This window comes from Pangasianodon hypophthalmus, chromosome 16 (assembly GCF_027358585.1).
Source record: "Pangasianodon hypophthalmus isolate fPanHyp1 chromosome 16, fPanHyp1.pri, whole genome shotgun sequence".
Classification (NCBI taxonomy): domain Eukaryota; kingdom Metazoa; phylum Chordata; class Actinopteri; order Siluriformes; family Pangasiidae; genus Pangasianodon; species Pangasianodon hypophthalmus.
Genome location: NC_069725.1, coordinates 11,610,552 through 11,737,840, shown reverse-complemented (window position 1 = coordinate 11,737,840; position 127,289 = coordinate 11,610,552). Strand labels below are relative to the sequence as shown.

The 127,289-nt window shown below is 38.6% G+C and overlaps 4 protein-coding genes across 6 annotated transcripts; 2 read left to right on the top strand and 2 right to left on the bottom strand.

Annotated features, from left to right (window-relative positions):
• Positions 1 to 28,663: 28,663 nt before the first annotated feature.
• hsd17b10 (hydroxysteroid (17-beta) dehydrogenase 10) lies at positions 28,664 to 35,064 on the bottom strand. Its single transcript, XM_026920141.3, has 6 exons — positions 34,937 to 35,064; positions 33,350 to 33,514; positions 32,809 to 32,973; positions 31,370 to 31,498; positions 31,165 to 31,273; positions 28,664 to 29,227 (listed from the first exon to the last, which is right to left on the bottom strand). The coding sequence occupies exons 1-6, from the start codon at positions 34,958 to 34,960 to the stop codon at positions 29,037 to 29,039; spliced, it is 783 nt and encodes a 260-aa protein (XP_026775942.1). The 5' UTR covers positions 34,961 to 35,064; the 3' UTR covers positions 28,664 to 29,036.
• Positions 35,065 to 49,166: 14,102 nt separating this feature from the next.
• fam120c (family with sequence similarity 120C) lies at positions 49,167 to 69,839 on the bottom strand. 2 transcript variants are annotated; one of them, XM_034312197.2, is made up of 16 exons: positions 68,430 to 69,839; positions 64,563 to 64,809; positions 64,364 to 64,446; positions 64,119 to 64,247; positions 63,796 to 63,898; positions 63,519 to 63,592; positions 63,139 to 63,419; positions 62,295 to 62,541; positions 59,018 to 59,189; positions 57,842 to 58,091; positions 57,217 to 57,331; positions 56,870 to 57,079; positions 56,509 to 56,725; positions 55,325 to 55,460; positions 55,129 to 55,192; positions 49,167 to 54,642 (listed from the first exon to the last, which is right to left on the bottom strand). In XM_034312197.2, exons 1-16 carry the CDS (start codon positions 68,943 to 68,945, stop codon positions 54,361 to 54,363), a joined length of 3,126 nt encoding a protein of 1,041 aa, XP_034168088.1. In that variant the 5' UTR covers positions 68,946 to 69,839; the 3' UTR covers positions 49,167 to 54,360. The 2 variants fall into 2 exon arrangements, with proteins under 2 accessions (XP_034168088.1, XP_034168089.1); XM_034312198.2 differs by having other exon boundaries at positions 68,388 to 68,522.
• A 1,367-nt stretch (positions 69,840 to 71,206) lies between these two features.
• On the top strand, positions 71,207 to 81,851 carry LOC113530846 (isocitrate dehydrogenase [NAD] subunit gamma, mitochondrial). Its single transcript, XM_026921204.3, has 13 exons — positions 71,207 to 71,474; positions 71,850 to 71,897; positions 73,997 to 74,094; positions 74,163 to 74,278; positions 74,382 to 74,442; positions 74,870 to 75,002; positions 75,214 to 75,347; positions 75,933 to 76,035; positions 76,308 to 76,454; positions 76,553 to 76,647; positions 77,120 to 77,180; positions 79,211 to 79,339; positions 80,260 to 81,851. The coding sequence occupies exons 1-12, from the start codon at positions 71,397 to 71,399 to the stop codon at positions 79,313 to 79,315; spliced, it is 1,179 nt and encodes a 392-aa protein (XP_026777005.1). The 5' UTR covers positions 71,207 to 71,396; the 3' UTR covers positions 79,316 to 79,339; positions 80,260 to 81,851.
• Positions 81,852 to 100,620: 18,769 nt separating this feature from the next.
• On the top strand, positions 100,621 to 120,283 carry avpr2ab (arginine vasopressin receptor 2a, duplicate b). Of its 2 annotated transcripts, none has more exons than XM_026920457.3 (6): positions 100,621 to 101,071; positions 108,164 to 108,514; positions 109,154 to 109,399; positions 111,803 to 111,931; positions 112,642 to 113,281; positions 117,334 to 120,283. In XM_026920457.3, the coding sequence occupies exons 2-6, from the start codon at positions 108,173 to 108,175 to the stop codon at positions 117,534 to 117,536; spliced, it is 1,560 nt and encodes a 519-aa protein (XP_026776258.3). In that variant the 5' UTR covers positions 100,621 to 101,071; positions 108,164 to 108,172; the 3' UTR covers positions 117,537 to 120,283. The 2 variants fall into 2 exon arrangements, with proteins under 2 accessions (XP_026776258.3, XP_026776257.3); XM_026920456.3 differs by having other exon boundaries at positions 100,622 to 101,071; positions 111,785 to 111,931.
• The last annotated feature ends 7,006 nt before the right edge of the window (positions 120,284 to 127,289 follow it).

Below are 127,289 nucleotides of genomic sequence, written 5' to 3'. Positions count from 1 at the left end.
TGTTAGAGTTAAATATTACCTCCTCTGATTTTGGGTTATTCTGATCAAGGCTTCCTGGAATTCCTTTAGTTAAATGTCAAGAACTCACTTTACATTTCGATAAACATCTGCAACCCATCTCGAAAAACAAGCAAAACCAGCGCAACTTAAACTGCAATTATAATGAAATTATCCTCGCACAATTTCCTTTTTTGCTAAATGTATGATCAGAGGAAGAGAGCAAGAACTGTAGCTGGTTCTTTATTGATTTTTTTCTCTTGTAAGAAAAAAAAAGCTTTCAAAATAGACCCCATTCAGACAGGTTTTTAAAATTGGTTTAAACCTGTTTAAATATTGTAAAGTTGCCTGATTTAGTAAAGATGGCAAATGGAATTATATGTAAGTGACCCTACACCACCCCAAGGAGTTTCAAGTCACTGTAAATGTGTGAATTTTTCACCCTTTGTGAGGACACACTTTTATGACATTCTTTGGGTGTGCCTCTGGGGGAACCATTGAAGGTGGTGTAACAGAGAAGGGTCACATAATTATAATAATAAATAGGAATTATTAGGATATTAGGAAATTTGGCTGGTCCTCATAAAACCAAATGTGTTACAAAAATGCAGCTTTTATTTGAAACGCTAAATCAGCCAAAAGATTTCATTTTCATTAGTAATGTTAATGTTAAGGTTTGGGGTAGGCGAAGGGAGAGCATTATTTAGAAGTCGATGGAATGTCCTTACAAATATCAATATGTGTGTGTGTGTGTGCTTGTGTGTATAAGTGAGAGAAAGGCAAATAATCAATACTTCTATATATTTAAACTGTATGTGATGGAATTGTGTATGGAGAACATTAAGGACAGAGCTCCTTTTAACAAGCAGAATTGTCAGCTTTCATTAAAATGTTGGATATCTACACCAGCTAGATATTAATTATTTCTGAAACTTCTCGAAATTCATGATATCAGTGATTTACTACGAATATGTATGACAGACAGAATCAACTTTGAATCTTTCAACGTGGTCCTCCACTTGCAAGTCTGTAAGAATTTTGCCAACTTTGAAAAGTTTTAAATGGTTATGGTTATATGGTAAGAGGTGAAATGAATGGGCTTTGCTGCTTTTCCTATGACTATATTCATACAACATTCATATGAGATTGAGTTGGACCTCCTGGCATGTAGGGCATCAGTGACAGGCTTTGGCCAAGGGCCTCAAGATGTTCTTCCTAAGGTCAAACTACAATGGAAACAGACATTCGGCAATAAAGCCAGCAGACCATATAAGATAAATCTTCTTTGCAGAGTTCAGTCAATGAGAAGATCATCACCCCTCAGGCCTGGCAGAAGAAGAGAGGGATGAATAATACCTCCATCTCTTTTCCAAACTCCTGATCCTCTCTCCAATGACATTGCAAAAACTGTATCTAATATCGTTTAGCTCCAACACACACATACACATGTCGCTTAAATGGCTTCTGTAGAACAGTCACTAAAAATAAATACAGGAATCCTTGTTCTATTCCCAAACCCTTTATATGCCAGATTCATGCCGTAACCTGGAATATAGTGTGACTGGAAGTCACTATCTGACAAAGCAATAGCTCTCACTGCTGAAACTGTCCTGTTCCTGGCAATTACATTTCCCTGCCACATCCACTATCACAGTCAGCCAGACAGCTTTCTCTTGTAAGTGCCTTCTTTTTCCCGTCCTAAAGAGATTATTAATAACACGAAGAATCAGACAGAACTCTCACTCTTTCCCCTTTAGCTAGCCCTTGATCCTTTGCTGCAACCCAACACTTTTAATGTGTATGTATTTGGATAGTGGATCTAAACTGCTCCGGGGGTGTGTTCACAGTGTGTGTGTGTGTGTGTTCACTACTGTGTGTGTGTGTACTTGGATGGGTTAAATGCAGAGCACAGATTCCGAGTATGGGTCACCATACTTGGCCACATGTCAATTCACTATTCACTATTCACTAAACATTAAGGTGTATGTGCTTTGAAATTTTGAGGTGTGCTTCATTAACTCTGTTTCATTACACAAGTTTCATTACACTGACCTCTCGTTTATTTCTACAGCCATTAAAAAAGTGCAGAGTTTAAGGGGGGAATTTAAATGGGTATATTCTGAGTCTCTGAGGTAAGGACATTCATCGCGAGCTGTCCACTATGATGGGGACTCTGATTACATTTAATCGCTGTAAGGCTCGCTCACACAGAGCATGTGTAGGATGTGGACGTGATTAATGTAGCACTCACTTTTATCTTATCTCCAAGTGTCACAGTTGGCAATGTTTCAGATCTGGCTATTAGTCTAATAGTCATGCTTCAGCAGTGAGGCAGGAGAACAGTGTGGGATATGAGGGAGTGTCTGGAGTGAGTTAAGCACAAGTGTGTGGGCAGCAAGGGGCTGGAGGTGAGCTGAAATCATGATGTACTTTTTCATGAGCTCCAGGCATCTTGCACTCACTCTGATATTGCAGTGGGGAAACAGAAATGCTGTGGGCCAGGGGCAAAAACACACACTCACATTAATGCACACGCACGCACACACAAACACGCACACACGCACACACACACACACACACACAAACACGCACACACACACACACACACACACACACACACACACGTATGTCTTACTATCCTTGAGAGAACCTTTCATCTTCTTTCGCTGACTTTTTGGTGTTTTTTTTTTTAATAAAAGCTGCAGTTTTTGGGAAAAAAAGCTTTTCAAGAGTCTAAATGTCCCCACAAGGCTAAAAGTAACAGATATTCCTATCCTAGTGGGGACATTTGGTCCCCAAAAAGATATAAAAACATACACACACATGCACACACACACACACACACACACACACGCACACGCCATTTTCCCGCAGAACACATCTCTCTGATTCCTGCTGTCATTAGTAATCTCTTTAGGATAGGCAGAGTGAGGCACTCAGAGAAAACTGTCTGAGGACAGATGGATGAAAGGAGATTTCAGCGAGAGTGGAGGAGATAGAGAGAAAGACAAGGAGAGAGAAGCTAATAGAGATGAGAAGGACTGATTAAAGAAGGAAAAACTATATGAAGATGGATGGAGCGGTTTTGAGACTTTCAGGAGTGAGTGTCAGTGATCATTCACATGGCTGGCATTCGTGTCCAGGCGGGAAGCCACGCTGTCCTCAGCAGGGGTTTCAGCAGCACAGACAGCAGCAGGCTGTTACTGTCACATCAGCAGCACAAATCAGTGGACAGTGTCTGCAAATGCCTGCAAGGAGCCAATTAACCCTAATTGGGGATGGCACGAAGGAGAGAGATGCAGAGGAGAAGGTGAGTGAGAGGACATGTACTCATCTAATAAACAAGCACTCTCTGCTCCTCCCAGAGGAAGGCGAACAGAAAAGCTGTTTCCTGCTCCATGCTGACAAACGAAGGCTCCCTGGAACCTTAAGCAGCACTCAAGTGAATACAAAAAAAATCACCCTATTCACAGCACAGCCACATATTCATTTCTCATGTGTAATTTGCAGTAGCTCACCTCATGAGCGCTCTACTTAAAAAAAATGAACCTTTATTTCTCTTGATGTTGATTACTCTTTTTCCTAGATGGCGCTTAATACAGCTGACCAACAATGAGTCTTCGTATTTCTGAATGTTTGCAAGTGCACAGCAGCAATTTGGAAATTAATGAGCAAAGGTGCCACAACTGGTGCTGAAAATGAAACATGGGCAGATGGAATTGGATGTGACTGTAGAACTGATTGGTGTGGAATGCTAATGAACATCTCCAGAGAGAGCATATGTTCCATTCCTGGTTGGGGCCTTCACTCCTCTAATGAACCTAAAGACAGAACTGCTAAGCCACAATTTTCTTCAACGCACTGTCTCTTTTTCATTTCACATGGAATAGAGTTCTCAGCATAATGAAGCAACGGCTTGAATGATGAGGCAAATCCAATGAAGGAGAAGGAGATTAGTCAATGTTTGACAGCATTTCATGGATGAAGAGCATGCTATTTCTTTCTTAAATATTCTGGTGCAGATGCTACAGACCATGGAGAACAATGACAATTAATAGAAATGTCAAAAGATCTCATCCCTGCTTTTTCCTCTATCATTACTATATTAAGTCTGACCAAAAGATTCTAAAAGATATCCTTGAAATTGAAAGTGAAATTATGCTGTAAAGGCATAAGTGAGGGTTTAAGAGAAACAACAGACACATTTACATCTCTGTACAAGTGATTGCAGGCATCTGCCTCAGATATAGGATCCACAGATTATTGAGACTCAGATCACCGAACCATGAAATTCACACAAAGTCTTTTCAAATATTGCAGGACCAGCAGAATTTGGACACCACAAATCATTTTAAGTCTCCCATCCATGACTGCCCATCTCCTTTTGCCAACTTACATTACATTTACATATATTCACTCGGGAGATGTGGCTATCCCAAGCAACTTACGAGTGCGGCAAAATGCAATCTAAGCATATAGCCTTGCAGTTGAGGGTTGAGGGAAAATAGCAGCAGTCCAGGGATTTCAATTCGCAATCTCCCAGGCATTAGCACAGGACTGAGTTCTCACACCCCCCACAAAATGTAAAGCAAATCCACATTCATAACTGCTCAACCATCACAGCACTTACCTAAGAGTCTTTTATCTCTGCCACTTTTGTCCTTCTGAAGAAAATTAAAACCATTGTGTGAAATACCTGTAAAGTAAAGTAGTCAAGAAAGGTATATTTTCTCTTTTGAACTGCCTGTTGCTTGATTATTGAGTGCAGTTTCTATGGTATGTTTGGATCATACATCTGTGAGATCACAGGGTCTATAATTATCTGTTCCAATTCAGCACAGTCTCACAGAACTTCACTAATGAACTCATCTCCTTATAAAGAATAGAAGCTAATTAGTGAAATCTTGTTGTGTTGTATATAAGCTAGAACAAAATAGCTGTAAGCAATGCAGTTCTAACATAATCCTGGTGAGTGCCACTGCTTTAATGTCAAGAGCCCAAAACACCTCTGAATACCTTTGTGTGAAGCTTATTAAAGGTTTATTTTTCATCAGTTTTTCACATTTTACTTCAGTGTTCATGTGTTTGCAATTTTCCCCAGAGGGGCCAAAACGTCAGATTAGAAAGGGGTCATTTCAGATTTCAGGTACTCTTCGCCCACTTCCCCGTGACCTCTGGCTAAAGATGGAGGGACCAGACAGATACTTAAACAGTGGCATCTTTTTTATGGTACATACTTTACCCTTCCTGATCAAGGAATAAGAAGCTTTGTGATTTCATAGGGTGATTTTTTTTAAATCACAGTGAATACTGTTGAACTCTGAGTAGTGCTGATATAACCATGTTACTTGTTATGTTTCAGAGTTGATCATGTTGCCTGAATGCTGTAAATGGTTCTCCTTCAGTGGGAATAACACATTCACAATTTAGAGCAAAATTCTGTGGTCACTTTTCTATGATTAAACTTCATAGTGGCTTTTAGGAAAGCATTTTCATGTAGTTATGGATTTCTTTGACTGCTGCCAGGAGCATTTATTCATGTAAAAAGCAGTCCAGGAAAGACAGCATTCCTATTTCTTGTGTCTCTGAAAATCCCCACATATACTAACATCAAAAGCCCTAAAGGTCTTCTGCGTTTGGTTTGTTTGATAGGAAATGGAGCAATTTTCTTCAATACTTCCCTGAGATTATTTAGGGCCAATCGCTAGCCAGCACTCCTCTATCTTTTCCCCTTGTCTAAATGGAGGGCTCTGTCTATCATGTCTGTTGGTGTGTGTGTGTGTGTGTGTGTGTTTGTGTGCATGCTCTTTGCAGTGAAAAACAAAGAACATGTTCTTTATCTTCAGAATGGGGAGATTGCGGAGTGATAGGCAGTTCTTGTGTTGGGTCTGCCAAAGTAACATGCCTGCAGGGACACAGTGACACAAAAGTGTTTTCATCTCTTCTGTGTAATCTAAATATCCTTTCCGGGATGAATTCATTTCTTTACAATGGATTAGTTTTAGAAAAAGAAGAGGAAAGATCAAAAGAGACTGTTTGGATATAGCTTCATTGCATACTTGAAGAGCTGGAGGAGCCATTAAAAAATATAACAACAAACAAACCCAACAACAAATCACCTTTTAGAATTACACAATTTGGTACAATAATGTTAAATTTGGGTTCAGAATGTGCACCAAGGCACTGTATTCTGGACTGGAAATGTAAACATAACTGAGGTACAATATTCTAGTTTGGAAATGTAAACATAACTGAGGTACAATATTCTAGTTTGGAAATGTAAACATAACTCGTGTACAATATTCTGGTTTGGAAATGTGAACATAACTCGTGTACAATATTCTGGTTTGGAAATGTGAACATAACTGGGGTACAATATTCTGGTTTGGGAATGTGGAAACATTGAAGCACAATTTTCAGATTTTGGAATGTGAACACACCAAAAGCACAATATTTTAGTTTGGGAATGAGACCTCATCTAATGGACAATAGTCCTGTTTGGGAATGTGACAGCACCTATGGCACAATATTCCATTTGAGGAATGCAAACACTCATATACAATATTCAATATACAATATTCAGATTTGCAAATGACACACTTACACACAATATTCCATTTTAGATATATAAACACTTTTATGCACAAAATTCTGTTTTGGAATGAGATCACACCTAACGGACAATAGTCCAGTTTGGGAATATGACAATACTTTCAGCACAGTATTCAGTTTGGGTACGTAAACGCACTTAAGCACAATATTCTGGTTTGGAAATATGAACACACTTAAGCACAATATTCTGGTTTGGAAATATGAACACACTTAAGCACAATATTCTGGCTTGGAAATATGAACACACTTAAGCACAATATTCTGGTTTGGAAATATGAACACAGTTAAGCACAGTATTCTGGCTTGGAAATATGGACACGCTTAAGCACAGTATTCTGGTTTGGAAATATGGACACATTATTAATTTTTTTTACTCCTTTGATTGTTGGACTCTAGCCTAGGGAAACACATTTTTATTTCAACATGTCCTTGCTATTACAGAGACAACTTAAAAACACATTGAAGAATCCCAGCCTAGAAAGTCTTTCTTCCTGTCATAATTTTCAAGTTGAAATTCATGTCATAGCACATATACAGGACAGCAGTGATGAGCTTAGAATTCCTGAATCTCTGGATTGACCTGAAACAGAATTATGGAAGAACAAGCATTTTAAGGCCACAAGTGTATTACTTTTTTATGCATCTCAGTATCCTCAACCCCTTAAAGTCTCATCTTAATATTCAGTTCCTCATATTCATGAAAACATCAACCCAGAACAAAAAGTTCGCATACAACTTATTTGTAGCACCTTCTGTATGATGAATATCGCTGTTCTGTTACAAGCAGACAATGCATATCAAAGCATCAAACTGTGCTTGTAACCGAACATTGCTATTCATTGTGTAGAAGGTGTTGCAAATAAGTTGTATGTGAATGTTTTTGATATGAGACCCTTTTCTCTGTTTATAAGCACTTTATCTCAGCCCTGTCTTTGATAAAGGGATCTACCCAATTATCTTCTGTAGAAAGATATTGAAAAAAATAGGTAGCTGCTGAATAACATTTATCACTCTTATTTACAGCCAAGTGTTTTAGTTTCAGGTGATCTGTTCCGTGTGTCTCTTTGTTTTCTTCTGTGTCTTCTTCTTTCATCTCTTCGCAGATGGACAAAATTGTGAATTGTAGTTTTAAATTTAAATAAAGTCTTAAACTGTATTTTTAGATACACCAGAGTTGGACAAAGTACTGAGAAATATTATTGAAGTGAACATACAGTAATGTGTTAAAATCTTAATCAATTAAAAATAGAAATATCCAGCCAAAAAGGCTATGTAGGCTATTCAAGTCAAAGTAAAAAGATTGCTACTATTAAAAGTATTAAAAAATAAAAAGTAAAAAAAAAAATAATTGATGAAATTAAGGTAATGTCATTTTTTTATGTGAAAAGTAACCATTACTTATCTAAAACTTTTAGATTTAAATAGTTTTAAAGTTAGTTTTAAAGCAACTATGCCATTTTGCATGAAAAATCATCCAATCTCTTCACAATATTTACAATTAGCTAGAATATGTCTTGTTGCCTAGCCAATTATCCTAGCTTCTGGAATCGATACTGGCATTAGCAAAGAAAACAGGCTAATTTTTTATTTATTTTTTACATGTAGCCAGTTATGGTTAGCAAATGAGCAAGACTTACCTCAACATGCTTTTTCCATATTAGATCAAGTCCGTACCTTCTAGGGAGGCAAAGGAGACATCTTATTTTATCCTCTTTACTTACTCCAGCATAGTGAATCATTTTACTGAGGTAGGGCCAGGGCTCTTAACCTCAAGTTCCAAACTGTAGTCCAGTGGCTTATCCATATTCAGATGCATACGGATAGCTACAGTGTTAACTGAATTGTGTAGCATGAGAAGATTACTACAGATGATGAATTGGTAGAGCAGCACAAATGATGGATTCTTGATTTTCTTTCTATACTGATGAACTTGATTGGATGCTGAACTGAAATGACTGGATGCAAAGCTGAGCCCATACAGTTGATGTATAGCATACAGATATTGGCTGGAATGAGAGGAAAAGAGACCTTCGAGATTTGTAATCTAAATAAATAAAATTAATAATTAATAAAATAAGTAAAGGTCTAAATAAAAAGGTCTAAAAAAAAAACCTTTGACAGTGTGACAAGGTTTATTGTTAAACAAACAAACAAAAAAAAGGCTACAGAAATCAAACTGAATTGACTGAATGGAAAAATATAATAAAACCCTGGAAACTCCAGTGATACCGTTGTTACTAAATTACAGCGGGACTGTGACTGTAACTGCCAAAGGCCAATTTTTAACTGTACACTTAAGTCAGAACTTATTTATTTATTCAACTTATTATATTTATTCAAGTAGAATACAACTTCTAACCACTAGCAGAGAACCTTATTCTCTGAGTTCCACTGTCCTCAAAATGTTTAAAGTACAGTAGGCACTTTGCTCTATAGTTAAATTGCTAAACTGTGTGCTTTATTTGAACATTTTTTTAACTTACTTGCACTTCATTTTTCTTCTTCCCATACAAGCTGCAGAAACGGATGCCGAGAGTACCTTCTTTCTCCCAGTATAAGGCAATTGTCTGGCACAGTTGCCAGGGGAACATTTCTCATCCTACAACGAGAAGCTCATGAGTCAGGTTTATTACTTTTTGGAGAAACGGGGTCCTGACTTAAGCTCGCTGAAAAGACTGATAATTACAGTGCCGTAAATTTACGATGTGCATTTCTGGCAGACCCAAAGCACCAAGAGACTGTCACATAAATAATGTGCCTTCATCATTCAGTCAGCACATTTGTCATATTTTAGAGGTACATTTGAGAGACATTTCTCTTCTTTCTCTTCTTTAACTTCTGTGTGTGTGTGTCTGTAGAATGAGTTAGAGAAGTCCTTAAAGACCATTCAGAAAATGTCTCTCACAGGATGTTCTTTACTGCCATAAAAATCCTGTTAGCTGAATTATCTCTAAGAATTGTGGAGAGCCATAGGTTTACAATACAAGTGATAAATCAAACCTTTTCTTCAGCTCAACTATTACACTGAGATGACTTGCTACTTGGTCTGTGATACACTGTCATCCTGCTTAATATAATTTACAAGCTGCTGTATTGTAGCGGACACAGATGTGGTTATATGTCAACACGTCCTCTCCTAATTTATTTTTATTTTACAAGAATCACTGTCATCATCTAAGCTAGGGGTCAGACCACATGCAGCAGGCAGGTAGATGTCTAATCTAGAAAATACCAGACAACATCTAGTATAGAGAAAGACAAGCAACAAGGAACTAGTTAAGAATATGAGAAATTATGAACCAAAGCTAAGTAATGACAAAACACAAAGTAGAATATGTATTATATAACTTATTTTACTTACTTTTCAATGAAAATACTGATTCTTGACTTTGTTTATTATTGATTACACAGATATCCAATTTCCACTCTAACTGGAGGACAAGTCAAGCAATACAAAATTCCAGTAAAATCCAGTATTTAGCCTGTCTTCTTTTCAAAGGCAATCTGTAAAGGTTTTTTTTTTTTTCCAAGATTCCCCTGCAGTTGCTGTTCTCTGTGTTAAGCAGTGCCCTGGCAGCGAGCCGCTAAATCACAGGCAATAGCTTCGGTGAGCAGTAACTACAGGGGACTAATGAAGCCCGAGAGTCCACACGCTGTACTTAATCATCACTTTTACATGAGCTTTGGACAGACTGATGGGAGCCCTCTATCTCTAATTAGCCCACTGGCTAAGTGGATAATTAAATGGCCAGCTAGTTTAGAGTGCAATTTGGTGCATGTCCAAAAGATTAGCAGTAAACATGAACCTGGCTCATCATCCAGCCTTAGTTTATTACATGATTGCTGCATTCACATTCTCTCTGGATGCAGAAGTGATGTTTTGCATCAGACCAAGGACACTTTATTCACTCAAAGTGCAGCCAGTCCACCTCCGCTATGCTCCCACTAAACTTCACCCAACACAACGGCTATGCACAGGCTGATATAAGTCTGCATTTCACCTTTCATCCTTTTTTATAGTTGTCTGATTCTGTGGTGCTTTTCTCTGACCTTGGTCCTTTATTATGTATTCTGTGTGGTCTCGGCAGTCAGTCTAATGGTCTGCGCATAGTCACGAGTACATAATCAGGCTGTCTCATAATCTCACAGCCCTGTCAAAATGCAAAATAACACCTTTTAAACATCATCTGTTCCTCCTGTTTACTGCTGTGGAACAGAAACTGCTGTTAACACCCAAATGCTAACAGTCAAAAAGTTTTGACCTGTGTTTCAACTTCAGTTAGAGAAGCAAGAAAGTGAACGGACAGCACAGAGAAATTTTGCTACTGTTATTGATTCATTTTCTATAACAGCATGGCTCTGATAGTAGTTCCGGCTGGAATATAAACAATAGGTCGATGATAATGTTCTTGGTCTAACACATTAGCTTTTTTTATAGTAACAGCTCATTCACATGGACTTTTCTGGTTATCTACATTATCTACATAATGTAAGGCTAATAATACACAAAGAAAAATGTATAATCGTTAATATGGTGACGTTTTCTGCTAGGATATGTTTATGTAACATTTATGGAAGGAGTCTCAGGGGTCAGCAGTTTGTAACAGTCAGTAAGTTTTCCACCACAGGAGAGTCTTAAGGACAGACGATTTTGTGCGTTCTGGTTTCTCTGTAACATGACAAGCTATGATTTTTGTGTTATTGACTTCAAGTAAGAGAATAAAAGCATTTGTAGCTGCAACAACATAAGTGATAACAGGAGCTAACCTGTTTCATGGGTGTTCCATAGCATTAAAAGTAGCTATAAAATGTTTAAAAAGCATGATGTTGTTCATCAAAAAAATAAAAATTGTATTCATTTGCAAATTGCTTCCTGATATAAAAGTGGTGTGAGAATAATACACTTCAAGGTGGATTCACATCTGGCCATATCACAACCTTTTTTCATTATTTTCCTACAGCAAACCCTGCTGTGTTTTATTCCTTATATAATATACTATATAATCTACTTATATTAGCAGTCACATCATCAAAAACCCCAGTGACCCAGTTCCATTGGCAGCCATACATGCCAATGCCATAACATTGTCTCCACATGTTTGACAGCTGATGTGGTATGCTTTGGATCATGAGCCCTTCCTTTCCTTTTCTATACTCTTCTCTTCCCATTATTCTAGTACAAGTTAATCTTGCATCAGAACTGCTCAGGTGTTTTTAGAGCTTTTTAGCAAAGTCTACTGTGGCCTTTCTGTTCTCGAGTGTTACCAGTGGTTTGTATGGTAAACCATCTGTACTTACATTCATGAAGGCATCTCTTGATTGTAAACTTTGACAGTGATACGCCTACCTCCTCCAGAGTGTTCTTGACTTGATAAGATGTTGTGACGGGATTTTTCTTCACCAAGGAAAGAATTCTGTGATCATCCACTTTAGTTGTCTTCCGTGGTCTTCCAGGCCTTTTGGTGTTGCTGAGCTCACCAGTGCATTCCTTCTTTTTAAGAACGTACCAGGTTGTTGATTTGGTCACTCCTAAAATTTCTTCTATTTCTCTGCTAGGTCTGTTTTGTTTTTTTTAGCCTAACGATAGCCTCCTTCACTTGCATTGACACCTTTTTGGACCGCATAGTGAGAGTTCCCATGAACAGCTACCAAATGCAAATTCAACAATTGGAATCAACTCCAGACCTTTTATCTCCTTTATTTGTCAGGAAATAAGGAGGAAACAGGCCACACCAGGCCATGAAACTGTCAATTGTCCAATTACTTTTGAGCCTGTGAAAATGAAGGGCTGTAAAAAATGGCTGTAATTCCTAAATGGTTAATATTTTTGTTAAACCTGAATTAAAGCTGAAAGTCTACACTTCACATATATCTTGACTGCTTCATTTCAAATCCATTGTGGTGGTGTACAGAGGCAAAATTACGAAAATTGTGTCACTGTCCAAATACTTATGGACCTGACTGTATGTAACAAAAGAGGACTGAATGATTAATGTGACAATGTGATGTGATACATACACTTGATTTCAATCAAATAGAGCCACTTGTAAGAAGGCATTCCATGTCTTGCTCTCTCTCTCTGATATAGGAACAAATGTGTTTACTCTCTTCATAATGAATTACCGCCTGAAGAACACTTCAAATGTTTAACAATGATCCTGTTCACACACAACGATCCTGTTTTCTATAATTAGAGAGTGGCACACAAAAGAATCTGTTCTACATCCATAATCAGGCAAAAGGCATATGTGAATATGCAGCTAGAATCTCACTGGAAAAACTGTACTGTTTCAGTTGTAGGTGTGTTTCTAATTATGTGAAAACTGTAGGTTCGGTGAAAATGTAGTCTTACTGCCATCAGATCATTAAACCCTAGAGAAAATATTTTTTTATTCTAGTTGTAATTGGATTAGCACCTAGATGTTTAAAAAATCAATAATAATAATTCCCTCTAATTTTATCTTCAATGCATTTTATTGATTGTTTTCTAATCGTAATCTGCACAATAACTTGAATGTAATGTTGTTATATGGTTTTCATTACAATACACTGAGAAGACTAATAATTTGCAAAGATAGCATCTTATTCACTCCCTCTCTCCCTGTCTCCCTTTGAATCCTTCTCTTGCAATCTGCAGTCTATTTCAAGGGCAGTGGTGTGAAACATGTTGTGTTGCTTAGTCTTTTGGATGCTCCAGCTGCCGTGACTGTATGAGTCCAGGAATAGCTTTAAAAAAGAACAGTCAACTCTTTCATCACAAAAAAAATCAGAAAGGTCACAAAACCCACAAATGTCTGACGGACATCATAAAGATCAGGCGAGGTGATGTCTGACCTATTCCAGTGCACCACCTTTGATTCCTGTGCAAAACAAGAGACTGATCTGACATTAGGGTGAAGTCTGGAAAAAAAGATCCTGGGAATACACCCTGGAAAGGATGCCAGTCCATCAAAAAGTGCTATGCGCACACACACACACACACACACACACACGAGCGTGCACACACACACACTTACACCTGCAATGTATAAATATGCATGTTTTTGGGAAGTGGGATGAAACCTGAGAACCCAAGGGAAACCCACATGGGCACAGGGAGAAAATACACAGAAACAACACACACACACACACACACACACACACACACACAGACAATCCCAGGATCAAACCGGGGATCCTCACTGCAAAAATTACGAGCAAGTGGAAATACCTTGAAAATAGTCAGATATATCTAGGATTTCCTATTAAAAGATTACAATAAACCAAATATAAGATTATTAGGCCTATTTCTAGCCTTTTTTTTTTTTTTTTTGGTAATTTCGAGCTTGAAATAGTCTTGGCAGATACTTTTGCTCATTTTTAGCATTTATTTCTAGAAAGAAGCTAAATTTAAAAATTTAAGCTTCAAATTAGCAACGTATAGCAAAAATGTCTATAAATAGATTTGGTTTATTTTAGAATTTTAGAATAGGAAATGCTAGGTAAATTTGTCTATATTCAAGATATTTCCACTTGCAAAGATTTTTTTGTTTTGTTTTGATATTTTGCCACCCCTGTAAAAAGGTTAATATCAAAATGCAGGTATTTTTAGTAGTTAGATAACACATAATAGTAGCTACAGCATTCATTCATTCATTCCTCTTCAGTAACTGCTTTATTGTTGGTGTTTCAGTCTTAATAACAGCTTCTTAATAAAATGCTTCTTAACTTAAAAAAAAAATTAGTTATGTTTTGCTTGGGCTTTTAGCAGTAAAATGTCATTTTCTAAAACACATGTAAAATGCAAAAGCTATCCAGCTTTTATAAACCAGGATCCTAAAGCTAAAAACTTAGTGCTCAGAATTTTGATATGAGTTGTATGGATTTTGTGGTACCACTTAGAACATACATAATGCAACAAAGAGTTTTAATGTTATATTATGAATTCTGAAAGCAAAGCGTATTCTACAGCAGATATTATACATAATAACTACATTTACATATGAAAACTGCCAAATTCCCTGATTCACAAACCTACTCAGTGAGACACTGTATATTACAGTCAGTGTGAAATTGTGTGTGTCATAATGAGTTGGTGATACTGAGTGGATGTGTGTGTGTGTGTGTGTGTGTCATAGGTGTTAATCCAAAACTGGGAATCATGCCGCATGTGTATAGCTGCCTGTTTAAAGCACACTAGTGTCCTGTATGGGTTTCTGTCTGCCTGGATAGTTTGCATAATTGACCCCCTGTTTGAATATATCTTAATATATTAAATCTGATTGGTCATACACTACTGCAAAAGTGTTTTATATGCAGCAGCAGGTTTTTTTATGTCCGGTCTCCAAGGTGATTATTGATGTCATCTCATATCATGAATTTTGCCTCATTTGAAATGAGAGCCAAGAGGAAGTGAACATCTGTGGAATGAAAATTTGAAATGGAGTTCTCTATGTGGAAGAAAATACAGAAAAAAAAATTCACATACCGTTGTATTTTACCATGTCCCAATTTTGTAAAAAAAAAAAAAAAAAAAAAAAAAAATCATCAAAATTTTGTACTCCACAATTAAAGGAAAAAGCCACACTGAACAACTTGCTTATTAATCTTTATAATTAACAAGTGATCTTCAGTGGCATCCAAGATTTATTTTGTAATGAAATTCTGAGTTGACTTTTTTAGTTTAAACTTCTTTCATTGACATCTTGGCCTTTTTTCACTTTGTTTCACAGTTTCCTACATTACTTATAATGCCATTCAACCCACTGATAGTGGTTCCAATGGGATTAAGTCCTTGTCCTTTCATCACTACATAGAGAGACCAATGCAGCAGTGCATTACTCTGTCCAGATTTCTCATCTCATTGGTACACTCTTCTCAATCATATCAGGATCCAAAGCTTCAACTTTCATGTTATTATCATGTCAACACCATCATGCTTGTCATCTGGTAGACCGCTAACTAGCCGAGCCGAGTCTTTGCTGTGACTCGCAACTGTCATATAGCTGCACTGCATTCTGGATCTTTGAGTCCAGCATCTGTTAAGAGCTATTCATTGTTTAAACAGTCAATCTAACAGGGCATACCCAGGCAACAAAAAACAGCTGTCAAACACGTTCCAATATTTTTGATCACTTGAAAAATGGGTAGATTCAAACAAAAGGTGCCATGTTCGAAGTTATTTAACAAATCTAGATGTAAATATCAGGAAATGAAAGCTGAAAGTCTGATCTATCATCTGATCTTATTCATCTTTTGATTTCAAACCCAAATAGCTTCAGTGTATAGCAAGAACAAAGGAATTGGCTTTTCATTCCAATACTTTCAGAGGGGACTGTATAATCTCAGTGCATGTGAAGCTGCACTAGTAAAAGCATAGCGTGTACTGTATGTGGAAAAGTGAGTATTAAATTCCAGCACAGCAGGGAGCAGTGAGTCTCAGACTGACCCTGAAATGTTTAATAGCCGTTCTTACAGTGTAAACTGCAACTCTTGTGAAAAGAAGGGTTTCTTCTTTTCTTCTTCTTTACAAGCTTATTAACTAATAAAATCTAACTGGCTGAGTCTCATCCATGTAAATCGGTCAGAGGAAAAATTATATGAGGACATTTATAGAGACATTTGGACCAATTCGATAAACAAATTACAGCATCTGCTGGGTCATTATCATTATGGTCAAAGCACTGGTTTGGAATAAGTATATACACGGCATGTATTGTACATGCTGGTCAGCAGTGGTTCTTTCCACTGCAGGATGAGGTAGATGGGGCTTAGGAGCTGTACAGATGGGCTACAGTCAGTAAGTGTATGACTAAAAATTGCATCTATAAAACAGCCAATGAATGTATGCATCATCACATGTGTATCTAGGGTTAGAGTTAGACTGCTGTAGCAGTATGTACTTAATATCTATACATAGAAACCTCAATACCCTTCATTCCCATTAAACCTTGAATTCAGATTCCAGAGCTTTTGTCAAACTGCAGAATGGCCCTTTGTGCTTTAACTGTAGCAGACCGCAGTATATTACTTTTTTATTATTCGCTCTTTCGATCTGTGAGTCATTTAAATGCCTTGATTGGTGAATAGAATGGTCTATTAGCATGTAAAATAACAGGACACGTAAAGTAGATGTATGTATATGTAGGTGTGACAGGAATGTCTGGTTCATGCGAGCCTTTGCCTGAGGCTTGACGAGTCACATTTCTCAACTCTCGTAGCGTAGAGGCAAGCTGCCATGCTTCAGTGGCCCTGATAATTATTTCTTATCTCCTCTGCCTTGCCCTTTCTCTCAGTTTCTCAAAATTTTGCTTTCATGTGGAGCTGGACTTCCTGTCCCGATCCCAGTGGACGTGGCACAGAAGTAGGAGCATCAATGTGGGCTTGGGTCTAAAATAGATTAGATAACATTCTCTAAATGAGAAATAAATGAATTAAATAGAAGTGTACTCTCTTATCACTCTGTTTGAGTTGGCTTTGTGATTGTGGTCCACACTTGATAACAAGACTCCATAGCTATCTCAGCAGCTCGTTTCCACAGCTATATCTAAGAGGAGGTTTGAAACAAACAAGATGATCAGAAGGCCAGATTTAGTGTTTCCCATACAGATTGTTTGTGAGGAACATGTCTTTGTGCTACAAAAGTTGATTAATGGTCTAATGGCACAATGCACATGAAGCAGAAAGGGCCATGCTCAGCATTAGTGATATTGTAGATCTAAAGAACTGTTTGGCTGTACAATATTGGGTCTTAATCTGACCAGCTTAGTTTTTGCTTTGAGGTGGAGGGGTCACAAAAAACTCTTACGCTAAACAAATATGTGTGACGGTCTGAGAAAACCTGACATGCCACTGTGGCTAAATTTTGGAAAAACAGTCTGAAAAATTAAGGAAATCAGGTTTTTCTGCCAAAAATATACTTTAATATCTCTATTTTCAGAAAACATAACTATATTTTACCAAAACAATCTGGAAATGTTTTTATTTAGGCTACTTTATAACTTTGCTCTGCCTGTCTACCTGCAAAGATCATGTTGAGTAAGAAGCCAGTTTTACAAACACAGCATTAAGTGTGATTTCATCACAATTTGATCAAATTGTTAGATAACTACTGTATGTGATATTGCAAAATGAATATAAGTCTAATCGGTTCAGTTTGTAATCAGATACTGGCATCATCAGCAAACAGAGAAGACCGCTTACACACTCAGTACAGATGACAATGGTCAAAGTTTTAAATGACCTAAAAAAAAAACCTCCATCAGTTTTGATTAGTGAAAATGTAGTCAGAAGAACAGAGCGGGTGAATTAATCAGCGATTATTTCCCCACTGATGTACGAGGGAACCAAAGATCAGCCGAGTGAAGAGATGACGATGAGGCTTGTGTTTAAATGCCTTGATTAACTTTTACCTCATGTGATGAGACAGAGACTGATGTGGATGATGCTGATAATCAAAGTGTGAACTCATTACCCATTGTAAATGTACAATTCTTTAAAATTTGGCAGTAATGTTCAAGAGTAGGTTATAAATATAAAGGTAGATGAGGTGTCTTTCAGTGGAATTGGAAGTAACCCGACTTTAAAGTGCTAGAACTTTACTTCTGATTCAGAAATATGCAGAAGGGACACAATTTTCAGTTCAGCAGACATTTGAACATATGAAGACTGCCACACAAAATATGACTATGTTGTACTCCAGGACCAGGTTTGGAAACCAGTGGTATAGTGCAATGCATATGATTATGAAGAGTCTTCATTTAATCATACATATGTAGGCCTACAGTAATGCATGAGACATATAGAACAGCACTTATTTCACACTAAAAAACAAAAACTGGAGATTTATGCTGACATACAGAGTACAAAATGTACATATACTCACATATTGGTATGTCTGTTACAGTTATAGTTATGTTATAGTTATTTATAGCCAGTCTGACTGCTCACTTGAACTGAATGGGTTTAATACAAACCTGAATAAGTCAAAAACAGATAGCCTATAAATAACGTCAGTTTGGATCTGAAGAGTTCTGACTGTGGAAAGACCAGGAATAAAAAGCTCCATCGCTCCAATAAATAGGCAAAATATTATTGTACAAATTTAAATAATGAGGCTAATATTTAAATAATTGGATTATGTTCATAAAATAAATCTGTACTGAAGTGGTCCATGGAAATTATTTTACAGTTAAAGGGCTTCCTGGTTGCAAAAGGTGTGAGAACCCCTGATGTAGAGAGCAACGGTGAGCCAAATCTAACAGATTATTGAGCACATTATGTGCTGAAGTGTGTGAAGTGTCCTGAACATTCCACCATTGAACAGTATCTAAAATTGGCCTCCATTTTACTCAGTTTAAGTATGTTTAAGTACTTTTGGTCAAGTACTTTTGACTTACAACTGAATACATTAACTCAGTTCTATTGTCCTGCTTTAACTTGTGTAATGTGAAGATGTGTGCCTAATAAAGTGATATAAATAAGAAAATTTGTCTCCAACGCACATATGAGTTTGTGATATGGCATATACCACAGCTTGAATCATTTTAACTGTCATTACAGTCACTATTATTATGACAAGAGATTCCCCCCTGCAGGTTATCCCAGAATAGTTAAAAAGATGTAAATGCTGATGACAGTCAGTAAGCAGTGAGTGTCCACAGTCATCCACCCCACAGACATTCATTTGTGCCAACAAGCATGACAAAAAAATTGTCCTGAGCTTTTCCATTATGGAAATGCAGAATAGCTCGACTTGATTGGCAGCTGTTAACACTGAACCCAGAGCCTCGAATGAACAAGTGAATATATGTGTGCAGGATTGGCTTGTTTGGATGAATGCTGTGAGAATTTCTGTTCTCCACCCCTGAATGTGTGGCTGGCATCTCCTTTCATTCACACACACATACACACACAAGATTTCTCTTTCTCTCTCTCTTTCTCTCTCTCTCTCTCTCTCTCAGTACAAGCACAGCTTCTATAGCCTGCACTCCACAGATAAAATTCTACACAATGCCTCTAAAGGGCCCCATAAAGACGCAGAACTCAATCTTTCAGACAAATGTATTTGTTTCCATAAAGACTGAGAGGTAGATTAGCTATGTCAGGCTGGGTTACAGTATTGTTGCTTCTGAAAGATGTTGTAAATGTGGATTTGGGTGATAATTCATGCTTTCATATGAACCCATGGGGAAGGATCTCTGAGGTCACTGACGACCGTGAAATGTGATGGTTGTGGGGAAGAATAATCCTCTGTTGTTGTTGTTTAGCATTGTCAAGTGTGTTTATGTATCACTACTGAGGATGCTACAGTTTTACCTTCTTTCATCCTGACCAAAAAAAAAGATAGAGCTATTGTCCCAACTGCTTGCATTGAAACCCAGCTGTAAACATGTTGAAAGAAAATGAAAGAGTGTGGTTTTTGGACTAGATACACACTCACAATGTCTAGTTCTTAAATTTTAAATCACTGCCTCCACAGTACACAGTAGCTAATAAATGTGCTATAATCTATAAGTAAAAAGATTGGGTGGATGCAATCTTTCTTCAGCCAATATCTGAATCTCTGAGGTACTGTATATGCTTTTTTGTGTTTACTTGCGTGCGTGTGTGTGCGTGTGTGTGTGTGTTTTTCTGAGTCTCTCAGAGATGGATTGTGGCATGTCAGAACAGCTCTCCCTGACCCAGATAGATGACACTTCCCAGCCTTCCAGCTTTCTCCTTCCCTCCACGTCTCCCATGGGTCCATTCTCTCATTCCTCTTTTCTTTTGACTTCTCTATGGAGCAGACAGCAGCCAAGCTAAGGGGAAAAAAAAAACGAAAGCACAAATGTGCCTCAGTGAGCTTGTTCTTTATATTCCATGTGCTTTTGTTAGGAAACACATTGTTCCTTAATCCCACAAACAGATGCAGCTCATTATAGTCACTGAAAGCTCTGATGATGTTTACGAAGTCTCCGATTCAGAGCAGTGGTACAAACTGCTTCTTTTGTTTGTACACTGACCAATTACATGTGAATAAAAAGCATGGCTGAAAAAATTAACTTAATTAATTTTTACTTCCCGATTATGCTTTGTGATTACTGTTTGTAGCACCACTGAGTGTTAGCATGTACTACAGTCCACATGTTTACTTATGATTCTCTCAGGTCTGCCCAAAGTTATAGTGCTTTTGTTTTTGATCAATTGCTAGAAATGTAATATTACAGGAATTTTATCTCTGATTTTTAATTAGTAGTGAATTTCTTGGTTGGGAGATAACTAATGATGTGCTGGTGTGAGAGTAAAAGAGATGATCTTGAGCTTTCTAGCCTTAAGATTATTTTATAAGTTGGATTTTTTATTTATTTTTTTTTTTTCTAGTTTGGGAGGTAACAGATGACGTGAAAACATAAGTCTTACACTGGGGATTTTATTTTTGAGCAAAAACCAAGTAATATCAACACTACTTAATATTACAAGTACTGCTTGATACTGATACATTGAAAAGTCTTCTTGTGTATATAAATTCTACATTCTAATTATTCATATTATACATTCTAAAGTGTATAAATTTCTGCAGTGAGAATTCAAGAATTATGTGACGTAAATAATTCAAGGCTTAACACTAGAGTTAGTTACTGAAAGTAAACTATAAACTGGAAGAAATGGACAAAGTGGACTAATACAATGCAACCAAATGATCTGATGCATAATAATAAGATAAAAAGAAGAGCTGCTATTACTTTCAAGAATCTCTGCTGTCACATCCATAAAATATATCAATAACAGTTATAATCCCAGGCTCACCTCATATCTCATATATACATATCACATTTGTGCTTTACTTTGTGTTCATTTATAGCCTGACCTTATATGAGCTGCCAGTAAGTACAAGTGTAAAATAATCAACAGAAAGGAAGGATCATGTCCTTACAGAGAGAGGACACAGAGATGTTTCCTCAGTGGTTAATACGTGGTTTAAACAGTCGGACTACATTGAAATTTTTAATTGCAGAGCCCAGGACAGTCACCAACACATTTTTATGTATCTACTTTAATGATAGTTAGCAGGACCTAAAGACATTTTAAAAATCAAAAATTACTTACAGAAACTTTAACTGTTCTATAATTGGATTGTGGTTTGCTCATTCAGGAAGAGGACTTAATCCACTATGCTGCATCCTTCTCACTCTGTAACCTTGCCATGGAGTGTTTCTCCTCAAATGGGGCTCCATTTCTGAAAGTGAAAATCATTTTTCAACCCAGGCTCTCATCATTTGACCATGAATGTCCATATTGCTGCATTCCCAGGTTTTAAAGGAAATGACATGAAGAACGTTAATGTCCGTTCGAGCCTCGAAGAAGCATCTCTATACCACATTTCATTTGAACCAGATATTGACATATGATAACAAAAGGTGGCTCGTTATAGAGGAACACTTCTCATCAAATGTGTGGGAAGTACTGTATATATTACATATTAGGACGCATTTCTCATAAGTGAGAAAGCCACAAGATTGAGCCAGTGAGAGATATTATCAATGTGTGATAAAATATAATGTGTTTCACCAAAAGAATCCCTGGATGATTTGATATAAGGATCTCAGCTCTAAGCCTCTAAAATGCACACATGGCAGTGAGGACTAGTTAAAATGGGCATTATGGAAATTGCCAAACATCTGTGTGTTTTAAAGCAGATTAACTGGCATCAGTCAGGCTTAAGTTCGTGTAATCACAGTCCGTATGTTCAGCAAAGAGATGAACAGGCTGTAACCAGTGTTTCACACGTTCCTTGGCGGCTCGGTGACGCCATTATACTTTCTTTCAAGACTCAAATGAATTAAATCTTACCTCTAATTAAAGATAAATTGTTATGCATGATTTTACATCTTCTGCTTTGATAGAACACTTCTATCTATTTGTCTTTCAGAGAAAATCACTGCCAATGATTTAGCAATTCCAGCATTGTACAAATCCTCCCCAGGATATAAAATGTAATGTTCATGCTTGAACAAATACAAGCTGTAGTCAAAGATGACTGAAATTGCTTCAGTCATATAATTTACATATAAACATATAATCCTGATACTGTTGATATTCAGTTCCCAGGTTGCTCCAATTTCTATTTTCAATTTCACTGAATTTCACAACATTCAGCATCATAAAGCTGCTTTGCAGAAATCTGGGTTTGGGCCCCTTGAGCAAGCCAAAGGCGAACGTGGCGAGGAAAAACTCCCAAAATTATAGAACGAAACCTTCCGAGGAACTGAGTCTCAAAAAGAAGAACCCAGCTTCCTTTGGTAGACACCACACAGTGGAATTACAATAGGAGGAATACAAGTATGAGGTACAAGTGTGAGATTAGCAGAGGGATTCCAACACAGTAACGATTCCTGAGGCAGTCTGAAAAAATGCTCTTCTCATATAAACCTATAAATGAATAAGAACATGGATGATATGGAGTGCAAAATGAATAAATTATAACATAGCAGGAGTTGAAAAGAGAGCCAGCAGTCTCAGAAATAGTCTATGTAAGGGTTGTCACCTGGTGTATATGGACCTAGCAAAGTATTTCTGTGGACTGAAGTGATGAGTGTATGAAAATATACTGGCTATGTCAAGGACTCTAGTTTTCTAAACATAATAACTTGCTGAATGCACTTCAGCTACAGAGCTAGAGACAAGTCAGAAAGGGAATAGTTTTCACAGAATTTTCATTTCACTTTATAAGTTAATGAGAAAGTAGAATGTTTAAAGACAGATGGACAGAGTGTGCATATATAGATGTGTCATAGAGTGTGGTTGCTAGTCAAAAGTGGGAACACCACAACAAAACAAAACATAACCGCTTCAAATTGTTGTATTTATTTATAGCCATAAACTGTTCATTGGCGGTTAAGCATTAAAAGGTAACTGTTGTTGCTATTAAGTCATGTTAGTTGGTTGAATGAATGAATGAGTGAATGTACCCAATACACTCCCATGTTAAAGAGCTTGGCCTTTTTGCCCCACAAGCCTCAAATCTGATTGCCTGCTCCTGCCTGCATGAGAGTAAAAATCCCTGCCTTTTTGGGACCCCAGTCCCAGTGCACACCTCTAGTCCAGAGAGCAGGCACGGTCTAAGCAGAGGCAACTTCTCATATAGCAACAGCACCATATGTACATCTTTGCAAGATAAAATTTAAAAGATCCAAATGAGTAGCATTGCTGGTTCACACCTCCATGGTCCTGGGTTTGATCCTGGTCCTTGGGTTACTGTCTGTATGGAGTTTCGCATGTTCTCCTTGTGTTCACATGGGTTTCCTCCCTCTGTCCAAAAACATGCAGGTAAGCAGACTGGCTACACTAAAATGCCCGTAGGTGTGAATGAATGTATGAACATGTGTGTGCATGATGCCGTCTGATGGACTAGTCTCCCACCCAGGATAAATTCTCCTGCCTGCAGCCCAGTGTTGCTGGGATTGGCTCTGGATCCTCCACGACACTGATAAGGACAAAGCTGAAGATGAATGAATGAATAAAAGGTACAGAAAAGCACATAGTATTTGACTAGCTGACACTCCGAAATGCCTAGATATAATAGCTTAACTAAAAAGGAAAGGCAGAACATAGCACAGTAATGAGGGAACCCTGAGACATCAGCTTCCCTCCTTTCTTTCTTTATAGGAGGACAACAACATACCCATTTACCTTCCTACCTGATGTCTATAAACCCCCAGTTTGGAATGGAGACTCTAATTATCAAAGACTTGATACATTATGTTTAAATACATTTAGCTTAGTTGTTAAAAAAAAAAAAAAAAAAAAAAAAAAGAGAGACTGTGTCCTAAACTCAAGTTGTCACAATTGTAGGCATAGGCAGTATGTGTAGAGGATCATAAATGGTGATGAGTACCATTTATGGTATTTATGTTATTTACTCATTAAAGGATGGATACTCTGGAGCAAGAACAGTTTTAGAAGTTAGTAGCAGTGATTAGTGCAAAACTATATTGACAGACAATGTGGATAACATAGTGCTACAATGGGACTCTGCATTCTGGACTAATTTGAGCTTGTTGGAGTTTGTTCAAGTCATAAACTAGCACATTATGTGAGGATTAGTACATTTTTATCAACATTGTTATTGGTATTTTAGCTGTCTATCACAGTATACTGGAGCTCAAATTTGCAGATGCTTACATCCAACTTAGGTGAACAGTGTAGGAATTGCAGCAATTTTTTTTTTTTTTATCATTTTTATATGTGGTCCCCCTCTTTAAGGGACCAAAAGGAATTGTACAAACTAACAATCATAAGTTAAATTGTCACTTTCAGTACTTGGTTGCAAATCCTTTGCAGCCTGGCAATAGACATCACCAGACGCTGGGTTCTTTCCTGGTGATGCTCTGCCAGGCTTTTACTGCAACTGTCTTCAGTTCCTGTTTGTTCTTGGTGCAAGTTTTTGCTTTCAGTTTTGCCTTCAGCAAGTGAAATGCAGCTCAAATGGATTCAGGTCAGGGGATTGACTTGGCCATTACAGAACAATCCACTTCTTTGCCTTAAAAGTGTCCTGGGTTGCTTTTGGATTATGCTTCAGGTCATTGTCCATTTGCAGTGTAAAGTACCGTCCAATGAGTTTTGAAGATTTGGCTGAATCTGAGCAGATAATATAGCCTTATACATTTGAGAATTCATCTTGCTGCTTTTGTCAGCAGTCACATCATCAATAAATACAAGAGAACCAGATCCACTGGCAGCCATACACTCCCACACCATAAGATGAAGTGGTACACTTCAGATCATGAGCAGTTCCTTACTTCTCCATACTCTTCTCTTCCTATAATTCCTATAATTGATCTTTGTCTCATCTGTCCACTGGATTTTGTTTCAGAACTGTACAGGCGTTTACTGATGTTTCTGGCAAATTCTAATCTGGTCTTCCTGTTTTTGAGGCTTACCAATGGTTTACATTTCGTGGTAAACCTTCTGTATTTCCTCTGGTCTTCTCATCTCGAATGTTGACTTTGACACAGATATGCCTACCTCCTGTATGGTGTTCTTGATCTGGCCAACTGTCAAGGAGAGGTTTTTCTTCACCTGGAAAAGAATTCTTGTCATCCACCACAGCTTTTTTGGTCTTCCTGGCCTATTCGTGCTCACAGTGCGTTCTTGCTTTCTAAGAATGTACCAAAAAGTTGATGTTTTTGCTATCTGTCTGATGGGTTCGTTATGATTTTTCAGCTTAATGATGACTTGCTTCACTGGCAGTGATAGCTCTTTGGATTTCATATTGAGAGTTAACAGCAACAGATTCCAAATGCAAATGCCACACCTGAAATCAACTTTAGACCATTTATCTGCTTACTTGTAAGTAAAATATGAGAATAACACACACAGCCGTGGAACAGCTGAGGACCAAATATAGAAAGTGTTGCATTTCCTACACTGTTCACCTGACTTGGATATGGAGTGGAAAGTCTGCACTTTGAGCTCATATTCATTAAGGTACAAAGTCATCCAGAGATTGCAAGTTTGAATCCCCATGATGCCACAGCCATGTGAGGACAAGAGAGCAAAATTGGCTGTGTTCTCAGGGAGGGAAGGGTGGCATACTCTCTCTCTCTTATCAATCATGGGTGTCTGTGAGCTCATGCATGCAGAAAGTGGCGGATAACACTTTCCTCCGAGGGTGTCATGCCACCCCATAAGCAGCAGTTCGGAAAGATGTGGTCGGCTGGCTTCACGTGCCTCGGAAGAAGCACGTGATAGCCTTCGCCCTCCCTAGTTGGTAGCTGTCATGTGAGCATGTGGGAATTTGCCATGATTAAATTAGAAAAATTAAATCTGGAAAAAATCCAAAAAAAAAAGAAAAAAGGTGCAATAGTCAATTTTTTTATGCCTTACTTGTTCAAATGACCTGGAAAATATGTAGAACATGATAAAAAATATTAAAAAAACAATATATTAAGTGATGCCATTAGCAAAAGTTTATTAAGTCACTGAGAAAACCCTTTTGGAAAACTGACTTACGTTCCAGAATGCTTGTCTGTGCTTGGTTGCGCCCCGTCAGTCAGTTTATTGGAACACTATAAGTTCACCTAAGATTCTGAGGGGCAAATGAACATCACTCAAATGTCAAACCTACCTAACCATCAAACTGAAACTCAATCTTTGTCAATGTCCAAATAATTATGGACCTAACTATGTAAAGACAAAATGGATAGTGGCACAAGTTTTTCATTTCTACACTTCACTTCTCCATGTTGAATTCATCGAATGAAAAAAAAAAAATACATTATCAGATATTTAGGTTTTGAGTGTTTATCACTCCTTTTTTTTTTTTAAATGAACTTTAACAAAAAAGTATGTTAAAAATCATGTCTGTTTACTTGGAATTGGATGCCTCAGTTGAAGCCAGGTGGATGTAAACGTTTGAACATGACGATCGGTGTATATTGTTATTATTTTATCTTCTGGGAAACATGTAAATATCTTATGTAGCTTCTGAAGGGTGGTCCTAAATGAAAGAAATAGGATCTTTAAACAAAATAACAATTTACACCAATCATCCTGTTCAAAAGTTTACATCCCCCGGCTCTTAATGTATCATGTTGCCTTCTTGAGCATCAGTGAATGTTTGTACCTTTTGTAATAGTTGTGTATGAGTCCCTCACTTGTCCTCAGTGTAAAAAGATGGATCTCAACATCATATAGCCACTGTTGGAAAGGGGTCAAATATGCAGAAGATGCCGGAAAAGCAAAGACAGAACCTGGATGATTTTTCTTAAAAATAGCGAATGGTTTAACTGCTCAGGACAAACAAAAGACTCATGAAGAACTATCACAAAATATAAAAAAGTCGTCGATCATCCAGGTAACAACACACAGTATTAAGAACCAAGCGTACGTAAACTTCTGAACTGGATCATTTGTGTAAATTCAGTTATTATTGTGTCTTGTGGACTATATGTAAACATCTGTTATGTGAAATAGCTTATTCAGGTCAGTACTAAATAAAAAACAAAATGCAATTTTTATGATTCTTCTTATTTTTTTTTAATTATTAACATTTTGCAGATTCTGCAAGGCATATGTAAACTTATGACCCCAACTGTACTTGTACAAAATGATAGTACCAAATAGATGGGTTATTTTAGTTAATTCAAGAGAAATTTCATGTCAGGTTATGAAGATACGACAACCAGCAAATCTTCTTGGTCTTGCCCTCATGTAATGCTCGGTCTTGACTCGGACTCCACTGGCTATGGACTTGGTCTTGACTTGATCTAGGCTAAGGTGATCTTTAACCCAACACTAATAAACATACGTTAACATTTTAAATACTTCAGCCTGAAATGACTTGTGAAGTGTTTCTGCTGGTTCAGTGCTGCCCCCTGGTGGTGATATTGTGGTTTGCCTCCACATTCTTGGAATTTAGAAAAGAAAGTTGATTAACCTTCTGAGGAACTCTGCTCAGATTTATAATTAAAGACTCTCTTTCATAACTGAAACAGGTTACGCTGTCTAATTAAAAAATATGGCCTTAAACAGAGATCTGTATCATTTAACATTTGTTCATTCGGGTAAAAACTTTAATCCAAAGTAAGCTGGAAAATAGTTTCTTTTTGAGCTCAACTGAAGATTATGTATATAAATATATACACTGACCGGCCACTTTATTGGGAACACAAGTACACTTGCTCATTCATGCAATTCTGCAGGTGGAAATGTCTTATTGATGAGAGAGATCAGAGGAGAATGGTTCGAGCTGACATTAATGCTACGGTAGCTCAAATATGCACTCTTTACAACTGTTCTTAGCAGAAAGGCAACAGATCAGAACACACACCACATCAATCCCTGAGGTAGATCAGCTACAACAGCAGAAGACCACATCAGGGTCCACATCGGTCAGCTAAAAATGGGGATCTGAGCCTACAGTGGACACAGACTCAGAAACTGGATAGTTAAAGATAGGAAAAAAGACCAGGCAACATTTTCCCAATCTTCAACTGTTCGGTCTAGAGACCACCATCTGTAGAGTATGAGTAATGTGAAACTTCCTTAGTGTTGCCTGTAGTGTCATACAGTAGCAGAATTAGAACACTTTCCCAGCTTTTCAGCAAGATATTTTATTATTTATTATTTGATTATTTGCAGTACACCCTGCATCTAATCTGATCAGGATCTTATTACTGCACTTCCCAGAACAGTATAAAGCCTGGTACGGGCCTGAAGAGCAAATTTACTCACACAAACAGGTTGAATTTTGGAAAATCAGAGCAGCATTATAAAAAATATCTACAGATTTCCAGTGATTTCAAAAAAACCAAGCAGAAGAACCTTAACTCAGGGAGTCCTGAGAAGTAGAACTGCAGTACACTGAAACTGGGAATGCTCATCTGGCTCAATTCCATTAACCCATTTTACACACACACACACAGACACACACACAGTCTGCAGGGTTGTCTCTTCCCCTCTCCTTCTTAAGGCTGCATCCGGATGGCTCCATCCAAGCGAATCACCTCACCATTGATCATGGGGTTTTCAACAATGGCGGTCACGAGGTGAGCGAACTCAGCGGGATCGCCCAGGCGCGATGGGAAAGGCACCTGTCGTGCGAGAAAACTCTGCACCTTCTCAGGCAGACCAGCCAGCAGTGGCGTAGAGAACAAACCTGCAGTGTGGAAAAGTGATGAGAAAATGTGTCAAGGGTGTGATATGACTAAGGCTGTGAAACATATCCAGGACCCTAATACACATTCCGTCACATTGACTTACTACTATTTAGCGTCCAAACTAACTAAAACCTGTTCAATTCAAACAGAGGACCACAGACTGAATGAATGAAGGCCTTATTAGTCAGGTCATAAACATCTCATACACACTGGCACCTATAATACGAAAAAAGGTCACATTGTTGTAGCAAATCCAAAACCGCACCTTGTTTAATGCAAGACACTGCAGGTAGAAACAACCGTCTCGATCACGTCAATCATTTCTCAGATTTTTGGATAAATTGCATCTGTAACTTTGCATGTCTCCTTTAGAAATAAAAATATTAAAATTCACTCAATCTCAGCAGCCACTTTATCCTGGTCAGGGTCACAGAACCTATCGTGGTAGCACTGTGAGTAAGGCGGGAATACACGCTGGAGGTGACCCCAAACCATCACACGGCACCATACACCATACACACACATTCCCAACTAGGGGCAATTTATCTAAGGAATTAATTTATTTAAGGAAGGTGGGCAGAAACTGGAAAACCTGAAGGAAACCCATGCAGACATAGGATCACACCATGCACTAAACTTCACACAAACAGTAACCTGAGCTGAGAATTCAAACCGTGGACCCTGGAGCTGTGAGACAGCAATGCTTGCGACTACCACATCAACTGAAACTTAGCAACTCTGTAGAACACATAAGCGTCTTCATTATGTCATATATCCCTGAAACGCTTGTTTCCTGATATAGCTGTCAATTCACATGTCATTATGAAATACATGTCACTTTCCTTTATACACCTCACAAATTATATTTAATAAAGTAGAAACACATCAAAGCACTTTTTTCTATACTCAGAACCAAAAATATCAGTATCTAGATGTCCTGCATTCATCAGATTTTACATATTCATCTCATCCCTAATCTGAAAGCAATTAAGGAGGAATTTCCCAAAATGTTGATTGTTGTATTAATATTTTACACTGATAAAATGACATAAAATGTTTTATAACAGTAGTTTTCTGCAGGTCTTTCTCTTGCGAGCATCTTCATAGTGAAACCTTTTATTTCTGACATCAGAAGACTAGATTTGTTTTATTTATACATGTTTAATTAGTTGAAGCCTCATTTGCATAAATGTTTTTCCAATACAAATAATATTCGTAAGAATATCAGCAATCAGCTCTATTATTCACACAGTATCGAGAGGGTTGTGATTCACCACAGGCTGAGTGCTGTAGATAATCACAGACGTACCGATATTCAGTATAACCGCACTCTTGCTTGTGCAACATTGATTTTTTACAATAGTTCTATAAACAGGAAATTAATATCGAGTGACATTTCGGACACAACATGGCCAGGTGATCCGTTTATTTGTGCTCTGCTAGCGGAAATAGATCCCAAAGAAGCAACACTCACGTTACAGCTCACGTATAAACTCGCGTTTGTACATTCCTGTTAATGGTGCTTCCAGTGAAATCTGGCGTCCCTTCTTCCTTTTCAATGTCAACTGACAAGATTTAAAAGTTATATTCCTTAAAAGTATTGTTTGCCTCTCTACTGTAGTAACCATTCCGAACTAGGAAGTGGAATTTTGCGTGGCGAACACAGATGAGCGGAGCGATACGCACAATGAAACGTCTCAGCGCGGTTATACTAAATATAAGCAGTCTTGGAACGCTGCTCGACCAATCAGATCAGTGGACCAGAACTAAATGTTGTACAATTAAAAAATAACCTATTCACCTGTAGTGTCTCGGCTTTGTACGTTTTTTTGGAAAACAAAAGAAATAAGAGAAAAACAGGAGCCTGCAGAAGGCAGAGTGCATTACAGAGATGCGAAACGTGTACAGCATGCTGAGCATCAACAGAAGTACCAACCTGGAGCAATAGTGACAACACGGATGCCCATAGGAGCGAGATCTCGAGCAATTGGAAGAGTCATTCCCACAATACCACCTTTAGACGCAGAGTATGCAGCCTGACCCACCTGATAAATAGAGGAAATAGAGAACGAAGCTGCAGAGCAGTACTTGGAAAGAAATCAATAGAGCAGGAGTGCTAGATGATTCAGTGTCTGACTTACCTGCCCATCAAAAGCTGCAACGCTGGCTGTGTTAATGATGCAGCCTCTGTGTCCATCCGGATCTGGCTCATTCTTGCCCATCATCCCTGCTGCCAGCCTTATTACATTAAAGCTGCCTGCAATATTTACCTTGAACAGACAAAAAGAATACAAGAAAGAACAGAATTAGAGCATTTAAAAAAATGAATTATTCAGGCCTGTACTCAAATGAGACGCTATTCATTAATGACAATTCTTATAACCAAGTATGCATTGTTTATTTATTATGAAACCAGACGAAGTAAAGTAGAGCGTACTGCAGCAATTCAAATATAAAGGAAACTTCAAAGTGACTCCAAAGGTTTCAATAAAAGGGAGTTTGTGAAATTTATTCATCTTCTGTAACTGTTTTTTCCTCGTCAGGGTTGTGGTGGATCCGGAGCCTGACCCAGGAACAAGATGGGAGAATTCAGCCCGGATAGGTCTAATCTCCCTTTTACAAACTCTAATCCTGTTATCAGGGCCGCCGGAGCAACAAGGGTGAGCTCCATTTAAACCGACACTTCTCAATCTATCAGGGTGGTGACCCAGCACTTCAGGCAATAACAGACAGGTCTGACTCAGTTGAAAAACCAATCAAAACGTCCAGTCCAGCTAGGGGGTGGGACATTTCTGCTAAAGCGGATCTCCTATGAGCGATAAAGGGTTAACCGCGCTTTGGCACTCACTGGCACTTAATAATCTTGTGTTGAATCAGTATCACTAACGTTTCAATATTTTAAGTGACATACGCACATATTCTGTATTCTCAATTGATTACAGGAACATTCCTCAAATGACAGTCTTCAAAGAAAGTAAGTAAAGCCTGCTGGAAAAATGTTTAGCGAAACAGACAGTTACTACAGGGACAAACATCCAATCGCGGAACGTGAACATCTTCGATTTTTAAACTATATTTTAGAAGTGCTATCTAGCTATAGCTTTAGTGCTGTCTAACTTTGTGTATTAATTTTTTTCTGTTATTAGCTGCCTGAGGAGTAAAATGCAAAATGAAGCATGTGGGGTCGAAACAAACTACTCTGACGTTCATTAAAAGGTGTGTTGTGCCCTGTTATCATATTATAATCAATCCCTGGCTCCATATAGTGCTAAAAGCAAAATACATGGTTAGTCTGTATGTTTTTATAGACAGCTGTACTTCTTCTCTCACACAAAAAGATGACGACAGACCAGCATCCCAAGATCTGAGTTCCCAGGAAACAGGTATGTATGCATGTGGGTTCTTTACTGTTTAATAAAATTAATTTAACGAACGTTTGCTTGATGTATATTTTACTTACAGTATTTCTTGCAGTCTATTTTAAATACCATTAAAAGCATCAAATTTTGCCCAACCACTTTTGGAGTCGTGATGGCGGTTATACAACATTAGTGTGGTGCTAGTAGAGCAATAAACTCACATTGATGACCCTACTGAAGTCTTCCAGACTGTGAGGGACGTCCTTTTTGAAGTTGTATGTCTTAACGGCGACAGCAATACCAGCGCAGTTCACCGCCAGGTCCAGGCGGCCAAACTTCTCTTTAGCCAAATCCACAGCTGAGCGCACATCTGACTCTGATGTTACCTAGATCAACAGAGGCACATTTGAAAGATCCACTGATTTCTACGCCTATAACAAGCATCTCTACAATGAAACCATTTAAGAATTGTTACAAAAATAAATTCCAGTGTAAATGCTGTAACGGCTCCACATGCCTGTAACCATCAGGAAAATGTATCTAGTGCTGTTTCAACTCATTACCATTCATTTCAATCTCAAGTTAACTAATTCTGCATCAGCCAATTGGAAAGACAAAATCTGAACATCATTGAAAAGAAAGATTCATTTGTTTGCTGGAAGCTGGAAAGCCATACACATTTTAGTTGGATGTGTGATGTTCACCTAAAATTGAAAGCCTTGGGATACCAAACAACTTATCTGAGTGTATGGTGGTACTCACATCAGCTGGAGCGAATGCACAGCGCTCTCCGAGAGCTGAAGCCACACTGTGGCCGTCTGAGCTGGGCAGGTCAAGGATTACAGCGCTCGCTCCGTGGTTGATCAACCGCTCCACTGTAGCCCTGCCCAAACCCGAGGCACCTCCTGTGACCAGCCCCACCATTCCCTTAGAACAGGGAACAAAACAACGGCATGTAAAGTCATTCAGTGGAATTTGGACAGATGGAATTAACCATTTTCAGCTAGATGAGGCACAGTTACTGTCTGCTCTGTTATATAATAAAAATGCAATCATATTAATAAGATGCAATATAATACCCATGTATTATTTAATTCAACCTTCTTATGTATTAAATATTAAACACAATTTTTTCCATATAAATGGACAGCAGTCCCAACCAGGGTGTGTCTATCCAAGTGATCCACCATGACCCTGGCCAGGATAAAGTGGTTACTGAAGAATAATAAATGCATGAATAATGAATTGCCACCTCTTGACCTCTCGCTGTGTCTGTGTGGGTTTCCTCCAAGTTCTCCGGTTTCCTCCCACCTCCCAAAAACATTGCAGTAGTTGGAATAGTGTCTCTAAGCTGCCCCAAGCTGTGAATGAGTGTGTAAATGTGGTGTGTGTGTGTGCATGGTGCCCTGATGGACTGGCATCCCATCTTGTGTGTATCCCCGCCTCGTGTCCAGGGTTCCAGGGAGAGGCTCTGAATCTACTGTGACCCTGCCCAGGATAAAGCAGTTACTGAAGATGAATGAATGGTTCAAGGTTCAAGGTTCTTTATTTGTCACATACATATTACATCCATGTGATGTAATGTAGTGAAATGTTTTTCTTTAGTGCCTCGTCCCACAGTGAACAGAACAACGAACTAGATATACACATACATAATAAAAACAGAATATAACAAAATCTAGTAGACTATATGATAAAGAAGGTTTAGCAGCCTTTAGAGGAATGTAATGTAGAATAGGAATATACATAAATAGAATATGATTTAAAAAAAAAAACATGTACAGAGCTTTAGTGTGCTAAAAATTGTTTTCTCCTCAATCTTTGTGTCTCAGTGAGGCAGACAGATTGATGGAGATAGTTAAATGATCCCATGTGGAACTTTTGAGAGGAAGTGCACACAGAAATGCAGACTTTTTCAGGAGGTCCTGTTTAATGAGTAAGTAGTAGTGTTAGAGGACAGGTTATCCATCTCCATGCTTCAGATCTCATTATGAAAGCACACAGGTAATGACAGCTGGAGTTCAGACTCAGCTTGATTATAACCTTACACGTGTGTGTGTTAGGTCAAACCTGGCTGCTGAGACCTCTCATGACTGAAAGCACACTGTAAGGCAATGCATTTCTTTCTGCTGCACTGAATAAACACAACCCAGCCAGCTTACACTCACTTCTACTGCTGGCTTTGCACAGCAACTCTCTTTTATAACAAGGCTAAAACTTCTCCAGGACATAAATACGAAGTCGAAAATATACTCATGCTTTAGATGCAAAGCAGAAATAGAAAGCACACAACATAAAGATGCTTCGATGCACGGGCTAGTCATTAATCTCATTCAATTGCTTTCTCACCTTGAGGTTTCTGATGTTCGCCATCTTTGCAGCCCGCACTGCTTTACAGCGTCAGGATGACGTCACAGAAAAAACCGGCACGAAACCGAGTTTCAGACCAATCACAGACACGGACGCAGCTCCTCCCCTTATGCTATTGGCTGATGGCTATTTGATGGACACGCGCTCACGCCAGTCAGATTACAGACCAGGGTCATTAAGGTCACAGTCGGAAAGTTCACGGGCTACTTTGGACACTATTGTGTGCTGTTGCGCGTTATGTATGGTCACATGACCGTGTACTGAATTGTTGGTGGTTATGGTTATGCTTATTATTAACCCAAAATTATTAGGAACTGCTTCTTTCTTCTTATCATTGTTATTATTACTATTTTAAAAAATCAGCCATAATTTTTTCTAAAAATTAGTTCTTACTCATTTCTCAAAGCTAATACAGGAGGAGGAGAATTATCCAAATATCTAAAAGTTGTAAATTCTACAGTTAGCCAGTGAGGGCAGTACGTCTGTGCAGAAGCCAGTGTTGCTGACTCACAGCACCACGATCCCTGGTTCGATCCTGAACTCAGATGACTGTCTGGAGTTTCACAAAGTCTCTTCATGTCCATGTGGGTTTCTTCCGAGTTCACTGATTTCCTCCCACCTCCAAAAACATGCCAGTAGATGGACTGGCTAGACTAAATTGCTACTAGGGGTGTGTATGTGTGTGTGTGTGTGTATACACGTTGCGCTGTGATGGACTAGCGTATTCCTGTCTCATGCCCAGTGTTCCCGGGATAAGCTCTGCTCCTCTACTGAAGATGAATGAAGGAGCCAGTGATATGCTGCTACACTACTTCTTAAGAATTATTTTCTGATGTATTAAAAAAAAAAAAAGACAAATGTGAAATAATTTTACAGTAAAAAGGCAAAGGCATACACTTAATTCATAGAAAGTGCTCAGTTTATTGAAATGACTTCCTGAAGAACAGAGAACATTCAGAAGCAATGCATAAATAAAATACACCATTTATTGATGATGGAATTGTATACACTAATTGCTGAGATTCAGGACTCGGGCATGGAAGGCAGTAAGATGTATAGTTATCTCCAAAAAAGGGCAAATCATACCAAGTCCCCACAACAACACAACTTACTACCTCAGCACAACCAAGCCACACCCGGACACGTCCCATGCTATACATTTCACTGGAGCGTGAGGATTTCAGTTTCTCTCCTCCCACGACGGAGGGCACGTTGCAACGTGGTAGCCGTGAGAAAGACAGTAGACTGTATAGTTATCTCCTAGATCTGGTGTGATCCCAAACTATACAAACTACTACCTCAGCTCACAGCCCCCAGCACCACAGTCCACGATCATGACATGGAGGCAGGAGAAACCGCAGATTTACAGGTGCAGTCGCTTCAGGACGAGTGCTGAATGTGCAATTTGACAGGTCAAGACTGATCAAAGTGAGCACGAGAAAAATGCATTAAACCCAATATCAGGGTAGGGGGGAAAAATGAGACAAAAATTCAATATTCTTGTTAAGCAGACTAAAGATTGCAAAGCTAATTTGCTCAAACAGACTGAATCTAGCCTTACTAGTGTATATAATGTTTGTTAAAGACTCAGCTCAGGTCATAAAATGAGAGACATCACATTTCTCACCATCTTTTCCTGTTTTATCTGCATTTAAACCAGACCCGTTTGCTAGAGGTGAGTGAAGATAGATATACTATAACATCTTTATCATTAGAACTATCACAGTATATACATTATACAGTCAGGTCCAACCACTGGGAGGCACATATGCAAACTGTTGTAATTCCTACACCGTTCACCTGATTTGGATGTAAGTACCCTCAAATTAAAGCTGACAGTCTGCAGTTAAAGCACATCTTGTTCGTTTCATTTGAAATCCATTGTGGTGGTGTATAGAGCCAAAAATGTTAGAATTGTGTCAATGTCCCAATATTTATGGACCTGACTGTATATTTAAATATCCATATACAGGCTACATGTAATCAGTGTTGGACTGACAGGAACAGTAAAGAAGTCATAGCCAGGAATTTTGGCTGTTTTACAGTAGGATACAAAATCCTCTTACCAAAGCTCAGCCAATTTGGTCACACCATCCTCAGAAAAAACATGGGTGTATCCTCTTCAGGAGCCTACACACAAAAAAATGACAAACATGACCTGACATTTAACCAAGGACACAAAAAACAGGATGAGAGCTACTTAACAACCAGGGACAAAAGCAGCTTAAACTAATTGCACTTCCATTTAATGTGGATGGTACCAACACTACTCAGATGGTTTTAAGCAATCTTGAACACGTACATTTTAAAACATAACCCAGTATAACCCACAGACATAAGGGCATGTCTAGACCAGCTGAAGACAGTTTTGTACGTTGGAAGGAAGCTTGTACAAAGTGTGAGTGGCAGAGAGGTTACAGCATTTTGAAGCCGTTTTATCCCTTTAACAGGCACACAATGAAATACCTAATGTTTATTCTTACTAATTGGATCACATTCAACAGAACTTCATTAACTTTTTTTTAGATCTCGAGTGACTGTCGATGCACAATGAACCAGCAGTACAGTTTTACTTCTGCAACTACAAATCGAACAAATTTTGATTGTAAAACTTTTCCAAGTGATTAAGATTAAGCTACAATTAAATATTTTGCGGTACATAGACAAACACTAGACAGGGCTAGACCATGACTAATCACCTTCTATAAGGCTAGCTACCTTCTATTAAAAAAAGAAAACAAACAAAAAACAAACATACAGCAAAATAAAAAATACTACACATCCTACACACATAGCCATAAACACAAACATATTTTAGTAAAAGATGTGTGTTGAGAGAGAGAGGTGCCCGCTTATGAACACAGATTTAATATAAGAGATGAGACTGTTTTCATATCTGATTTTCAAGTCATAAAACTCTGAATATTTCATTTCATTCAGGAATATTATTTAATAGCATAATTATAGAAAACACATGTGGCTGCCTCCAGGTTATAAGAGTTTACTCTTTGCTTAGTGCCTCAACAAGACAAGCTCATTGTTAAAAGAAGTGTTGCAAAAACATATCTCAGTGTCATAGGACCACCCTCGTCATCTGTCGAACATCACTGTGTAGTATTTTTAGTCAAGGTCATGCTAAAATATGTAAAATAATTTGGCAAAACAAAAAAAATGATATTTTCCTCCAACTGAGATGCTTCTTGTCCTGTGTAATACAGTGGTTAGTCTCGGTAGTAAAGCTTTGAAATAAAAACAGCAAACGAGGTCAAGTTTAAGTCTGAGCTTTAAACACAGCAGGCGTACACTCCGTAGCAGGAAATTGCTGGTGCAAATCAATTTTGTCACTCATCTGTATGCAGCAAAACTAACTTAGCTAGTTAAACATGCTGCACATAACTCAGTGCCTTTGGTGAAATTAAATTAAATTCAAATGTGGAATGTGATGGTATCAGTCGGCGTGCACACAGCCTTAGCCTGCACTTTCACACACTGATAAAGGCTTACGAGTTTGTGCCATACATGTTATTTTGCAAGAGCAAGAGAGGAAGAATGAATATTTGAAAACTATTCCAAGAATTTCTTGGGGAAAAAAATTAAATAGCAACTTCGCCTTAAATGCCCAATTCTATTAAATACCGGTACAAAGAGAAATATGTACACCAACTGTAAAATGCCAGTGAACTACTCCCTCAAGGCAAACACTTGAAAACGCCGGTGTGTGTGTGAACTATGATGCATCATATCACCCCTGCATTGTTTATCCAGGTCTAGCTGAATCTCTCAAGGCTACACAGAAATTGTTTTTTGATATATGGTGCCAGCGAGCTGCGGGGAGTGAATACACACACGTAGGCCATTCAGCTGTGTGCCTGAACAAAACCTACTGAGAAATCTATCAGTGCTACAGAGTGTCCAAAAGTTTCCATACATAAGCGAAACCATCACTTTTTAGCAAAATGTCTTCCACAATTTTTCATACTTAGCTTTTTTTTTCTTCCAGAATGCCTTTGACAAAGGACGAACGTATTGAAATCATTCTCATGGCTGGATCAGGAAGCTGTCTCAAGGTTGCGATGGCGGATTTGAACAGGAAACATGGCAAGCACACGACTGGAAGTGTTGTGAGCCAACCGAGACGTGGACGTCCACGAATATCCACTGACGAAGACACAACCGATGTGGCGCTGGCGTACATGGTCCCCTGTGTATGGAGACTTTTGGGACACCCTGTAGTAGCAACAAATTCACCAGAGGTTTCCAGTGTGACATGTTAAAATCAGTCACTGAAAGCTGTGCTAAACGCTCACAGAGTGTAGCACTGACACAATCTCCCTTTTAATAAAGTTACAGCTAATCCAAAGCATTGGAATAACACAAAAATAAAAGATTATTATGGATTTCTACCTGGCAGCAGATGGTTATTAGCTACAGCCAACATGGGAAAATAATCCACGCTGGGGTCGTGTGATGCGGCTCGAACTCAACGTAGAGTAACCGTTAGATTCACCAAGACGATTAGTTTCCAATAACAGCAGTGTTTTATTCCACTTATACCACAGCAATTTGCCAAAGATTACAATTATTTATTAATGAATGGCATCATGTACTTTTAACCTTTTATAGTAACATCTAACATTGTGGAATGTCCATGAGAAAAGATCCAAATCCTTTTTCTCTCTCATGAAGTTAATAAGACAAAAACACACACAGCTTGTCACTGAGAAAACCAGTCTTCTGTCCTGAAAACTCACCCGTGGCACAAACCTTACTGACTTTTACACAGTGCCCGAGACTCCTTCCACAAATGTTCAAGAAACAACTCCTTCCAGAAAGCTTCAAAATATCAACAATTACTAATTTTCCTTGTGAAGTGAAACACATACAGCCCAAGCCTATTCAATATAGCTATATGTTGCGCGGAATTTTCAGCTTAAATACATCAAGTCAGAAGTCGGGATGCTATGAATCCTTACCTTAAGGCTGGTGAAAGACTTTTACCACTATGTAGTTTATATTACATAGTCTGTCTGTACAGCTGATTTGTCAATCTCTCTACAGGTCACAAAATCCATAATGACATCGAGATTTGGTAAACTTTCACTGAGGAGAATTAAGGAACTAAGGAAAGCCACTTGGACTGGACATCACGTCTCGATGCATTTCTGTAGTTATTTCAGAAGGTCCACATTGTTTTGGACCCAAACGTGACAGCTGAGTCCATCGCTGTGGCTTTACTGGCCACACCGCTTAGCTGAACCCTGATGGTGATCCCAGTGTGTAAATAAAATACATCATCAGACCACTTTACGTAACTTCAGCCATGTGCTATCACTAGATGTTCTTCTCTCCATTCGCGCACTATGCTTGGTTTAGATTTGATTATGGAATCTAGTACGTATGCATTAGATAAACCTACCATACAGGTGCAACTTTACTGAATCTGGAGCTACGCACAATTTTCAGCCCTAACCCATCCGTCAGTGGAAAGGTACCGCTGCAGGTCCACTGCTGAGCAGATATTATATGGGTAATGGACTATTCCCAACACAGCAGTGACACTGACATGGAGTGTGTAACACTGTTCCATAGCATAGATGTAGCACTGCAAGGGTTCTTAGGCACTGTGTATTCTTATTAGACTGTCTAGGATTCATTTGACTGACACAGTTATCCAAATCAACTTTCTGAGACAGGATATATGCAAAACTTGAGAACCTGACCTGAGAACTTGTAGCATAAAGTCTGCACTTGTATTTTAAATTGTGAGCACATAAAAATCTTAACTTGCATGTTTTTTTGCAAATTTTTGTTCACAGAAAATATTCTTGCAACCCTACTTTAAATTTGAAGTCATAGACAAAAAGGTTCAACAGAGTGAACTAATATTAAGTTACAAAAAAAATATTTATTTGTACAGGAATTCATTTTTGGTGCAACAACCTCTTGAACGTGACTTCACAACTTCTAATCTACCCGCCTCGATTCTGCAACACTCCTCCTGATAGACTTGTTTGACTTGTGATTTGTGCACTTGTAGCTGCTGCACAGAGGAATCAGCACTGGAGGCGGTGAGGATGAGCCGTAATTCATGAGCAATCAAAAGAGCTTATTTTAACAAAAAAAGAAAACCAAAAAAAACCCACACACCTGGATGCTGAAATGCAGGAAAACGAGCTCTGGTTCTGTCAATAATATGCACACCATACAACTACTCTGAATGTACTTTCAATTCATCCATACTGTTTTTCTAATTGTGCAAGCGTGACAAGCACTATATAGTAATTCATTTTTAAAACATGATCGAAATTACTTTGTTTTATGGATGAAAACATGATGTCATTACAATGCAAGTGTTCACACATTAAAAAAAAAAAAAAAAAGACTAAGCAACTATTTCAATCATACACATTTAATTTGACAAGTTCTCACAGTGAAAATACAAGCACAAATTACAATTTACAAAATACAACCACAAATTTTTACGTTCTCCAATCAGGTTCTACAAGTTTTGTAACGTAATTACCTCCACAGGTTACAGCTGAGGTGCATGAGGACTCAACAGTGACGGTGCTACGATTTGAACTTGCAACCTTCCAATCAGTGGCCCAAAGCCTTAACCGCTTCCTGCTCGTACTCAGTGGTTCAGCTTCTAAAACCGGCAGCCACACCTCTGAGCGTGATCCTTCTACCAGCAGGACACACACACACACACACACTAACATGCTGAGAAAGATCGAGCACATAAATAATATCCGGTTAGTGGTGGTCTGAGAGTGGAGCTGACACACAGTCTATAGCAACACATCGACTACAGTTAGTGACTGTATACACACAAAATAGGGGTGTAACCTAACACCACTAACTGTATCTGTTTAGCGCTCCTAATATTTGACCTGCATTTGGATTTAAACCCAGAGTAGGCGTGGCCTAAACTGCAAGGGTTTTTGTTTGTACCTGCCCATGACATTTTCTAATGAATTTAGTTGGTTCCATTTCCCAAACTATAGGCCTAACCAAGCCAGTAGCTTTCATTTAAACCACGGCTGCAACCTTGAGCAGGCAGTTACTAAAGATAAATGAATGAATGCTTTCTCGTTAATGAATGTAGTCTCTTTTCTTGTCCCCTGAGCGTTGGCTCTGACCACCCACATGAAAGTTAAAACCTCCTGCTCATGTGAATTTTTGGTTCACACACCTCTAGTCTCAACCAGATGCCATGTGAACCTTTCTGTATTTATATCTATTTAGAAAACATCACCTGTTCATGCCAAATAATAGATGGGTGTACCTAATAAACTGGCTACGTAGTCTAAATGCTAAATATGCACTCAAACAACAAATCAAGCATTTTGTTGTTGGTGGCGGGTCTTTATTTCTCTCTCTCCCTCTCTCTGAGGAAAGCCCTACATTTAGACAAGTTTCTGTTCAGTTTTCGGAGAAGTGAATACACATCAGACATAAAACATAAAAACAGTAATTAGAAGATATGATTTTAAAACACTGCTTTGAGACACTTTTTTTTTTTTACTACTGATCTTACTCTTCCACATTTCTCCATTTTATTCCACCCAACTGCATGATGAGGTTTACAGACAACTCTTTTTTTTTTTTTTTTTGCACTGGTTCCTTCCTTCCTTCCAATATCGCTCTGCTTTCCTGTCTAGTTATTCATTTTTCCATTTGTGTCAGACAGTTGCGTATTTGCACTTTACATATTCCTTTTTGTGTGTGTTTGTATATGATAGACAGATAGATAGATAGATAGCTCAGTGTCAGATAGAGAGAGTTTTGTTGTATCATGGTCCTGATGAAATTACTTGTTCCAGTGTATAAGCCAAAATCCCACTTGACTTATCACAAGAGTCAAATAAATCTGTAATTATTTGTCTGAACATGAAGAAAATGCTAGAATATCCCAACATTAACTTTCAACCCAAATACATTTAGGTAACGTACATTTAAGCAGTAAGTTCAGTGTCTCAAAGCAATTTCAATGCTAAAATGTGAAATATGCCAGATGCACTAGTAGCTCATTTCCATAAGTTTAACAGGCCAGAAATGATTCTGCCTGTCTGCTTATTAGATATGTATCTCTATTAAGTGAATATTAAGGGAGCCTGGATGCCCAGTGTCTGGGTTAACATTACTGGCTGTTTATAACTGTGTAGCATCAGTGTAGGTAGCTAATGTTACAGATGGCTAGAAATTACAGCTCTATGGACACGCTTTTCTCAGCTAAGTTAGCCTGACCACACTGAACTAGCGAAAACAGCACTATTCGTCTCAGACACATTAATGAAAAAAATAAGACGCCTGAGGTTAAGGTTTCGTGGAATATGTGTTGATTAAGGCTAGCTGAGTACACTGCTGCTAAATCAGTTATGCTAATACAATTTTTTTTAAAAATGGCCGCTGGAGATGATGGGCACGTTTCAGAGAGATGCCCTTCACATATTCCCATTCGCGTTTTTTCTACGGCATTACAACAGAAAGGAAGAATAACCCTCCAACGCCCTCAGACATGAAACTGAATACAGAAATGGTATGATTTAGCTCACCTGAGAAAGTGACTCCTACACGTCTTCGCCATCTTAGAGCAGCGGCCAGACGATTCTGTCTTATCGCGAGATTTGGATGCTTGAGGCGGGTGAGTCGGCTGTCAGGGGGCGTTTCTGTGGAACCCGGAACACTCGGAAAACTGCAGCCAAGTTAGATCAGCGTTTTAGATAGATAATTTTAATATTTATTTCAATAATCGATGACGGGGTGATGTGTTTTCCTTTGTTAAGTAACAGCAGGATTCTGATATTTATTATTAGATTATGTGAAGCGTCCTCCATACATGTCCCTGTTAATAAGCTGTTACTATAGAAACACTAAAGCGTTAGAACGAGCGCATTAATACACACCTGTGATTCGGCTTGCAGCAGGAACTACTGTAACAGGCGCTACAATACTGATCAACAGGTAGTTCCGGTCCGCTAATCTGATTGGACAAGCGGCTTCCCAAGAGTGCAGATGATTATTAGAAAAGCACCTTATATATAATTATAATAATTCCTTATATACATAATTTTTACTTCTACTGAAGTAATGAGTAATGCAATTACTTTTCAGACAGAGTATTTAGTATTGTGTGTGTATGTATGTAATAAATAAAATATATATATATATATATATATATATATATATATATATATATATATGTATACATATATATGTATATACACACACACACACACACACACATATATACATATATATATATATATATATATATATATATATATATATATATATATATATATATATACATACACACACACACATATACATATATAAAATTCCATTTCTATCAATAGTACGTTAGGTTGAAACTGTCAGTGTTGGTTAAGTTACTTCAAAAAAGTAATTAATTACTAATTACATCATCAAAGTTATATTTACATTATTGACTAATTACTCTGAAAAGCAACTGCATCACTCATTACTAATTACTTCTTAAAATCCATATCAACCTTGACCACATGGACAATAGAAATGAAACTCTTCTTTTAATTCTTTAAATTTGAGTCAAATATGGAAGAGTTTAGCCTATTAAGCATAGCTTTATTAAACTGCTTCACACAAAAATGTAAACAAATGATATAAACTGGCTTAATAAGAGCTACTAAAATCAAAAGCAACTCCTGACTCGATAAGCCATAATAAACCTGCAGTTACAGGATTTCAACACAACTGCTTGAGAGGATGTGTAATCATTTGACAAAAGTAACCCTCTTTAGTTAACAAAGAGAATTACTCTGCATCTTGTCCACTATGAACCCTACAATCAGTTTTTTGAGCTCACCTCTTTAAGACAGTTTCTGTAGTGCTGATGTAAAATCAAGTTTCGCCTGCTTTAACCGGGCGTGCTGCAGTTTCATCTGTCGCTGTTCACAGATCACTCACTAGTGTTTGTCTATGTTGCAGTGTCAGGTGCTTCAGTAGGTTACCTGTGCTTTGGAGAGAGGACATTAGTGTTTTTCCGTACATAACTTACATTTTACTGGGATGTTCTTGTCTACATTTGTCAAATGACGTAATGAGAATATTTCCATTTAGCAAAACAGCCACTCGTTTCTGCTGACATCCTTGAACTTGACAGCCACCTGGCGCGAACGCTACAGCTAACCTACAGCTAACATATTTAAAGGGGTCGAGTTAAATTAGAAAACAAATTTTATCTCTAGATGATATTAAGATTTTAAATTCAATATTATTTTATACAGAATCATTGAAAGTCTATACAGTATGTAAGTTCACCATAACTAACTGTAATTACTTAAAAATGAAGAGTAATCCCTTATTTTACATAACTGATTATGTGCATTTTTAATCGCTGATACTTACACTAACCAGCATATTCATACTACAGTAAAACATGTACTCTTATACATGCCCAAATACAAGTGTTTGTTTATATAACAGGCTATGTTTATGATACATAAAGTATGTCCTTGACTTTGAAGTTTACTGCATAAAAAAAATAAGGCAAAACAGTTATAAAGCAGCCATAATTGGCTAGTATAGAGAACTGTCTGACATACATGTGTGCACTCCAACTGAGCTTTGTGTAACCAAAGCTATGGAGAGCAAAGGGGCATTGAAGCTTACAGGAATCCCAACATACCCAGAACTAAACAAGCTCATGGGCTTATTCCTGAAAGTGTGTTTTGCCACTAAACCTGGAATCCTACTTCAGCCATTTCTAAGCATCAGGGGCAGCGTCTAACACCTGGATACCCTCTCATGTGCATGCACGCGCATGCCGAGACTTCGGACCAACAAAGTTACAAAGTGACAGTGACATAGAATTTGCTATAAATACCTTCATGCCACATCACTTCTTTCTTTTTTCTACTCTTCTCTGTGCACATGCCAGACCGCATGTAGATCTTGGAGCTATCCTGTGTAGCTTGTGAGTATGGTCAGAGCTACAGTGGCTTCTGTCCTCCAAAGCTGTGATAGTTTCCTGTTATCTTACACTCCACAGTGTCTGAGATAGCTAAAGTGTCCCCCCTCCTCCATTACCTTTGTGCTACCACTTGCATTGAAGCATTTTCCAGCTAGCATCCACTATGGAGTTGATCAAATTGTGACAGCAAGTCGACTCATTCTTGAGCATGGTTCTTCCTAGAGGAGCCAGACAGCCGTCTGGGACAGGATGCACTAGTCCACGACAGGTCATGAAGCTTACTGAATGCATTCACACCTCTGCTGATTCTGCACACGCTACACAGAATTGACAAAGTGAACAAAGAGTTCTACTTATGGCCCCTGCAATGGCCAGAGAGACTCTGGTTCCCACTGCTGCTTTCACTAATGGCTGGGTCACCCTTCCACACTTATTGACAAAGATGAACAAGAGGTGCTGCACACCCAACCTGACTATCTGTGTTTGCGGGTTGGGCCCCATGAAGCGATGGGCAGATTGAAGACTGCGACGTAGCAGTCCAAGATATATTCCAAACACTGGAGCCCCCAGTACGTGGACCTTGTATGTTCCACCTTGGACCTTGGGAACTGTTCCAAAAATGGAGATCAACCCGTCAGTGCACTCACCGATGTCTAAAGTGCTAGCATTTTTGCAGAGCCTTCTGGACAGTGCCAGGTCCCCATCTATGCTGAAAGTGTACCTCAGAACAGTGGATGGCACTTCAGTGGAAATTCATAGGCTCATAACAGTATTCTGAAAGGATCCATCAGGATTATAATCTGAAATTGGTGTAATTTAAGACAGCCTTTTTTGCTGGAGACCACCTCAGAAAAAAGGGTGGGAGAACTGAATGCCTTTGAAATATGCTCCCCCCTGCATGCCCTGACAGCCGAATGATTCTGCACCGACCTTGTGCCTGAAACCAGGGTTCATGCCTAAGATTATTTCACTCAAATTAGATTACCTACTGTGTACAGTATGTTCCTTACAGTACTACTGAATCACACAACAGCTATTCATTCATCAGTCACAGTGCAAAGACAATAGGTGCTCCCGTCTTAGCAAAGACTGGTCCACTGGGTGAGCAAGGTTGTCACTACAGGTGGCCCCCACGGTGGTGTACCGTTCCATGAGGATTTTTCATCCTCATAGGCATGCTACTCCTGGAGTCTCGTGCTACAGCTACACTGGGTAACACATTGCACATTTTACAGATTCTATAAGATCAATATTGCTCCTCCTAGTAGTGTGAGCATGTTGATCTTTGAACACCCTCCTAGTTGGCCATAGGTGATTAGGTTTCTCATGACCTTGTGGCAGGGGGTATCAAGGTGTTAGAAGACCACCACTCCCCCACTGTGGTGTGCCATTCCACGAGGAGTGTTTCATCCTCATGGGTACTAATTAGGAAGACACCCCTTCCCAGTCGGCCTTAGGTGAACTTGTGGAAGGAAATATTCAGATGTTAGACACAACCTCTGGAAGGGTTAAAAGGGGTGAAACAGAACAGTAGTTACAGATATAACTGTGTTTCCTTGAAAACCAGATAATCACCAGGGTCCCTGTCATTTAGAACCTCTGCCAACCCAACAGGCTCTCGGCAAGTAGGTGCCAGGGGAGAAGTGCCGTTAAGGTATTTATAACAAATATGTCATAGTATATCACATCATGACGTTGTTAAAGGTCTCGGCATGTGTGTATATGTAGACAGTTTCATCTGTTACTAGCATTTTGAGTTTGACAAACTGATATCAGAGAGAGTCTAGGTCAGTTACTATGGCAGCTTGCAGTGTAAAGCAGTCTGCTCAGTGGGAGGTTTACTTGAACTAAACCAGCTTAAACTTCAGGAGACAGTTCAACATGCGCTCAACAGTTTTCAGAAATGGTGTGACCTTTAATTGTGGATTCATTAGATACTAATGCTTACATTGTTCACAGATTTACATTTATAATAGATATTTCAATTTTCTATCATTCATTACTTAATATATTCATTACTTATAGCACCAGCATTCCTTTAAACAAAAGTTCCTTCCTTTAAAAAACAGTTTCCTCCCATGTATGTATGTATAGTACAATTTCTTTCTTTGGTGAGCTCTTTCTGCCTTCTTTCATGACCACTCTCCCTTGAACCTGCCCCTGCCCCATTGCAGGATTAGAATCAGGGTTGAGTTGCTTATAGACATCCTCAAGGCCAAGGTCGAGTGCCTGTGTGAGCTCAGGATCATCCTAAAGAGAACGTGATATTATTGTGGCATGTGTACACAACACTGGTACAGTGAGATGAGCGAGACATGCTCACTGTGAACACACTTCAGCTAAGGTCAACATAATTGGAGTTGACTACCTTAACTTATGAAAATTCTAATCCAGTTTTCTGGAAGCGATATCCGTAGGTATGTTGTGTCAGGTTCACTGAACTTGGTAAAAGTTTAGGATTTGTTAAACTATCTGCAACACCCTATCTCAATTAAAATGTTTATTCAAATAAATATTTAACAATGTTTTGTTAGGAATCAGGGTCATGTGTAGTCCACAACATGAGAAATTAAGTGAAGCTCCATGCATCCATCATCTGATTAATAGTTTTAATGTTAATATAGCTTTTCACAGTGAGGACTTTTAGCCTATTAACTACTCAATTTGATTTTATGTACCACTGAGCTGATGACACTGTCTCTACAAGGAAGTGGGGCAATCATTAGCAATGTCACGTTTTATTCATTCTTTGGTTGGTTGTGATGGCAATAGTGGGTTGGGTCAGGTTTGAACAGAATGTGCTGGGCTGTGGTCAGGTGGCATTCAGATTTCTCAGATGCTCTCCCCCATGCACTTAATATTCTTCCTAAGTTCAAAGTTCTGCACTAAAAAAGATCTGGCTATCTAATGGAAGGAGAGACTTAAAATACAAATTTTTGGACTCACAGAAGGCAGATATTTGCAGACCGGTAAAATCTGGGAAAAGATAAGGTGAGATTCAAGGTGACAAGGTGAGATTAAATGCATTACTGCTGTACATTGCACTGTTGCGGTGCATGCAAACATACCAACTCTTCAAGCAGTGTACGAAATGTATATCACAAAGAACTGTTACGAAGTTGCGAAGAAGTGTTACAGCTTGTCTGTTAAAGTCTGTCAATCTGCTTACTGTTTAGCCTTCATTCAAAACCTATATTGAGTAAGGAAATACAGAACATACATACAGGTCACTTAAATAAATAGAGAAAAACATTTTTTACTAAAAGAATAAATTTTATTTCAGCACTGTAAGTCATTTTCCAACCATACAAACATGACTGCCAACTTCAACTCTTTCTCTCTCAGCCTTTTGGCTTTCTTCTCAATGCATCATGAATTCAGACCTCAACAGCAAGACAAATAAAAAAGGTTTCTTTCCCAAACAACCTGGTGCTTTCTTTTGACTAAAAATGAGAAACTGTTAATAACGATCATAACCATAACAGCAATAATAATAATAATGAAGTTTCACCCTTCACTACACAAGTTCTTTTGGAGACCTTGATGCATGCATCAACGCGTTTATCCTGGTGAACGGATCAGATGACAGAACGTGTTGCCTACAAATGAGACTGGGTCGTCACTTGAAAATGTTAACAACATTGCAGGGGCAACATGCTCTAAAAACAAGAGGATAAAACAAGGGCACTCATCCAGCAAGAATAGGGGGGAATGGCAGGGAGCCATTGTACACAACACATTGCTGTTATCGCTAACGGGCTCAAAACCTTACAACACCACTCAAAAGCACACAGGTGGTCCTGTGACGTGAAGGGCTTCAAAGCTAGGATAGAAGGGAACAGTTTTAAAGCAAAAATCAAATCTAATCTCCAGACACAAGTCTACAGGAATGCACAGGCAAGGACTCTTCACGCTAACTTGTGACTGATCCTGTTAACAGTTATGTGCATACTTTTAACCTTGCCATGACTACTGATGAAGCTACATTTCCCAAACTGTAACTGTAGAGGGTGCTAGGATTTAACCGCATCAAGACTTGCATCTGAGGCTATGCTTCATAAAAGGGAAAAACTGTTAGCAAAGAAATTGGACAACACACACCTCAGCCACATTTCACCAAAAAGATGTAAATACATTGTTTCCTTCATTTAATATTTGTCAATGGACCCATAATATATGTTATGATCTCAATTACTGAATATTAGAACTCTGATTTCCACAAATAAAAGAAAACTGTAATTTGGGTTGACAAATAGTAAGATAGTATGCACTTTGGTTTTTAGTAGCAGAGATAACTCTCTGTTTTGTGCAAGGATGCAATGGTTAATGTTGAATTTATCAGCTTTTGAATGATCTTCACTGATTAACTGACGCATCTCATAATGTTCGACAAAGTTGTGGTTTAGTCTGATGGCTACAATTTTATCCTAATGGTGAAGTGGTCTGAAACAATAGCAATAAGGTAAAGATACCTATAATCATTACAGTTTCAAATATCTACCTGTGCTAAGTGTATTTAATACTAACTGTAGCAATGGTCAAAGGAGTAATAACGTTTTTTTAAAAGTAGCAAGAAAAAAAAACACAATTTTCACAATTTCAAACCAAAGATGGTTAGGTTAATTTTTTTTTTTTTTTTTTTCTTTTGTTCAACGCTGAAAATATCCGTTTCCGACTTCTGGCTACGATTACATACAGACTGATTATAAGCGTAATTATTATTGTCGTTAATATTATCTTTACTGTTAGTATGATGGGGTAAGGAGACAACACTGCAGTAGGAGCAAGAAAGTCCACAACCGAGACATGATAAGTTAAAAGACAAAAGAGTCTAGACATGATGGAACGAGAGAAAGAAGAGGTGATGGGCATTTGTTTTTTTGTTTTTTGTTTTTGAGAAAAGATAGGGAAGAAATATGGTTGTTATTGTAAAACTACAGAAAGCAAGCATGTGAACTGTGAGAGTGTGTATTAATAACGCTATATTCAACACCAAGACAGGGATTTCTTAAATCAGCAACAAATAGTGCAGTACAGTAACTATCGCCATGTGAATAAATCTGCACATGTTCTAAATTACCACCGAATGAATAGGACTGATTAGGATAAAGGGGGAAAGGCATATGATAAGGTTTGGTTGTACCTCAAAAATCAAAACACAGATCCCTTAAAATATTTAATACTGTAAATTATCTTACATCTGCATCTATGTTGGGTATAGTTAACTCTCAACAAATGTCTGATTAAAATGGCAAATAAGAAAGAGGTTAGAACAGTGAAAAAAAGAATACATAAAAGCCAGATAAGAAGCTCTGCAGAGGGTAACTTGGGAACCACACATCTGAAATCACTAATTAAGCATTACAAGTAATCAACTATATCAAATACAAAAAGAAATCCTAAATAACGTTACATTTTCTCTTGTACTAACTGGTGTCTCTCTAAAAGAAAACATCTACATATGCACATATGTGTGTGTACTTGTTTATGTCTATTTCTGGGTGTATCTGAATTATGGGTGTGTTAATATCTTTGAGACTAAGATTATGCTAAATGTAACTCTGATAACTGGTATTCTATGACAATAATCTGTGCCTGCATAGTGAACTTACATTTTGTATCTACCTTAAATGGAAACTGAAAACTGAATAACGGTCTACAGTATGTCTGAAGCAATTGCTTGTTTATAGGTACAAACAAGTGTATTTGTGTGTACGTGTGTTTTTGGCGTGCTTAATTCATAATGGAAGATCCTTCCATTACGAGCACTGCTGAAATGTCATCATCATCAAATGCAACAACCAAAGTCTGAACTTCAGAATAATTGGCTGTGTATGTATAGTACGGTATCGTATGGGTTTAAATACACTACTTGCAATGCTATGGTCTCGATTAATACCGATTTATCATAGTTCATGTATGTCCAAGACGATCACATCATGTCTTTACCTTTATGAACTTGGACGTAGCCAATGACAAACGCTTGTGTAAAAGGTTACTGCTGACTATTTGTGTATATCTGTGTGGTATACATATATAAACTTAAACAAGTTAAACTAATGGAGGGGATTCCGCAAAACTTTTAGAATATACAAACATAAATATGTCTGTCGTTCTGCGATATTTAGAGCTTTTCATATACAATTTGTGGCACATGATAAACTATCATCTATCCATACTGTAACAAAATAAGGTGCATCTTATTAACATGCCTGCACAGACACTAATGAAATTCAGTATTAAAGTTTTCTAATTAAAATCATTTGTCAAAAGAGCCTCTCTCTAGTGTATTTGTTCTTTGATACAAATTGAAGCTCATTCCCAACATCCCCATAATTACTAGTACAAAAAAAGTTCACAAAGGAGCATTTCCTTTGCGTGAAGGTGTCAAATTGTGTTTCAAAGCTGGAGGATTTTCATGTTAGATGGATTACTTTAAACCCATTTTCCCTCAATAAAATGCTCTCTGAAAAGTGCACAAGGTCCATGGGCAGTCATAGAAACAACACATATGGGTTTAATATCACAAAAACAGAACACCATATATTAATGTAATGAAATGACTAGAGAGCGTGGTTTTTCACCCAACTGTGTCACAAATTTAGGAGTTCCACTTCTGTACCCCAGTTTCTTGGTCTACGTAGACTAATGACTGTAGTTGTACTGTTCTATAATTATACATAAATAACATAAGTGCTTTATGTTGAGTTACAAAAAATTTCAGAGGGCGTTTCCATTTCGGTTTGGTGCTGGGGCTTGCATATCAATATCTATATCTCGGGGTATAAGGTGCTTTAAAAAACTAATAAAAAACTTATAACCCTATTAGCAGCTATGTCAGTGGGTATCACAAGTGCTGTATGTCTATTTACTGAGTAGATGATGTGGGACAAACATTTTTATTTATTAAAAAAAAAAAAAAAAAAAAAAAAAAAAACAAAACAAAAACTACTGAGAGTGGAGATAGCAAAGCAATACCATCCCTGACTGGCATGTCAGCAGTCTCACGCCTTTGTTCTTTACCTCTCAGCATTGTGATGAGCAGAATCTGGATCACTGAAATTAGTAATCTAACACAAGTAATTTCAGCATTGTGACACAACCCATTTTTCTGCAACAAAATCAGGATTTTTTGGACCCTTATTATATGCCGCAAAACCACTTAATTTCAAACTGTAATGTTACAAAAACACAAAATACAACAATATCATTCCCCTTAAAGGGATGACTCAAACAAACAGTGCTATTGACTAATAATGATTAAAAACTGATGCTATTCTCACGGTCAAGCAGCTTTAAATTCACTGGTAGCCATATCACTATTTGTGAGGACAATCCCTTTGACACTAACCTACGACAGCACTGGAGTGTCTCACTTTATGCAGTGCTCAATCAGGGACAATTTATTAACTCTAAACAGGGTCCTAATTCAATCTTTGCCTTGCCTGCAATACAAGTAGCAACAGGGCTTTTGTTTAAGTACTATGAATTCATTTATAAGAATATAATTTAAAAAAGAAACGTGCAGGTTTTGACAACTACTGCGATCCAATTACCGACAACTACAACAATGTTTGCCGAGAATCACTAAATATGAGTTAAAATGGGGAAAAAAAAAAATAATAAAAAAAATTTAAAAAAAGAGGAGGGTACCTATATCTACACCTATGCATTTTAAATGCATATAACAAATGTCAAAATGTCAACGCAATTTGTGTAACATGCTACTTAAGAAATATTAAATACAAAGCTCATGCCAACAATTAAATGTTGTGTATATAAATGATGGGGGAAAGCCATGGTGCACTAAATCGGCTCATGGTCCAATTGTCAGATGCATGATGTGTGACTAACAGCCAGGGTGATCAACAGCATTGGTTAAGTGACAATATCTTATCTGGAATTAATTCAAAAATGCTTTGAGACTATTAAGGTAAGTATGCTGCACTTAAAATGCACTGGCTGTAAGTGTGGATTTAATTAGAATATGCTTTGATCAAAAAAGGGGCCTACTGTCGCCATTTTTACGCAATAGTACAAATATAACTAACAATCTAAAGTGTTCTAAAAATAAAAAAAAAAAAAAAAAAAAAAAAAGTTAGAAAGGTGAAAAGACTGAGAGCTTGTCACAATGCTACAACCCTGATGGGGCAGTGGAAAGGCTGAGGTCCAGAATCAAAAAGATTCAGTGCAATGTGCAATCTAAAGGTTGTGATTTTTAACTTTGCTCAGTTCCAAATCAGAACCTGCTGTTAAGGTGACATAGACCGCACCCCTTGTCACACTGTCCATCTCTAGTTTCCAGCATCTGTAACATCATAAATTATTCTTATGACGACAACACGAAGTGGCTACTGTGCCTAATTATGTTTTGCAAGGAAAAAGGCAGTCGAACTTGGAACATTCCCTCTCAACTCAATCATTCTCGTTAAACTATGGGATGTAATTACTCCTCTTTTTGTAGTGCACCATCTGACGAGCAGTCGTCAAGGCAACAAGGGGCCTCTACCTCCACCCCGTCTCCTGATTGGTTGTCTTTGCTGGCTAAGGCACACTGGATTGGCTGGGCCAGTGGTGGCAGGTCAACGGGTTGGCCAGCGGCGCTTCCTGAAGAGCTGCCGTTCAGCTGCTGGGATACAACGCCGGCTCTCTCAGTGGGCCGCCCCACTGTTTTGGGCTCCTCTGCCAGCTTTGGTGGGCTGGATGAGGGAGGTGAAGAGGAGAGATTCTACACAAAAAAAAAAAAAAAAAAAAAAAAGGGGTAAATTGGGGGAAATTAAATGACGAGCATCGCTCAAAATGTAGGTCCAATCTAAATGGGGTGAACGTTGTAGGTAATACAACACTTTTTATATGTGATTCTACTCTATTTCAGGGACCAAAAGTAATTGAACAAACAAATAAACAAATTAAATGGTCATTTTGAGTAGTTTGTTGCAAATCCACTTTAGTTAAAGAATCAAGAATTCACAAAAGGTTTTCCATGCTTACTGGTTTCCAGCTCTTTTGAAATCACCCCATCTCACTGTTAACTTTGGGCAGTTTGTCTGTAGCTATGACTAAAGATCATTCTACACATTAATTCTTTTGTAGTTGTAGTCAGAGAATAAAAGGCTCCTGCATTTTTTAATGTTTGTAAAAAGATGTCATATAAACAGGTTATTTAGTAAGAATACATACAAATGACAGATTATAAAGTGTATATTGCTATTACCTGTGTTCGATTTGTGTTCATTTTCTTCCCTCCCCTTCCTTTTGGTACCACTTCTTTACCCCTCCTATAACAAAGACAAAACAGAATTTTTCTATTCCTCATTTGTCTGTATTTTCATACTATACTATGTTTGACTAGTGTTCAAGTTGCCACATTGAATAAGTGAAGTAAAGTGGTCCTTCCTGAGGTGACTTACCCTTTTCCTCCTCCCACTGATACCACCTGTACGTTAAACCCTCCTCTGCCTCGCACCGGTTTGTTTCCAGCCCACTGGCCAACAACCATGCCAGCAATCTCTAGCTTCCCACCTTGAGGAGGTATAGACTGGATACCTATGTTGACAGTGAAAGTTTTATAGTGTAAAACATGAGCTTGTAAACAAAACGGCATGCTGCTAAATCTGCAATTCATGATTTGACAGTTTAAAATGTAGTTTTAAAAAGTCATGCTGGTTTAAAACAAATAGCCATCATATAAGAGACAGAAAATAATTCTATAACCCTTAATATTGCATATTCCTTCATTTAATGGTCACATCTATGCTGAGGAAAAAAAAAAACAAAAAAAAACACAGCAACGAGGTAAAAATTTAGAAAGCTCAGCACCGCCAAACCTTTTTTGATTCCACTTCAAACTGGATATGATTATAAAAATAAAAAAAATTCCTTCTGAAATCACCTGACTATACGGAAAGAAGGTGTGAATAAATTGTTCAATTAAACAAGAAATTAAACAAGAACTCTATAAGCACAAGGCAATACAGCCAATGTAATATGGGCTTTGGCCAACATTCTAAAGCCATCTTTAAAGAAACAATCCAGCATTTTCTAACCTAATCTCCAACTACTGCATCTGTAATGTATGTGCAAATACCATAGACAAGAATTTCCCTGTACTGAGGAAATAAACAGAAACTGTTTACTTGAAAGAACAGAATTCATGCTTTGGGAGATTATTTTTTCAGAGTAGAGAACTTGCAGTTAAGCGCATTTAAGAGCATTCATCATAGCTTAACATAAACAATGAAGCCTTATTGAGACCGGATACGACTTAAGAAAAGCCAACTAACCACATATGTTCATAGTCAAATATTTCACACATTTTATACATTCTTGGCAAAATTCAACAACCACACTAACACTCACTCATAAGTTTTGAGTAAACAGGTTTTCTGTTGTTCTCTCAGCTCAGGGAAACATGTAGAAATTACTGCTTTTGTATTCACATACACTTTACAAATGCTGTGAATAGACATTAGGTTCAAAGGTGCAGTAGCATCTCTTTAAGCAGCTCACTCTCCAGCTCTCTTGACCAAAAGTACTGGGTCTGATTGGACAGAGTCTTAAATCAGAACAGCGGAATGCGTGACTGTGATCAGACCTGGGAAAGCTCTTGGTCGATGCTGGTGGTGCGGAGGAGGCATAGAGCCCAAGGGTCGAGGCGGATACAGTGGGTGCATAGGGTAGAATGGTGGCACCATGGCAGGGGGCAGGAAGGCCGGGGGCGGCAAAGGTGGGGGTGGGGGTGGAGGTCGAGAGAGATTGATACCCTCCAGGATAGCCTGCCTCATCTTCTCGACTCGGGACACCAGCTCCTCCTGTCAGAGAGAAAGGTGTAGGAGAGAGCTTTATGTCTTAATTGTTCACAAGTTTAGAAAAGTATCAGTATATACCAAAAAAGATCTGTGAGATTATTAAGGGAGAGAAGCTATAAGGCAGGGTAAAAATGATAGGATCCGTACCTGGCCTTCACACATGTCCAGCAGAGCAGCTCTGTCTCTGGTAGCCTTTGCAAGTTTGCTCTGAAACAGCTTGCCATCGAAGAAGCCCCATGGGCAGCAGTGATCCCATGGGAGAGGCTGGCCACACACATCATTCACAAAAAGGGCAGTGTCCACGCCGCTCATAAAGAGTGAGGCCAGCTGCACACCACGGTTATCCACTTTCTCCACCTAAACATTGAAAAAAATCAGACACAGACATAAGATCCACTTTACTGTTATGCTTAACCCAACAAGCAAGCAAACACAACATTCAGTACATGGAAATAACATGCAGTGTAACCGAGTTTGGATTTCTGGGCACCTACCTTGAGTTCCTGCAGTTGATCAGGCTCATAGAGCTGGTTGGACACCGCTTGAGCCAAAAAGGCATCAAGCTCATGGCGTTGGAGAATACGACCACCTGGCCACTGCATCATATACCTGCATGCAAGGACACACATTTCCCATCATTTCTAATGACTATAGCAGTACATTATAAAGACCTACTTAAAACTATTCTACTGAAAAGAACTAACGCTCCTGAAAGCAAGCTCAAATAGAGCTGCACACTATGACCAAAAACAGCATGTCGGGAATACAATACCATACACTATGATTGCATTATGCCTTGCAACATTAAAAGAATGTAATGAACTCATAGTGTAACAGGTGAAGATCAACCTGCTTTATTCTGAGCAAAATTAGTAATTTTAATTAAGTTAAAGATATAATTTATGACGATACACAGGGAAAACCTGGATATGTTATGATACCCACAGAAGACCATTACAAGCAGGCTTCAGAGATATCAGTAATGCAAAGTCTACACAAGAAATCATATTGCACAGCCCAAATCTCTTAAAAGACACTTACGGTTGCTGGGTCTTCCTGTATAATAAAGTACTAGTGGCTGTAGTGCATGACGTAAAATCATGTATCCAGTTTCACTACCTGAGTACACAGCACATGAGCAGCAGGTGTGATGGCACGCAGGACGGGTTAAGCAGGGCAGGGCAGTCTGATCTCATGCAGGCCAAGAAGGCTCGCGTGCGTCGACTGCGGTCCTCGGAGGCACGGCCAAGCCACAGACGCCTCAGATTAGGACAGGTCCACTCGCGGAAACACATAGCTGGAACCAGCTCAGGGGTCAAAGCAGACTTGGCCTTACTGGCACACCATTCCTTCACTATTACCGGGGGCACTGTGGAGTCACGAAGAGAAAGCAAATGAAACAAAAGCAACTTATGTGACATAAAATTGTCACATGCAGCACAAGGAGGCAGAGAAAAATTGTTTAAATGAAAAGAGTAAGCCAGTGGCATTTCCTTTAAACTATGTCAACAGCTTGCTAAATAGCCAGCATAGTAAAAGTAAGAAAATTTAACATTGGACATTTCATAGTTTTGAACATCTCTGCCAGTCATTTAAGCAAGTACAAAAAACTGCACCATCTCACAGTGCTCTCTAAACAAGTTGTGCTCTTGACCCATGATGATGCACATAAGCATAATTGTTTATGTTGATACTGTCTTCTGTATTAATGTGCCAGTACAACAAAGCTAATACCCTTTCCTTTTGTAAAATAATACATGGTACAGAGAAATAAGAACAGTTTTTAAAGAATGTCAGATATAAAGTAATGGACCACTTTTTGGATAAAACGACGATCAAGGTTGTGTGGGATCTCACCTGCAGAGACAAACAATTGATCGTATATTCAACCTTACAAACTGCACTACAGTGAACTTCAGAAGTAATTTCATTTCAAAATCAGAGACTGGTTATCAATTATTGACTTGAATTTTTTCTTCTTACTGCTCTATATAATAAATCTGATTTTTAAAAATTTCAGTTATTTATTTTTGAAAGCAACTTCTCAAATTCCTTCACATGTGCCTAAAGCTTTTGCACTGTACTATCTATCTATCTATATATCTATCTATCTATCTATATATCTATCTATATATCTATCTATCTATCTATATATCTATATATATATATATATATATATATATATATATATATATATATAGATAGATAGATAGATAGATAGATATATATATATCGTGACAGTATTACTACACTGATTATAAGCTGCACCCACTACACTCTCAGTCCCACACTCACCCTCTAGTGGAGTGCGCTTGCGCATGGCCATCCTTTCCAGTCTCCGCTGGGTCTCAGCCAGGCTAAACAGCACGCCATAGGCATACTGCCGCGCTGAGCGGAACAGCAAAGAGGCAGGAGGCAGGTCAGGGTTACACTCATCCTCTATACACACTGGCATCTTCATCTCCCCCTGAGATACACAGTGAGCAAACAGGTAAAAGATCTTAACCAAAGGTGCTACTATAAAGTTGAAAGTCAACAATTTAAAAAAAAATTTATTGCACCTAAATCATTGCCAGTTTGTGTGTGTGTGTGTCATTGCTGCTGTTGTTAAACCATGATATGCACTGTACCCATGCTGGACTCTCTTTTCATAAAGATCTTCCAAAGGCTGGGCTTTGCCTACTAACATGTTTATCATTCTTTTTACCGAGTTATATACTACATGACAGCTGTTGCTCACTAGGAGTCTCTTTAGAATGACTCACATTTGTGGAAATCTTTAACATTAAAATGAATTAAACAACTCCCCACATCCCCTGTACTGACTAATGCAAAACAAGCCATTTCTCAACAATTCTCTCATGTGAAGTGAAATATACAATACTGCTCACTATTAGAGACCAGTGCGTGGTAAATTTTAAAAATATGCTTAGTTTAATAACTTTAGAAAAGAACATTAGTAGAATCCACCAAAGAACCCAGTAGAGTTTAAGCAAAGTTCAGATTTCAATGATGTTATGAAAAAACCTACAAACGATCTGTTAATAACCACCTCTGGTCAGAATTCCACCTTTGCTAGCCTCAAGTCGCTTTTGCACCAAAAATGTTCAACTTTCACTGGGATCCTCCTAGCACAAAACGGTAAAATAATAAATACAGGCATACTGACTCAGATGTATAATAGGATCCACACAGTGACCTTTATTTCCTCAGACCATTAGTTTTTATATGTTTTTATAAGATGTTAGTTGAAGAAGAAATATGCCAGAACCTTCAAAAATATTTCGAGGAACATACTAACATTTTAGCTTTGTCCACAAATTTCTTTCCATGATCGGAAATATAGCCTAACCATTTCCAGGTTTTTCAGGACAACTGGGACCGCTGCATAAGTATCAGACGTGTAAAACCCCAATAATGTGAACTTCGCAATACATAAAAATAACAATACCAATTATAATAGATTAAAAATATATAGGTCAAAACAGACCTCAAAATTTTGCCTTCCTAATTTGACTGCTCAGCTGCTGTACAACTAATCAGCTTTGATCCTTCTGATCACATCCTAACTCTTCTGTTACAATGACTACAACCACAGGGTTTTGTATCCAGCCACTATTTAATATACAGCCACTGGGACTCATTAATCAATCTTCTAGTGAAGTTGTGTGTAAATGTTTGTGTAAGCCAAACCGAACTAAACTTTCCGCTGTGTTTACAAACGTTTCGGAAACACATCCGTATGTTGATCACCCAGAAAGTGCAAAGCGCATTCCAGATACAGCTGATTTGCATATAGTGACAAACACAAAACTACACAAAAGTGCAGACAGAGCTGGGAGCATGAAATAAACGATGAGAGAAAATGCAGAAAGGCAGAAGTGGAGGTTATTTTGACTCATTTGTATGCCAATAAAAATATTTAGCAGTGTAACACCACCTGAAAACAAATTACAGAAAAGATGAATTAGTTGTCAGTTAAGTCAGGTGACAAGAAAACGGTGCGACATGGAAACAGAGGAGGAAAAAAAAAAAGATCTACACTGTACCAGGGTGATCATGCGCACCAACCACATCACACAGGGAAACTGCTATTTTAAATCTGCTCTAAGTGTCTCGGCCAACAAGCTGGAAGTGTTGCACAGAGTTAAAAGAAGATGCCGTGTCAAACGGAACCGATTTATAAGCTAGCTTCCATCGTCTGAAGAAACTCATACCAGTTTTTAAACATCTTTTCTCTCATAAACGAGCGCTAAATCTTCCATCAGCTGAGGCATGTGTTTACGGCTATGCACAGGCAGACCGGCCCATCCTCCATTTATACATGGACGTTTCTTTTGTTATAACTGAACGATTGTCTTAATTTATGGGTGTGTGTTGGTTCACTTTCTTTATTTTTTATATTCATTCATTAATGCCAATAACATAAAATTACTAGAGTTCAAAAAAAATTTCTTGATGGTACTCTTAGTCCCTGACCTAGTGAATGAGGATGTGTTTTTGATAGAGACTTGACAGGGATTTTCATGAATGCCAAATTTCTTGTTTAAACGCTCATTCGAACGAATGAGGCATACTGCCTTTTTGTGAATGATCATCTTATACTGAGCAGCATTCAAGCCTTCAGTAATGAACCCTGATGCTGCAAAACATCCCCAAATTATGACCCTTCTTTACACTTCACTACATTCAAATTCACAATATTTAAAATAATAATAATAATAATAATAATAATAAAAATAAAAAAAATATATAAATGTGTTTCACAGTCAGACATTTTTATCTATATTTTCACATGAACTTTGTCCTGGTGAGTGATTATACATTAAAAGATATGATAATGTATAAGCAATATTCAGAAATGATTTAATAGCAGCAGGTAGTTTAGTAAGCAGTAACTGGTGGTATGGTAAATTGCCACTGTCTGTTTATTTTAATGTCATCTTAATCAATCAATAATTTATGGCCTCAGACTGGCGCTGACTGGTTAGTAGCAGGTAGAAAGGAAGAGGGGAGGATAGAGTAAGGGGGACTATAGAAATAATGTTGATAAAAACAAAGTAAAAACTTACCACTGAAACTAACAAAAAACACTGATCACATGAACAGTAGTAAGGTTCATGACACTTCACAAATGTACAAAATTAATATGAAGTGTAAATTCACTTTTTAGAGTTGCAGGATAGATTAGATTTTGTTAAGCACTGGTCTGCTTCACAATCACAAAATCACTTTGTTCACAAAACTGATAACTATTCAACTGTGTTGCTTTGTTTTTCTCTATGATCAAGGGCCCTTTTTCAGTTAGTTAGTAGTTACAAATAAGTGTTGGCACCAATTAAATGAAAAACATGCAACTACAAAAAAAAAATGTTTCTAGACAAGTAGAGCAACTGCCTCTCCCTTCAGTCACCTTCCTACGTAAACACTCCTTTTAAAATACATCAATCATTCGTAAACCATGAGTCAAAAGGAGATGTTTGCCCCACCCAGAGAATGGAACAGTGACAGTTTGACTGAATGTTTACATTTTAATTCAGATTAACCACAGAAAAGAGGAAGCCTGCAATACCTTGGTGAGGATGTGGTATATCTGTGGGTACATGAGACCTCTTCTGTGTCTGTGCTCCGCCACTCGTAGCACCTCAGCGCTGACCTGTGGAAGGGGTGGAGTCGTAATGTCCATGTGACTCCGTGTTGCCATGGACAGCAGTGACGGAATAGATGGCCCACTCCCGTTGCCTTGGGGACCCTCTCCAGAGGCGCCACCCCCACGGCCACTGGGCTCTTCCCATCTAGAGGACTTATCAGCCAAATGACTGAAAAGCAAGAGAGGACAGGGTTGAAGCGTGATATTAAGTTTTGCTTTTACTGGTATGTAAATGATACAACATTAAAAGCTGAACTTCATTATGAAGCCTTTTGGCCCTGCAACTATTTTTTACATTTCCTGTGGGATCTTTAGGAGCCTCTTGGGAATGAAAGAACTGACGGACAAATTTGGACCATTAGTGCCGTGTTAAAATACTCCCAAATCTTCTTAATTTTCTTGCATGGCTTCTGTATGGCACTGATAAAAAAAATGTAGAGCTTGTTTTACCTAGGACAATGGTCATGTTATGATAACCCAAAGAGTTCAGCTTGCAGTATTTGAAAGACGCACAGAAATCTGAGCAATGAGTTGGGTACGGTCATTACTATGTTAGAGCGCGACACAGCTCGACAGCATAAAATAATAAACAGCAACTATCTGCTTTGAGCGCTACTACTCCCCATATTAGTAAAACGATAGGATAATTTTGTTAAAGTTTGTCACTAACTCTGTTGAAATTCTGTTAGTTTGTAAGATATTTTTATAGTGACCATGTAAAGAACAGATGAAAAATGTTTTATGAAGGGTTCAGAAATAAACTCACTTAGTGCTGGTGTCATTTTGCTCCTCCCCATCTGAAGAAGACGACGGTGATGGAGAAGGGCCTGAAGGAGCAGCTGTGTGGTGATTGGGCAGTCGGTTGCCAACTTGACTGGAATCATAAGGAGCGGACCAATCACCAAAGCCCATTTTCCCAACAAGAGAATCGTTGCATTCCTGCAGTGGTGGAGGTGGGTTCTGAAACAGAAGGGCAGAGGCTGGGCCGGGGCCGTAGGGCCCACCGGGATAAGGCACCTTAACACCTGATACCTGGGGTGGACCAACCTGTCAAAAAAGGTAAGTAGAAATGAAAACAAGAACACAAAGACGATATCCCAGGACGGAAAACACTAGAGAGATGACAAATTTTATAATGAACTCTACCTGGGCTTTCCCAGACTGTACTGCCCCCATGTGGCCTGGAGGACCACCAAACTGACAAGGCCCAAAACCTGGCACTGTGAACAAAGCCAAGAAGAGAGGATCTATTTATGAAAGTGAAACAGTAAGAAGTTAAGCACTCGGATTAAGGCAAGGGGTCAGAGAGTAATATTACTCAGCATCTTTTCAGCTCACAGTGCCTTTGCAAAACATATACTAGACATCCAGTATTAGAAAAACATCAAATTCCAAAAAGCATATCCATATGGACAATACTTACAGAGGTAAGGAGAAGGTCCCATGGTTAGAGGTCTGGGTTTACTGGCCGCTGAAAAGTATTCCACTGCCTTCTTAAATCTTTCGATTTTATCTTCGGTCCGAGACTGCACAGGGAATAAGTATGTCGGTCAAATTTACTTTTATTCTTTAAAAAGTTACCCATTTCCTCGTATTACTTTTGTTTTCCATTTCTTTTTTGTAACTCAGCACCAAAGCGAACGAGAACTTGTCAATGCATTTAAGACATTTAAATAAATTAATTGTAATTATCTTCGCAGTAACAGCATACTTGAAGAGTCAAGGAACATAAGAATTATGATATACCTGAGACTGTTTGAATACATCTCTGGCCACAGAATCCAGGTTCCCGAGGTCCTGAATAGATGCAACGTACTCTGATACAGCCTTAATCACAACCTCACAGGGAGGGAGAACTAACTGGTGAGCCCTTACCTAAAATAAGCAGAACAACAATCAGAACAGAAGCAGAGGCTCATTTTCCTATATTTACCCAGTTATCAATGGATAGCGGTAAATAAAAGTCTTAACGGTGAAAAAAATTATAGCACCTTGAGGGAGGCAAGAGGGTGTTCTGGACCCAAGAGACTCCAATGAAAGGCAGCCAGGTCTTCATCTGGCAGAATGTGGTTACCTGAGGAAATAAGAAGCCTTCAGATTAGGCAAGATAATTCAGAACAAGCTCAAATCTACTAGAAGTTAAAATCTGTCCAAACTGTGGTCTTGCTAACTGTGGTGAGAGTTACTTACCGAGCAGGGCAGCAAAGATGGGCAGGTGCTGGGTTTTGAGGCCCAGCTGGCGAGCAGCCTCAGACAGCAGGTACTGGTGAGTGGTCAGATTTTTGCCGTTCCAGGAGAGCTTAAGCGCATGAGAGCTGAAATAGGCCGGGACATTGCATAGAGCGAACTCGGAATCCTGTGCAATCAGGCCCTGAAATCCAAAGTCTCTGTACAGAGATAGCACCTCCTGGTGGTGGTCCTCTAGGGTCTGAACCACCTGCAATAAGAAAGGGAAACAGACTTTAGACCGGGAATTTCCCTGCTTTCTTCATCCTGTATTATACTACTTTCCGATTCAACAATAAGTACAAGTGCTGGACCGGATGCAAGTGTGTAAATTTAAGACGACAAAAAAAAAAAAAAAAAACACATACCGAGATCTTGCTAAATGTTACTGTTTCTATTAAGCATTAAGTAACATTAGTGTTATAAGGTTATATACCACAGCGCTGCTGAATGCTCAAACCTGACTGGTCAGAAGGTGTGCATTATTTTCGTACAACGGCACAGCTCGGACATTAATTCCGGCCGTGACATGAACAATAAGTTAATATTAATGCACTTCTTATTTCTATACTTCTTATTGCTTCTACAGTAACAGCTCATACAAAGGTACTTGTACAGCAAACACTCCACATAATCTAAGACTAAGAATAAACAGATTCTAAAAACATGTTGCTGTTTAACAAATAAAACGCATAATTGTAAATGTGGTGTCATTTTTATAACTTTTTTTTTTTTTTTTTTTTTGGTTTTTGTCTTTGCAACAGTCTCAGTGCTTTGTGACGTTTATCAGCATAACTAAGTCTTCAGTAAAGGCGTTTACACTTTCCGGTTTCTCAGTAAAATGACAAGCTGAGTTTTTTTTTTTTTGAGAGAGAGAGAGAAAGAGAGAGAGAAAGAGAGATAGAGGCTGGTAAGGGAACGACTTTATCGTGGCTATAACATAAGTGATAACAGGAACTAACTTGTCTGTCAGACGTTATACAACCTTAAATCTAACTAAACCGTTAAAATGTGAGTTTGGTACATTAATAAATTAAACACTGAAACCACTGGCAAATCGCTGTGGTATATGTGAAATAACACACTCCAGACCGTGCTGTTGTACGAAAATAATGCACTTCGGGAGGGTAGCCTCTTACTAACGGCACGGCTAACAGCTCGTTCTGTCGTGTGTTATTCCGTACTTATCTGGGTAAAGAGCTGTTTTCAGAAGTCCAAGTCTTGATGTCTCAGCTGGCAATTCTCTAAGGATGTGTAATCCACATTTATACTTCAATAGGGCCTATATTGCAGTGCTACAAATGGGAGACATTAACAAAGTAGATTTCTAACCAGCAATTTTTTTCTCTGTTACCTGTTCCCTCAATAGAAACTGATAAATCATTTTTTATTTATTCTTGATATCTCACTATATCAATAAGTTAAGTGCTCAGCCATTTTTTTTTTTTTTAAACAGACTAGATCGTGGGTCATCAACTAGATTTGACATGGAGCCAAGTGCTGTTCGAGCCAGACCCCAGACGCTGCAATAATAGACCTGAGACTAAAACAATATTAGACTGGAGTTTCTTGTGCTCGGCCCAGCTTAGAACATTCTAGTACCCCCTATGCAGTCTTACATAAAACTTGAGACAGAGATGGTAGCCATGTTTAAACCATTTCCTGACAGAAATAATAACCGAGCACTTGAATTCCCAGGAATGGAACGATTTTTAACAGTGGTCATACTTTCCTGTTAATGTCTCGGATGTAGGAAATCATTTGTGACCTAGAGAAAACGACAGCAAGGATTTGGCTGATATTTCAGCTGCTTGCAATACATGAAGTAGACGTTATTCAAGTCGGGCCAGCGTGTTCATTTCGCTGGGCATGTATAACTGTGAGATGATTGCATGTTGTACAGTAGGTTGAGATACATGATGTCTTGTGCTACGCTGTACTGTATTATGCTCCGTTTTGTCAGCGTTTCCGCCTACAGTGCGCTGCTGATTGTGAAAAAACAGCTCAGGTATATAATCTGCTTGTCCTGAGAGCCTGGGCTAGTGATTTGTCCACCCCTGAAAATAATACATTAGTATGACACTTGAGACACAGCTGCAGTTTCCTGATTCAGGAAAAGCCTACTAGTTCCAGTGTACTCTTCTTTCACCGCATTAAGCTAGAAGATGATTTGTTTTGTTTGGCTGCAGACACTGTTGCCTATTCATCCAAAGTAATGATTGGCTGGCTGTTAGAGAACTGGCTAACATCAAGTTTATACTCTTTTCCAAAATAGAATCTAAAATAACACCGGCAAATAAGAATTAATCAAACCAACTTTTCAACCAAAAAGCCAAGAAGAACCATCTTAAAAATAAATCTATGATTAGTTACAAAGCATCAACACCATAATGAAGTTGACATTACATTTAAACTTTCAATCAATCAACAGTCAAGTTTTGGATGGCTAAAACTGTTCCAAATCTCAAAAGAAAAATTAATGTTTACAAATTCAAATACACATTGAGCAAATGTTTTAACTTTACCAGAGTGATATGAGCACTTTTTTCTCCCTCACCAGTAACAAACTGAACCATGGTTCACTCAGATGAGGACTGAGACTCCTGATTTTTGACAAACTGGTGCGCAGCAAAGTTTGGGCAGTGTGTTAATATCTGTCAAAGTGAATAAGCCATAACATAACTTGGTATCATGTTGCCCTCTAGGCTTCGCCTCTCAAAGTTTAAAGACAAACACACAGGCTGTTACCTGGCAGCAAGCAGTTGTGCTAATGATGATTAGTAGGTCCTAAAATGTATATGAAAATGTGAGCAGGTCTTTATGAGAAATGTTTTGGGCGAGACAGACTTACACTACTTGTAAGCAACACTGGCATCACACAAAACTAGGCCGACAGACTACATTCGGAGTAAGAGGAAAACTGTGCAGGTTTGATTTTTTTTTTTTTTTATTGACGTACGCCTTTTATATCTCCATATGGCATTAAGAAAAGAATAAAACACCACAGGTGTGTTATAGAAAAAGGATACATGACAGAAAGGTGTCATGCCATTACCTACTCAAAGATAAACATTTTCCTATAGCAGAACATTCCTAAGCATTAATCTTATACCACTGTGAGTTACCAGTGAATACAATGTTTAATTTACTAATGAATGACCCATCATACTTTTACCCATTTATACATACATTTAATGTTAATGTCTGTGAGACAAATTAATTCCCGTTATCACTTACTTTATAGCAACTATAAACAGTAATCCCCTTAGCAGCGCCTCTTTTTTCTCTCTTGAACAAAAAAAAACAAAACAAAACAAAAGAAAAACACATAGCTTGTCATGTTACTGAGAAACCGGAAAGCACAAAGTCCTCTGTCCTGAAGACTTTCCTGTGGCGGAAAACTTTTTGACCTTTCCAAAGTGTTGACACCTGAGACTCCTTCCATAAATGTTAAATAAATGTCTGCACCATACAAAGGATTAAACAGTTTTATTTGTTAAATAACACGTTCCACGTTTATTATTAGGCCTAGATTATGTGGAGCACTCGGTATAAAAGTCCCTGTGTAGTTTATTAGAGAAACAATAAGGGATTAGAATGAGTATAATGTAACATAAACCTGTTACTTGCCTGCAGCAGAAACTACTGTCAGAGCTGCTGTTACAGAAAATGAATCAATACCTACTGACCAATCAGATTCGAGAATTGAACAGCGCTGCTGTATAAGGCTCTTTAGCCTGTGAAACTTTAAATTTGAGGGGGAGGAAAGAATCTGATTCTGTAACTCACAGTTGTCAGCATGTCTCAGAGCCGGTTATGAGGCGCACTCACCCGCACGCGGAAGCGGAACATGGCGAGGCGGACGCAGTGGCTGAGGCAGGCGGGCGGCAGGAACCAGGCGCGCGGGGGCGGTGTGCCTTTGCTGCCCACGTGGTTGACGATGAGCTGCGCCGTCTGTCTGTGGGCCTGTGCTCGGCGCGCCCACTCGGGCCAGCGCTCTTTGCCCAGGGTGCCATTGAAGGCCACGACGAGCTCCAGGCCGCCCTGGTACAAGCAGGCCTGCGACAGCGCTGCCAAGTAGCCGAGCATGGCGTTCCACTCGCCGCCGCACACCCAGTCGGTCTGGTAGCCGCCGTAGAGGCGCTGCAGGCCCGAGTCTGCGTCCACGAGGATGCGCGCGGGCGGCGGAGGAGGCGCGGGCAGCGCGTTCGGGTGATGAGGATGATGATGGTGGTGGTGATGTGGAGGATTTCGGCTCGCAGTTCGGCCCAGTTTGAGGAGATCTACCGGAACCGACGCGCCCGGGCATCGCTTCTCCAAATACTCCTGAAAGCCCTGCACTCCCATATTTTCGTACTTCGGTCCTGTTTATGTCTTAAGTGTGCGCGTGTGTGTGTGGTAGTAGATGTGGCAGATGAGCACGCCCTTTCCAGAGTTATTAATCAGTGTATTAATCGATCTTTCTTATATGAGTAAAGGAGCGTGCAGCTAGTAAAGCGGGTTTAAAAATGAATCGTGTCTAGTGAGCGTGGAAATCTGTGAAATTCTAGTCGTGGGCGAGGCTAGAGTTTATATCTGAACGTGCAATGTATATCCATTCTCCACTCTGCGTTTCGGTGTAACGCCTACAATACCTGCCGAATTACAGACTGCTTGATTAATTAGAATGTCGCCCGGTGGGAAACCATGACCAAGTTTACAATGTTACAGTGGGAGAATAACGGCGGCACTAGTCAAGTCGACGGCGGTGAAAAGGTCCAAAATATAATCCTACATGCTAACAAACTAGCTTTACAGTAGCTAACTTACGACCAGAAAAAAATGCCAGTCAATTTGTTTGGACAGTTTCTCAATTAGTCTCCGATTGCAGCCGTTGAGTGGTGTAAAGTCTGAACAGAACGTGTTTGAAATCGACAAGAAGCTAGCCAACTGATTTAACCTAAACCTGCAGCTTTGCAGCGAACACACCAGCTAGCTAGCTAACTTAGCTCGTTAGCCAGTACCCCGGTGTGACTGACGACTCAACTAGCCTAAAGAAATCTGAGACATGTGCGTTTCGGAATGAAATGGTTGGTTAAACATAAAATAAAGTAAAATAACTAAAATAAAACAAAAACAAAACGCCACCGTAAGCTCCCTCGCTCTCTATCTCACTCACAACTTCATACTGAGGAGAGGAACGTACTTTCAAGCGACGTCGGCCATCTTGCGACTTCCCCGCGGACCAAGAAATAGTGGGCGTGGTGCTTGATCGGGGAGAATGGGAGGAGCTAGTTTGTTGGAATTATGGGAGATGAAGTTTATGGTTAATTAACAGCAGCAAGAAGACTGCTTATAAAACTACAATTACCAACATCTTGACCAGTGACCCCGATTCCATGACAAGTCCAAAGCGAATAGTTAATTCAAAAAGATGTAGGTTTATCTGGAACACGAAACAATACTTTTAAGTGTCGGTTATCGTGACTGCAGTGAAGTGATTCTTTACCAGTTTAAGTAAATCGAACTTTGCGAGTTTTAATTGGACCGATGGAGCATTTAACAGCGGCATGCAAACACTGATCTGAGAGCAGTGTCCAGCCCGTGCCCTAACCCACATCCACGCTTTAGTACTGCTGTGTATACACAACACAGGTTTATGCCTGAGAAATAACTAATAACTTCCATCTCTGCAGGTCTTTATTTATTTATTTTTATTTTTATTTGGTAATACAAACTGTATTCGCATCCACAATTGTGTATAACCAGCTTTAAATGTTTTCATGTATTCAATGTATTCATATTTAGGAATAAGTTGCCAGTTAAATCACCATATATTCAGTTTCTATACGGGACACACATAGTGTTAATACTTTACAAAGGGAATGTAGTGTGGATAAGAAATGACTAAACATGTCATTAGTGATGTATACTATTAAAATATAATTAATCTGATTACTTTTTGGACTACTAGTTTATGAAGTATAATCTTCATATACCTGAATAAAAAGAAAATAAAAAGGACTGTTATTTATTTCATTTGTTAGCATTACTCTTTTTATTAGCCTACCCTAAAAGCCAAAACAGTAAACTGCTTGTTTAGATGAATTAAAAGCGTAAAGATATATTTAGCTATATGAAGATATATTAATAGATTTTCACATAACAGATAATAATCATGTAGTTACACATATTTCCCTGAGCACTTGGAGGTTCCTCTGCTTACTCTAAGCTCAGCTAGCATGCTAGCTAGCATGTGTTTACACTTTTTGGTGGGATATTATTTGAATGGTTGATGGTCTTGGAACATTTTCAGAAAAGAAAACCTCATAAGGGTTGTACATAGTTTTCTTACAGTTACAAACCAAAGAACTCTTCAAGGTGCTAGACTGAAACTTGTTGTTAATGTAACTCAGTGAGCTACAACTCAGCTAGCATTATCTCTGTCAAGTGACAATTGAATGACTTAAACCCATAATTTATAGACAATATAGTATTGTGAATTTAGTATGATTTATTAATGTAAAATAATGAAATTAAGTACTCTATTTTTTTTAAAGTCTTCTTTTCTGTTGTCCTGAAGCCTTCAGGTTCATAAAAGTGTCAGTAGCGATATTCAGGCAGCAGATGGCGCTGATGTAAAAGCGTCCTGCAAAAGGCAAACAAGTCCTTAAGGATTGTCCTTGTACGGTTCCTGAAACGGCTTTACAGTATTGTATTTTGTTTGGTCTGCTGAAGAACTGTTTGGAGAGATTGTTGTTGCTGTTTTTTTTTTTCTTCATTATCATTTCTTTCATTATTCTGATATTTGGAAGCTAAATGTCCTCTGCTAGGTCAGTGCTGTCGCTGTCCAGGCTGCTCCAGCCCTGGGCCGGATTAAAGGGCAACACGGTCAATGTAAGGCGCTTCTCATGATTCAGCACGTCAATGTCATGGTTTTACATGTCTAATTTTCCTCCTGTTTTTTATTAGTACGGCTATTGGGCCACATGTGCACGTCACAGGCCACGTCTGCAAGGTCATTGACATTTTGTGAGCTGTTACTTCCTCTAAGAGCTGATTGCTACTGTTAAACCTCTTCTCTGCAAACCGACTCAAAACAAGTCAAATGTCTGCTGTATTATATCTGCTGTATCATCTCATGTCATTCTGTGGACTAATGTAGTGCGTCAACCTACTGAAATGTTCCCCCAAGTCATAAAACTACTGTTTTATCAACTTAACTAATGCCAGTCTGTTTATATGTGTCACTCTGTGATCTCTGAATGGCAGGTGATAAGACCAGTTATATGCAGCAGCAGAGAGAAGTCCTCTTACACTGTAAGTGTCCCGCCATGTACTGTGGTGTTTCCTATTTTCTCTGGTTTTACTTATAGTCTAAGGTTTATATTTGCTTTTAGAAGTACACAACAGCCCCAGAAGCTCTTTTGTAGCATAGATGATGAGTACACCAGGCCATCACCAGGCACCATACACACATACACACACTCATTATGGGCGTAAGATGCAAAACTCCATGCATACAGTAACCCATGCTCAAGATTGACCAGTGAACTCAAGATTTTTCGATCAAAGGTGTTCATGATAGAAATTAAGCTGGAACCCACACTGACTCTCTAGGGCAGTAGTGAACTATTTTGGTCCTGTATATCCTACTGCAGAGGTTCCCAAACTTCTCACAGCAAGAGAGATCCCTTTCATGCATTCATATGTCTCCACTAATTGCTTTATCCCTTATGATTGAACTTAGATGAATGTTATACTATATATAATTTGATATATAATACATATCTGCATGTATTTAGCCCAGTCCAGCATTTCAATATTGAAAGCATCAGGTAAATATTATAAAAAATATTATTAAAATATGCAAATTTAACTGCAATTAAAATTATAATTTAATGTAAAAATCGAACCTAATTTAAAACGAATTTAAAATTCTGTCCTGAAAATCAGCAGATCCCACAATCACTATTATACTGTCCCTCCCAGTAATATAACATCTTTACACAACAACCACATATCATCTCTTACCTTTACATACCAATCAATCAACACCCAAAATGTCTTTTTTGTACCCAAAATCCTGAGTGCAGCTACTCATCTAAATAAATACTCCAGAAAACGTGAAGTTCAGCTTCACACACATTAAAGTACAAAAGCATAAACATTAAATTTAGTTGAAGTATGAAAGTGAAACATGTCTAAAATAGTGGCCCCTTTCATCAAGGAACCAATGAGCACGGGAAAACATCGAAGACTAATTCCTAACTGCTAACAACAGCTTTATTCCTAATCTCTCAAATGTTAGCTAAAATGATAATACAAAATCTGACAATACAAAATGGCTGAATACTAATAGCTAGCTGTCACAATACAAACTGCCTTTTGTAAATGCAAAGTGTACCGATAGATCACCGTGATGGGTATTAGCTCTTATTATTGCTGACACATCTGAATAAAGTTTAGATTTGTTAGAAATTTAGAACTATTTGAAGCTCTCTGATGCGAAAAATTCTCCGTATGACTTTATACGTGTGATTATAGAGAAATGTAATCATGTAGTGTGAAAAAAAGTGATTTTGTTATGTCCCACCTCTGCTCACTTTGTGCACACGGGTACTGTCATGATGAAAAAGGTTTGGGCCCTTTAGTTCCAGTGAAGGGAAATCTTAATGCTACAGCATGCAGACATTCTAGACAATTGTGTATTTCCAACTTTGTGGCAGCAGTTTGGGGAAGAACCACATATGGATGTGATTGTTAGGTGTTCACATACTCAGTGTGCATGGATATAGGGAAGGTAGACCTAATATGCTGGCAGTTTAGGCTTATGAATGGATTTTGAATGGATTTTTTTTTTTGTACAAATGTTAGCACTGGCTCTGATATACCCATTTTCTCATGACTAACTTGTTCTCTCCATCACATTCACATCTACTCACCTAAATTATGCATCCTCCTCATCATCTTCAATCCCTGGCAAGGTTATTGTGAGTACTGTGTGTGGGTGCAGGGTATTGTACCACTATATTATAAAGGTGCACTAAGCTTAAAGGCTACCATTGTTAACTAACTAAGGGAAACTCCTACATAGAATGCACTTTCAAAATATAGTGGTGGATAGCAGACATGTGCTACAGACTCAAGAATTGACATAGGTTTGATTTCTACATAAACAAAATGCAATGCAATGCAATGCATTTTGTAAACATAAAAAAATCGCTGTGGCACCTGTGTGCAATCATGTAATGGGCTTTGTAGTGGCATTCCACTCATTAACTAGAAATTAGAATATTTGGATCACCATTACACATAAAGATCCTTTAATGACCTTTGTTTTGGAGTGAGTACCCATTTGTACATATAGTATTTGGTGATTTTGTTACGTGAGTCTATCTCTTCTTTCCACACTCCAGCCCCCTCCTGCAAAGTACGGAGGCCGACACACAGTAACGCTGATCCCTGGAGACGGTATTGGACCTGAACTTCTGAGCCATGTCCGGGAGCTTTTCAGGTTTGGGAACAAGCCTTACTTTGAGCCTTGGGAGATTTGGATAGTTTGACAGATTTAGATCTTCACAGGTTCTGCTGCGTCCCTGTGGACTTTGAGGTGGTGAAAGTGGACTCAACGGCAACGTCAGAGGATGACATTAATAATGCTGTCACAGCTATCAGACGCAATGGAGTTGCACTGAAGGGTAGGATATGGTTGTGGAGGTGGACATTTTTGAAAATATATACTGCAAGTAGGTCTTACAGTTATTCATTCTATTCTTTTTTTTCATTCTACTATTTTTTCAGGTAATATAGAGACCAATCACAAACTACCACCCTCTCACAAGTCCAGGAACAACTTGCTACGGTATTATTATTAATATGTCTTTAGAGAAACAGTTTTATTTGTCTCTTTAGTAAGTTTAGGTTTGCATATTCTGCCACTATGGATAGTCCCACATGGATTTGGCACTTTCCAAAAGCAGTCTATGCCCACACATGCTTCAGTGGATAATCTCACCTGGATACTGTAGAACTGCTGCTGTAAACATAAAAATCTCCCTCTGCTTATCTCAGGACTCTTACTCTCAGTATGCTCGTACTGAACACTCTTTCAGCACACTTACTACTATCTGGCTTTATAGGATACAGCTGTAGTAGAGTAATGAATTATAATTCTGCTTTCTCCTGTCACCCAGAAGAGTCTACTTCCTCTCAAAGTACACCTTCATTGGTTTTATGATTTAATCTTAGTTTTCACAACAAACACAACTGTCTCTTGTTTAAAACCTCAGCACATCCCTGGATCTGTATGCTAATGTGATGCACTGCCAGACTCTTCCTGGTGTTCTAACCCGGCACAAGGACATAGACATCATCATCATTAGAGAGAATACGGAAGGAGAGTACAGCAGCTTAGAGCATGAGGTTTGTGCCAGTTTTACTCTTTTTATCTCTCTCACACACACACACACACACACTAACATACTGAATTGCCAGTACAAGGGTTTCTTTATATATTTAACACTTAACTGAGAAAATGAATGAATAAACAATTATAAAATTGATAGATTCACTGAATACAATATTAATATATAAATATTATCTGTAGTACATTCTGATCTTTTTATTATGTCAGAATGTCCCAGGAGTCGTGGAGTGTCTGAAGATCATCACTCGGATGAACTCATTGAGGATCGCTGAATACGCCTTCAAACTTGCCCGAGAAAAAGGTCGCCACAGGGTCACTGCTGTGCATAAAGCCAACATCATGTCAGTTTCACTCTACGATATTTACTGTTTTTCTAGATTGTATATTTTCTGTTTAAAGCAAAAATATTACGTAGATTATGTTAAATTATACAGTGCATAATTATTACAGTGCATAATTATTACAGTGCACATATATATATGTGTGTGTGTGTGTGTGTGTGTGTGTGTGTAACTTTTCTTTATTTGGAGACTTAATTGGGCTTGTATGTCATGAATCAACACAAAGTTGCCCATAATATTTAAGTTAGTCTGCAAAATTATTTACACATATCAAAAGTAAAAAGTTATGGAATACTACTTTTCCAGAACTTTGTCCTAGAGTTGTTTTGATAGCTTATTGGTCTTTATGATGCTGTTTGCTTAGGTATTTTCTCTAACAAATTCTGGGGCCTCAAGCAATCACAACTTTTACATTTTTATTTGTAAATTATTTTTGCAGACTATATTGATTCACCACCACCCATTTCAATATTATTGGCTCTTTTGTGTAGATTGATGATAAACTCCCACTTAAGACCATTTCTGTTCCATTACAAAATGTGGGAAGTGTCAAGAGATGGGATACTTGTGCTTTGCTCTGTACAGGAAGCTGGGTGATGGTCTCTTCCTGCAGTGCTGTAAGGAGGTAGCAGCCGGATATCCAGATATTACTTTTGACAGCATGATTGTGGACAACACCACCATGCAGGTATCTGCCTCCCAGCATGTACGCAGAGATTAAGAATATTTTCCTCCCTTACTGTAAATTTTGGCTTTGCTTCAATTCACCTGGAACATAAAGTATGTTTTAAGTGTGTGGCATATCAGCAATTAGTTTCTCTGTGATTTAATGCAGAGAGTCAGAAATAACACCTGGTTGAGATCCTACACCTGTCAGGTAATGCTGGAGCCTAATGTGGCTAAACGGTACAGGTGAGCCATAACAGTGTGCTGTGTATGTGCTTATTTCTGTGCATGCAGCTCGTCTCCAAGCCCCAGCAGTTCGACGTGATGGTGATGCCAAACCTCTATGGTAACGTGGTGAGCAACGTGTGTGCCGGACTCGTGGGTGGCCCAGGTTTAGTTCCAGGGGCCAACTATGGCAAAGACTACGCTGTTTTTGAAACAGTAAGAGAGCGGAATCACACTTCACATTTCCACTGTTGGTAAAAGAGCTCTTAAAAGCATTCCAGGCATTCTCATAATTTTTGTGCTTTGTGCTGCAGGCCACAAGGAACACTGGGAAAAGCATTGCTAACAAGAATATTGCAAACCCCACGGCTACACTGTTGGCCAGCTGCCTCATGCTGGATCACTTAAAGTGTGTGAAGAGAAGTTGGATTTAGCATCCTCTGCTGATTTAAAGATGCAGTTTGTAATGATTCAAAACTATTTCTAGAACTATAATAATAATATGATTTCAGAGATACCCTGGAATACTGTTATTCATAATAACGCCATGTAGTGGATTGGTCTAGTTTCTTAATTTCAGACTATTTCCATTTTTCTGGTACAGAAATTAGCTCGGCTCATACCCAGAACAGAGCTGCCCAGCTTGACACCTTTCCCTTAGAAGGCAATTAGAAGGCCTGTTTTCATTGCAATTGCGTTTTGCCTCATGGGCAGTAGAGTGCTCTAAAAATTACAAACCGCTCCCTTTAACATATTCTACATTCATCATTTGTTTAATTGGCCATTTTGGTCCAATATCTATTCTAGAGATGTCCTATCAAAGTGGTTGTGTTAATCTGTGGTGTTTAACATTTATTTCTGTCTTACGTTTTCTCTTCTAGACTTCATGAGTATGCCACTATAATTCGAAAAGCAGTCCTTACAACTTTATCTGAGACTCAGGTATGATAGAATCTCATTAACTACTTTGCACACTCTTATTCAAGTATGTGGAGTAGATTTTATTAACTTAGGATGATTGTCTCATGTAAGAGTACCTTTATTCTTTTATCATCGTACCAGTCAAACAGGATTTCGTCTACAACCCCCTGTTAAAATGGCAGGTTTTTGTGATGAAAAAATGAAACCAAGATAAATCATGTCAAATCTTATACCACCTTTAATGTGATACAGCAACTAATTAAATTCAAGTGAAAAACAAATAGAAACCTTCTAGGGGAAAAAACGCATAATAACCTGGTTGGTGTTCACTTGCATTTTTTTGGTTGCTGTATCACATTAAAGGTGGTAAAAGATCTGACATGATTTATCGTGGGTTATTTTTTACATCACAAAAACCTGCAATTTTAAGAGGGGTGTGTAGACTTTATATCCACTGTATGTTACATACATTAAATGAAGAAGATGTATACAGTATATATGTACAGTAAATATGTACAGTATAAATGTATTATCATTGGTGCAGATAGATGCTGTGCAAAAGATGTGCAAAATACATGTTGAGATGTGCAAAAAAAATCTGCTTAAAATAAATTAACAGCAACGATGTGCAAAATATTAGAAGCAGATGATGTACCAGAACATTAGCCGTATGGCATGGTGTGTGTGTGTGTGTGTGGGTGAACAGGTCTCCAGTGCAGCCGTGTGCATGGAGAGTGTATTAGAGTTGATAGGTGAGAATGTGGGCAGGTTGTCCTAGGAGTATATGCTGGCTCGGACTGTTGATGGCTTTGGGGTAGAAGCTGTTCCTCAGTGTGGTGATGTAGGTGTTGAGACACATGTAGCACCTTCCAGAGGGCAGGAAGCTGAAGAGGTGTTGGTAGAGGTGAGGGCCTGAAGATCATTGGGATTGCTGGGGATGGTGCCACTTGGGGCCATGGTGATGGCTTGGGGATCTCATATGGGCAGTTGTACTGTGATGGCTTGGGACTGTGATTGCTGTGGTGGCTTTGGGGCTGTGGTTGCTGCGAGCGGTTTTGCACTCAGGTCTCCATCAGTGGACAGTGGACAGGTTCAACAAACCTGACTTCATGTGAAAATTGTAATGAATCTACTGGTTGCACAAGTGCACTATTTGTCTATGTAGTACACAGTTATAGAAGGGAATTATTTATAATCGCACTATCCGTTATCACCCAGGTGAGGATGGGTTCCCATTTGAGTCTGGTTCCTCTCAAGGTTTCTTCCTCATGAAGTCTCAGGGAGTTTTTCCCTGCCACCATCGCCTCTGGCTTGCTTATTAGGGATAAATTCATGTATTTGCAATTTATTGAGATGTAATTTAATCTGAATTTATATATTTCTGTAAAGCTGCTTTATGTCCATTGTTAAAAGCACTACACAAAAAAAAAATGAATTGAATTGAGTAGGATCTTTGGAGATGGTGGTTGCTCTGCAGAGGCTGTGGGTACTGTAGGTTTCTTGAAGAGCAGGCAGCAGGATGCTGATGATTCTCTAAGCATTGCTGACGACTCGTTTCAGTGCTTTCCTCTCCACAGCAGTAATATATGCATTATATATTACAATACTGCATCAAAATAATTGATGTACCAGGATCTCTCTTAATTTGTGTGCACTTTGACCAGGTCATTTATGCTTACATGTCTCTAAAGATCATTGTTCTAAATCAGTTGGAAACTATACATCATTTTAAAATTGTACTTTATCTCAAGTTTTTCCATGTACTAAAGCTTGTTTCCACTGCAATCCTCTATTATTACTTATGGATAAAGTATGCCATTTTGGTGTTCTTATTTATTTGTGCACTCTCTGTATCCAACATTACTCAAGACTTGCCTTTTAAAAGCAACTCAACTGAGATATTATCCTGTACATGTTGAGCTCTACGATTGTCCATTTTCATGTACACTTTGTGTACGTAAATATTTACATTCATGTGAGGACACAGATTCTATTGCATCCATTAGTAAATATATTTTTTATCTCTTTCTTTTTTCCTCCTGCCATTGCAGTTACACACAGCAGATCTGGGGGGTCAGGGCACGACGTCTGAGGTGGTGCAAGCCATAATGCAGGAGGTTCAGAGGAGCAAACTGCAAATCTCCAAACCTATCTGAACAACCATGTCACCTGAACATCAGGTAGGAAGAATCTTTCTATAGCACTCTGCACAAATGACAACAATTCAAATACATCAGTATGGACTGTAATACTACAATATTATACATACAGCAGTCAGACCACAGTTGTTTTGAATGATCATTTCTGATTGGTCAGAAAGTGTTGATTACTTTTCTATAACAGCAGCTCTGAGTGGCTGCAAGATTATATTAATACGCTCATTCTAATATGGTATAATTTCTATAGTAACAGCTTACACAGGGACTTCTATAGCGGATGCTCCATGTTGAACAGATTCTTAAAACATTTTTCTTAAACGTAATTGTTGCGTTTTCTGTGAGAAGACATTTATGTACCCTTTTTGGAAGGACCAGCGTCAGAGCTTTGTAACAGTGAAGCAAAGTAAAGCTGTAACTTTAAATTTTCCAACACAGGGAAGTCTTCGGGACAGAGGACTTTACTCTATAAGTTTTCTCGATAACATGACAAGCTGTGTTTTTTTCGTCTTGTTAACTTCGAGAGAGAGAGAGAAAAAAAGAGAAGGTCTTTATAGCTGCTTTGACGGAAGGGATAACAGGAACTAATGTTCCACAACATTAAATGTAACTATAGACAGATAAAATGTAGATGTCGTTCTTTAATAAATAAAACAATAAAAAATGTCAGCGTTGCGAAATTGAGGTCGGATAGGAAGAATAAAATAGTTCAGAGTCTGCTGGAAAATAATCAACTTCAGGCTGGTAAGTTAAGTGCATGAAGTTGATAATCCTACTGTAACAGCATGTCCTGAAGTGTTTTATTCCTTAATTGTTGTGCATGTCACAAGGCTGTCCAACACTATTAAAGCTGATGATGAAACCCTGTATAAACTCTCATGCACGCTAACAAGGGCTTAAATATGTGCCAGAAATAATCATTTGTTGTTTTTTATGCTTTTTAGGTAGAAGTCTGCAATCAATATATACTGCAAAATTAGGTGAAGCTTATGTGTGTGTTTGTTTGGTTGTGCTATATCATTTTTAACTCCGCTGCTCTCCATATGCTACATGTAGGTTAAAGCTTTAATATGCAAAACTGTTACAGTGATTAAAAATTAGCAGTGAGTGGACAGATTATTCCTTTTTAAATATCCAGAGTTTACTTGAAAGATCTAATGCTGCGTTTGACTAAACTCAGAAGTGGAAAGTCAGAACTTGGAATATACCTCATATACAAAAACATGGACGCCTCAGTGTTCGTCTTTTGTTACTAACTAGCTAACTTTGAAGAGTGACGTATAATTACCTCCTGTATAGTCAGAGTTATAAGAGGTAACAAGCTAATATATGTGTATGCTGCTTGAGCTAAAAGTAAAGAAGTGCTACTTTGCTTATTATTGATGGTGTGAGCAGCCATGTTGATTTGATGTCACTTGCTGAACTCCCTGACTTTCCAAGTAGGAATTCTGAGTTGAGGGGCGTTTTATTTGTTTTTTCCTAGTCAAGGTACGAGTTCGGAGTTTTAGTCGAAAGCAGCATAAAATCAAACACATCAAGAGTAACCATTTTTAGCGAAACACATATAGTAGACACTGTTAAACACAGCAGGTGTAAAACTAACACTAACACAGTATGAACCTAAATACATATTTAACACACTGAGGCATGGAATATGGCAACACACCTGCTACAAGCACTCTTGCACCTTTAACAGGATATCAAAGGGATTCATGGAGACATTTGTCATCTGTACTATTTATACAAATGTTCCATATTGTACATTTACACAACACTGTAAAACACTGGTCTAAAATTAAGACACTAAACATGTTGTTTTGCTTTAATATGTAATTCAATCACCAGTATGCAGGTTGATGGATACCTGCTGATTAGCCATGCAGAATGTTGTCTTATTTTTCATAAACATCCAAGGATATTAATTACTGACATGTTCCTCTCAGAGTTATCCAGGCTTTTTTAAAGCTTCCTCTGCCAACAGAACAATCCGAGGTTTATTATTAAGTTTATTATGGATGCATGGATTTTATTATGGATTACTGTGTTCATAACATGATGTGTGATTTATGTGTAGACTGTTCATAATGGTGACATAATGGTGCTTTAATTCTGGACCAAGGATCACTGCAATTCTTAAGCACGGTTAATACTCCCAACACTAATTAATCTTTAAGAATTAATCTTTAAGAAATCTTTAATTTGCACCTAAATGCATGGGTTTGCTACATGGGATCGTTACACAAGCAGGAGTAAACTAGGAAAGTGTGATGAGTGATGTTTCCTGTATGTGGAAATCAAATAGACTGTGTCTACTCTGCTTTTTGACTTAAATAATCACTGTTACTGAAATCAAGTGCTCACTGTATGTTAATGTTCAGGAAAATACATAAAAGCTCCTATCGGGAATCTGCAGTAGGAATAGCATACAGAGTTGTTTATCATAACCTGTATCATTGTTTTTCATGAATGTAGCACTGTGGATAAAGTATAAGCCAGTGAGATCTTGTGCAATAAATACTTCTCACCTCAAAAAATACTTATTGTATGTACTTTTTCATTTAAATGTTTCTTTTTTAAGAATAACAATTTGATTAAAAATATCTGTGTTTTTCACAGATTATTCATTGCCAATAGATGGTGCTGAAATCCAGTCATCAGACTAAAGCAAGCTTAACAAAACAGCCAAAAAGGTTACATAACATTATAAATGCATACATCTGTACACACATATGGACAAAATATGCTCTGGCCCGCAGGCAGGAACACGCCGTATTTATCACTTGACGGTGTTTTAGGGGGAAACACCTTGCTGAAAATCTTCCATAAAATTGCTATTTAAAAGTACGTTTCCATAACATTCTATTTTAAAAACAGTTTAACTGGAGTCTAAAGACTAAAGTTCAAAATGATCTCACATCTAGGGTATTTTAAATATAGTTCAAACCGTCATATTACTTGGTCTACAGCAGAATGCTATTAGAAGTATGTTTAATTATGCTTACATTTCATCATAAAATAGATTTGGGAACTAGCTGCAGGCATCAGTTTGAAACATAAGTAAGAAAGCATTTCACTCAAACTTTTAAGGTCCTAATAAGCTCAAGCAAATGAATCAGCCAGTGACATAATACAATAATAACCCAAAATGAGTCACTTGTTATATTAAATGCACACTTAATCCCTTCAAACATTGTAGTTTTACATCATTTGTTTTAGGTGGCCTTGTGCAGAGTCAAGGATCAAAGTTAGATATTAGGAGATGTTATAATTAAAATAAGATGTTATAATAGGAGATGTTAAACTTTACCATTTATCTGAAGTCCAAATGTTGGTTTGCAGAAATGGAGCATTTAGCGTCCAGCAGTTTGTCAATGCATCCACTGAAAAAAAAAGGCAAATCAAAAGAGAAAGTCTGTAAATAAGAATTCTAACATGATTAGGGACTAGTAGATGTGCCTCTATTTATTCCCTCAATCTCACACACAGCTTATTGTTTAAAGAGATCAGGAGTTACATCTGGAGGAGTGGGAGCTCAGTGGTTAATTGTGATTTTAAATCTCATTTACTACCAGAGAGCCACAGTTCTGGCCTTGAGAGAAGTCATTAGCCATTAACTGCTCAGATGTATGCGTGAATTTTTATTCTACTTTACAAGTAAGTCACATTTAAGCTTCTGCCAAATAAGTAAATATAAAACTATGTAGATTTTCCAGGGTAGGGGTGGCACACATCCTATTTTCTTGCTTAAATGTAACAATTAACAATGTAAATGTAACATGTACTGTATGTTCTGATGATGTTCTCATCATCCAGCATGCATCACTGCAGCGTGTCTGCAGTGGCCAACTTGGGAAAACAATGGAAGGGAGCAACAGTGATCATATTCAGAGACAGATACTGTGTCGGTCTGTCTTCTTATGTTTATGAAATATATATTTATTAATTAAGGTGTTAAACAAGGTGTTTCCACCCACAGAACTGTTGCTCAGTCAGTGTTTTTTGCTTTTCACGCCATTCTGCGTAAACTCTAGAGACTGTTGTGTGTGAAAATCCCCAGAGATCTGAAATACTCAATGTGGTTAAAGTCACAGAGATCACGTTTTTTCCCCATTCAGAAGCTCTTGACCTGCATCTGCATGATTTTCTGTATTGTGCTGCTGCTACATGATTGGCTGTTTGGATAATCTCATAAGTAAATAAATCAATCTTAAATAAATAAATCTCATAAGTCTAGTTGTAGAAGTCTTCCTAATAAGGTGGAAGGTGAGTGTATATTTTCATTATAATCTCTTCTAAATTTATTTCAATCTGGAAAGAAAAAGGCATTGTACTGTTTCTAATGATGTGATCAAATGTTACTGACCCAAGATAATTAAAAAAAAAAAAATTAAGTCACTGGAGAGACAAGAGCTAATTCGCTTGGTATTTGCTGAAGTTTATTTTTCTTTAATGGTCATTCACATTATTATTTCAGTGGCAGATTATTTTACAATTATGATGTAGACCATTTCCATGAAGCTATTGTGTCATTTTAGGGCCGAGGATCAGATCTGAGCAAATAAATCAGAGCAATCAAGTATATAAAGTGAATATCATCTAAATAAACATCCCGAGCCTGTGTGAGGCTTTGATTTATTTGCCGGCACTGGGTTTGGAGCTGCTAATGCTTAAACTTCTGTATAAAAAAGCACAGCATGAGACAGAGCCACAGAGAGGAAGTGGAGTCTTTTAATGAACAAAATGGCTTGTGTTCATCAAGCTAATTTGAGTGCTTTCTCCTAATGAGAAAGCAATTGAGTGGGGAGAAAAAGACACTTTGTGTCTGCCAGCGAGGGAATGCCAGAGAAAAGGTGTGGAAAGAAAGGAAAAACAGCTTGCTGGATAAAGGACAGAGTACTTAAAGAGAAAGGACCTGTGGAGTGTGTTGTTATTGTAAGGATTTTTACAATCCTTATAGCTTTTTTCTCACACACTTTTCTTGCATGGTTGGCTCTTTTAGCATATGCTTGGATGTCTTTGTCCAACCAAAACACAGAGTGGATTTGTCCCAGGAGACAGGGAGTAGGCTGTCCTGGGAACGTTGCACACCTGAGTATGAGACAGTCACTTTATAGTGATCAGAACAGGAAGAACAGTACTTAGAGATGACATGAGCAGAAGGAGAGAGAAGTAGGATGCAGAGTTGCACATACAGTAATACATAAGAAATTGGCAAAAGTCACGTTGCTTTCTTTAATAATCCTATCAGAAACATCTGGTACCTCTATCAGAGACGGAATCTCCAGAACAGTAGGCGTTTCAATATAGGTTATAGTATATGGTGTGCTTGTGTGTGCCGGATGCCAAGTGCAACATGGTGATGAAGGCAGTTTGGTTACATTCCATGGACTAAATGTATTCAGAATCTCCAACTCCCACATGAGCCATCACAACCACTGCCATCACAGCCTTCTCTCACCCACCAAGTGCTGGAGTTGATGAAAATTCCTGTTCTCTGATTGCAGATCCACACCAGATCCAACCTAAATGGGCTGTTTTTCCAGCTTTATCCTTACCTATATCAAATTGCAGGGATACAAAATCCATTACAGCAGCTGTCTATGGAAATCGAAACAAAATCTTTGGGTAATACATGAAGACATTTCGTTTCTTGCTCGTCTTAGTTGTAGCTCATCATTCAGCAGGTTGTAAAGGCCAACAGAGGCAAGATCATTTATTTATTCTTGTCACACTCATTTTAAAAATATGTACTCGCACCAAGTCAAAAGTATGTTAATGTGTGTTGGTTAACACAAAGTCATATAGTGTGTTGCTACACTGTGCCACACCTCACCTTCTTCCTCCTCTGCCTTATCTGTCTTCTGAGCACTTTAATGTATACACACACATACACACATACACACACAGCTGCTTGTGTGCTATCATGCCACCCAGCCCACTGGTGATCACGTAGCACTCACTGGACACGTGCCACCCACCTTAGGACCTGCTGCAATGTCCCATCATCCTCAGCAGCAGTAGGGCTCAGGATATTCAGCCTGGGCCAGAAACTTAGGGCACATTTTTAAAAATACTGTTCTTTTTTTACTTTATTATTGTTTGCTCTTTTTATTGTTTCTCCTTTTTTCCTACTTTTTCTACTTGAATATATTTTTTCTTATATGTTGTACCCCACTGTGTGTTGCTCATAATGTAAGTACTGGGCACACCTGTAAGCCAAAAAAAAAATTTCCTTGTATGTGCCAGCTTGGCCAACAAAGCTGTTTCTGATTTCTGATACTGATTTCAGGGAAACACACAAGATCAGTGTGAACTCAGCAGTCCAGTCACCCTGAGAGCAAGATTAGAGTGTGTGGTTTGACTTTTTCACGTCCTGGCCCTCTCCCAGGCCCCCCTCTTTCCCTAAACAGCTGCTGCCTTTTTCGTCCCTCTTTCCCTACTTGCACAGCTTCCTCTTTCTTGCTCCCTTTCAAAATGCCTGCTGTCAGTCCATCTGTCTTTTTTTTTCCAGCCCAGATTTGAGGCCCTTCGTCAATCCCACCAGGTGTGCTATGCCTATAAACCTCTACATGATCACATGTTCTATCCTTGTTGGAGCAGCATGCTGTCATCACTGCTTTTTCTTTGGTTTCCTCTCGCTCGTGCAGACTCACATGCAGAGGACACGCACTTGGTCCTCTTCCTGGAATTTCGAAGGGCTATTTTCATTTGTGTTTCAATTGAAACACAGTTTAAAGTTATTGCTCATGCTTGTATAAATAGGTTTCAAAGGGTTTCAAAGCTGACAGAGTGTAAGCCATATACTAGATACAAATAGTTATGTGTCCGTGTCTGTGTGTGGGGGGTGATGGTGAGTGATTTCATGGGTATGTGTGTCTCATTAGTTATGTTGGAAGAATCCAGCTGTAGTTATGTGTTGGCAAAAAGAGCAGACACCTGTTACACCATGTCTTTAATGCACCAAAATCAAGAAAGAGTTCCAAGATCAAATTCTAATCATGAGCTTGGCATGCACTGTGTTCCCGTGTTCTGTGTGTGTGTGTGTGTGTGTGTGTGTGTGTGTGTGTGTGTGTGTGTGGCTCAAGTACATCCTTTATGCAGGTTGCTTGTACTTGCTGCAGGCCAAAGTCATTTCAAACATTCTCAGACCATGACCTGTCTGCACACATTAGTACTCCTTATGATATACACACACGTAGCTAACACTTTTTTCCCCCTCCTAGGATCAAAGCGTCTCTTGCGCTCCAACTTCCCATCTGTTTTTCCTTCCTTCATTATTATAAGAATTCCTTCCTTCAGTAATGCTGGAATTCTTTCCTCCATTTCCTCCATTAATAACTAATTGTTTCATAAAGGAAAGCATTCAGATAATATGCTTCCTCTGGGATTATTTAGTTCCTCATCATCACACCCTTCTTTGCTTCATTCTGTTTCCTTATCTGGGTTTGTTGTCCACTCATCTGCTGGCTTTACTTGCCCATCCTGTGCATTCCCCTGAATTTCATGCATGCGTACCTTCTACCCGCACAGGACATTACTTAAACTCACTTGAGTCTGGAAGATTTAATGAGAGACTAATTCCTCATTTGTGGTGGCTCCCAGACAAACTACTAACATCTCCGACTGTTTATTATGGACAGCTGGCAACTGGGTCTGGAACACAATATCAAATTGTTCTTCTCCCAGACATTGTGTATCACTAGCATCCAGCTCCTTTGAAATCAGATTCGTTTCTGTATGTCTTAAGTATAAAAATGATGTAACATCACTCACTATATGATACCAATTCTTTCTGGCCTTCAGTCTGGCAAATTAAATAATTTTAAAAAACCTGCATTTCTCTTCTAATTGGATTTTAGATAACACTTTAGTAAGAGTGCTGAGTGAGACTGTCTCAATTGCTTTACTCACTTCAGCTTCCTGGCAAGCCTTACATTTGGAAATAACGGTTGAATCAAGCAACTAATAAGAGATAGAGAGTATTTTCAATAATTAGTGTCACAGCAACTCAAACATCATTTCTGAACCTGGTTTTGTTAGGCATTCTTCTGAAACATGATGGCTTAGCATCTTTGAACAACAGCAATAATATTTCCTATAAAGACTTTAACATTGCTGGAAGCCAGGACCTTTGTTGTTCTGTTCTCAAGAGTATTATATTTTGCTGTCTAGCAATGCAGGTTAGTCAGCATCATTGCCATTGACCAAGTGTGCAGATGGCTTTAGAAGAAGTTCCAAATGTCACGTTTTACTGTCATGTGCGCTAGTACAGTGTACAATATGCAATGAAAATTTTACTTGCGTGCCGTGTATCCACTTTACAGCAATAGACTCAATGTACATTATCATTATCTACATTATCTACATTAGTGCCACTGGTTTAAAGCGGTGCGTGTGTAAAGAATTACAGCATATATATATATATATATATGTGTGTGTGTGTGTGTATATATATATACATATATATATATATATATATATATATATATATATATATATATATTTACATAGTAAATTTGCGAATTTATCCCTAATGAGCAAGCCAGAGGCGACGGTGGCAAGGAAAAACTCCCTGAGACGATATGAGGAAGAAACCTTGAGAGGAACCAGACTCAAAAGGGAACCCATCCTCACCTGGGTGCACAGATAGTGCAATTATAAATAAATCTCTTCTATTATTGTGTACTATATGGACAAATAGTGCTACTGAGCAACCAGTAAATTCATCACAGTTTTTGCAAGAAGTCCTGTTGGTTAAAATCTATCCACCGTCCACTGATGGAGTCCTGAGTACGAAGGTGCTCGTGGCAACTGCAGCCCCAAAGCCACTACAGCAATCGCAGTCCCAAACCATTACAGTACAGCTCCCCATATGTGATCCCCAAGCCATCTCCACAGTTCCCAGTTGGCACCATCCCCGACAATCCAAACGGTTCTTCAGGCCGTCCATATGAGGCCACCCCCAGCAGCAGCGAGCGAACTCAAGAAGTAGCATGTAACATCAAACATCAGGTTGGGCAAAAATGTGATGTTAGTGACATGTTTTTACTGTGTCATGTTTTTGGAACTGGATAATTGAAGATTGGAAAAAGACCAGGTGATGTTTTTCCAATCTTCAACCATCCAGTTTCGATTCCTATTCTTGGCTGACAGGAGTGGAACCTGATGTGGTCTTCTGCTGTTGTCGCCCATTCACCTCAAGGTTTGCTGTGTTGTGCATTCTGTTATGCTTTTATGCTCACCACGGCTGTAAAGAGTGGTTATTGGAATTACTGTAGTCTTTGTACCAGCACGAAACAGTCTGGCCATTCTCCTCTGACCTCTCTCGTCAACATCTGTCTGTACCCACAGAACTGCCATTCCCTGGATGTTTTCTTTTTTGTTCCTTTCAGAACTCTAGAGACTGTTGTGTGTGAAAATCCCAGGAGATCAGCAGTTTATGAAATACTCAAATCTGCCCATCTGCCACCAACAACCATACCACGGTCAAAGTCACTCAGATCACATTTTCTCCCCATTCTGATGTTTGATGTGAACATTATGAATGAGCAGGTATATTATAAATTGTATTATTATAAATGATGTATATACACTGTACAGTTGCAGTGTATGAGGCAATGCAATCAGCAGATGTTTAAGAGTCTTATTATTTTTGCGTTCCTTAAAAAAAAAAAAAAAAAAGCCGTCCCTGAACCGGGACCTGTGTGTCCTGACGGACCTAAGCCAATTACCAGAAAGAAACAAACAGTGTATGTGGTGTTGATGTTTGCCTCCTCTTCCCCTCCTTCGATGCTTTCAGTCAGAGAGTTTATTCCTCAGTCCAATTATTTGCGTTACTGAAAAAGCTTTCTATTAGTTGAACATTTATCACAGGAGACATGCACAAACATAAAAATGCTTTTAAACCTCCCAAACAGTTCTAGCATCTACTTCCTTTCCCAATTAGGAGCAAAAATTAAAGATATATAGGCTTCTGTCCTGTAATTCCATGTGATATTGGCTGGATACATACAGTATTCATAAAACCACCTATGTGAAATTAGCCCCAACCTTGACCAAGGGGAACTGGTCATTTTTCTCCAGTGAATCACAGCTAAATAGGGCATGGTTGAAGAACAAGGCATTCATTTAAACAGGAATTCATGTATATTTGATCAATAGCTCTCCAGTGCCACAGCATAACCACAACATAACCACAGCATGGGTCAAGCCTAAAAGGTCAAGCTTGTACCATAATCTACAAAATACACATATTCCCCAACCTTAAGTACTGAATCATGTGACAAACCTAGGAGAGGACATAATCAGATTTATGTTTAATATTAATGGAAGACATTGTAACCAACCATATCCTGCTATATCCTGCTATATCCAAACAACACATTTCTATTAACCAAACCCAAAGAAGCTCAGATTCTCCCTGTTAGAGAGAAAACTGCTATCCAGTCTGTATATTACCAATTTACATGTTTTCTCTTGTAACCCAGCTTGCATTTCTTATGTTGCCAAGACAACATGGCTGGACATAATAGAGTGGTGAATGTGGAACTGATTAATTGACGGTGCCTTTGCAACCTGGTGGCTGAAAAGGCTATAGAGTGTAGCATCTCCCATATTTTGATGTAAATCTCCGCTTTGGGCTGTGAACTGCAAAGACCCAAGTAACAGGCAATAATCAGGACATGACACAGCAAGACAAAGTGAAGGAAATGAAGGAAATCATCTCTCAGTTTTTCAATGAATGCTGCAGATGCAAACAGCGAACTCTCTTAATGAAGCACTTCCAATGCTCCACTCAACCCAATCACACCCAGCAGACGGCCTCACACGAAAACAACAGCGCACACAGCCTGGGTCATTCAGTTAAACCTCCAAAGGCTTCCAGGGAACTGAATGATTAGAATGGATCTCCACCTTTACTGATTGCTGCTAATGATGATAACTGAAGGCTCATTAATTACAATTAAGTCAGCTGATATTAGGACCACAGTCTACTCAGAGGACTCAAGGGAAAATTGTCTTTATCACTTTTGATAAAGTGGCCTATCTATAGCTTGGTTTGGCATGCAGCCTCTATAGCAGCTGTGTTTTCTCAGCCAGAATGGTTTGAATGCATGACATGAAGCTTACATGTTTTTCCTGGGTTCTGTATGTGATGAGAAATCACACTTCTCCCCCTCACCATTAATCTACGAATCATTATCCTCTCCATTCATCTCTCTGGCTATCTGCTCAGCTGCCCTTACGCCTCTCTGGATTTATACACCTGCAGAGTGAACCATCTGCCTCCTCTACTACTGTCTTAATTAAATGTCAATGTTTATAGAGCTCAGTCCAATCCAGAATGACAGTTGACCTACTTAGAGGTACATAATGTAACATAATATTTTATATACACTGGCTCTAGTGGCATACACTCACTGTCCATTTTAATAGGAACACCTGTACACACGCTCATGCAGGTATCTAATCAGCCAATCATGTGGCAGCAGCACAATGCATAAAATCATGCAGATACACGTCAAGTGCTTCAGTTAATGTTCACATCAAACATTAGAATGGATGTTGGTACCAGACGGGCTGGTTTGAGTATTTCAGAAAACTCTAGAGACTGTTGTGTGTGAAAATCCCACGAGATCAGCAGTGTCTGAAATACTCAAACCACCCCATCTGGCACCAACAACCATGCCATGGTTAAAGTAACAGTGAAGTAAAGTAAGAGATCACACTTTTTTCCCCATTCTGATGTTTGATGTGAACATTACTTGAAACTCTTTACCTGTATCTGCATGAGTTTATGCATTGTGCTGTTGCCACTTGATTGGCTGATTGGACAACTGCATAAATGAGCAGGTGTACAGGTGTTCCTATTAAAATGGATGGTGAGTGTCTCTAGCAAGACAAGGCACTTTTTTTTTAAAACTATTCTTCTATTTATTTTCCTTTATTTTATATCAACATTGCTTCTCAGTATTGCTTTTCCCATAGTTTGGGAGATTTGGGATAATTTGCCTAGTCAGTGTTGTGTATGTAAGTGTAGAATGTGAAAATATTATACAGTATGTGTTCATTTAAACATATGATTAAAAAGAAGCAAGAACTGTTCCACTGTTTTTAACTCATTTTTGCTGTTACTGTACTTTGTTCATCCTGATGATCTGTTTGGAAACCTTTTTGGAAAAAGTAACCTTATCTTCTTGGCTCAATAATCCAACAAACATGAAAAATCACTTGAAAAGTTACATTCATATTACAAATATTATGTTCCGGTTATTTTGACCTTACATACACTGTAAAAAAAAATCTGCAAATATTTTACAGTAATTTACTGGCAACAGAGTTGCCAATAAAGTACTGTAATATATTAGATAGTATAAAATAAGACATAATCCAGCACATTTGCTCATTTGGCTGATGCTTTAAAACACATGACCTTTGGTGTGGGATACAACTGAGCTGATACTTAAGGGTCCTGCTGTGAGGACCCAACCTATAGCAGTCTGGGATTGGAACCCAGACCTTCTAATCTGTAACTCAAAACTTTAACCAGTGAGCCACCACAACTAGCTCAACTATCTTTATGTGTAATTTATACTATGTAAGATAGTACATTACTTTACTTTAAATATGCTTAGAGTTGTTTACTGCAAATGTTTACAGTACTTTATTGGTAACCCTGATGCCAGTAAATTACTGTCAAATTTACAGTCAATTTTTTTTTTACAGTGTAGCTTTGTGAAAAGTATTTGTACCCACACCTGTGTAAACATACCTGTTATATTGTTCTGAGATGAAAACACAGTGAGCGGTTTATGATAAAATTTTATAATTGTATTGCTAGAAAATCCAAAGATGCAGCCTGACTCAATAGGCTAAGTTTCACTACACTAGCATTCATTCATTTTATTGGTGGTTCCACGTTTGGGGTGCCATTTGTTTCCTGATATTACATTTAAAATTTGAATGTAAAGTAAATATTCACTCAACCCTGTTACCTGAACACATGTACTCCTTTGAAATATTTCAGGAAGGTTCATCATTTGAATTTTCCAAAGATTATAGGAAGAAAAAATTTCAATGTCAACTGAAAAAAATTATTAAGTGTTTAATTATTAAGTGTAACAAGAGCTAAATGGCACCTCAATCATTGAATCACCCTCATCAATCCTAGTCCATATTGTCTGTAACAGTCACAGCAGATGACATTTAATGACAATGTGCTTCCTCCAAGTTCACAGTGGTGGTGCTGTCTAAGGCTAAATCCATTCAGCCGGTGCAGTGTCAATGACATGCTTGACACACTTCCCAGCAGAGTAATTATGCAGATGCATGCCTTGTGTCTAACTCATTTCTCATGCTGTAGTATTATTCTGATTTTACTCCACTGTATGCTGGTTACAATTATGGGCACATTCCTGTGCATTCCCTAGAAGGAGCACAGCTGCCTGTCCACCTGGTGTAACCTTACTGTCATGTGTTCCAGTGCATGACTGGCTTACAGAGAACCATGCAAATCTATGAATAAACAGTGTTGCAGGCAAACATCCAATGCTAGTTGCTGGTGGAGGATTTAGACAGGCTTCTACAATTCCTTGCATAAGTATTCATCCCGCTTGGACTTTTCAATATTTTAAAGTGTTACAAGCTTTGAACCAATTTAAATCATTCATTTCATTGATTTCATTGGGATCTTTACCATTTGATGTACCAACATACAAACCAATGTTTGTTGGTTGCATAAGTATTCAACCCCCTGGGTCAATACTTTATAAAAACCAGCTTCGGTAGAAATTCTAGGAGTGCCTTGTATTTGGCTTCATCCATTTTACTCTCAAGCCTGACCAGTGTCCAAGTCCCTGCTGCTGAAAAGCATCCCCACAACACAATGCTACCATGCTTCACTGCAGGGATGGTGTTCTCAGGGTAGTGAGCAGTGTTGGGTTTCTGCCAAAGGTAGCGCTTTGTGCTACTGCCATAAAGTTCAAATTTAGTCTCATCAGACCAGAGACCCACATGCTTGCTGAGTGTCCAACATGCCTTTTTGACAAACTCCAAATGAGATTTCATATGCCTTCTTTATTCCAATAATGGCTTTCTTATTGCCACTCTTCCATGAAGCCCAGCTTTGTGTCTGGGCTATGATTGTCCAGCTTCTGCCATCTAAGCTGTGGCTTCTTGGTTGCCTCTCTTACTAAAGCCTTCCTTACACAGTCACTGACACTTTGGATGGCCTCCTCTAAGTAGAACTGCAGTTGTGCCATATTCTTTCCGTTGTATTTAATTGTACTCTGCAGGATGTGTAATAGTGGATTTAATGGTTCTCTGCAGGATGTTCAAAGTTTGGGATATTTTTAAGAACCAACCCCAATTGATACCTTTCCAGAATTTTGTCCCGTACTTGTTTTGATAGCTCTTTGGTCTTAGTGATGCTGTTTGTATAGGTATGTTGTCTACATTCTGTAACTCTGAGGCCTACCAGGAACAGCTGTATTCATATTGAGATCATGTGACTTTTTACTTGCACACGGGTGCATTGCTTTCAACTAATACAGACACACACACACACACACATACACACACGTGTATATATACACATTGACGTGTGTGTGTGTATATATATATATATATATTATATTATATTATATATAAAATATGGAAAAGTGGAAGGGGGTGAATAGGTATACTCTACTGATCTGATATGTAGAGCTGCATTATATCATTCTCTTAGATAAGCCTAGGTAGACACTGGCTGTAATTATTGCAGCACTCACAGAACAAGGGCAGGATTAGTCACTAAGGCAACAATGAAAAATAGGCATAATGAAGCAGCATTGAAGTGGGGAGAAGATGATAAAGATGCTACCTCTTTTAATTAAGACACAATATATTAATCAAATAATGACTAATGAAGCTCATGTGGTTGCACTGCTTTAACAAAAAACTGAAAGTGAATTGGTCTGTGTGTGTGTGTGTGTGTGTGTGTGTGTGAAGCAGTGATAGAGGACACAGAGAACAGATATGTAGCATGAAAAATAGAAAAGCTCTCACTTTGTCATTGCATAAATGAGGAGTGTGCATGCCTTCAGGAGCTTGCTTGATCAATCTGAATGTGTGTACATATCTTTTTTTTTTTTGTATTGCCTAAAATCAAATATTAAAAGTTAAACTGAATCCTAAAAGTATACTAGGAAGAAGTAATATGCCTTCTTTATTGGGGATCACATTAATATGGACATCTATTGTTTGCTTAAAATGTGATTTCTAATAAAATGTCAGTGTAAGCATAGCCTGAGGCCCAACTTGGGAGTGACATTTCACTTGGAATTGAGCCACTAGTCTTGCTTCCAGAACTCCATACCTCTGTTTTCCCCTAAGAACTGCAATGCACGTATCAGTCATTTATATTATTCATTTATAGGTTTTAAAAGAACCAGCCATTTTATATGTAGATCTTCCAAATCATCACATACTGTAATAACCATGAATTCCCTAAACATTAAGTAAAGACGATGTTATGCCTGTGGCGAAACCTGGCTTCCATATGCTCTTACAAACCTGAAAATTTAACCCTTACTGTTATCCTCCATACATAACAGAGCATGGCTTACCATCAGGCTCACTGTGCATATTGCCCAAGCCTGGGACAAACCATTTAAAAAAGGCCCCCAAGGAAACACTAACACACATATACAAACAGCCCACAAAATGTAAATGGCTATAACCCATAATTGAACTATAGCTCATTCTAATGCCTTCTTCCCTTTTGCGTTTCCTTTTTTGTGTGCCTGACTTATGTGTCATTTTATGTAGAGACAACCTACATATGAGAAACTTGCTGTGGAAACTCTTGCCACCAAAACACAACAATCCAAACCATTTTAGTAAGTGGGGAAATAACTTATCTAATGAGTTGTAAACATAGGCCCACATGTTTGACCATTACATTTGGATCAAACAGACATATTTCAGCTGGTTTTATTCGGCATATCAGTGGACAGCTACACCCTCCCTGACCTCCCCCCATGACCACGGGGCTGATCATCATATATAACAATCATTATTCTCCAAACATGTTATAGTCCAAACATTGGGGGTAGGTCAAGGAGGGTGTAGCTGTCCATTTTAGTTAATTGCGATTATTTCTGATTGTGTGTATTTATGTAACACTAGAACTGTTTGACATATGTATATCACAAAATAATAACATGTTTAAGTTGCCTGTAATTTACAATGACAGAGTATAATGTGGCCCTGGCTTCACGTACTGTACGTAGCTAATATGGGAAGGTTCAGGGCATCTACACATACTGGCTGTATACTAATGTGTAGAGACACAAACGAAGGCATTACCTCACTGTCAGAGCATAAAAAAAACTAACATAACTACGGAGCAACAGGAATGTTAGTGCAAATCTAATGCCTGTCTCCGGAACACACTCTCACACAGCGTTGACAGAGAAGGTCAGCAGAGCGTTTGGGAAATGGCCCATGCTGAGAGTCATTTTTTGGGGGGCTGAAGACAGACGTGGCCCCCTCCCAGAGAAGACTCATACCACTGCCAACAGTTTGAGTAAGCTCACAAGAGTTGCTCATTTGTCATCTTATTTACATAAGTTCCAACCATGTGTGCACCAAATGTGTGTTTGCACAGAGAGTCCTTGGTGTATAGTTTGCCTGGATGTAGAGTAATTTTTGGAGAGGATGGAGGGAGAGCTGATCAGAATAACAATGTTAATGATAACACAACGCCAACTAGGAGAAGACAAACTTTGTTTTGGAGAAACACTAAAAAACAGGAATGGTGAGAAGAAACCTTACGTTCTTCATAAACATCCAAAATCATCTAACATAGGTTCTCTCTTTGTTTCTCTCTCTTGTTTCAGTCAGCTGTGCAGGACTCTGAAGCACCAGTTCTACCAGCACTGCTGATGTGTAAACGGACTCCCACTCAACCTTTTGAGTGCTGATGAAAAGTGTATTTTTATAAAGCCAGGCATGCCTAGTGCCTAAAGAAAGCCTGTAAAACCAGACCTACATCAATACATGCGTCAATACTAAAAAAAAAAACACACACACAAACTGTACTTCTGTTGAGGTAAGCAGTCTGCTATTAATGTTAACCCCTTAAACTCTCTCTTAAACCCCTTAAGCTCATTATTTAGGTATTAATTTTAAAGCTTATCATTTTGTAATTACAGTGAATTACACAGAAAAGGTGTGTAAAAAGGTCTTCAAGCACGGAGCGGTCCTGAGTGTGTAATGGATTTACATAGCGATGGAGCATAACACAGAAAATAACTCCTCAAACTACTGACTTAAAGGTAAAGTCCACTCTGAAAAACATGTTTATATTCAAATATTTGTGATGTATTCAGTGATGCTAAATTGGTGTTAAAGTGATGTTTGGTGCTGTATTTTCACTAATTTTAGCGAAGGTCTGCTGCTCGGATGCCACAGGGGAACATTGGCATTTATTAGGAGAAAAAGTGCTTCTTTTCTCATTCACCATCTTCCAGCAATGCTCAATTGGACATTAATGAGAAATCTACTGTATGAATAAGGGCAGACAGCAAACATCGGACTCAAAGTTCCAGAATGCAATGCAGCTATAAGATGCAATTGCACAAGTTACAAATGAGACTCAGCTCAAGTAGTTAGCAATCTAAGAGACGACTAGCTCCATGGTGTTGACGGTGGTATTAGCACGAAAGATGAAGATTTAGAACTTTATGTGTTTGAGCAGAGTGTGCAGAGGAAGAGGTGAGCGAGCTGAAAAGACTAAATGACTAAAGCATCACTCTCTTTAGGTAGAGATGAAACGAGGACTAAATCCCACTGGTACTACTATCAGCAGGTCTTCAAACAGCATTGTGGGTAATGTAGGAAACGGTTAATCAAAGAGAAAATAGTCCTACATGCCAACATGTTCACATAATTGTATTACAAAATAAATCTTGAATGCCAATGAAGATCTCATGTTAATTATAAAGATTAATGAGCAAGTCGTTTAGGGTGGGTTTTTCCTTAAATATCGATTAATAACTATGTTCGTGGAAAAAAAGAGTGAAAAGAGAAGAAGAGACTGGGAGGAAATGCCAAAGCCCACAGAGATAGAGCACACATAACACTGGAGCATGCATAACACATAATGGACACACACTCAGCCTTTGAAGTGTGAAAGAAGTCTGTTTCACACTGACAAAAGACAGGAGGCTGCATGCACCAGGTCAGCCAAACCATGCCAGTGTCTCTGTGGTCAGGGTGAGGGGGTACAAAGTTCACATAAATCCACCACTGAGGGTCAGTACTTACCCAAACATCACAGATCTCCCACTTATTCACTCCAGCTCTCCCACTCCGGTACAGCACAATTTCAACATCTAAAACAATACCGCTCTTTCCCCATTTGTTTCCTTTTGTTACTGATCTCTCATATGGACAGATAGGGACCTGGTGGGAGGAAGAACAGAGCTTGGTGGAAATCTCTATTTTTGTTGGATAACACAAAAGTGTTTTAAGCTCTTGCAAAGTGAAGGAAAAATACAGCTGGTGAATTTGTTTTGACTTTTTTCTGCATGGTTCCTGTCAGAAGAGCAGGTGTTTAAATCATGTTCAGAAACATAATATGAGTTGTGTTTGGATATTCAAGTTACAAGTCTTAGTATTGCCATATGTTCACCATTCTATGAAATATGATTAATTCTACTGCCAAATGAAGCTGTCAGAATGAATGTACTTATTTCGTCTCTTGATCTCGACGTGGCGTCTCTTATGTGGGCTGATCAATCCTCAGGAGATTGGCAGGTTTATTGTGAGAACCAGGTAATGTTTCTCAGGCTCTTTCTCAGAGTCTATTTCTGCCATAGACGGCTAAAATTAACAGGAGTAAGCATTGTCATTGACCCTGCATGTGAGTCACACATAAACTGTTGTCATATATTAACAATTTACTAAAAGTAAAGATATGTGGTGACAGAAAAGGTCACACTTGACATTCTGTGCAAATGACTTTGTATGTGTGAAGTTCAAATTCTCAGCGTCATTAAGAAAATTACATCATATTCTTTACTCAAGTACAAAACTACAAACTCCTAAATTTGCTTAAATTATGAAAGAAAAGTGAAAAAAAAGTACCACGATCATTTTGAGTGCTAACAGTAAGTTAGTGTGCCTTTTTCACAGGAACCAAAAAAGTAGGCAAACATTAACTAAAGCTATTTCTGAAGCTACTGTATATTTACATTTCTCAAATGTTACAGTAACGTCTAATACAAGCGAGCTTGCTTGCTAACAGACAGTTCCCACAATACAAACTTGTTACTTATTTACACAAATGTAGATAATAAGAGCAGCACAGTGGTGCAGCAGGTACAACTGATAAATGCTGAATTTAGACTTAATATTGATTTTGATTAATCAAACTACTAGTTCAATAAGGAGTAATCAAATTGCTGATGTAATATGGATTTTAAATAATCAAAACAGACTTAATACTGATTCTGATTAATTACTTTACTGACTTAATACTGATACTGATTAATCAAATCACTGATGTAATGTTGATTCTAATTAAACTACTGACTTAATATTGATTATGCTTAAACTACTGACTTAAGAGTGAGTCAAGTCACTGACTGATCAATCAAATCACTGACATAATATTGATTTTAATTAATTAAATTACTGACTTAATATTGATTTTAATCAAACTATGGACTTAATCTCTTGCTCTCTCTCTCTCTCTCTCTCTCTCTCCCTCTCTCTTGAGCTACACATGCTACTCCTGAGATACCAGTGATCTTGACTCCTTCTGCTCTCTGGACCTGCCTGATCCATCCCGATGCCCTACTTCTGGTTGGAGTTCTCATCACATGGAAATCATTTGCTGCTGCTGAGGATGGCCCCACACAGACAGCCTAAAGATACATGAGATTAGTGTGGATGGTACCACTTGAAAACCGTGAAGATGGCTTTGGACTGCAGTTGATATGAACAGTCTTGCTACGATGGCTTAGGACTACAATGATAGCTTTAGGACTGCAACTGCCACGAACAGTTTTGCACTCAAGTCTCCATCAGTGAACAGTTGATAACAGTTCAACAAAATAGACTTCATGTTAAAACTGTAATGAATTCCCTGGTTACGCAATTGCACTTTTTGACCATGTAATACACAGTTATAGAAGGGATTTATTTATAATTGCACTCTCCAGGGTCACCCAGATGAGGATGGGTTCCTTTTTGAGTCTAGTTCCTCTCAAGGTTTCTTCCTCATGAAGTCTCAGGGAGTTTTTCCTTGCCACAGTCACCTAGGGCTTGCTCATTAGGGATAAATTTATACGTTTAAAATTTATATCCCGAATTTATATATTTCTGTAAAGCTGCTTTGTGACAGTGTCCATTGTTAAAAACATTATACAAATAAGATTGAACTGAATTAATATTGTTTATGATTAACCAAGTCCCTGACATAATATTGATTCTAATGAAACTACTGACTTAATATTAATACTCTTTAATCAAATCACTGATGTAATTTTGATTCAAATTAAACTACTCACTTAATATTGATACTGATTAATCACAGACGTGATATTGATTCTAATTAAACTACTCAATTAATGCTGATAAATCAAATTACTGACATTAGACTGACTCTAATTAAACTACTGACTTAAGATTAATTATGATCAGTCAAATCACTGACATGATATTGATTCTAATTAAATTACTGACAATGCTGATACTGATTAATCAAGTTCTGACATAATACTGACTCTAATTAAACTGCTGACATAGGATTAATAATGATCAAACAAATCACTGACAGAATATTGATTCTGATTAGACTACCAACTTAATGTTGATATTGATTAATCAAATTACTGACATTAGAATGACTCTAATTAAACTACCAGTTTAAGATTAATTATGATCAACCAAATCACTGACATGATATTGACTCTAATTAAACTATTGACAATGCTGATGCTGATTAATCAAATTACTGACATCATATTGATTCTAATTAAACTACTGACAATGCTGATATTGATTAATCAAATTACTGACATTAGAATGGCTCTAATTAAACTACCATCTTAAGATTAATTATGATCAATCAAATCACTGACATGATATTGACTCTAATTAAACTACTGACTTAAGATTAATTATGATCAATCAAATCACTAACGGAATATTGATACTAATCTGCAAAACTGTAATCTTCCACTTCACACACACACACACACACACACACACAGAAAGAGAGAGAGAGAGAGAGAGAGAGAGAGAGAGAGAGAGAGAGCACTGGAGGGAGGAGACGCAGGAGCCATAAGAACACATAAATAGAGAAGGGAAAACGCCAACAATCGATAGCTCATGGAAACCTGGTCCTGTTTTTCTTTCTTTCTTACTTTCTTTCTTTCTTTTTTTCCGGAGTTGTGATTAATGAAATATTACTGAGCTTTAGTCCATCTGGTCCATTAATAATACTGTAGAGAAGTTTAGCTCAGGGTCCAAGCACTATAATGCCTTGGCAGCTCGGGTGTTCAGTGTACTTCAGCGAAAGTGTGAATGAACCGTGGCCAGGGAAGAGACTGATGGCAGAATGAGAGAATGGAAAGCCCGCTCAGGCGCGGATGAATATGAAGAGAGCGGAGTCGGGGTTCTTTAGGACAGCAGTGTGGAGTAAACAGCGGCACTGAGCACTGAGCGCGGGGACAGAGCTGCAGCAGTCCAGCGACTGACCAGGTCAGTAAGAGCCCCAGCTCAGGGCAGTGCTCACATCACTCTGCTGGGCTCTGTGCCTTTAACAGGGCTTTAAGATCACACTCTCAGGGCTACACTAGTAAGACTGCACTGACAGTTTGAGTAATCTTATACATGGAGTACTTATAACATGTATATGTGATATAAGATGGTATGAATATTTCTTATCCACATGTATCTATGTATCTATATATATATATATATTAATCAAATTACTGACATTAGAATGACTCTAAAAACGTACCCATTTAGTCCATTTGTTATATATGTTATATATATATATATATATATATATATATATATATATGGATAGATAGATAGATAGATAGAGATACATGTGGATAAGAAATATGAGAAATTCATAAAGAAATAAAGAAATTCATACCCTCTTGTCATAACTTGTAGTGGTGTAGTTTGCGGCTCTGCAGATGTTCCTGTGTAGCCCAGATATTCCCACGCTCTCTGTTTACACAGTTCAGGATGCTTGAAGATGTAGCAACTGGTTCCTAACAATCACTTCTAAGTTAATTAGTGGATAATAATACCAACAAAGTAGTACTATAGTAATATAAATCACTATTATTACAACTGCATCATCATTATCATTATTATTATTGTTGTTGTTGATGTTGTTGTTGTTGCTGCTGCTGTTGTTTTGTAACTAGATTGTATCATTAGGTCTATAAACATTTGCTGTTGTTGATGTTTACTAAAACGCGTAGCTTGAATTCACATTATTTGTTGAATTCTTGAGTAAGTTTTTAAAAAATCCCGAAAAGTGCAAAGAAAAAACAAGGCAGCTCTTGATTTATTAGCAACAAATCCCAATTGAAAATAAGTGGAAATTACTCAGCAGGTTGCACAGGCTATTCACACTGCAGCTTGCAGAGTTTTTGCATAATTAAAGAAAACAGCGTTTCTGTTTGGCAGACACACGGTGCTGAAAAAATGAGTGCAACAGTTCGGGTTGCTGTATTGTTTATACAGTCATTGCTGCAGGGCTGTATTTCCATGCGCCGTGCTTGATTTCTCTTATTCTTGCTGTAAAGTCATGTATGGGAGATGTCAGTGAAAGGAACTTTGATTTGAGTTGTCTCTTTTAGGTTAATTAGGTGCCCTTTGTTAAGCTTGTGCGTTAGTGACCTATGTGTTGGGTATGTCATGTGTAATTATGAGACTCAGTGGGCATTCATAGCACATTTGTTTGGAGGTTATGTTCTATGACCTCTTTTTGTCAGATTTGTATTGGCACAGGAGTTGAGCTGGTCCTTTAGACATTTTGTATATGGTCAGAAATACAGTCTGTCCTGGAACTATTGAAGCACATTCCTTTATAATTGTATATAAAGTCACACATTGCTAGGGTGTGACTTTGGAAGAACCGTTACCTCTGCTAAGTCTCCGCTGGGGATAAACAGTGGATAAAATGTTAAAAAGGTTACTGCAGTAGTGAGGCAACTGCTGGAGTCGAGCGTTATTCTGACACTAGTACATAAAAAAAATGAAAATGGACCACCAGATCTTATTTTTGAGTAGGCAAAATAAAATAGTGAAGGCACTCTAAAATTGTTGGTGAAGTTAATGTGTGGTGCATCAATGCCTCAGTGAATTCAGATTTGGGAAGTTGATGGCTCCTGCTGACTCCTTGGGCAATGGTACAGATGTTGACCGCTCTCTCCCTGGGTGAAATATTGACCTACATACAAATAGCTGCGGGTTCATGTGTAGGTTTTTTTGGCCACTGTTACTATATAAACATTTTTTAACTGTTGTGCAGTAGGCAGATACAAATGTTTAAAATGACCAGTAGCATTTCTGTCCACTTCTAATACATTAGGATCATTCATCTTCAGAAACTGCTTTATCCTAGTCAGGGTCATGGTGAGTCTGAAGCCTATTCAGGGTCACTGGGTGTGAGGCAGGAACACACACTGGAAGGGATGCCAGCACATACACATTCACACCTTGGGCCAATTTCGTATATTTACCTACCGGCATGTTCTTGGGAGGAGGAAACCGGATAACCCAGATGAAACCCACACAGACACGAGGATAAAATGCACAGGAACTCCATACAGACAGTAACCAGAGGTCAGGATCAAACTGGGGTCCCTGGAGCTGCGAGGTGGCAATGTTACCTGCCGCACTAGCATGCCGGCCCTTAAAAAAAAACAATAGCCTTAATTTTATAGCTATAAGTATGAATAAAACTGGTTTCAAGCTTGTAAATTAGACTAAAGTCCAGTGGGCAGATATACAGGTGTACAAGTACAGGTCAAGTTCATCTACTTCAAAAAGGAAGTATGAAAACACTTTAAAGGTGATGTTCAATGTAATGGAGAACTTTGAGAAAGATTTTCAGCTGAAAGTGGTTTCAAAGTCACTCTAGGTCTCTTGGGTCAGTGAATGCTGCCGCATTAGTGTGTGTGTGTGTGTGTGTGTGTGTGTGTGTTTGTGTGTGTGTGGGGGAGGGGGAGTTGTGGACTAAGAGCAAGATGAAGGAGTACAAGATTTGATTTTAGTAACAAGAAAATAGTAATCTGTCATCGATGCCAAGGGGAAAGACGTATTAAGAAGAAGATGATATGGTTTTATGTGTAGTGTAACACATTATGCAGCAGAGTGTTTGAACAAGGCAGTTTATGAGTGGTTAATATGTGTATGCCCTGGTTATTAGTGCATATTTGGGCCTGTTTCCAAGATGAAAGCAAATGTATGTTTGCTCCAGAGTCACTAAATTCTCTCTCCTTCCGTCTCACACACACTTACCTTCCAGCCCTATGCTTGCTTTATTGGCATGACAACATTACAAAATATAGCAAGAAGTGGTCATCTTTTCTCAGAATGACCTTTTAGTCCTTATTCAGAACTCAAGAAAATTTAGCCATTAAGGTGCATAAATTTTGTTACTCAAAAGAAAAACAAACAAAACTCTCCTGGTCACTAAACATAATCCTGGAATACTGGAGAGGAATGAAGGTGTGTCTGCCTATAGGACTATAGGAGAGATCCTAACAGGGCCTGGGGGTCACTGACCACATGAGGTTGAACATTAAAGGAGAAATGGGTGGAAGTGGGTTAGCCAAACAGAAGAGCCAACCAGATGCTGAGCGGTGAAACACGTGCACTAGTTTTTCATTTGCCATTGAGGTTTTTCTTTCTCAAGAGACGCACAAAACATGGGGTGGGGGGTGGGGGGTGTTATGAATAGTGAGAATTGTACAACCCAGGGGCAGTATCACTTTAGGAAGAGAACTAGGAAGTGTGAAATGAAATTTCTCTGTCAAGGTGTAGAAGCTCGTCTCCTTGGCTTTTTAACTGTCAAAATTATATTAAATAAACAAAACTGTATTAAATAAACAAAACTGTATTAAATAACCATATTAAATAAACAGCTCCATCTCCACCTCACAACGTCCCCTATCCATACAACACACACACACACACACACACACACACACACAGTATTGCTTCCTCACCTCATCGTCCAGATCTCTTTATTTCCCCAAATCCTATCCTTATATTATTAATCTCTGTTTTAAGAAAAAATGGAGTTACAGATCACTTGATTATATATTGTCAATTTTTTTTCGTGGGGCTTTTTTAGGGAACACAGCACAAATAACGAGGTCAAGAGTAGGAAAATAAGACAGAGAGAGAGACAGAGCAGATCGGTAGCAGGAGATAAACAGATGAGCAGCAGGTGAAAATGCTGCTGTTTCAGTGGTTGGCCCAGACCTCCTTACTCACCATCTCCATGTTATCTTTCACCCCTTTGACCTCATAGAGGAGCGCAACAGGGATTTTGAAATATATTTCGAAACTTATCGCTGGCTGCTGCTGTTCTTGAGCAGACTGTAGTGAAAAAGAGAGAGAAAGGAAATTAAGAAAAAGAAAGCGCTCTGTGTAGCAAGAGCACTTATATAAAATGGCAAACTAGTTTCTAATGGAAGAGACGTAGGAATAAAGCCAGAATTGTTGTTGATTTTTGGAGCTCAGTTGGAGGCTGCTTCAATTTCTAGCACACTTCATGGCGCTAGTTGCTGCAGAGATCTTTTGAGATTCCCAAATGGACACAGTGTTAGCACCTGTGAAGCTTACTTTCAGGAAGTTGATCGAATAGAGGGAATGTTTCGCGGGAAGCATTTAGCTAGCGGCATGGTGGGAATGTGCGTGCAGGCATGAAGGAAAGTATGACGTCTGTTTGGGAGTACTGTACGGAAAGATAGACTTGGGGGTTGTGGATCAGCTGGTTATCAGTTCCATAACTCATGATTTTAAATATCTTGATTGTCCGAGGTCGACTGCATCTTATGTGAACTGATTATGCAAGCTATTTATATTTTTTGTAAAAGAAAAACACTCACAGGACTCTACTAGTTTAATACAAACAAGATAACAGACAGGAGAAAGAGGATAAAACTGTGAGCGAGAGTTGAGCATGCACTCACTGGCCACTTTAATGGGAAAACCTGTGCCCCTGATTATTCATACAATTATCCAGTCAATCACGCAATCATGCTAAGAGCTTCAGACATGTCAAACACATCAGAATGGGGAAAATGTGATCTCAGTGACTCAGTCATTCTCAACATTGTTTGTTGTTGGTGCCAGACAGGCTGGTTTGAGTATGTCAGAAACGGATGATCTCCTGTGATTTTCACACACAATAGTCTCTAGAGTTTACACAGAATGGTGCAAAAAAAAACATCCAATGAGTGTCAGTTCTGTGGGCAGAAATGCCTTGTTGACAACAGATGTCAGAGGAGAATGGCCAGATGGTTTGAGCTGACAGGAAGGCTACAGTAACCATTCTTTACAACCATGGTGAGCAGACAAGCATCTCAGAACACACAACACACCAAACCCTTAGGCAGATGGGCTATAACTGTAGAAGACCACATCTGGTTCTAGTCCTGTCAGCCAAGAACAAGTATCTGAGGCTACAGTGGGCACGGGCTCATCAAAACTGGACAGTTGAAGACTGGAAAACCATCACTCACAATGTTTTTTTGTTTTTCGGGCCATTCTGTGTATACCCTAGGGAGTGTTGTGCGTGAAAATCCCAAGAGATCAGCAGTTTCTAAAATACTTTCACCAGCCCATCTGAAACCAACATCCATGCCATGGTCAGTCACTGAGATCACATTTTTCTAATGTTTGCTGTGAACATTAACTGAAGCTCTTGACCTGTATCTGCATGATTTTATGCATTGCACTGCTGCCACATGATTGGCTGATTAGATGATTGCTTGGGGCACAGGTGTTCACAGACTGTTATGTTTAACAAACGAGAATGCAAATTGGTCTGACACAATTTCTTGTTCTTTTATAGCTTCACACATAAAACACGGACGTACAAGGATGTAGTGCATATCCTGGGGAAATGAAAACCCAGACTCATAAACAGGAATAAATAAAGACTAAAAAATACAAACCCAACCCGTGATTCTGGAAAATGATGCTGAAATTTGTGACAGAAACTGTACATGCAAACCTCAAATCCACAAATGTGATACCCTTTCTTCTCATTTTGATATTTCAAAAGTATATTATATACATTTGCACAGGATGTGTTGTGATATTGACACAGATTTCTTAGTGGCTTTACTGTGAATCTGCAACCAGCAAACCAGATTTTGGCACCGAAAGAGGAACAACAACAACAATAATAAGACCACACACTGAACTGTTAAACATTTGCATTTACCGTACCCTTTGTTAGTAAATTCTGATCAAGTCCAGGAACAGCTCCAGTGTTTGGTCAGCACTTATTGATTGTTTCTTTAAATTTCCCATTTGAACTCTATCCACTACATTTCCATCTTACGTCATTCCTTTTCCTCATCGATGACTCTTGAGAGCTACTTAGAAGCTTTATAGAGCACTTACTAAGTCATAGAAGTATTAAAAAAAAGGCATGCACTTATTTTTCTTTACATCTTCATGAGCATGATGACAGCGATTATTGTTACTCTACACCGGGTGTCATCAACTAGTGGGCCACGGTTCAGATGCCGATCCAGTTTTTGAAAAAGTACTGTAGCAGAGCTGATCAACATATGAAAAGAACCAGCTCTAACTCTAGTTTTTTAAAAATGAACCAGCTTGGCTTCTGTAGCAGATCTGCTTTTGCTTATCCGGTCAAATGCACATATGTAAATTATTTTGCTGAAGGAAGCTAACCGAACCAGAGACTATCAGCAGGGCTACAGATACTAGGTCTGTGGAGACTTTCACAGACTTTCACAGATTTACCCTACCTGGTCTTTTCAGCAAACTGACAACATGGTTTGTTTAAAAGGTGATGAAGAAAACAGAATGTTCAAATAGGAAAAGACAAAGCAGCAGGGTTTATTCTTCACTTCAAATTTTCTTAAGTATATCTACAAACTAATCATTAATGATGAAGCATTAAAAGGTCACCAGTCATGTTAGCTGCTTATCTGGACTTTTGTAAGCAAGGAATTTTATGTAAAAGGACCTTTACAAATTTTAGTTGAATACTCCTGCTCTACGCCAAAGAAAGAACGACAAAGCAAGAAAGTCAAAAGTGTAGACAATGACAGCGCAAATGACCATAAAGTCATGAGAAAGAACACACAGAACAGACCTCACAGGCTCTGAAGGCCACTTTAGCATTTTAAGTCTATTTTAATTATGCACTCCATCTCTCATGTTGACTTTGATGTGTGAGGGGAAAATGCCTCAAAACTGATTTAAGAGACATGATGGAGATTTAATTGCATTCATGTTTTGGTTGAAAAGACAGATTGAATTTAATGAGAGCCTTAAGCACTTTCTAAAACATTGCCAAAACAATAGCTGAGGCTGCGCAGTTAATCTGCTGAGCATGATGATGTACTTTTTTAATGAGCTCATTTGATATATGCAATCTGTTTCTTCATTGTTGCCTCTGTATGTATCCTTCTAAATGAGAGCAATTCAGGAGAATAGCAATCTGACAACTGAAATCCGATTAAAAGATTTAGGCCTGTTTGTGAAAACAGTGTGTCTTAATTGGTGCAGGTACACGCCCCATTCTTTTTTAACTTCCATGATGTTTGTTTCTAGGCCACAGGGATGACAGCAGCCTCTTGGGAAGGGGATTCAGCTCAGTCCAATCGTTCTCTGTTTAACCTGAACAGTAGCTTCAGCAGCAATGAGACCTTCCTGTGGCTGCTGCCGTCGCAGAACAGCACCGAGGTGACATGGAGTCCCACTCCGCAGCCGGGCGCAGCCAGGGTACGGGACCAGGCTCTGGCACAGGCTGAGATCGGAGTGCTTAGCCTGGTGCTGGCACTTACCACTCTGGGGAACAGCTTTGTGCTGTGGGTGCTGCTGCGCAGGAGAAAGCACCACGCACCCATGCACCTATTCATGATCAACCTGTGTGTGGCTGACCTCGTTGTGGCCTTCTTCCAGGTATTTACTTGTTTAGGTGAAGAAATGGGTAGTGCAAAGAAGGTGAAAAAGGAGGATAAATTTAGAGAATACAAAATTTAGAGTTTGTAGTTCTAGGAATTCTAGGATTCTATCAAGTTTTTTGCATGTCCTGAGACATAAAATTGTTTAGAAACATTCCTACATCTCTGCTGCCACATTGTTAGTTGTATGATTGTTAACACTAACATTCTTTAATGTTAGTTGTTATGTATCTGACAAGGTTGTGTGAGCATGATCTGATAAGTCTGCAACACAAAACATTACTACAGGAGATGCAGGAAAGTTAATCAGGAACAATGTTCCTGCGAGTTTGCAGAACCTGTTAAATACTTAAAGGGTGTTCTAATAACATTCTTTGTTAACTTGGTTAGCTGAATTTTGTAAGATATAAAAGTCATTACTTCATACTATATTTACTGCACTATCCAGGAAGTAGGGATCAATATCAAATATCCCTGTCTGCACCTTGTCATTGCCCCTATACTGAACATATTGGACATCTTGCCATTGTTTCCTCCCTTTCTCCGAGTCACAGTAGGAAGCCTTGGACAATAAATTGCCAGTGAGCTTCAAGGTGTGCCATTCATCTAGTCCATTCCATCTCTGTTACTCCCACAGGTGCTGCCGCAGCTACTGTGGGATATCACAGAGCGCTTCCAGGGCCCCGATGCTCTGTGCCGCTTTGTCAAGTACTTGCAGATTGTGGGCATGTTTGCTTCCTCATACATGATTGTGGCAATGACAGTGGACCGCCACTATGCCATCTGCTGCCCTCTGCAAGCGTACCGCGGAGGCAAACCTTCACGCTGGAACACGCCCATCATGGTGGCCTGGGGCTTGGCCCTGCTACTCAGTTTACCACAGGTGTGAAGAGCAGGATGCGATGAGCGTATTTGTCTTTGAAGTCACTTTGGTTGAAATACAGCTGGCAAGACATAGCGAGTTATATTTGGAGTATAATGGGGGTTATGTTTGTGATATATGAGGTGTAATAATGGGTTATATTTGAGGTATATGAGGTGTAATTGCAGGCTATATTTGGGGTATATGAGGTGTAATTACAGGCTATATTTGGGGTATGTGGAAGTGATAGAGGGTTATATTTGGGGTATATGAGGTGTAATAACAGGTTGTACTTGGGGTATATGAGGGGTGACAGAGGGTTATATTTGGGGTATGTGGAAGTGATAGAGGGTTATATTTGGGGTATATGAGGTGTAATTACAGGCTATATTTGGGGTATATGAGGGGTGATAGAGGGTTATATTTGGGGTATGTGGAAGTGATAGAGGGTTATGTTTGGGGTATATGAGGTGTAATAACAGGTTGTACTTGGGGTATATGAGGAGTGACAGACGGTTATATTTGGGGTATATGAGGGGTGATAGAGGGTTATGTTTGGGGTATGTGGAAGTGATAGAGGGTTATGTTTGGGGTATATGAGGTGTAATAACAGGTTGTACTTGGGGTATATGAGGGGTGACAGACGGTTATATTTGGGGTATATGAGGGGTGATAGAGGGTTATGTTTGGGGTATGTGGAAGTGATAGAGGGTTATGTTTGGGGTATATGAGGTGTAATAACAGGTTGTACTTGGGGTATATGAGGGGTGACAGAGGGTTATATTTGGGGTATATGAGGGGTGATAGAGGGTTATGTTTGGGGTATGTGGAAGTGATAGAGGGTTATATTTGGGGTATATGAGGGGTGACAGAGGGTTATATTTGGGGTATATGAGGTGTAATAACAGGTTGTACTTGGGGTATATGAGGGGTGACAGAGGGTTATATTTGGGGTATATGAGGTGTAATAACAGGTTGTACTTGGGGTATATGAGGGGTGACAGAGGGTTATATTTGGGGTATATGGGGTATAATAACTGGTTATATTTGGGGTATATGAGGGGTGACAGAGGGTTATATTTGGGGTATATGAGGGGTGACAGAGGGTTATATTTGGGGTATATGAGGGGTGATAGAGGGTTATATTTGGGGTATATGAGGTATAATACCTGGTTATATTTGGGGTATATGAGGGGTGATAGAGGGTTATATTTGGGGTATATGAGGGGTGATAGAGGGTTATATTTGAGGTATATGACAGAGGGTTATATTTGGGGTATATGGGGTATAATAACTGGTTATATTTGGGGTATATGAGGGGTGACAGAGGGTTATATTTGGGGTATATGAGGGGTGATAGAGGGTTATATTTGGGGTATATGAGGTATAATACCTGGTTATATTTGGGGTATATGAGGGGTGATAGAGGGTTATATTTGGGGTATATGAGGGGTGATAGAGGGTTATATTTGGGGTATATGAAGGGTGATAGAGGGTTAAATTTGGGGTATGTGGGAGTGATAGAGGGTTATATTTGGGGTATATGAGGTATAATAACTGGTTATATTTGGGGTATATGAGGGGTGATAGAGGGTTATATTTGGGGTATGTGGGAGTGATAGAGGGTTATCTTTCTGGTATATGAGGGGGGATAGAGGGTTATATTTGGGGTATATGAGGGGGGATAGAGGGTTATATTTGGGGTATATGAAGTATAATAACTGGTTAAATTTGGGGTATATGAGGGGTGATAGAGGGTTATATTTGGGGTATATGAGGGGTGATAGAGGGTTATGTTTGGGGTATGTGGAAGTGATAGAGGGTTATGTTTGGGGTATATGAGGTGTAATAACAGGTTGTACTTGGGGTATATGAGGTATAATAACTGGTTATATTTGGGGTATATGAGGGGTGATAGAGGGTTATATTTGGGGTATGTGGGAGTGATAGAGGGTTATCTTTCTGGTATATGAGGGGGGATAGAGGGTTATATTTGGGGTATATGAGGGGGGATAGAGGGTTATATTTGGGGTATATGAGGTATAATAACTGGTTAAATTTGGGGTATATGAGGGGTGATAGAGGGTTATGTTTGGGGTTTGTGAGAGTGATAGAGGATTATGTTTGTGGTATATGAGGGGTGATAGAGGGTCATATTTGGGGTATGTGGGAATGATAGAGGGTTAAATTTGGGGTATGTGGGAGTGATAGAGGATTATGTTTGTGGTATATGAGGGGTGATAGAGGGTCATATTTGGGGTATGTGGGAGTGATAGAGGGTTATGTTTGTGGTATATGTTGGGTGATATAGTGTTATATTTACTCTAAAAGAGGGATGATAGCATATTCGTGGGATATTGTATTCGAGGGATGTTGTGATGCCCATATCTCAACTCTCCTTCATAGGTGTTCATCTTCTCGCAGACTGAAGTGTCACCGGGGGAGTTTGAGTGCTGGGGCCACTTTATTGAGCCATGGGGCCTCAAAGCCTATGTCACCTGGATGACTATAGCTGTCTTCATTCTACCAGCCCTCATTATCACAGTCTGTCAGGTAATTTGGCCAATTTCGTCCTTTCAAAGTGTCTTATTTGTCTTTCTGTCTCTGAGGAGCTTCATTACACTGTTTATCCTGGCTATGTTGGCTAACAAGTCTATTTTTCTCTTCGATGTGCTTTATCTGCAACCGGACTTTTCCCCAGGTCCATATCACCCAGATTAATCCAGATTAATCGCCCTTCCTCTCATGGCTTGTGTGTAAATGTACAGTATGTACCAAGACCCATGTGTCAGCATGAAGTCAAAATCAACTATTTACCAAGCCAGAGTAATGTGCCTAACAGAGCTTATCAGATCAGTCTATGTCAGCAGTTACGTGCTGCAGCTGGAGCTGTTTCCATCGCTCTCTGGCAATGCTAGAGGATGTGTTTCTAAGCCACGTCTCCACATATGGACTGTTTAGATAGAGAGAAACCCCCACAGAGATTCATTTTGGGTTTCTTTACATAAGCATTTGATCCATGATCTCAGATGACTTTCTACCATGAGAGTCTCAAACTTTCATTGTTATTATAGCAACTACATTACAGAAGATGCTAAAGTAATGGAATCAGCAGTGGTCGAACTCTTCAACTTTTTTGCAGTTACAGCTATCAGTTCCACTTAAAGTAAATACAGCAAAGAGTCCGTTTGCTTGTTATGCCAGTATTACATTGTTCTCATAATTTTCTGTCATTGAATAACTGTTTCATCCCTCTGTCTCAGGTGCGTATCTTCAGAGAGATCCACGACAATATCTACCTGAAGTCAGAGAGAATGGTGACAGCGGAGTTTAAGAGGAACTCCGTGGTCTTCCATTTCCCTCAGAAAGAAGGCCATCATGGGAGGTCTGGGAGAGAGAGAGACTCACAAGGCAGCCATAATCATCAGACTGACATCCACGGATGTCACTGCAGTAACTCCACCCCTACAGACCTTCAGAGTTCATATGATGATCTGTCTAGCCCTGAGCCATTCGGAAACTCGACATATAACCCCTGTGATTCCTTTGACCCCTGCTCTGTGCCCCTCCCATCCACGGAAATCTCTACATCAACCAGTCTGCCCTTGGAGAAATTCACTCCTGATCTGTCTGATCCATCTCACGCACATGCCCTGACAGCCAATAGCGCGTGCGCTCAGTCCAGAGCCTCATCGTCACTGGCTGGCCAACTTTCAGGAACTCCTGAACTCTGGCCAGATGTGTTACCAGATCCTCCCCCGCCACCCCCGCCTGGCATTTCTAAGGCCATGTCAAAGACAGTGAGGATGACTTTGGTCATAGTGTTGGTCTACACTATCTGCTGGGCTCCTTTCTTCATCGTCCAGCTGTGGGCAGCCTGGGATCCGAACCCTCCAGACCAAGGTTAGAATGGAGAACCTCCTTATGTGAATCAAATTCATTTCATGGTTGCTCAATGCACTTACACTCTTCCGGTTACAGAAAACAACAGAGGTGTGTTTGTTCCTTGTGCTCATCTGCTTTCTTCAGCACAGTGCTCATGTTACAGGCCATGGCCTGTAATAAATAGCTTGTTGCATTCTCGGTGTTTGTTTTCATCCCTGTCAAGTGCTCTGTAAACAGACAGCACTTTTCACCAATTTCAGTTCACACTAGGAGATGTTCACAAGAAAACAAATGGACCATTTGCTCTCTTTCTCTTTATGATATAAACACACTTTCAGGGCTTTTGCATTTTTTTTTTTTTTTTGTAATTAAAAACCAAAGGAAATACACTCACACGTAGTCAATTCCAGAAGTATTGGCACTCAAACAGAAAACGCAAAAATGGTTGTAAAATTATTACACACAATGAAATATTTCGCTCCAGCAAATATCCAACAGAACATAATATTTTTTTGCTTATAATATAAAACGTGCCATGTTTTTAAAGCTGTGTTTGGTTACACATGTAATGAGGATTTTTATGATGGAGCTCCCAAAATGATCCCATCAATATAAAGCATTCATATAAATAGTACAGTACACATAAAACCCAAATGTAGATTATTTATTTGTTTATATGTGTCATTATTTACAATGTTTTGTGAAGTTGTATCTGCTTGTAGCTTTTAGTTATAATTAAATAACCGTCATATACATTCATTGTCCACTTTAATAGGAACACCTGTACACCTGCTCATTTATGCATTTATCCAATCAGCCAATCAAGTGGCAGCAGCAATGCATAAAATCATGCAGATGCAGGTCAAGAGCTTCAGATAATGTTCACATCAAACATCAGGGACAATTTGTGACCGCTGTTACTTTAATTATGGCATGGGTGTTGGTGCCAGATGGGTTAGATCAAGAGCTGAGGCTATCATGGGCACAGACTCACAGATGGTTTGCGATTTTTTTTTCTAATCTTCAACCATCCAGTTTCGATGAGCCTGTGCCCATGATCGCCTCAGATTCTTGTTCTTGGCTGACAGGAGTGGAACCTGATGTGGTCTTCTGCTGTTGTAGCCCATCCACCTCAGGGTTTGATGTTTTGTGCAGAGATCACCACGGTTGTAAAGAGTAATTATTTGAGTTACTATATCCTTCCCTGCAGCTCAAACCAATCTGGCCATTTTCCTCTCTTATCAACAAGGGATTTCCACCCACAGAACTGTCACATGTTTTTTGTTTTTTGCACCATTCTGTGTAAACTCTAGAGACTGTTGCATGTGAAAATCCCAGGAGATCAGCAGTGTCTGAAATACTCAAACCAGCCCATGGCACCAATACCCATGCCACGCTCAAAGTCACAGAAATCAGACTTTTTCCCCATTCTGATGTTTGATGTGAACATTAACTGAAGCTCTTGACCTGTATCTGCATGATTTTGTGCATTTTGCTGCTGCTACATGCTGTACAGGTGTTCCTATTAAAGTGGATGGTGAGTTTATATTATCTGAATCTACTAGAGATGGCACGATACCACTTTTTCTTTTCCGATATTAATACCAAAACTTTTAAAGAAAAAAAGTACTAAGCTTTAAAAAAAAATTTAACTGAAGCACTTCACGGTTAACCTCGTTCACACTACAATTACTTGCATAACAAAAGAAATATCCTAACAAAAGAAAAAGTCAAGTCTCTTCATAAATTATTAATATATAAATTATAAATTACTTTTGCAAATCCAATTCTAATCTTTGCCATTTGTTACAGGATCCAGTATCTGATATGTTATCCCTAATATCCAATCCACCATTTTTTGCTGATATCAATCCAATACATATACTGGGTATCAGATTGGTGCCATATCTAGACTCTACCACTGATAAAATGCTTGTCAAATAGCAGATTTTTAGTATTGCAAACACATCTTAACATGGAAATTTTGTTTTTAGTGGCTTATAATAATAAAAAAATTCTCTCAGAATCTATGTAGGAAATTATTGGAACACTAAAGAATTTTTTTAATAAAATAAATTTTAATTTAATTTCAGATTTCCTTAGTTTCCAGAATCTCAGTTGTGGCCTTGTTTTCTTGGGGAATAACTATGAGGTTGCACACATATGAAACCTCTTTGCCATCCATCACCATGGGAAAAAACCAAAGAGCTTTCAGCACAAAGGGGACCGATCTGCACAAGACTGAAAATGTATATATTAAATACACAAACAGTTAAATATTGAACAATAAAGCAAGAGTGTCCACACAAATTGTGGTTCTTGAGCTTCATATTGCTCAGTGCATTTGTTTTTGGTCATTTTTTGTAGTAGTTTTTTTGTCGTTTTTGTAGTCAACTGTGTGTACACATGCACAGATGTAACCTCACCTAGGTGCGCTGTAATTTCACTGCCCCTGTGCAGCATTTCCATGTCTAAATTAAAGTAGGCTTCTTGCAGTTTGCCCAGCAAGTTGCCAAGTAACCAGTACCTCACCACACAGATGGCCTCTGACTTGGCAGCACAATTGGTACCGTATGCCCATGCTCTCATATTGCACTAACGACCTATTATTCCAAATTATTCAGTGATGAATTTTCAGTCAGCTGGCCTAGTGTAGTGTTTAATGCCTATATGTGGAGTTCCTACTTAAAATATATCTGAATTATTCAGGGCTCAGTGAGTTGGCAGTGCTCTGGCCTAGCTAGAGAGCATGGTTGTTCTACAAAAAATCTTCAATGACAAAAGATTAGCTAACACAGAACATGGTAAACCAGTAAAACAATAATGTATGCTCCAAGACTAGCTAACATAGTGTGTGGCTAAAGCTACAATAAAATGCTGTTCTACTTCCTTTCATTCTGGAGTTTTCCCATTTCCTCGTTTACTTTCCAAGTACAAATAGGCGTGACCTTAGTCCATAAAATGTGCCCAGTACACCATGCGTCTCCTCTTTCCCATTTTCGTCTTGTTAAGGAACTGAGTAAGTGGACTCAAGACACTGAGAATAGTGCACTAATCCTTTGATTTTTGCTAATTTTATTATTGCTATTGTTAGATTCCATAGGTGAAGGAATTTCTGATGTTTATCTTTATTACTAATTCTGAGACTGACTGTGTGGCTGAGCAAGACAGATGTAGCAGTGTGGGTGCTGCAGATGCAGAGTGTGGGTGCTGCAGATGCAGAGTAGTTAATCTTAATATCTTAAAGTCAATAAAGTTAGTGTAATAAAGCTTTGTGAAGACAGTTACCAGCCCTAAATTTCATTTGTTACCAAACGCTCATTGTCGTCATCTGAAGTCTCGCTTAAATTATCACATACACATCTTGTTTTATCTACAGGTTTTGTGGAAAAATTATTTCCTTTCCTTTGATTACCATTTTGCATAATTTGACTGTGTAATCTTTAGCAGTAACAAGTTTTCCTGGTAAGCAAAAACAAAATTTGATTTGTATTGTCAAAGATAGATAGCCAATTTACTTCTTTTCTAACCAGTATCAGTTTACCACAGAAAGAGGTCAAATATTATGCTTACATAAGGACCGTGTTGCCAGATTATACATGAATTGCTGCTATTAGGCTGTTTTAATGGCTTGTAATTGATCAGAGGTACATTTTATGGCAGGTTTACAATATGTAGATCTGGCAGCCCAGATCTGGAGGCAGTTTTATTGGGGTCCTTGCGTGAGATGCTCCACATCTGGATGGCAGGAGAGAATGAGCCAGGACCTAAAAATATGATTTGATAACACTCAGAAAAGTAACGTCCACCCCAAACCAACCTAAGAATGTGTGGCAAACGTAGGAGAAACCTGTAATAGCAACACTGTATGCTGCAAGATCAACCTAGAGTGTGGTAAATCTTCTAAAAAATACTGTACGCCTTAGCTCTTGCAGCTTTCTTACACCACGTTTATTTTAAGCTCTCTGTTTTTATAACTAATTAGTTATCAGAAATTATTTTAAATTAAACTTAATTAGAAAAAAACTAACATTGTCCTCACCCCCTAATATACGTGTTCTGTTTTGTAGGAGTAGCTTTCACCATCCTGATGCTGCTGGCCAGCTTGAACTCATGCACAAATCCCTGGATCTACACGGCTTTTTCCAGTAGTGTGTCACGCGAGCTGCTCGCTCTGCTGCGCTGCCATGTGCCCACTCCACGCCGTGGCTCGCTGCCTGATGACTCCACCACCACACACACCTCAACCACCACCAAGGACAGTATCTACTAACATGCACACATGCACACATGGATTAACCACCAGGTTCAAATCCATCACCCTTACCAATGCTTGAAAGGGCAGTGCCCCACGGGCAGCAAGTATCATGAAGTAGGAACATTACAAGTTCAGTAATGTGAATGTAAGCAGTGGAATAGACTTTTGTGTATGTATGTGTGTGTGTGTGAATATAGGTGTGTGTGTTGGGAGAAAGGTCAAGAATAAGCTGTAAGAATGTGAGGCATTGCCAGAAGGCTGAACAGGAAAACTACTCCAGACTGGTAGAGGACCAGCCAACGAGCAGATGCCACTGTTTGGAACGGAACAGTGGTTGAGAATATTGTGGAAGCAGGCACCTCCGACATTGCTGAACAGACTATTTCAGGATTCTGTTACCAAATTTGAATTTGTCAGTATTACTTTAAAAGAAATGCTGGAAGGTGCTGGGAGAAAGAAACTAGAGCGGAACACTAGAGTTTGTCATTACTGCAGTGAGAGATGAAGATGTTCTCAAAACTGAAAAATTACATCCTGAGAATGATGGACTCAAGAGGTGGTGAGAGATTGTTATTTGAGAAGAATGGTACTATGTCTTTTCATTCTGGGCTGCCAGGGCAATTTCCTTCAGAACTAGTGGAGTATACCTGCTACTTGTTTCCTTGCTGGGCACCGATAGCAAAGTTGTCACCTCGTGTCCATGACCGTGACCCCCACATCACTCTCATCCTCTTTCCCATTCTCGTCTTCTTTGGGTAAATGAGGAAGTGGCTTCAAAATGCTATGTAAATACTGCCGACTATTCTTTACCTTTCCTTTGACATTACATGTCCACAGCAGGGAGTGAAGTGTACATTTAAAAGAACAAAAATAGGCAGAAAGTTCAGCTGCTCAGCCCCCAAACAGGAACAGTGAGCGCCTTTACAACGTTGGAATGAACAGGAGGTGGCAGCAGCCATGAGACAAATGCAAGAGCTTCAATGCAACAGCACAATGAAGTGCAGCACTTGGAGAAGCTTATTACAGCTGCCTCGCATACAGAGACAGTCTCATATTTACTCTCTATGACTGATTCTCATCCTCTCAAGCATAAGTAATGAGCCTACCCGGCAGAAAGCGCTGACAGCCCGCCATCAGACTGTTCTGATGATTAGAGCGATGTGCCAGAGTGTGGCTCACCAGCAGCGAATACACTGCAGCCTGATATTAAGGCTGTCTTAGTAAAACTGATGTAGGGTTTTCCACTCAACATAGCTGAATGAATACATCACTCTTTTCTTGGTATAGCCACCTGAACAAGTTACTGGGCTTTCCCATAATGCCTCACATTCAAAAGTGCATTAAGGCTTCAGCCAAAGAAAAGGGAATGCATACCACCAGGCCACCTAAGTCTCAGGTTGAGAATGGCCAAAGGACAAGCGTGATGTAGCAGGGGGATTTTTTACAGGTGATGATATTGCTGTTGGTACTCATCAAGTAAAGGAGCAAATGGGAATTCACCACTCGTTCTTAAGGAAATTGGCCTGGTGGTCCTCCACCAAATGTCGAACCACAGTTACAAATTACTTTTAAATCCAAGAATGCAATTATGGTAATATCCCAGTAAAAGCACTGATTAGCAGTATGGAAGTGAACCCTACTGCTAGCCTTTAGGTTTAAGTGAAATACATACTACCAGCGGCATGATGTTCAAAAATTGAAAAGCACAGCAGGGTCCCTCCATTTACAATCACCAGTCAAACAGGCACCTGCATGGCCACAATGCCAAGGTGAACCCAAAGCATTGTGTGACAGTACTGAGGTGCAACACAGTGTAGATTGTGTTTATGAAAGAGGCTGGTGCAGCCTCCACTTTCTCAAACTGGTGAGGCCAGTGTACTTATAGCTAAAAAGTTCCATTTTAAAGCATTTTGTGTAGGACTTAAATAGAAAATTACACTCTAAAAATAAATCAAAACCCACCCTGTTGTACACTTATAACAGCACTCTAATTATTGCCTTTCGCAATGATGAATTTCTGTGGACAGTGTAACTTTCTGAATTTGTGCTAACCTGGTGTATAATATAAAGTCTCTGGATTATACACCAGTTCTATTATAAAGCAGAATAAAGATCAGAAATAATATTGTTTACCACAGTTTCAGCTCTACCTCTCACCTGATCTACTCTCACAAATGGGTTTTATGGTTGGAATTAGGGGACCATTTGTATCCTCTTCACAAGTTATAGAATAACTTATTTGTATAAAAGTTATTACAAATGTTCTAATTTAACAATATGTTGATAGATGCATATGTTAATATATCGTACTGACAAAAACTTACCTCTGCAAAGTGCCCGTATTATATGTTTAGTTTTTTCCTCAAACTGTAGCATCATGTGGATTATTGTCACTATATTATAAATTTTACATCTTTGACCTCAAAGGATGAAAGATGAAAACAACACTTTCACTTAATGGGTAGTTATAGTGACTAACATTTTTATGTTACTCGTAGGAAGTCTATAATGTTGAGCAGCTGACTGTTGTCAATATTTTGTTGGTATCCTAAACTACTGGATATGAGATAGTGAGAACAAGTCATTGTACAATTTAACATCTACTTAAGAAGCTTTTGTGTCTGTATTTCAAACATCTATACAGAATTTTTAAGTGTAATCATAAACTTGTTTTTTCCACAGAAAGAAAATTTGTTTAAAATACGTACCTGATGTATGGTATATTCATTATACTAAATATTGTAATAAATGTTTTAAATACCTACAGTAGTTCACTGGTTTCTTTTAAATAATAAACTAAATAGAAACTAAAATAATACGGCAAAAAAAATAAAAAAACTTCAAATGTTTCATAATCAGACTCAGAGTGCTACCATTATTCATTCATAAATGCACAAAAATTGTGATAATACAGCACAGCAGAGAGCAAAGATGAGTGCAAAGATGATATGGTTTACTCTGAGACATGCAGAAAAGAAGAATAAGAGAGCAGATGGTAGGGTAAGGTAGGAAAGGAAAGAATAGGAAAAAGAAATGGAAAGGAAAGGAAAGGAAAAAGAGATGGAAAGGAAAGGAAAGGAAAGGAAAGGAAAAAAGAGATGGGAAAGGAAAGGAAAGGAATGGAAAAAAGACATGGGAAAGGAAAGGAAAGGAAAGGAAAGGAAAGGAAAGGAAAAAAGAGATGGAAAGGAAAGGAAAGGAAAAAAGAGATGGAAAGGAAAGGAAAAAAGAGATGGGAAAGGAAAGGAATGGGAAAAAGACATGGGAAAGGAAAGGAAAGGAAAGGAAAAAAGAGATGGGAGAAGAATGGAAAGGAAAGGAAATAAGAAAGGAAGAAAGGAAAAAGAGAAGAGGGGGAAACAAAATAAAACATGAAGAAAGGAATCAAAATAAAACATGAAGAAAGAAAACAAAAGAGGAGCAAAGGAAATCTGTCTAATGTCCCTCTATCTTGCCAAATAACAACACAATTATCCTGCTGCGTTTTAGTTAAAATTGTGCCCTGGCCTCAGACGAATATGAGACACCATAGCTGTGTTTTCTCTGATTCATTTCAGCTCCCTTTTACAGAAACCAGTGAGACAGGACACCAAACAACACTGTGTTGGTTTGAACAAACCATCTGCCATATTAACACACAATCATCATCAATCAACACTGGCAGGGCCACCCCACAGGGAAATGCAGTTACTGTCATCATTATGCTGCTCCAAGCCTTGTTAAAGACATACGTCTGAAGGTATTGGAACTGCAAGGCCAAATCTTTTGTTTTTGCTATTCATTGAAGACATTTGGGTTTGAGATCAAAAGGTGAATATAAGATGATAGATCAGAATTTCAGCTTTCATTTCCTGAAATTTACATCTAGATGTGTTAAACAGCTTAGAACCAATCAGAGCTGTTGCACAAGCATTGGCCATAGCCAATACAACAATGTGGAATGTCCTGAAAAAAGAAAGAAACCACTGGTGTACTAACAACCAGATATCAAACAGGTTGGCCAAGGAAAACAACAGCACTTGATGACAGGAACATTGTGAGAGCTGTGAAGAAAAACCCAGAAATAACAGTCAGTGATATCATCAACAACGTCCACAGGGCAGGGGTGAAGGTATCACAGTCCACATGTCAAAGAAGACTTCAAGAGCCATACCACAAGATGCAAACCACTCATTAGCAGTAAGATGATGGTAGCAGCAGAATGAATTCAGATGTCTACAGAAACATTGGGTCTGCCAATTTACAGGAAAATGCATCCACTCTAATTGGGAGGAACTTCATCATGCAGCAAGACAATGACCCAAATGACTGCCAACACAACAAAGGATTTCATCAGGAGAAAAAAGTGGAAGGTTTTAGACTGGCCAAGTCAGTCACCAGACCTCAACCCAACTGAGCATGCATTTCACCTCCTGAAAAGGAGAATAAAGGGAGAAACCCCCCAAAACAAACAACAACTGAAAGAAGCTGAGGTACAAGCCAGGAAAATCATCACAAAAGAAGAATGCAACAGTTTGGTGACGTCAGTGCGTTGGCGGCTTGAAAGTTATTATTGAAAGCAAGGGACATGCAACCAAATAAATATATGTTCCAATACTTTTGCTCACCTAAAGATTGGGTTGTCTGCCATTAAAGATGCCATGTTCTAAGTTGTTTAACAAGATCTAGATGTAAATATCAGGAAATGAAAGCTGAAATTCTGATCTATCATCTCATATTCATCTTTTGATCTCAAACCTAAATGTTTTCAGTGTATAGCAAAAACAAAAGAACTGGCCTTGCCAAGAATTGGCCTTGTGAGTATACTGGAAAATCTTGAAATAAAGGAATCATTCTCATCAAAAATGATAAAAACATCACAAGATTAATCTGGCTCCTGTTCCATATGGAGTACGGAGTTCCGAGAACAGCTGCAAGGGGTAAGCTTTGGAGAATAAGGAAAAAAAATCAGATGCAACATCTGATACCGAGTCCAAACCACAAGAGCCCTTATCAGTCTTTCTACACACTCTCAATTTCACAGTTACATCACACACACACACGTATCCTTAAGTGACCAGGTTGTCTGTACTAAAAAAATCTTGTATTTAAATCTAAAGGAAGAAAAGGAAAGGAAAAGTTTAAAGTCTCTGCTGACACGCTATTATAAGATGAGTCACTGTTTGTTTGGTTACTGTTAATGAGCACTTCCCTTAAAGCCAATTGTTAGTATTGATAACATACACGGGCAGGTAGACTCTGGAGGCCCGGAAGGCTGAGATTGGGCAGCCTATATTGGACTACATGTGAGAGAATGCATGAAGTAGACATGAAAAAAATAGATGTGAAAAAAGACATTGTTTTAGAAAAAAAAGAGTAGGGAGAAAATGGGGTGTCAGGAACGAGAGCAACACGTGTGCAATTAAGAACTTATTTCTTCAGGAATGGAAACCATACAAAATGATAAAGAAAAAGAGGGAGCAGATGGACAGTCTAAGAGAAACAACATGGGTTTCAAATGTGTTTTTAGTTAATAGCAGGACAGAAGAGGCCCTGTCAGTTGCTGAATCCCAAATTGCACATATTGGACATATTACACACTAGCTATTGTGGGGAAGTAATTGTTTTCAACCATATGTGCAGAAAACACACAACTAAAATAGAAATCTACATTTATAGAGAATTTTCCTTCTGTTCTCTTTTAGAGTTATTCTCCAGGTTGGGTTGCATTAATTGAGAACACAGCTAACAAATTGCTAGACTCACATGAAGCACCATCATTGCAGGGGGACAACCAGGGAAGCTTTCCCCACTTCAAGATGCATGGGGGCCCCAGGAAGGTTTAGTAGTCCATCTACTAGCAAATCCATCTGCAATGTGTCTGTTTTTACCGAACTATGATGGTTAAAATGTAGGCCTATGCAACACATCCTGTAAGTTAATATTACCCCAATTTTGTAAAATGGTTTGGTCAACTGCATTTCCGCGGTAACAGCTTCCACACCCACGGAAACGTTGGCTAATTACAGACATTTTCTTACATGTAGCGGCTCAGTGGCTATTAGTTGCTTTCATTCATGTAAGTTTGCTAAGATGATGCACATGTAAGGTGCACAGAAAAGAAAATTTAAAAAATGGAAGAAGGACTCTGTGTGTGTGTGTGTGTGTGTGTGTGTGTGTGTGTGTGTGTGTTTCCTTGGAGGCCCTTTTTAAAAGCACGGTGGGCCAGCCTGTATGACTGCAGTGAGGAAAAACAGGGAGAATATTCAAAATATGAAAACAGAAAGAAAAATGTGAAATGAACTACCCATCTGTTTGGCAAAGGTGCACATACAGTGAATGCAGTTCCAGCAATGTGAATTCTGGAAGATAAATTAAGTAGCAGTTCACTCCTGTAGACAAACTAGCCAAATGCTATGCGACACCAGAGAAATTCTTTTAGCAGTATTCAGAGAGTCCAAAATCAACTACTACATGCACACGCTTATTTGCAGCTGCAAACTATTTTGTGGAGGGATTTTAAAACCACTTTACTCCGATTCATATTACACTGTTTTTCTGTGCTGTAATTTGTCTGACACTTTGTTATCTTGAAATATGTGATATAAATACATAATTTTATGACCTGACTCATAAAATAACAACAGAAGTCAAACAAATGTCAAATTTTAATGAGCTCCTTTCAGTGATCTCCAGGATAACACAGAGGTAAAGCGGCCTGTGGTTGCTAGATCACAAGAGTACAAGGCAATCCTTGCCATAGCTTCCTCTCTTAGTTTAAATAAAATGTGGCAGCTTCAGAAATCCTGAAGAGAGAAACCTCAGCCTCAGTCTTTGTGTTATAGAGAGGGAACTGGCTATATTTCATTTTAAACTGTACAGTCATTAATACATGCATTCATCTTCAGTAAGTGCTTTATCCTGGTCAGGGTTGCAGTGGATCCGTATCTTATCACGTAAAATCACACACGACACACACAAATGGCCAGCCAGCGGGATTTAGCAGTTTTGCAAAGGCCACATACACTTGGCCACATTCACTTTGATCATGATAAAGTCAGTGCTGCATTCAGATATTCTTTGGAAACTTTTGATATGCAAGCTGCCAAGATGTCATGTGGAGAGTATTCTTTTATGATCCTGCAAACTTTTTACTGGTTATTGCTTATCCTGTTTTCATTAAGGTCACTTTTACTGCTGTGCAAGAGTGAAATATGAAGGGAATGTGATGGAGAAAGGCAAGAGAACTCTGCAGGGCTATCATCTGGGTTTTGCCATTGCTATTTTATTACAGACATAACGAAAATGACAATGCACTTGAATCGTACTGTGATCATAAAAAGTTTCTTTTAATTATTTATATCCCTCTGAGACCCCATATCTTCTATGAGGACATCATTTTTTACATAAACAGCCCCTTGTTTTAGGGTACTTTTAAGGTTGCATCATCTCCAATTGCAGTTACATATAACAAAGGGACATTAAAAATATATGCCAAATAGTCTAGCTCTCAGTAGGACATGTCTTTATAACTTCTTATCCAACTTGGCAAATTATTTCAATGCTGTTCCAACCACAAGGAAGCAAGCATGAATCTCCCCAAATCAGTATTGATCCAATATTTTTATATGTAAAGGACTTTAAATGATCTCTAGATTTATGGCCATCACTACTGTAGATGATTAAAGAAAGTCCAGTGTCACTGGAACCTGAAAATACACTATATGTTCATAAGTTTGTGGACACCTGACCATCACACCCATAAGCAGGCCTTCCCCAAACTACATAAGTTGGAAGCATACAATTGTACAGGATGCATCTGTATACTGTAGCTTTACAATTTCTCTTCAGTGGAACTAAGGGGCCCAAACATGTTCCAGGATGACGATGCCTCTGTGCACAAAGCCAGCTCCAAAGTTGAAGTGGAAGAACTAGAGTAGCCTGCACAGAGCCCTGAATTCAAACCTACTAAACACCTTTGGGAAGAACTGGAACACTGACTGCACCCCAGCCCAACATCAGTGCCTGACCTCACTAATGCTCTTGTGACTGAATGGGTAAATCAGTACAGTCACGCTCCAAAATCTAGTGGAAAGCCTTCCCAGAAGAGTGGAGGTTATTAAAACAGCAAAGGGGGACTAAATCTAGAATGTTACATGTTCAAAAAGCACATAAGGATGACCTGGTCAAGTGTCACAAACTTTTGGCCATATAGTTTTGGCTATATACTCACCCATTTGAAAGAAAAAAAAGCACACTTCTTAATTCTTTACTTGATTGTAGTTTTAAACAATAGGGGGGATTTGGAGAAAGCTGAACCTGTGACAAGCATTACATCTGGTTCGCTCAGCTTTTGAAAATTGAAATTAATGTGTATAATATAACATGTGAGCTGAGATTTGTTTGGGTATTGTGTCCAGAAAGAAAAATTTTTCATTAGGCCATTATCTGGAACATCAGGCCCCGTTCCACTTAACAAGGGTCAACTACCGGTGAATGCAACAACAAAAAGCAACCACTTCTTGCTATCATCTGAATGTTTAATTAATGTGTATAATTTATAACCTTGTTATCAACATTTCAAAGGGATTTTTATATATATTTTATATATAATTGGACAAACTAACATAAACATAAGATTTGAGATTTGTGTGTATATATATATATATATATATATATATATATATATACACACACACACACACACACACACACACACACACTCACTGAACACTTTATTAAGAACACTATACTAATACTAGGTAAGGCCTCCCTTTGCTCTTAAAACAGTTCTTAGTGGCATGGATACCACAAGATTTTGGAAACACTCCTTTGAGCTGGACCCCTTTCAGCTGGACTCAAAGTGTAGAAACATCTCAAAGATGATCTAGAGAAATGTGACGCACCTGAGCTAAATTTCAAGTGTCATAGCAAAGGGTCTGAATAATTATATATCAGTGTGATATTTCAGTTTTTTCTTTTTAATAAATTTGCAAAGCTATCACGAATCTGCTTTTTGCTTTTGTCATTATGGGGTATGAAGTGTAGACTGATATGAAAAAATAAATAAATATTTTAAAGCATTTTAGCATACGGCTGCAACATAAAACGTGAAATGAAGGGGTCTGAATGCACTGTATATGTAATTTGTTTTGACATTTATATAATTGATATATAGTTAAATATTTCACAACCAGGCCAGACAGCTGTAAGTATTAGATCACTGGATAGCGTCACTGTCGTCCTTTCTAAGCTTATAAGGTCATCTGCTTATGCAGACATGGGCCAGGTCTGATGTCTGGACTACACGTGTGCTGGAAACCATGTAACTCCCGTAGGAGTGTGAGTGCTGAGCTACTGCACTCTGCTGCCACCTTGTGGTAAACACATCTCAATTACATTTCTAGCACACGTGGTAGTGACAGTCCTAAATACACCACTGAGGGAATAAGCAAAACTGAGACCATTTACACAAACCACTGTTTCTTCACTTATGCACCTAACCATATCACTCTTTTGAACTGTTTTGTACTTTATATTACAGAAAAATGTTTGCATGTCAGTAAAGAAAGCACCATAATAAGTAACAGACCTTTTAAGACAAATATATATATCTTTTAAGACAAATATATATATCTTTTAGACAAATATATATAGTGCATAGTATATACATGGCTGCTGGGTTTTTGCATGCAAAAAAAGTGCAACAGACAGTCCCCAGAAGAACTGTGACATTCTCCAAGATGCTACAGGATTTATTTAAAGCAAAGATTTGTCACTCAAATATTG

Excerpts from the sequence above, each read along its gene's own strand:
- avpr2ab (XM_026920456.3), top strand. The coding sequence starts at position 108,173 with ATGACAGCAGCCTCTTGGGAAGGGGATTCAGCTCAGTCCAATCGTTCT. Across the intron at positions 108,515-109,153 it reads TCGTTGTGGCCTTCTTCCAG|GTGCTGCCGCAGCTACTGTG; the intron begins GTATTTACTTGT and ends TTACTCCCACAG. Across the intron at positions 111,932-112,641 it reads TCATTATCACAGTCTGTCAG|GTGCGTATCTTCAGAGAGAT; the intron begins GTAATTTGGCCA and ends CCTCTGTCTCAG.
- hsd17b10 (XM_026920141.3), bottom strand. The coding sequence starts at position 34,960 with ATGGCGAACATCAGAAACCTCAAG. Across the intron at positions 31,274-31,369 it reads TTGCAGCTTTTGATGGGCAG|GTGGGTCAGGCTGCATACTC; the intron begins GTAAGTCAGACA and ends TCTATTTATCAG. Across the intron at positions 29,228-31,164 it reads TGTTGTCACTATTGCTCCAG|GTTTGTTCTCTACGCCACTG; the intron begins GTTGGTACTTCT and ends TCCACACTGCAG.
- LOC113530846 (XM_026921204.3), top strand. The coding sequence starts at position 71,397 with ATGTCCTCTGCTAGGTCAGTGCTGTCGCTGTCCAGGCTGCTCCAGCCC. Across the intron at positions 71,898-73,996 it reads GAGAGAAGTCCTCTTACACT|CCCCCTCCTGCAAAGTACGG; the intron begins GTAAGTGTCCCG and ends TCCACACTCCAG. Across the intron at positions 76,455-76,552 it reads ACTACGCTGTTTTTGAAACA|GCCACAAGGAACACTGGGAA; the intron begins GTAAGAGAGCGG and ends TTTGTGCTGCAG.
- fam120c (XM_034312197.2), bottom strand. The coding sequence starts at position 68,945 with ATGGGAGTGCAGGGCTTTCAGGAGTATTTGGAGAAGCGATGCCCGGGC. Across the intron at positions 63,899-64,118 it reads ATGTATTCAAACAGTCTCAG|TCTCGGACCGAAGATAAAAT; the intron begins GTATATCATAAT and ends TTCCCTGTGCAG. Across the intron at positions 54,643-55,128 it reads TGAACACAAATCGAACACAG|AATCTCTCCTCTTCACCTCC; the intron begins GTAATAGCAATA and ends TTTTTTGTGTAG.